Source organism: Dendropsophus ebraccatus, chromosome 1, assembly GCF_027789765.1.
Source record: "Dendropsophus ebraccatus isolate aDenEbr1 chromosome 1, aDenEbr1.pat, whole genome shotgun sequence".
Lineage (NCBI taxonomy): Eukaryota > Metazoa > Chordata > Amphibia > Anura > Hylidae > Dendropsophus > Dendropsophus ebraccatus.
The window spans coordinates 209,568,963-209,713,141 of record NC_091454.1 but is presented as its reverse complement, the minus strand read 5'-3'; the positions used below and the strand labels follow the sequence as shown (position 1 = coordinate 209,713,141).

The 144,179-nt window shown below is 45.6% G+C and overlaps 2 protein-coding genes and 15 non-coding genes across 20 annotated transcripts; 11 read left to right on the top strand and 6 right to left on the bottom strand.

Moving 5' to 3' along the window:
• The first annotated feature begins 16,708 nt into the window (after window positions 1-16,708).
• TRNAK-UUU (transfer RNA lysine (anticodon UUU)) lies at window positions 16,709-16,781 on the top strand. The gene has a single exon. It is a non-coding gene; the product is annotated as a tRNA-Lys (tRNA).
• Window positions 16,782-34,143: 17,362 nt separating this feature from the next.
• On the bottom strand, window positions 34,144-43,152 carry FBXL12 (F-box and leucine rich repeat protein 12). Its single transcript, XM_069946189.1, has 3 exons — window positions 42,811-43,152; window positions 42,565-42,637; window positions 34,144-35,105 (listed from the first exon to the last, which is right to left on the bottom strand). The coding sequence occupies exons 1-3, from the start codon at window positions 42,957-42,959 to the stop codon at window positions 34,314-34,316; spliced, it is 1,014 nt and encodes a 337-aa protein (XP_069802290.1). The 5' UTR covers window positions 42,960-43,152; the 3' UTR covers window positions 34,144-34,313.
• A 134-nt stretch (window positions 43,153-43,286) lies between these two features.
• TRNAV-AAC (transfer RNA valine (anticodon AAC)) lies at window positions 43,287-43,359 on the top strand. The gene has a single exon. It is a non-coding gene; the product is annotated as a tRNA-Val (tRNA).
• A 148-nt stretch (window positions 43,360-43,507) lies between these two features.
• Window positions 43,508-43,600, bottom strand: TRNAI-UAU (transfer RNA isoleucine (anticodon UAU)). Its single transcript is given in 2 exon segments — window positions 43,508-43,543; window positions 43,563-43,600. It is a non-coding gene; the product is annotated as a tRNA-Ile (tRNA).
• A 3,218-nt stretch (window positions 43,601-46,818) lies between these two features.
• On the top strand, window positions 46,819-46,892 carry TRNAN-GUU (transfer RNA asparagine (anticodon GUU)). Its single transcript has one exon. It is a non-coding gene; the product is annotated as a tRNA-Asn (tRNA).
• Window positions 46,893-62,954: 16,062 nt separating this feature from the next.
• TRNAN-GUU (transfer RNA asparagine (anticodon GUU)) lies at window positions 62,955-63,028 on the top strand. The gene has a single exon. It is a non-coding gene; the product is annotated as a tRNA-Asn (tRNA).
• Window positions 63,029-65,595: 2,567 nt separating this feature from the next.
• On the top strand, window positions 65,596-65,669 carry TRNAN-GUU (transfer RNA asparagine (anticodon GUU)). The gene has a single exon. It is a non-coding gene; the product is annotated as a tRNA-Asn (tRNA).
• A 4,062-nt stretch (window positions 65,670-69,731) lies between these two features.
• TRNAN-GUU (transfer RNA asparagine (anticodon GUU)) lies at window positions 69,732-69,805 on the top strand. The gene has a single exon. It is a non-coding gene; the product is annotated as a tRNA-Asn (tRNA).
• Window positions 69,806-75,578: 5,773 nt separating this feature from the next.
• Window positions 75,579-75,650, bottom strand: TRNAM-CAU (transfer RNA methionine (anticodon CAU)). Its single transcript has one exon. It is a non-coding gene; the product is annotated as a tRNA-Met (tRNA).
• A 6,166-nt stretch (window positions 75,651-81,816) lies between these two features.
• Window positions 81,817-81,888, top strand: TRNAM-CAU (transfer RNA methionine (anticodon CAU)). The gene has a single exon. It is a non-coding gene; the product is annotated as a tRNA-Met (tRNA).
• Window positions 81,889-83,073: 1,185 nt separating this feature from the next.
• Window positions 83,074-83,145, bottom strand: TRNAE-UUC (transfer RNA glutamic acid (anticodon UUC)). Its single transcript has one exon. It is a non-coding gene; the product is annotated as a tRNA-Glu (tRNA).
• A 486-nt stretch (window positions 83,146-83,631) lies between these two features.
• On the top strand, window positions 83,632-83,703 carry TRNAM-CAU (transfer RNA methionine (anticodon CAU)). Its single transcript has one exon. It is a non-coding gene; the product is annotated as a tRNA-Met (tRNA).
• Window positions 83,704-88,951: 5,248 nt separating this feature from the next.
• On the bottom strand, window positions 88,952-89,023 carry TRNAE-UUC (transfer RNA glutamic acid (anticodon UUC)). Its single transcript has one exon. It is a non-coding gene; the product is annotated as a tRNA-Glu (tRNA).
• Window positions 89,024-91,940: 2,917 nt separating this feature from the next.
• Window positions 91,941-92,014, top strand: TRNAN-GUU (transfer RNA asparagine (anticodon GUU)). The gene has a single exon. It is a non-coding gene; the product is annotated as a tRNA-Asn (tRNA).
• A 2,561-nt stretch (window positions 92,015-94,575) lies between these two features.
• On the bottom strand, window positions 94,576-94,648 carry TRNAM-CAU (transfer RNA methionine (anticodon CAU)). The gene has a single exon. It is a non-coding gene; the product is annotated as a tRNA-Met (tRNA).
• Window positions 94,649-95,067: 419 nt separating this feature from the next.
• Window positions 95,068-95,139, top strand: TRNAE-UUC (transfer RNA glutamic acid (anticodon UUC)). The gene has a single exon. It is a non-coding gene; the product is annotated as a tRNA-Glu (tRNA).
• A 6,271-nt stretch (window positions 95,140-101,410) lies between these two features.
• On the top strand, window positions 101,411-141,006 carry LOC138794076 (cytokine receptor common subunit beta-like). 4 transcript variants are annotated; one of them, XM_069972961.1, is made up of 12 exons: window positions 101,411-101,492; window positions 117,825-117,936; window positions 121,113-121,248; window positions 123,234-123,391; window positions 124,619-124,751; window positions 129,843-130,009; window positions 133,138-133,289; window positions 134,436-134,640; window positions 136,012-136,102; window positions 139,173-139,248; window positions 139,513-139,574; window positions 140,635-141,006. In XM_069972961.1, exons 2-12 carry the CDS (start codon window positions 117,837-117,839, stop codon window positions 140,906-140,908), a joined length of 1,554 nt encoding a protein of 517 aa, XP_069829062.1. In that variant the 5' UTR covers window positions 101,411-101,492; window positions 117,825-117,836; the 3' UTR covers window positions 140,909-141,006. The 4 variants fall into 4 exon arrangements, with proteins under 4 accessions (XP_069829062.1, XP_069828977.1, XP_069829031.1 ...); XM_069972876.1 differs by having other exon boundaries at window positions 139,480-139,574; XM_069972930.1 differs by lacking the exon at window positions 101,411-101,492 and adding an exon at window positions 104,639-104,784 and having other exon boundaries at window positions 139,480-139,574.
• The last annotated feature ends 3,173 nt before the right edge of the window (window positions 141,007-144,179 follow it).

Sequence of the window (144,179 nt, the reverse complement as noted above, 5' to 3'; positions counted from 1 at the left end):
CAACAGCTAAACAGTGCATAACTACTACCCCCAGCATACCCCAACAGCTAAACAGTGCATAACTACTACCCCCAGCATACCCCAAAAGCTAAACAGTGCATAACTACTGCCCCCAGCATACCCAACAGCTAAACAGTGCATAACTACTGCCCCCAGCATACACCAACAGCTAAACAGTGCATAACTACTGCCCCCAGCATACACCAACAGCTAAACAGTGCATAACTACTGCCCCAGCATACCCCAACAGCTAAACAGTGCATAACTACTGCCCCCATCATACCCCAACAGCTAAACAGTACATAACTACTACCCCCAGCATACCCCAACAGCTAAACAGTGCATAACTACTGCCCCCAGCATACCCCAACAGCTGAAACAGTGCATAACTACTGCCCCCAGCATACCCCAACAGCTAAACAGTGCATGACTACTGCCCCCAGCATACCCCAACAGCTAAACAGTGCATAACTACTACCCCCAGCATACCCCAACAGCTAAACAGTGCATAACTACTGCCCCCAGCATACCCCAACAGCTAAACAGTGCATAACTACTGCCCCCAGCATACACCAACAGCTAAACAGTGCATAACTACTGCCCCCAGCATACCCCAACAGCTGAAACAGTGCATAACTACTGCCCCCAGCATACCCCAACAGCTGAAACAGTGCATGACTACTGCCCCCAGCATACCCCAACAGCTAAACAGTGCATAACTACTGCCCCCAGCATACCCCAACAGCTAAACAGTGCATAACTACTGCCCCCAGCATACCCGAACAGCTGAAACAGTGCATAACTACTGCCCCCTGCATACCCCAACAGCTAAACAGTGCATAACTACTGCCCCCTGCATACCCCAACAGCTAAACAGTGCATAACTACTGCCCCATCATACCCCAACAGCTAAACAGTGCATAACTACTGCCCCAGCATACCCAACAGCTAAACAGTACATAACTACTACCCCCAGCATACCCAACAGCTAAACAGTGCATAACTACTGCCCCCAGCATACATCAACAGCTAAACAGTGCATGACTACCGCCCCCAGCATACCCCAACAGCTAAACAGTGCATAACTACTGCCCCCAGCATACCCCAACAGCTAAACAGTGCATAACTACTGCCCCCAGCATACCCCAACAGCTAAACAGTGCATAACTACTGCCCCCAGCATACCCCAACAGCTAAACAGTGCATAACTACTGCCCCCAGCATACCCCGACAGCTAAACAGTGCATAACTACTGCCCCAGCATACCCCAACAGCTAAACAGTGCATAACTACTGCCCCCAGCATACCCAACAGCTAAACAGTGCATGACTACTACCCCCAGCATACCCCAACAGCTGAAACAGTGCATAACTACTGCCCCCAGCATACCCCAACAGCTAAACAGTGCATAACTACTGCCCCAGCAAACCCCAACAGCTAAACAGTGCATGACTACCACCCCCAGCATACCCCAACAGCTAAACAGTGCATAACTACTGCCCCAGCATACCCCAACAGCTGAAACAGTGCATAACTACTGCCCCCATCATACCCCAACAGCTGAACAGTGCATGACTACTACCCCCAGCATACCCCAACAGCTAAACAGTGCATAACTACTGCCCCCAGCATACCCAACAGCTAAACAGTGCATAACTACTGCCCCAGCATACCCCAACAGCTAAACAGTGCATAACTACTGCCCCCAGCATACCCCAACAGCTAAACAGTGCATAACTACTGCCCCCAGCATACCCCAACAGCTAAACAGTGCATAACTACTGCCCCCAGCATACCCCAACAGCTAAACAGTGCATAACTACTGCCCCCAGCATACCCCAACAGCTAAACAGTGCATAACTACTGCCCCAGCAAACCCCAACAGCTAAACAGTGCATAACTACTGCCCCCAGCATACCCCAACAGCTAAACAGTGCATAACTACTGCCCCCAGCATACCCCAACAGCTAAACAGTGCATAACTACTGCCCTCAGCATACCCAACAGCTAAACAGTGCATAACTACTGCCCCAGCAAACCCCAACAGCTAAACAGTGCATAACTACTGCCCCCAGCATACCCCAACAGCTAAACAGTGCATAACTACTGCCCCCAGCATACCCCAACAGCTAAACAGTGCATAACTACTGCCCCCAGCATACCCCAACAGCTGAAACAGTGCATAACTACTGCCCCCAGCATACCCCAACAGCTAAACAGTGCATAACTACTGCCCCCAGCATACCCCAACAGCTGAAACAGTGCATAACTACTGCCCCCAGCATACCCCAACAGCTAAACAGTGCATAACTACTGCCCCCAGCATACCCCAACAGCTGAAACAGTGCATAACTACTGCCCCCAGCATACCCCAACAGCTAAACAGTGCATAACTACTGCCCCCACGGTAAACAGTGTAATTGCCAAATAGGCCAAGTCCAAATTTGCTGTTTTTTAGTGATGTCACATCCCAGAGAAAAATTCAAAAAGTGATTAAAAGGTCACATATATAATGGGGGGGGGGGGGGTAGATGATTGATAGATACATACATAGATGGTACTTCTATCGGGGTCGGGGGGTTTGGGGGGGCTGGGGTTTAGGGGTGGAGCTTGTTGTAGTAGGATTTAGTATATTGTATCTAAATCCTACAGCCTCCTGTCCCGTTTGTGGTTTTATTGTGGGGGGTTGTCTGGAGGGGTGGGAGGCTGTGAGATTTAGTCTATGTCACCATTAGGGGGTATCAACAGGGGCGGGGGGGGGGGGGGTGTGGGGCGCCAAAAGAAAGTTTCGCACAGGGCGCCATCTACCCTAAGGCCGGCCCTGGCCAGGATGTATTAGGGAAGGCAGTATTAAATTTATGAAGAAGGTGGGGAGTGTGGTACCATCGTGTGAGCAATTTATACTGCACTTCCCTGTATTGTGTACATAAAGAAGATGTGGCCGCCTTGTGCCAAATCACCTGCGACTGTGGGGTGTGTAATCGTGAGGCCTAAGTCCCGTTCCCATTTGTGCATGTTGCCATGTCCCGGGGGCTCTGTCGGGAAGAGCAGAGGATAAAGGTCTGATATCAGTCCCCTAGAGCAGTAATTTTCAACCTTTTTTGAGCCGCGGCACACTTTTTATACTTAAAAGATCCTGGGGCACACCACCAACCAAAATGGCACAAAATGACACTAAAACAGTACATATTATACATATAGTTAATAATATAGATTCTAAATGTATTTATACTCTCTTGTGCTTCTCTCAACCATACTTCTCCCCCCTGCTTCTCTCCTGTGCTTCTCTCCACCATACTTCTCCCCCTGCTTCTCTCCTGTGCTTCTCTCCACCATACTTCTCCCCCCTGCTTCTCTCCTGTGCTTCTGTCCCCCATGCTTCTCACCTGTGCTTCTCTCCACCATACTTCTCCCCCCTGCTTCTCTCCACCATACTTCTCCCCCCTGCTTCTCTCCTGTGCTTCTCTCCCCCATGCTTCTCCCCCCTGCTTCTCTCCTGTGCTTCTCTCCACCATACTTCTCCCCCCTGCTTCTCTCCACCATACTTCTCCCCCCTGCTTCTCTCCTGTGCTTCTCTCCCCCATGCTTCTCCCCCCTGCTTCTCTCCTGTGCTTCTCTCCACCATACTTCTCCCCCCGCTTCTCTCCTGTGCTTCTCTCCACCATACTTCTCCCCCCTGCTTCTCTCCTGTGCTTCTCTCCCCTGTGCTTCTCTCCCCCATGCTTCTCTCCTGTGCTTCTCTTCCCCATGCTTCTCCCCCCTGCTTCTCTCCTGTGCTTCTCTCCACCATTCTTCCCCCCCTGCTTCTCTCCTGTGCTTCTCTCCACCATTCTTCTCCCCCCTGCTTCTCTCCTGTGCTTCTCTCCCCTGTGCTTCTCTCCCCCATGCTTCTCTCCCCCATGCTTCTCTCCTGTGCTTCTCTCCACCATACTTCTCCCCCCTGCTTCTCTCCTGTGCTTCTCTCCACCATACTTCTTCCCCCTGCTTCTCTCCTGTGCTTCTCTCCCCCATGCTTTTCTCCCGTGTTTCTCTCCCCCATGCTTCTCTCCTGTGCTTCTCTCCACCATACTTCTCCCCTCTGCTTCTCTCCACCATACTTCTCTCCCCCCTGCTTCTCTCCTGTGCTTCTCTCCCCCATGCTTCTCTCCTGTGCTTCTCTCCACCTTACTTCTCCCCCTGCTTCTCTCCTGTGCTTCTCTCCCCCATGCTTCTCTCCTGTGCTTCTCTCCGCCATACTTCTCCCCCCTGCTTCTCTCCACCATACTTCTCCCCCCTGCTTCTCTCCCCCCTGCTTCTCTTCTGTGCTTCTCTCCACCATACGTTTCTCACCCTGCTTCTCTCCTGTGCTTCTCTCCACCATACTTCTCCCCCCTGCTTCTCTCCTGTGCTTCTCTCCACCATACTTCTCCCCCCTGCTTCTATCCTGTGCTTCTCTCCCCTGTGCTTCTCTCCCCCCTGCTTCTCTCAACCATACTTCTCCCCCCTGCTTCTCTCCTGTGCTTCTCTCCCCCATGCTTCTCTCCTGTGCTTCTCTCCCCCATGCTTTTCTCCCGTGTTTCTCTCCCCCATGCTTCTCTCCTGTGCTTCTCTCCACCATACTTCTCCCCTCTGCTTCTCTCCACCATACTTCTCTCCCCCCTGCTTCTCTCCTGTGCTTCTCTCCCCCATGCTTCTCTCCTGTGCTTCTCTCCACCTTACTTCTCCCCCTGCTTCTCTCCTGTGCTTCTCTCCCCCATGCTTCTCTCCGCCATACTTCTCCCCCCTGCTTCTCTCCACCATACTTCTCCCCCCTGCTTCTCTCCCCCTGCTTCTCTTCTGTGCTTCTCTCCACCATACGTTTCTCCCCCTGCTTCTCTCCTGTGCTTCTCTCCCCCCTGCTTCTCTCCTGTGCTTCTCTCCACCATACTTCTCCCCCCTGCTTCTCTCCTGTGCTTCTCTCCACCATACTTCTCCCCCCTGCTTCTCTCCTGTGCTTCTCTCCCCCCTGCTTCTCTCCTGTGCTTCTCTCCACCATACTTCTCCCCCTGCTTCTCTCCACCATACTTCTCCCCCCTGCTTCTCTCCTATGCTTCTCTCCCCCATGCTTCTCTCCACCATACTTCTCCCCCCTGCTTCTCTCCTGTGCTTCACTCCCCCATGCTTCTCTCATGTGCTTCTCTCCCCCATGCTTCTCTCCTGTGCTTCTCTCCACCATACTTCTCCCCCCTGCTTCTCTCCTGTGCTTCTCTCCCCCATGCTTCTCTCCTGTGCTTCTCTCCACCATACTTCTCCCCCCTGCTTCTCTCCTGTGCTTCTCTCCCCCATGCTTCTCTCCTGTGCTTCTCTCCACCATACTTCCCCCCCCCTGCTTCTTTCCTGTGCTTCTCTCCGCCATACTTCTCCCCCCTGCTTCTCTCCTGTGCTTCTCTCCACCATACTTCTCCCCCCTGCTTCTCTCCTGTGCTTCTCTCCACCATACTTCTCCCCCCTGCTTCTCTCCTGTGCTTCTGTCCCCCATGCTTCTCTCCTATGCTTCTCTCCACCATACTTCTCCCCCCTGCTTCTCTCCACCATACTTCTCCCCCCTGCTTTTCTCCACCATACTTCTCCCCCCTGCTTCTCTCCTGTGCTTCTCTCCACCATACTTCTCCCCCTTGCTTCTCTCCTGTGCTTCTCTCCACCATACCTCTCCCCCCTGCTTCTCTCCTGTGCTTCTCTCCACCATACTTCTCCCCCCTGCTTCTCTCCTGTGCTTCTGTCCCCCATGCTTCTCTCCTGTGCTTCTCTCCACCATACTTCTCCCCCCTGCTTCTCTCCACCATACTTCTCCCCCCTGCTTCTCTCCACCATACTTCTCCCCCTCCTTCTCTCCTGTGCTTCTCTCCCCCATGCTTCTCTCCACCTTACTTCTTCCCCCTGCTTCTCTCCTGTGCTTCACTCCCCCATGCTTCTCTCCTGTGCTTCTCTCCCCCATGATTCTCTCCTGTGCTTCTCTCCACCATACTTCTCCCCCCTGCTTCTCTCCTGTGCTTCTCTCCCCTGTGCTTCTCTCCCCCATGCTTCTCCCCTGTGCTTCTCTCCACCATACTTCTCCCCCCTGCTTCTCTCCTGTGCTTCTCTCCACCATACTTCTCCCCCCTGCTTCTCTCCTGTGCTTCTCTCCCCCATGCTTCTCTCCTGTGCTTCTCTCCCCCATGCTTTTCTCCCGTGTTTCTCTCCCCCATGCTTCTCTCCTGTACTTCTCTCCACCATACTTCTCCCCTCTGCTTCTCTCCACCATACTTCTCTCACCCCTGCTTCTCTCCCCCATGCTTCTCTCCCCCATGCTTCTCTCCTGTGCTTCTCTCCACCTTACTTCTCCCCCTGCTTCTCTTCTGTGCTTCTCTCCCCCATGCTTCTCTCCTGTGCTTCTCTCCGCCATACTTCTCCCCCCTGCTTCTCTCCACCATACTTCTCCCCCCTGCTTCTCTCCACCATACTTCTCCCCCCTGCTTCTCTCCCCCCTGCTTCTCTTCTGTGCTTCTCTCCACCATACGTCTCTCCCCCTGCTTCTCTCCTGTGCTTCCACCCCCCCCTGCTTCTCTCCTGTGCTTCTCTCCCCCATGCTTCTCTCCACCATACTTCTCCCCCCTGCTTCTCTCCTGTGCTTCTCTCCACCATACTTCTCCCCCCTGCTTCTCTCCTGTGCTTCTCTCCCCCCTGCTTCTCTCCTGTGCTTCTCTCCACCACACTTCTCCCCCCTGCTTCTCTCCTATGCTTCTCTCCCCCATGCTTCTCTCCACCATACTTCTCCCCCCTGCTTCTCTCCTGTGCTTCACTCCCCCATGCTTCTCTCCTGTGCTTCTCTCCCCCATGCTTCTCTCCTGTGCTTCTCTCCTGTGCTTCTCTCCCCCCTGCTTCTCTCCTGTGCTTCTCTCCCCCATGCTTCTCTCCTGTGCTTCTCTCCACCATACTTCTCCCCCCTGCTTCTCTCCTGTGCTTCTCTCCCCCATGCTTCTCTCCTGTGCTTCTCTCCCCATGCTTCTCTCCTGTGCTTCTCTCCCCATGCTTCTCTCCTGTGCTTCTCTCCCCCATGCTTTTCTCCTGTGCTTCTCTCCCCCATGCTTCTCTCCTGTGCTTCTCTCCACCATACTTCTCCCCCTGCTTCTCTCCACCATACTTCTCTCCCTCTGCTTTTCTCCTGTGCGTCTCTCCCCCATGCTTCTCTCCACCATACTTCTCTCCCCCCTGCTTCTCTCCTGTGCTTCTCTCCCCCATGCTTCTTTCCTGTGCTTCTCTCCACCATACTTCTCTCCCCTCTGCTTCTCTCCTGTGCTTCTCTCCCCCATGCTTCTCTCCTGTGCTTCTCTCCACCATACTTTTCTCCCCCCTGCTTCTCTCCACCAAACTTCTCTCCCCCCTGTTTCTCTCCCCCATCCCCAGGTTTCTCTCCCCCACTTCGAGATGGTAGCGCTGCTGTCCGCCTCACCTGCTGGCCGCCCGTAGGGCCCAGATGTGCTCCTCCAATCAGCGGAGACTGGGACCGCAGTGCGCTGTGGCGTGCCTTAGCGCACATGTTGATTGGATGCGTGCATTACGGCCCGCCGCAGCGCACCACGCAACCGCCCACATTATAATCCGCCATTGACCGCTGCGCATTGCCGGGGAACAAAACACAGGGGCACCATAGTTTGGGGAACTTTCCCCGCGGCACACCCGACCATGTGCCGCGGCACACTGGTTGAAAATCACTGCCCTAGAGGATGTAGCCCGTAGGCAGCAAAGCTCAAATTGGTTAGGGCAAGGAACAAATCAACAAGCCCAAACGGGAATGGAAGAGGTCACGTATCTGTAGGAGAAAAGGGTGCGTTGCGACAGGCCATATTTATCTTGTAGAACTGAGAAGTCCGGGAATGCCCTGGTGACGGGATTGACTAAGGGCCCTATTCCACGGGACGATTATCGTTTGGATAATCGTTAACGATTAACGATCTCAAACGACCGCTATTGCGAAAGACCTGAAAACGTTCACTCATTTCCATGGAACGATAATCGTTACTTATGATCGTAATTGCGATCGTTTCTCTTCGCTATTTATTCGCTATTGCGTTCGTATCTATTGAGAACGACCGAACGATGTCTTATTCAATGCGAACGATTTGCGAACGAGCAACGATAAAAATAGGTCCAGGTCTTATTAAACGATCAACGATTTCTCGTTCGGTCGTTAATCGTTAACTGCATTTCAACCGAACGATTATCGTTCAGATTCGAACGATTTAACGATAATCTGAACGATAATCGTCCCGTGGAATAGGGCCCTTAGTCGTAAAACCTAAACAGGCCCGCGGAGGACCAAGGTTGGGCCATGGAGGAAGTAACACTGACAGGGAAGTCTAGGGTGAAGAGAAAGGGTTTCAGTGGGGAAGAGGAGGCAGAGAGGTCATATTTAGTGCGACATTGGGACCATATGAATACAAGGAAAGCCATGGTGGCCAAGAGCGCAGAGTCGGGTAGGACACGTTTCGGTGCCCAAAGAAGGGCACAGGGATGAATAGGGGCTATCCACAGTTTCTCAATTTCCTCAAATTTCTTGTAGGAACGAAGGGACGCCCAGGAAGGGATGGTGCGCAAATGTGCAGCCAGTGAATAACGGGTTATGTCAGGCAGTGACAACCTGCCCCTATGAAGCAACAAAGTAAGAACCTAGAGGGGGATTCTGTGGCGTCCCTCCTTTCAAAGAAATCTGAGGAAAAGGGCTTGGATGCTTCGGAGGGTGGAGCGGATTACCATGACAGGGAGAGTCTCGAAGAGATAAAGAAATTTTGGTAGGATTGCCATGTTAATGGTATTAATGCAACCTATAAGGGAGATAGGGAGATGTGTCCATGAATTTAGTATTTTAGAGAATCTCCTGCTTTTAATGGGGACATGCAATCACTTTCATGCTGCCTGAAGTATTGGTTGTCAGGGTGGTCCCTGATGGATTCTATCTGCCCCACTGGCCTTAATTGATAGATCCCCCCTTGTTTGGTATAGGGGGAGATCTATCCATTAAGGCTGGATGGTCAGTCTTAGGGCCCTTTTACACAGAAAGATTATCTGACAGATTATCTGACAAAGATTTGAAGCCAAAACCAGGAACAGATTATAAACAGAGACCAGGTCATAAAGGAAAGCCTGAGATTTCTCCTCTTTTCAAATCCAGTCCTGGCTTTGGCTTCAAATCTTTGGCAGATAATCTGTCAGATAATCTTTCTGTGTAAAAGGGCCCTTAAGTCTCAAGGGATTGCTCTGATTGTTCATGCAGAATGAAAGTGATAACAGGTTACATTTAAAGTGGATTTCCCATAATGCACAATAATATATATTTTTGTAGGTGAGGTCTCCAGAACTGGACACAGTATTCCAGATCTGATGTCACTAGAGCTCTATACAGCGGGATCACAATCTCTATATTGATCTCTAGATATAGGCAGGGACATCGCACTTCATTCTCCGATTAGGCACCCCCTCCATTTCTGTTTAGGCAATTACCATTTCCACCCATCTAAAATCTGTAGTGTGTGTCACCTTTATCTGCTTCTAGATAAAAAGCTGACTTCATACATTTCTTGTTTTTACACTCCAGTTCGTTGAACCAACAGGAAACAATAAGTGCTTACAATATCCTTTCCAATGCTTTTTTTTTTTTTTTATGGAAGGCATTAGATAACTCTAGAAGAAGATAATTAAATTTACATTTAAAGAGGAACTGCAGTACCCTATTTATTTTATTTAAATTTTCTTCTAGACTCACAGAAACAATAACAAACTATATTGTACTCACCTGCCCTGGTTCCCTGCAGCTCCCATTCCTGCTCCTTATGGTCCCGTTGTTACCACTTGTAGCTATTTTTAAGACAAGTCTTGTCAACAGGATCTGCCTGCTCAGCCAAATATTGGTTACAGTGGTGTTTTAGTCAACGCTTGGCTGAGGGGCCAGGTCTTGCTGAGGTTTCTTGAAACCATGGGGGGGCTGAAATGGCTACTGCAGGGGACAAGGGTAGGTGAGTATAATTAATTTTTCTTTTACTTTGGCCTGAATAAAATATATAAAAATTAGGATACTGGAATACTCCTCCAACTGGAGCAATGCTTGGAAATAGAAAGAGGGCTAGACCACAACTCCAGTTATGTGGTGGGATGTGATATCAGTACAGAATAATTGTCAAATGTGATACTCCAAGATTCTCCTCTCTAAGGGTATGTGCACACTTTGATTTGGAAATTCTAAAGCAAAATGTCACTGAAAATCAGGGGCAGATCTCCGAGACTGGTTTGCAGTCGATTTTGCAGGTTTGGCGCAGGTTCAGGCCAACACGGAATTCATGTGAAAAACACAACTGACAATTCTTGATGCAGATTTCAAATCTGTCATCACACTATGTGGGAATATTGATGTGGATTTTAGGCTACATTTACACATCCGTTGTTCTGTCTGCAATTGCGGGCAGAACATTGGACCAATGGTATTCAATGTCCCTGTTCACATGTCCGTACATGGGCCACGATCCGTGCCGCAAAAAAAAGGACATGCTGTAATGTGGGCCGCACTTTGCAGCTTGGATCACTGTGGTAATAAAGTGTGAATGTAGTGTTTGGTGAAGCACGGAGCACTAGAGATGCACATTCGTAGTGCGGGCCGCGGGTTCATGGTCAAAGACTTTTTACTGCACCTGGAAACATTTAAAAAAAAAATGTTATCATATTCAGAAAACAAAAAAAAATTAGCAATTGTGAAAAAAACTTCCTTAACAATGAGCCTGGATAGCTCAGTCGGTAGAGCATCAGACTTTTAATCTAAGGGTCCTCAGTTCAGGGGCAGTTAGTTTTTTTTAATTTACCTTACAGTTCAACTGACACTGTTAGATAGAAGTTGGGTTCAGAAGACACATGGTACTTTTCATATATCTGTCCCTCCTTCCAGAATGTACAAAAATGCTTTTAGTACAAAGAGGTTTTCCTGAGATCCCAAGATGGACTAAGCTGTAACACCTCCTTACTCCCCCCTCCAATACCTGATCTAAGCAGGTAGCCTCTTTGATTTTGTAGAAAATAAAAACATTTTTCAACATTCTGGAAGCCCAGCTGGATATATGAAAGGTACCATGTGTTTTTTGCCCTAACACAGTGTTTCTCAACTCCAGTCCTCAAGGCCCCCCCCCCCCCAACTGTTGTGATACCTGACGTACTCATTATAATTATATCACTTGCAAAATACAAAGGAAATCTTGGAGAACATTGAGTACTGGAATTGAGAAGCACTGTCCTAACAGATATCTAAGAGTGTCAACAGTTGAAAGATGAATTATAGCTGACAGATTCACTTTAAATGCTCATCATCATTAACCCCTTAAGGACAGAGCCTGAAATGGCCTTAATGACAGAGACAAATTTTATGAATATGACCAGTGTCACTTTATTCATTAATAACTTCGGGATGCTTTTACCTATCCGGCTGATTCTGAGATTGTTTTCTCGTGACATATTGTACTTTACATTTCTGGTAAATTGGAGTCGATACTCATAACGAATCTTTATGAAAAAACCCCAAATAATGTGAAAAAATTTGAAAAAATTCATTTTTCCAACTTTGAAACTTTTTTGTTTATACAGAAAGTGGTTATACCACATAAATTATACATTAAATAGCATTAGCAACATGTCTACTTTATGTTGGCAGCATTTATTAAACGATCTTTCATTTTTTTTAGACAATAGGAAGCCTAAAACATTAGCAGCAAATTTCCAAATTTTCAGTAAAATTTCAAAATCAGATATTTTTAGGGACCTGTTTAAAGTGTATTTGAGGGGCCTGTATGTTAGAAAGCCCCACAAAGCACCCCATTTCAGAAACTGCACCCCCCACACTCTGCAAAAGCATATCCAGAAAGTGTTTTAACCCTTTAGGGGAGTCACAGAAATAAAAGCCAAGTGTGTAAAAAATTTGAAAATGTTTATTTTCTGTGCAGAGATTTTATTGTAATCCAATATTTTTCATAATTATAAACCTATTACCAGAGAAATGCACCCCAATAATTATTGCCCCGTTTCTGCATTTTATAAAAATACCCCATATGTAGCCCTATTGCGCTATTTGACGCAACCACAAGCCTCAGATATAAAGGAGCGCCCAGTGAATTTCAATGCCTCCATTATATTTGGTCATTTTTGACTGTACCACTTCAGGTTGGCAGAGGCTCTGGGGTACCAAAACCTAAAAAACACCCCTAAAGGGACACCATTTAGAAAACTACACCCCTCAAGGAATGTAACAAGGGGTGCGGTGAGCATTTGGACCCCACAGGTGCTTCACAGATTTTCCGAACAATATGGCGTGAAAAAAGAAAAATTTATTTTTTACACTAAAATGTTGTTCTAGCCTTCAATTTTTCATTTTCTTAAAGGGATAAGAGGAAAAGAAAGACACAAAATGTGTAGCGCAGTTTCTCCCGAGTACGGAAATACCCCACATGTGGCGATAAAGTGCCAAGGGGGCGCAGGACGAGCCTCCAAAGGGAAGGAGCGCCAATTGGCTTTTGGAAGCTGAATTTCACTGGAATGGATTTCAAGGGCCATGTCGCATTTACAGAACCCTCGTGCTGCCAAGACACTGGAAACCCCCCACAAGTGACCCCATTCTGGAATCTACACCCCTCAAGGAATCTAACAAGGGGCACAGTGAGCATATGGACCCCACTGGTGACGGGCACAAATGTGGAACAATGTGACGTGAAAGGGAAAATTTTCATTTTTTCACTTTCATGGCACAAATGTGCCCGTCATCAAGGGGTCCATATCCTCACTGCACCCCTTGTTAGATTCCCTGAGGGGTGCAGTTTCCAGAATGGGGTCACTTGTGGGGGGTTTACAGTGTTTTGGCAGCAAGAGGGCTCTGTAAATGCGACATGGCATTCATCATCCATTCTAGCCAAATCCAACCTCCAAAATCCAAATGGTGCTCCTTCCCTTCGGAGGCTTGCCCTGCGCCCACATGGCGCTTTATGTCCACATGTGGGGTATTTACGGACGAAATTGCTCTACACATTTTGTTTTTTTCCCCCTCTTTTAACCCCTTGTGAAAATGATAAATTCAAGGCTAAACCAACATTATAGTGTAAAAAATGTAATATTTCATTTTCACGCCACATTGTTCCACATTTGTGGCCGTCACCAGTAGGGTCCATATGCTCACTACACCCCTTGTTACATTCCCTGAGGGGTGTAGTTTCCATAATGGGGTCACTTGTGGGGGGTTTCAACTGTCTTGGCAACACAGGGGCCTTTTGAATGCAACATGGCCCCTCGAAATCCATTCCATCCAAATCCAGCCTTCAAAAACCAAATGGCGCTCCTTCCCTTTGGAGGCTTACCCTGCACCCGAATGGCGCTTTATGTCCACATGTGGGGTATTTACGGACTCGGGGGAAATTGCGCTACACATTTAGTGTTTTTTTTTATCTTTTAGCCCCTTGTGAAAATGAAAAAATCATGACAAGATTAATGATTTAGAGTAAAAATTTTACAAAAATTACACTAAATGTTGGTCTAGCCTTGATTTTTTCCATTTCCACAAGGGGTTAAAAAAGAAAATGAACACATGGGCAGCAGAGCGCAAAATCCGGAAAAAGACGAGGCTGGAGCCGAAAATAGCCGAAAAAGACGATGGGGACCGCCGGAAAGAGCCGAAGACCGGAGGAGAAGACGGAGGACGCCGCGAACCCGGAAGACGCCGATCAGGACCCCGGGACAGGTGAGTAATGTACAAATACCTGCTCTGGACCCCTCAGCTACCTAGCTGAGGGGTCCAGAGCAGGTATTTACTATTTTGGGGGACTCTGATCGCCGTGCCACCGGCCCAATCGGGCCGGTGGCACCGTGACCACCATTACTTTTTACAGTAATGGCGGTTGGTGCCGTCCTCGGACAGCACCGACCGCCATTTTTCCGATTGCCGATCTGAATTGATCAGCCAATAGCGGCGATCGTAAGCACGGGGGGTGTTAACCACCCCCCGTGCCGAGAAGCTAAGATGGCCTGCTATGATTTATAGCAGGCCATCTTCCCCGATCGCTGTGTGCAAACACGCAGCGATCGGGGAAACATCGGCGTAAATTTACGCCCTGATGCGCTAAGTACCAGGGCGCGAGGGCGTAAATTTACGCCCGATGTCGTTAAGGGGTTAAAATAAGTAATTGTAAACATGCCCTTAAAGTCAATTATGTACCTCCCAAGAGATAAATAGTTGCAAAATTTTATGTTTAGTTTTTAGCTTCTTTTGGAGCCTCCTTAAGAATTTGACCTCTTAACGACGGCGGGCGTACATGTACGCCCCCACAGCCTGAGCCTTAACGCAAACGGGCGTACATGTACAGATACTGCACTATGAAGCAAGCTCAGGGTCTGAGCATGCATGATAGTGGGTGAGGGCCCTCACCGTCAATGATGGGCTGTCGCGATCGCACGGAGGCCTGCCATTAACCCCTTAAATAACGCAGCATTTAAGTGTAGGTGACAGGAGCCGCTCCTGTCACTTACCAATCGGGACCCCTGTGTCCGTCGAATTGTCTTACTGCTGGGGGTCTCTTACATTCCTCTATCAGAGATAGCAGATTACACTGATCAATGCTATGCTATGGCAATCTAAAAAGTGTAAAGAATTTTTAAAAAATAAATGTTTTTAAAAACATGCCTAGCTCCTCCCCCAATAAATTTACACAAATATGGTACTAATAAAAACTAGAGATCATGGCGCAAAAAATTACACCCCATACAGCCCTGTAGATTATTAATTAAAAGCGCTAAGAGTCACAATAGGACCATTTTAAGGTGACTCTGTAACCACAATCTGCCCACCCCAAACCACTTGTACCTTCGGATAGCTGCTTTTAATCCAAGATCTGTCCTGGGGTCCGATCGGCAGGTGATGCAGTTATTGCCATAAAAAACAACTTTAAACTTGCTGCCCTGTGCCAAACTGGCGTGGCCTAGAGTGTCTGTGCCCTAACCTTGCACCACCCCTCCGTCCCTCCTCCCCGCCCTCTTCACCATTAGGAATGCTCCAGGTAGATATTCCCCTATTCATCAGCTGTGAGAATACGGCACATGGGCTGGATCGTTAAGGCACCTGTGCAATGTTCACTGCAGAGGAATAGGAAATATCCTGCCAGTGGCATTCCTAATGATGAAGAGGGTGGGGAGGAGAGACGGAGGGGTGGTGCAAGGTTAGGGCACAGACACTCTAGGCCACGGCCATTTGGCACAGGGCTGCAAGTTTAAAAGTTGTTTTTTAGCAAAATAACTGCATCACCTGCCGAACGGACCCCAGGACAGATCTTGGATTAAAAGAAGCTATCTGAAGGTATAAGCGGTTTAGGGGGGGGGGTCAGATTGTGCGTACAGAGTTGCTTTAAATATACCTATTTGCAAAAACAAAGTTTTACTGTTAATATAGTAAAACATCAGAAAAGCTGTATTAGAATCACCTCCCCCCCCCCCCCCAAATTAGCAGAATTGCATTTTCTGTCCCAAATTCACCCCATAAATGATATTTTGGGGGCTCCGTCATTCATTTTGTGCTAAATTAAAATGTGCCATTACAAAGTTCCTGAAAACAATCCCTTACGTGGCCCTCTAGATGGAAAAATAAAAGAGTTATAGCGCTTAGCAGACAAGGAAGAAAAAACGAAAATGCAAAAATTTAAATTGGCGCGGTCCTTAAGGTCACTTTAAGCTCTGTCCTTAAAGAGAACCAATCACGGCCGATTTTTTTAAAAATTCCATTTCATTTAAATCTATTTTTTATTACTATTTGTAAATATAATTAATTAATTTTGTGGCCGCTTTTCTTTTCTTTATTTACCTGTTCTTCATTGTCTCGCAGCTGCTCTTTTCAAAAGAGTTGGAGCAAGACAGGAAACTCCCAGAGCGGCAGGAAGGGCTCCTATGAGCCTTTGTTTACCGCTCCATCAATACACAGTGATCTTGCGCTATTGTTTGGAACTAATAATTTATTTTTGCCATTACAGAAATATAGGCGGTCTTGTTTCCCCTCCCCACACACAACTGTAGGGTACCTATATGTAAGGCTTTGTTTGTTTAATATTGAGACAAAAAAAAAAAAAGTTATTAAAATGATAGTAGTTAGTGTAGTGTGTCTAGGCCTGGTCTAAACATTACAATTTTGTGCAATAAACATTCAAGTCTGTCATTGTTGGGACAGCAGTCCCTGTTCTTCATATATACAGTATATAGGCTTTGTTATGTTGCATGCATTTTTACCTTTTACTATATTGACATCTAGTGGCTAGTATAAGAACTACATCAGGATATTACGTATTGCAGCCTACTGTAAAAAAAAACCAAAAACAAAAAAAAAGTTTAATTGTTGTCTAGATCTTCACGTTACAATTTAAAGGGGTACTCCGGCGAAAATAAATGGTTTTCAAATCAACTGGCGTCAAAAAGTTATGCAGATTCGTAAATTACTTCTATTTAAAATTAATGGATCTGCTCCTGTCTTGGTGTAGTTACCTCAAGACACCTTTAGAGGTCTCGCAGAGTCCTTCCTCCACAGGTCAAAGCTCTTGTAGCAGCACAAGGAGTGGGGGTGATGTACATTAATGTTTAATGTTATGACTGATCAGTTGTAAATACGTGTTACCGCATATAGCCCTAAAAAGCATGTCACTACACCAGTTCTACAGGAGCCCGGATAGCTCAGTCGGTAGAGCATCAGACTTTTAATCTGAGGGTCCAGGGTTCAAGTCCCTGTTCGGGCGAAAGTTCTTTTCCTATTGTTTGCTATATACACTTAACCCATTATAATAAATTACAATTTGTACTATTCAACCCTTCAAAGAGTACACTGTAAAAGGCATTAATGTTAAAGGTATTTTTGGTGCTCTGTCCCTTTAAGAAACCTGATCTGATTCATGTAGACCTTACATCCTCTGCTTCTGACCTGTGCGTCCGGCTGTATACTCTTTGTTTAATGCTTTAGGCTAAAATAAAGGATTGAGTGAGGACAGCGAGAAAGTTCTCGTTTCTTACAACCTGGGTGGAATCTATTCTTCCTTTCCGCCATGTTCTAGAATGATTTGTGTCTGAGCACACGGAAGGGATCATGGATCATGTTAAGACAAGGAAACCCATGTGACTGGACCAACCTGCCGTATGTATTTGTAGTGCAACATGTTAGAGATTAGCTTACAGGGCTTGCAGTATGGATAATAGAAGGTATCCAAATCTAGTGAAGGTCCGGTCAGGTGAAGGTCTGAGCTGAACATCAGTAGGAAACGTGTTTTGTTACTTTTCACAAACGTTGTTGAAATATTTATATACATAATTATTGCTTATTAGTGGGAAAACTCACATTTCTTTCTCTCTCACCCGCCCTTTGAAATTAGGTACAGAGGGGGTGACTGCCCCCAGTAGTATATAGCCCCCCTGTTGCTGCCCCAGTAGAATATAGACCCATGCGCTCTCCCTCAGTAGTATATAGCCCCCCTGTGGGCTTTCCCCAGTAGTATAAAGCCCCCCTGTGGGCTTCCCCCAGTAGTATAAAGCCCCCCTGTGCGCTCTCCCCCTGTAGTATATAGCCCCCCTGTGCGCTCTCCCCCTGTAGTATATAGCCCCCCCCTGTGTGCTCTTCCCCTGTAGTATATAGCCCCCCCTGTGCGCTCTCCCCCTGTAGTATATAGCCCCCCTGTGCGCTCTCACCCTGTAGTATATAGCCCCCCTGTGCGCTCTCGCCCTGCAGTATATAGCCCCCCTGTGCGCTCTCCCCCGGTAGCATATAGCCCCCCTGTGCGCTCTCCCCCTGTAGTATATAGCCCCCCTGTGCACTCTCCCCCTGTAGTATATAACCCCCCTGTGCACTCTCCCCCTTAGTATATACCCCCCTGTGCGCTCTCCCCCTGTAGTATATAGCCCCCCTGTGCACTCTCCCCCTGTAGTATATAGCCCCCCTGTGCGCTCTCCCCCAGTAGTATATAGCCCCCCTCTGCGCTCTCCCCCTGTAGTATATAGCCCCCCTGTGCACTCTCCCCCTGTAGTGTATAGCCACCCTGTGCACTCTCCCCCTTAGTATATACCCCCCTGTGCGCTCTCCCCCTGTAGTATATAGCCCCCCTGTGCACTCTCCCCCTGTAGTATATAGCCCCCCTGTGCGCTCTCCCCCAGTAGTATATAGCCCCCCTCTGCGCTCTCCCCCTGTAGTATATAGCCCCCCTGTGCACTCTCCCCCTGTAGTGTATAGCCACCCTGTGCGCTCTCCCCCTGTAGTGTATAGCCCCCCTGTGCGCTCTCACCCTGTAGTATATAGCCCCCCGTGCAATCTCTCCCCCTGTAGTATATAGCCCCCCCTGTGCGCTCTCCCCCTCCGATATAGCATAAAAAATAAAAACACTTATACTCACCTGGGTCCGGCGTCTCTTGTCTTCCCTCTTGTGGCCGCACTGCAGCAGTTACTAGAGGCCGCTCTCCCTTTGTCCTGGCGCCTGCGCAGTGACGTCACTCAAGCGCCGACACCAGAGGCAGAAAGCGGCCTCTTGTGACCACTGCGGCCAGTGAGGGGGCAAATGGCTTCCTCTCTATCAGTGCTGCTGCTGCTGCACTGTAACTCTGAGCGCTCGTTACTAGCGCTTATAACTACTGTGCAGAGCGCAGCTGCTGCAGGGGTCTTGACAGCTGGCCTCCGCGATCCGGGTCCGCCAGTTTAGGACCCCTGACCTAGGACGACCCCCTACTCTTCGTATGTGGTGTGTCCTATCGGAGAATAAGGGTTTGTGCACACTACAGAATCGCAACAGAAAGCCTGTTGCGGATTCCGCAGCTCGCACCCGCTGGCGGGTACATTCTTTGAACGCAGGGTGGAATCCACCAGTGCATAGAATGGAGTCTATGGCACACAGCCGCCAGAGTCTGTCACGATTCCGTAGATCTATTACCCTTTTCTGCATGAAAATGTTAATGAACAACTTGTTAAAGTAACCAGTAGGTGGCGCTGTAGCAGTAACAGTATTCTATTTCCATAAATTGAGGCTGTTATTTCCCTCTTCTAATTGAACCCATGTGACTTCTGGTTATGGGGAATCTTGAGGGACCAGATCAGATGTGACCGATCGGAATCCGTCAGAGCTGAAGGATGGCATTCGTCTGTGTTTTATGGGACTCCCTAGGAAACGTCATTTTACATCAGGGGTGTCAAATTCGAGCCCTCCTCGGGCTTTTGATACAATGATCTTTTTTATTTTTATTTTAATCCTACAGCGCGTTCTCTTCTTACACAGAGAGGTGTGCTGCCATCTATTTTAATACTCACATAAAAGACGTAATCGGTTGGAATGTGTTTTCTGCGGCCTTGAGCCGCAGCGATTTGAGAACGAATATTCACAGAATTGTTTGTGTCTCCAGTCAGTGGACTTTAGTCCTTATTGTGACTATTGTAAGTTGCTGTGGGCTGGGGAAACACTTCTTTTTTTTCCCACTGAAAATACAATGGAATCACTTAGTCGTTGTTTTCAGTGCTTTTATTATGCAAATAGTCCCATATGTATTCCCCATAGGACATGGACTCCATCACCACAGATTTGTTTCCCATTGGACTGTATATAGAATATAAATGAGGCACAGTGCATAGGATGCAATTCCCATTTGGTATATGGCCAATATGTATTATCAGTCACTAGTGTTTATGCACAGTCCAATGTTATATTACCATGAGGTCATATTACCAGGCCTCATAGAGATGCTCTTAGCCCTCCTTCACACGAGGGAAATTTATTAGAATTTCTTATCAGGAAATCAGGGCCCATAGGTCCTATTGGGCCGGAAAATAGCAGCAGAAAATATAGGACACATCCTATATTTGTCTGAAATTCTGCCATGAATGTCACACAGAACCCTATGGTGGTATCCAGAATTCCAGACAGGAGGCAGATCTGGAATCTTTCTGGAAATCCGGATGCAAAGCATGGCAGCTCCACCGGCTGCTGACCATGGCCCTTTAACTGTATGCAATCCTAGTTAGAAGTGCATACAGTTAAAAGCAGGGAAGTGATGGACCAGACCGGAAGCCAATTAGCTCCTGACCCTGTCAAACACTCTTGTGGCCTGAGGCATCATTATACCTCCGACCACAAGAAGCTGCTACCTACTGCGCAGTGTTGCGGCGCACAAGTGAAGTAATTTATGCTCACGCAGCACCAGAAGACAGAGGGAGAAGCCAGAGGAGGACGCCGCAGTGACTTGCAACAGGTACTTTTTTTTTTCTCTGTTTTTACAGTCAGGAAAGACTGATGGTTTCCTGATCAGTGTTTCCTGGCTGTAAAAATGTCCACAGACATGTGCACGAGGCCTTGGCAATCATAAGGGGCATATACGGCATAGATGTGGGAACATAGACAAGGCACTTTTACGCTGATGTCAGACATGTACTGATCAGAAACGCTCTGGTTAATCGGAATGGTCGGCAGTAATTATACTGAGGAAAAAGGGGCCGGAAACACTAAAGGTGCACATACACCTTATAGTTTAGTTGGTTGAACCCACCACTGCCTTTGGGTTTGGCTAACGGTATAAGGCTATGTTCATACTACGTAAAATAACGGCCGTTGTTTTCAACGGCCGTTATTTTGAGGCCAATTGTTTAATGTTGATTCCTAGCATGATTATAAACGGGATGAAACATGTCATTTACTTTAAATACTGCGCCCAGCACGAGAAACCCCTCAGAAATTTTTTTTTTACATCAAAATCAAGTTTATATCAGCGGATATAAGTTTTACGTTCGCGGGCGCATTGAAATCCACGGCTGTTGTTGCAGTATTACCGGGCGGAAATAATTGACATGTTAATTTTTCACGGGGCCGCATAAACAACGGCCGTTATCTGATACGTAGTGTGAATTCAACGGCCGTAGTTACATTGCATTGCAGTCTTTATAGGGAACCTCAAAACAACGGCCGTAGTTTTGCGGCGCGGACAACGGCCGTTATTTTACATAGTGTGAACATAGCCTAAGGGTATATGCACACAGAGTGATTCTCGCTGAAAACTCAATGGGAAATCCGCCGCTCGTCCCCACGCGCTCCCGCTTCTCCCTGCACCGGCTCCATAGACTCCATTCTTTGGTCGGGCAGATTCCGCTGTCCGCCCAAAGAATTGACATGTCATTTCTTTGGGTGGATGATGGAATCCGCTCGAGCATATAATAGAGCCTATGTGACGGAAGGAACTTCAAGTGGGAGCGTGGGGGAGCGAGCGGTGGATTCCGCACAGAGTTTTCAGCAAGAAGCTTAGTTCTTGGAGCTGAATTATAATTCCACACACAACCTGCGGACAGGGGTGGTGCTCTTTATGCAAGAAAGTGCCTTTTTTTCTAATCTTGGACAACTCCTTTAGGGCTCCCATATCTTTAAAGGGGTTATCCAGCGCTACAAAAACATGGCCACTTTCTTCCAGAGACAGCCCCACTCTTGTCTCCAGTTTAAGCGGGGTTTTACTGCTCAGTTCCATTGAAGCGAATGGAGCTTAATTGCAAACTGCACCTGAACTGAGTAGTGTTGTCCATGTTTTTGCAGCACTGGATAACCCCTTTAATTTTATTTGCAAGTACATCAATTATTTCTCAAACAAGATGTGTAGTCTCCACCCTACAATGCACTGTTGTTGGACCCATACACATTAAAGTGTACCTGTCGTTACAACTTTCAAAATCTAAATCAACAGTAGATGTGAAATAAAGCAAGTTTGCAAAATTCATTATTTTAAGTCATCACGAAAAACACGGCACTTCCTGTGTTCTGACTCTTCTTTTTCAGAGTCTAAACAGAGGAAGTACTGTTTATCCCGGGTCATCTGAGCGCTCATGGAGAAGTCAGTCATGTGATTGATGGACACATTGAGCCGTGACTCTCTGTACTGGCCGGGACTTCATGTGTTTAGTCTTTTATTCAACCAGCACAAGACTAAAAAGCTTCAGGACACTCGGCCTGGATTTCTGGTAAGTATAGCTGTTATGTAGCTGCCTTTAGGACCTGGATTTCTGGTAAGTATAGCTGTTATGTAGCTGCCTTCAGGACCTGGATTTCTAGTAAGTATAGCTGTTATGTAGCTGCCTTCAGGACCTGGATTTCTGGTAAGTATAGCTGTTATGTAGCTGCCTTCAGGACCTGGATGTCTGGTAAGTATAGCTGTTATGTAGCTGCCTTCAGGACCTGGATTTCTGTAAGTTTAGCTTTGTTTTACAGCCTGATAACAACAAAAATAATCAATGTATATTGCAAACTTGCTTTATTTCACTGATACTGTTGATTTCAATTTTTAAAGTTATAACGACAGTGACACTTTAAGGTAAATCTGTCCTCTGCAATACATATCCCTCACTGCTAACACTGTTAGATCAAATTCTATGCAAGTAAACCCAAAGACCATAAAGAACCAACAACTCGAGAACATCCCAAATATTATAAAACACATTTATTAAAGCAAAACGAACAAAGCATTTGTAATGACAGCACAGTTTGTCAAACGAGAGACATATAAAGTAACACATATAAATAGAGACCCACAAAGTAAAATAAAAGTGCAGAATCCTTCATCTGTACGCAATGCAGGTACACCACAGAGGCAGCCATATTGTGAGCAGTATTATGGCCATTCAGCCATGGCTGCCTCAAGTGGTTTAGTGCACAAAACTTAAAAGGGTATTCCCATCTAAGATTCAAGCCGAATGTTGGAGGTCTGACCACTGGGACCCCCACGGATCTGGGAAGGCAATTGGGGAGCACTCACTGCACTGTGCTCCATTCATTCTCTATGGCAGGGGTGTCAAACTCAGGCTCTCCAGCTGCGGCAAAACTACATTTCCCATGATGCCTGGGAATTGTAGTGTTATAACAGCTGGAGGGTCTGAGTTGACACCAGTGTTTTATGGGGATCACCAAATGTTTAGAAATCAGTAATCCCCCCTCCCTATCCAGCCAAGACGGGAATAACCCAAATAATCCTATATGGCAGTTGTCCTATGTTTCAATGGTAAAATGACTTTTAAAAAAATAAACTCTGATATATTTAGATTTGAAAATGGAAATTAAAAGTTTTACAGTTCGAAAACAAAAAGTGCCAATATAAAAATGACCAAAACTGTAAAAAAAAAAAAAAAAAAAAAAAAAAAAGAACAAACAAAAAGCCCCATGAGTAACATACTGAAAATAATTCCCCAAGCAGAACATGTAGGGAAGTAACTGAAGATTATTAATTTTTCTTAAAGGGAATGTATTAGCGAAATTTTCTTTATTTACCTGATCCTTCTCCCAAAATCTGCCTCAGCGGGGGGGGTGATTTAGAGACTGGGCTAACATGAATCTAATGGGATGACCAGCTTAACAAAGCCCCCCACTGATCTGTCACGTCTATAGTGTTAAGGGCCTATTCCACAGGTCGTTTAGAGGAGCAAATGAGCGCTCTCAGCGCTCGTTTGCTCCTCGTTCCCCGCTCGCTGCCGCCGCTATTCATCGCGGCAGCAGCGAGCGGGTGAGTGCGGGAGGGGGCGGCAGGGAGCTGCGGGGGGGCTGCCCGGGTGATCGCTGAACGCCCAGGCAGCCCATAGGATATAGCAGCGTCTGCTGCCGATGCTCCTATTCATCAGAGCGACGGCAGCAGATCGCTGCTATATCGGTCGCTTGTTTTTCAACATGTTGAAAAACAAGCAACTGCAACGATCAGCCGACATGAACGATGTCGGCTGATCGTTGCACTCTATTCCACGGGCCGAATACGGACGATAATCGTTCCGAGGAATAGGCCCTTAAGTGGCACCACCCATCGGAGGTAGCTGCTCTGTATACTCCTCCATTTTAAGCACAGGAAACTAGGGCTCCATTTGTCTATATAAAAGCAAATTTAAATTCTAGGCTTAGCGCCTATCAAATAGAGGGAAAGAAGGAGAGTTCTGTTTCTCCCAGGTCTGTTGTCTGGGTTATACGGATGGTATTACCTAAATAGCATTATCATAATATATATTTATAACAATCAGAGATACAATATCTATAAGCCAACCCTTACCCCAAATCACACAAGCAGAATAAACTCAGTTTCCATATGGCAGCCCCCTTTAGGGGTATAAGAAACCGATGAGCAATGTGCAAGGTTATGGCTAGCTATGTCTCAGCCTAGTAAGAAAAAATACACAATGTATTACCCTCATGCACTTTAGCGTAATATGGCTCTATACAACCTCCAAGATATATGGAACTGTAATACGGCGCCCATAGAGGTCCATGGGACCCTACAGTTCCTCTGTATGCCCGATTCCAGATAATAGCATATGAATCCGGCACAATGAATGAATGAATCTTGGCATGCTCCGGATACCCACACGCAGCACTTTACAGGGGCACCGCACAATGGCACGCATAGTGCCTATGGCTTAGTAGTACGATGCATGAGACGAGGGTCTTAAGTTTAACGCATTATAACAAAAACAGAAACAGATCCTGGAACTGAATTTTTTCCCCTCCCCTTCTCTAAACTTAGAAACACAACAACCATCCATGTAGACAAAAAAGAAGAAAAGAAGGCGTCCCTGTGCCAGGACTCATATTGATGGCTTATGTAAAGGACAGGACATAACATTAGATCAATGGAGTCATACTCTAAGCCAACTGAAGAGATCTATTGCACAGCGCCGTACATACAGTTGTGGTTGTGCCTGGTACTGCAACAGATGAAAGAATATTTCTATCGAAGAAAGAGGAGACACAATGCAAGTTTTTAACCAGGTCTCATGGGTTGGAGAATGTTTTACACCATGCAAAAAAAATTCTGTATGTCGACTTTTATTTTTTTCTAGATGTAATTGTATTATGATTGTTTAAGGACTTGTATACGGCTGGGGTTACATAGCAGATCTTACCATGGAACTATATGATAGCAAAAGAGTACAACCTGTAAAGTTCTGTAAGCTCAGAAACAAATATGGCTTATGTATGTATTCATGTACAAGAGATATAGCATATGCCTGCTGGAGGAGGGAGAACCAGCATCCTATTATTGAATGGTAAAGGTATATTATATTATAGGTACAGGGGAAATGAAAGGTTCTGCCTTAACAGTATGTGCTCTGGTCATGATACTGAAACTATCATGGCTGAACGAGGCCTGTTTTTTAACCCCTTAAGGACGGGGCCAATTTCCATTTTTGCGTTTTAGTTTTTTCCTCCTTGTGCTTAAAAGGCCATAGCACTTGCATTTTTCCACCTAGAAACCCGCATGAGCCCTTATTTTCTGTGTCACTAATTGTACTTAGCAATAACAGGCTGAATTTATGCATAAAGTACACTGCGAAACCAGAAAAAAATTAAATGTGTGGTGAAATAATTTTTTTTTTTAATTTGGGGAGGTTTCGTGTTTACGCTGTTCGCCCTGGGGTAAAACTGACTTGTTATACATGTTCCTTACAACGATATGTAACTTGTGTAACTTTTATTTTATTTGATGGCTTTTAAAAAATATTAAAACCTTTTTTTTTTTTTTTTTTTTTTAAATATACGTTCCTTAAAATGTCTCTATTCCCAGGCTTATAGCGCTTTTATCCTTTGGTCTATGGGGCTGTGTGAGGTGTCATTTTTTGCGCCATGATCTGTACTTTCAATTGGTTTTTTGTTTGCGCATATCGCTTGATCGCTTTTTATTACAATTTTTCTAGATTTGATGCAACCAAAAATGCGCAATTTTGCACTTTTTTTGCCCTTACGCCATTTACCATGCGAGATCAGTAATGAGATAAATTAATAGTACGGGCGATTAAGCACGCGGGGTGAGACCAAACATGTTTATTTATTTATTTTTATTTATTAAAAAAAAAAAATAGAAGTATATTTATGGGAAATTTTTTTTTTTTACACACACATCCTAGAAGTTCCCTGGGGTTAGGGTTATTCCCCCTGGGGGACTTCTAGTATGACTGCTCTGATCTCTCATTGAGATCTATGCAGTATAGATATACTGCATAGATTGATGAGATCAGGGTTCTATTGCTCTCAGCTGCTGCAGCCAAGAGCAATAGAATGCTGATCCAGGATCAGCGCCATTACGGCACAGACCCTGGCCCCGTAAAGATGCGGGGATCGCTCTTTGGGGTGGAAAAGAAGCATTTTTAATGCAGCTGTCAAAGTTGATGGGATTGTGCCCGCTAATTGCCACGTTCCCAGGCTGCAGATAGCACCCGGGATTGCGGCGGTTCAGAGCGGGGTCGCCATGCGGCCCCCCTCTGAACGCCCTTAACGACACAAGGGCGTACATTTAAGGGAATAAAGAGTAAACATATGAAGATACAATGTCTGTAAACTGAATACACAACCCATGCATCACATTATGGCCAGGGTGCAAATTTAGAGTGTTCTTCTGTGACTGATTATGTATTGCTTCCTATGACGTGCTACTACAAAAGAAAATAAAAAATACAGGTAGGTTTGGCTACCAACCGTACATGCATTTGTAGGCCAGGTGCTTCTACCCAATGCCAAATGCATGTCAATGAAAGCGGCAAGCTACAGCTCTCCTTGTAGAGGTGGTCACAGACCCCTCCCTGCAGGACTGAGGCAGGCAATAGGTTGTTTGGATGCAGCTGCCTGGGAAAGGGGGAAAAATTTAGGGAAGATGTTAACATTTATTATGTTAAATTGTTTTCCCTTAGTCCTATTGGCATCACAATAGCTGGGGTGTTCTCACCCCTGTGGGCCACTAGGACGAGTGGAATTTTAATGATTTAAACTTGTAGCTCCTCCCACCCCTGTATATAGTGCCCCTCTACCTTCCACCTGTCAGTTTATTAACAAGTCAACTTTATTCAAAGGGAGGGACTCTTGTGATGCCAATAGGACTAAGGGAAAACAATTTAACATAATAAATGTTAACTTCCCTGTCGTCCTATTGGCCTCACAATAGCTGGGGAATTAGCAAGCAAACAACAAATCCCCTAGGGTGGGACATCAGACACAGAACTGAGAACCGATTTTGCAATCCGGTATTAGCTGAAAGCAAGGAATCAATCCGATAATGTTTTAGAAATGTGATGGGGGTAGACCATGTAGCCGCCATGCAGATGTTCTCCATGGGAATAGAACTTCTTTCTGCCCATGAGGTAGAGACAGACCTGGTAGAATGTGCCCTCAGAAATTCCGGAACTGGAGTTTCCGACATGTTATAACTGATTTTTATACAATCACATATCCATCTAGAGATGGAGGGTTTGGAAGCCTTCTTATCTCTGTATCTTCCCTGGAAAAGGACTAGGAGGTTTTCGTCCTTGCGAAACTGGGCTGTTCTCTGCAGATAGATTTTCAGACATCGCACTACATCCAGGGAAGAAAAATCCATACCGTCTTCACTAGGCGCAGGAGAATATACTGGAAGAGATATGGACTGGTTAAGGTTAGAAAAGGAAGCAACTTTCGGCCTGAAAGAAGGCAACAGTTTGAGCACCACTCTGTTGTTGAGAAATAGGACATATGGTTCTTTAGAGCCCAAGGCTTGAAGTTCTCCAACGCGTTTGGCTGAAGAAATAGCTAGAAGAAAAACTGTTTTCAAAGTTAAGTATTTTAAGTCCACTTCCTGAAGAGGCTCAAATGGAGCTGCACATAAACTTTTGAGGACTAAAACTAGGTTCCAGGGTGAAACTGATTTTACCACTGGAGGTCTTAATCGGTCTGCCGCTTTGCAAAAGTCTCTTACCTCCTGTATTTGCAACAGTTTTCTGTTCAAAAAGACTGACATGGCTGCTACCTGAACTCTTAAAGAGTTAGGTCTTAACCCCCTATCGAATCCATCTTGAAGAAATTCCATAATCTGTGGGATTGATGGATTTTGAGCATCCACCTGTCTAGAGGTTGCCCAAGTTTGAAAAATTTTTTGAATTCTTGTATATGATTTGTTGGTCGCCTCACTCCTTGAGTGAGAAAGCGTAGCCAACACCCTTTCTGAGAGACCCTCGGTTCTCAATAGGGACCTACCAGAAGCCAGGCAGTTAGGTTGAAGGATTTCAGATTCTTGCATTGATGAGACCCCTGTAGAAGAAGGTCTGGTCTCAGCGGGAGTCTCCAAAATTTCCCCTGACTCATCTGCAGAAGGAGAGGAAACCACGATCTCTTTGGCCAGAATGGAATCACCATGATGACAGCTGCTTGATCCTGCCTGACTTTCAACAATACACGCGGTATCATTGAGACTGGTGGAAAAATGTAGGCCAGGTCGTATGTCCAGGGTATGGTCATGGCATCTATTACCACTGGTTTGTCTGCGGGGTAAAGGGAGCAGAATCTCTGGAGTTTTGTATTTTGTCTTGTTGCCATCAGATCTATCTGGGGAATTCCGAACCTTTTCACAATCTCTGAGAATATCTCTTGATTGAGGCTCCATTCTCCCGGCACTGTCAACCCCCTGCTGAGACGATCTGCTAGTACATTCTGCTCTCCTTTGATGTGGGATGCTGATAACCTGGTTATCCATCCTTCCGCCCAGTTGAAGATCCTTCCCACTTCTTCCAGAAGGGACTGGGATCTCGTGCCTCCCTGTTTGTTGATGTAACAAACCGACGCCATGTTGTCCGTCCGTATACGGATCGCTTTCTGTCTGATCTGTGAAGAGAAATGTCTGAGGGAATAAAATATTGCCTTCAGTTCCCTGGTATTGGAGGAAAGCTCTGCCTCCTCCCTGGTCCAGACTCCCGATACCTGTTGTTCTTGTAGGTGTGCTCCCCAACCGGTGCCTGAAGCATCTGTGGTAATTATGGTCCAACAGGGCTCCTCTAGACTCTTCCCTTCCTTTAGATTTTTCCACCACGACAGGGACTGTCTGCTTCGAGAAGATAATACTATCTTCCTGTCCAGCGTAGTCTGATCTCTGTCCCACGCCTGGAGGACTTCCATCTGAAGAACTCGAATATGCCACAAGGCCCAGGGAACTGCATCTGCCGAGGAGGTCAGTAGACCTAGAAATCTCATTAGTGTTCTCAACGATACCTGTCTTGGCACTGCAAGGAAAGCACACCCCTGAAGGATTCTCAGTCTCCTCTGTGGTGAAAGAAATAACTTCATCTGTAGAGTGTCTACGATAAATCCCAGAAATATTTTTGATGTTGCTGGGAGAAAGTCCGACTTGTCTTCGTTGATAATCCAACCTAATTCCTGCAGGAATTGGAGAATTATACGAACCTGGGCGTCTAGGAGATCTGCAGACTGCGCTATGATTAGCCAGTCGTCCAAATAAGGGATGACTCTCATTCCCTGAAGCCTGAGTTCCGCTACCACCGCAGAAACCACCTTGGTGAAAACAAAGGGTGCTGTGGTTATGCCAAATGGAAGTACCTTGAATTGTAGATGCTTGAGCTGACCCTCGAGATACACGGCAATCCTCAGGAACCGTCTGAACTGTGAATGAATCGGGATATGAAAATACGCGTCTTGCAGATCCAGAGACGCTAGAAAGTCCCCCTGTGAAAGGATAAATGGAACAGACCTTATCGTTTCCATTCTGAATTTCTTCTTTATTATGAACTGATTTAGGAATCTGAGATCTATGATAACTCTCCACCTTCCAGAAGGCTTTGGCACAAGAAAAATTGGCGAATATATTCCCTGTTGCCTCTCTAAAGGGGGGACCTCTTCCAAGGCTGCTTTGGAGAGCAGTAGCCTTATTTCCTTCTCCAAAATTTCTTTCCTTGGGGAAGGAGGAGGATTTGAAATTAAGAATTTCTCTGGAGGGGGGGACTCCAGAGGAAGGGAGTAACCCTCCCGAATGATCTTGAGAACCCATGGATCCTTTATTCTGGATTCCCAAATTTTTACAAAAAAACTTAAACGTCCCCCTACTTGCTGGGGATAGTCAGAAATCTGGCTTTTTGTTTCCTTTGGACTGCTGTCCACCTCTTTTACTGGCATAGCCACCTCTACCCTTTGTGGAATATCGCCACTGTCGCATTCTTTGGGGAGTTCTCTCTCTACGAAACTGACGGCGATTTTTCCTCTGCTCATAAGGGAGACTCTTCCCTTTTTTATCAGAGAGATCCAGCATTAATTGGTCCAATTCAGTGCCGAATAGCCTCCCGGGACTATATTCCAAGTTACACAGATAGTACTTGGAGGAACAGTCGCTTGACCAGGGCCTCAACCACAGAGCCCTACGGCTCGCAGTGGAGAGAGACATAGATCTGGCGGCGAGCCTGACCTGTTGGGAGGCCGCGTCACAAAGATAATCTATTCCAAGATTAATCTTTTTAAAGGCAGTAAGTATCTCATCTCTCCCTACTCCTGATTCTATGTCATCCTGTGTCTTCATAAGCCACTTCCTCAAGGCCTTCCCTACCTCGAAGGCTGAAATAGACACCGCCCCTTGAGCAGAGGCCGCAGAGTAGGCTCTTTTAAGAGATACCTCTAGGCGTCTGTCCATGGGGTCCTTTAAACTGGACCCATCCTCGGCTGGAACCATGGTACGTCTAGATAATTTAGCTACGGCTACATCAACCTTAGGAGGTGAGAGCCAATCTTTAGCTTTGTCTTCCATCAGTGGAAACATAGCCTTAAATCTACGGCTTATAATCGCAGCCTTTTCAGGCTTGCGCCATTCGTTTTTTAACATGAGCATAGACGTATCATCCACATCAAAGGCCCTTCTAGATGTGGATGGTCTATCCTCATCATCATACTGTGGCTCGTTCTGTTGTTTAACCACTCTAATGAATTTCTGCATTTTCTCAACAGGAAAATATGTTCTTATAGTCTCAATATCGTCATCATCATCAGAAGATGAGCCAATTTCATCCACAATCTTATACTCCCGTCCAGATGGCGAGACACACTTAGGGCGTTCATCCCTTCTTGACTCCTTAGCACTCTGGAAGGATTCCTTCAATTCAGACACAGAGTCCTGGATACCCGTCAGAGACTGCTTTACCCACACCACCTGTGGGAATAGGTATATATATATATATAAGTACCACTTATGGACTTAAATGGATAAACAGAATGTTAGGAAGGGGTTAACCTACCACATCATGTATGGTAGGTTCGTCACTTGAGGCTGTAACACGACACTCATGGCATTTCAAATATTCCCATCCATCAGGAAGGTCTCTATCACAGTCGGCACATGAGAAATGTTTTCTTTTAGACAGTGTTTTTCGACCATCAGAGGCTCTCCTCTCAGAACCCTCTTTAGAAGACATCTATCATACATTAAAATGAGTAACAAGTATTCATAGAAAAACCATAAATGAGCTAAGCGCAACACTTACTTTAGACCGTGAAGACTATAGGCGACACCGCTGTCTAAGCACATCCACCAGCTAGAGAGATCCAGACACACTGGTAGAGCTTTGAGTGCAGGTGGGGTTTAAAAACGCCAAACTGGCGCCAAAAGTTACAAGCCCCGCCCCCCTACGCCCCCCTGGGGCGGAGCTGAAGAATAGGCCAGAACACAGACCTCAGATCAGAAAAGGTAATGAGCCTGTACCTTAGGAAGGCGCTGCCGGCCTCCCGACTATCCTACCCGCGTTTACGCCGATCTGTGGAGCTCCGGAGCTTAACGGGCGCATCGCGCTCCGAAACCGGAAGTGCGTCAGAGACACTTCCGGATCCCGGGCTCCGCAAAGATGGCGGCCTCCAGGTATGGAGACCGCTCCGATATACAGCGGCCCAGGACACCACAAGATGCCGGACCGCCGCCGAATGCCCGAAGGCAAAAGCGGAGCTACCTCCGGCCCCGGACATCCAGGACCGGAGCTAACCACTCGCCCCCCGTACCCAAAGGGACGAAAAATAGAAACTGACAGGTGGAAGGTAGAGGGGCACTATATACAGGGGTGGGAGGAGCTACAAGTTTAAATCATTAAAATTCCACTCGTCCTAGTGGCCCACAGGGGTGAGAACACCCCAGCTATTGTGAGGCCAATAGGACGACAGGGAAGTGGGAGATGCATACGGGGGGGGGGGGGGGGCACTAGGATAAGTAAGGGATCAGCTGTAAAAACAGTGGAAATTAAGGATTTCTGTGACTACTGCTCAACTGGAGAACTATTAGGAGAGTTTTGATACAACCGGGAAAAGTTCCCGATGTGTTTGTAAAACGGAAAGTGAGAAGTATGCCTAAGAGTGTCACCCATTCACTGATATGGAGCTGGAACTTCACCAGCATCTGGAAGTAACATAGAGACATAGGTGGGTATTTATCAGGACTGGCGTCTTAAATAAAGCCCCACCCCTAAAAACCACGCCTCTTATAAAGGCTGGCGGGACCTGCACAGAAGTCTACACCAGAGCAGGCGTCAATTTCTGTTTAACGATGTAAACCATGATAACGCCTCTTCCTTGGTGTACATCAGGGGGGCAACTTTCCTAAATATGCCCTATAGAGTACAGAATATATAGCAAAGAGGACTTCAAGCGCTGTATATATTAGAACCTTCTGAAATTTATTATAATAAATATTATATAGAAATTATTATTATAATGGACAGCGCGTTTCAGTGACATTCACGCGCCTTCATCAGGTCCTGATATATACACAGCAATACATTCAGTTAATTCTGGAGACGCCGCGAATCAAAGATAAAATAAAGTTGCATAAATTGATTATGAGCAGGTAAAAAGGTGTATATATAGATAGAGCATTGTATATTGTAGTTTTATACTCGCTCGTCACACCTTTGTGCAACTTTATTTCCCTGACGTCAGCTGAACTGACAATGGTGTTCCTGAATGTACTATTCTGTATGTGAAAGGACCTGAAGAAGGCGTGTGAATCTCACCAAAATGCATTGTCCATTTCTTACAGGTCATAAATTGCGGGTTCTAATATAAAGAGCTGGGGGAGCAGCCTCTGGGTGAGACCTGGAGACCACTGTGGACTGGCATATTGTATTGCAGGACCTTTTGAGTAGTGCACTGTTAAGCGAACTTTCCAAACTGTTCTGGTTGCGCAACATTCTCCGATCCCTAACGCTCAGCATTTGACTCACGGCATTAGTTAGATGTCGCCCTAGGGATTCCTGGAAAACATGTATATATCCATAAGCTGTATCCTTTTTTTTGGCAACCCTAGGACCGCATCCAAGTTCTCCAGACGCCAGGAGTCAAATGCTGAGCGTTTGGGATCGGAAAGCGTTGTTCGGCAAGTGCGCTCAACACTTACCTAACTCCCTACTAATTGGTCTTCCTTTCTCTAAGCTCTCCCCTCTCCAGTCTATCCTTAACGCAGCAGCCAGGCTCATCTTCGTTTTCAGCCACTACACTGACGTCTCCCCTCTGTGCCAGTCACTGCACTGGTTACCCATTAAGTCCAGAATCCACTTCAAGCTCCTCACCCATAAAGCTCTCCTCAACTCTGCCCCTCCATACATCTCCTCCCTCATCTCCACCTATCACCCTACCCGTGCTCTGCTAATGATCTTACACCAACATTTTCCATAATCAGAACCTCTCATTCCCGCCTCCAAGACTTCTCTCGTGCTGCACCAGTTCTCTGGAACACCCTACCCAAAGACTTCACACTCATTCCCAATACTCACAGTTTCAAGCGTGCCCCGAAGACTCATCTCTTCAGGCTTGCTTATACCATTCCCTAAACTTGTTCCCCCTTCTGTTGTCCCCTCACTCTGACGGTTCCTGCACTTTATGTTTTACTTGCAATCTGACATTGACATGTGGCTGGCTCATCCTGTTCTTTCCAACTATGTACAATGGCTGCACCATGGACAAATAAAGCACTTGTGCCTGGTGTCGACCCCAGTTGTAGTCTGTAAGCTCCAACAAGCAGGTCTCGTATACACTCTGTATTTTTATTTCATCTTTATTTATTCTAATTATTGTGTATAACTGTGTATTATGTGACCTCTGTTCTCTATGTATAAAAAAGTGCTGCTATACAAATAAATATTATTATTATTACTACTACCTACAATCTTTCTGGATCTCATAGGATGATTCCAGACTGGAGCAGCAGGCAGTCACTGATATACTGTTATAAAGTGCTATATAGACTTGTGCCTATGTCAAGGGGAGTGAGCCATCACTATTACATAGGAGTGTCCCTTCATTTCTCGAAAGGAGATGGGGATAAATTCTCAAACATGAACAGTAGACCTGATACTGTAAGATGAGAACTTATTTTTGCATGGATCATACACATGATAGAAGAAAGTGGCACAGAAAGGAGGAGTAGCTATAGGCACCTAATCCCGGCGTGGTCCTGTTTTAAACCGGTAGCAAATTAGACAGGAGCGAGGTTGCAGTATCTTCCTCGATAGGTTAGGCTATTTATTTCTTGAGGACATTATCCACAATGACCGTGCACTGTGGGAGGCTTTTCCGTATTTCGTCTATACCCTGACCCTCAAAGAAGATGCCGCTGAGGTTGAGATAGTTTAGGGTGGGGAGGCTAACACACACAGCAATGATGGAGCTGGAAGAGAAACAGAAGCAGTACTCCAGCCACAACTTCTCCAGCGTCTTAACTCCTGACAGACAGGCCAGTCCCGCATCAGTTAAATAGCGGAAATCTATAAGGGCCAAGGTCCGGAGCTGCTTCAAGTGGCAGCCGATTAAGTGCAGAGTGATATCGGTTACGTTGCATTCCTTCAGCTTTAAGTGCTGTAATCCTTTGAGGTACGGAACGGCTTTCTGTATCCCAATGTCATTGACTCTGTAGGTGCCGCACAGGCACAGGGTCTTTAGGTTGGACTGACTGCAAATGGCCTCCAAGTGATGGTTGGAAAAAGAGGACGTCTTGTTCAGAATGAGATTCTCCAGTTTAAGGAGACCTTTGGTTTTGCTGTTGGAGGACTTGACCCAGGTTTGTGGGATCTCACATTCTGACAGTTCAAGCGTCTTCAAGGTGGATGGTAAAGAGTCGTAACTTAGGGAGCGGAGGTTTGTTTCCTGGAGGTGGAGATGCTCTAGGCAGGGGTAACGCTTTTCCAGGACCTGGAGGATGGCCGGAGTGAGGAACTCTTGTTTCTTCACAGAGTTTAGGAGTCCCTTCAGTTTTAGGGTCTGCAGGCTGGTTCCAAGCCAGTGCCTGACCAGATGCCACAAGATCTTAGAATTCAGCTGTAAAACAAAAGAAAATTGTTAGAAATGAGAGATAGAGGCAATTTTTGTACAACTAGTGTCTGCATTTTGGGATATTCTAAAAACAGAAATATATTTAGAGGAATTTTTGGGCTCCATCAATATTTCAGGATAGTATCCTACAAAAAACATTGTCAATATGACTTCCGTAAATTTTTGCCATGAGATATAAGTGACCTCGAAACTCCATTATCCATAGAATGAATGGCAGAGGTTCATGATATCTGAAGCTTAAAGCGGCACTATCAGCAGGTTCTTCCCAGAGAACCTGCTGATATGCCGTAGTAGCTATGTTTGTCAGTAACACATAGCCACTACTTTAAGCCCTGTACTCCCCCGCATTGTTTGTATAATCACTAAATGCTCTTATGCAAATTACCTGCATAAGAGCATTTAGGGCGTTGCTCGGGGCCAGAGAGCAACGCTGCGACCTGCCCACTATGCATATTCATAACTGCATAGTGGGCTGTATACACTGCCGCTGAGTGGGGAAGCACAGGCCACCGCCGATTCTCCCGGATGTCCCTCAAGACCTAAGTATAAAGTCTACCTTATACTTACGCCTTGAGGGACCTCCGGGAGGATCGGCGGTGGCCTGGGGGGTTCGCGGATGCGCGGGATGCAGCCCGTGCTTCCCTGTGCAGCGGCAGTGTATACAGGCCACTTTGCAGTTATAAATATGCATAGTGGGCAGGACGCGAGGGGGCGGGCGGGCCGCGGCGTTGCTCTCTGGCCCCGAGCAACGCCCTAAATGCTCTTATGCAGGTAATTTGCATAAGAGCATTTAGTGATTTTACAAACAATGCGGGGGCGGACAGGGGTTAAAGTAGTGGCTATGTATTACTGACTTACTTAGCTACTATAGCATATCAGCAGGTTCTCAGGGAAGAACCTGCTGATAGTGTCTCTTTAAAAGAGATATTCTACATAAACATAACTTTTGATATGTTGCTGCCCATGGTGAGACTAAGAATTCTTTTCATACTTGTTATTATGTATTCAGTCTTCTTCCCCAGTTCTGAAATGCTTTCTGTTAAAGACACAAAAATCTGTGTGTGAGGTGTTCTCCCTGTCTCCCCCTCCTCCCCCCTTCCTTCTGAGACGGCTGATGTAAACAAGTCCCTGGCAGGCTGCATCATTGCAACATTGTAGCTTCTTTGTAATGCTGGGAGGGTTATTTTGAGGTAAAGCTGCTAATGAACTACTGTGATTAACCCTCCTGGCATTACAAAGAAGCTACAATATTGCAGATAAAGCCAGTCAGAGACTTGCTTACATAAGCTGTATTAGAAGTGAGGGGGGAGGAGAGGGAGAAGAGGAGAAAATCTCAGACATAGTTTGTGTGTCTTCAGCAGGAAGCAGCAGCTAAGAACTGGCGGAAGGAGACTGAATAGATAATAACAAGTATAGAATTAATTGTTAGTCTCACCACGGGCAGCAACATATCACACAATATGTTTGAGTGAAATACCTCTTTAAAGGCATTGTCTGGGAAGTAGAAAAGGGCTTGTCTGTTTTGCCCCTCGGCAATTCCTCTCTTTGTATACCTTCCGAGACAAAAGGGGGAAGATGCCTAACGTGAGTGGCCAAAACACAGCTTGCACCCAAAGTCCAAGAGATGCATAATGACAACATGCGGTGACAACATGAAGCTATCAGATACTGTGTATGGGCATGGTTTTAATTTCAATTAATGCCCAAGTGCAGAAGAATTAAGACCCTTTATAGTACCTGGACAAACCCTTTAAAGAGTACCTATCACTGGGAGACTGCGGCAGGACATGTTGAAAAAATTCTGCGGGTACACTGTCCTCTTCTGACATGAGTGGGAGATGGAACTCCCGGAAGCACAGTTGATTACATTGTAACACACTTATAATGCAGTCTATGGCATGTCCGGGAATGCTGTTTACTGCCTGCAGCACAGCGTACCTGCAGCATTTTTTTTTTATGTATCCGGATACGGTCATCGAGTTATAGGTACACTTCAAAGAACTGGGGGAACACTGCAAAAAAACTGAACGCTTTTAATAGAGAACACAGGACATGCCAAATGGCACTCACTACGGCAAAGGCAAATGGCACACCGCTAAGGCAAAGTAATGTCCCTTTAAGTCAGTGATCATTCCATCTAGGAGTCTTAGAACATTTACTGGGGATCTATGCCAAGCCAATCAATCTCTCCAAAAGAAAAGACTTTTGGAGACAGCTACAGACAGCGGTTTCAGGGTTGTTGCCCCTCTTCAGGGCAAAGCAGGGTATTGGCTGGCTAGTGAGAGGTCTATCAAGGTGGTCAAAGGAACACTAGTTCTCCTTAAAGAAGAAGTCCGGCAAAAATTATTTTTTATATGTTACTACTGATGTAAAGTTATACAATTTTCTAGTGTACATTAATTATGGTAAAGGCTCATATACTGCTATTTCCCTTAATTTAGTGTATTAGGAAGTGTTAGAATTATCTCAGAAGCAGTGACGTCACGACGAATGGTGTAATTCCTATGGAGTGTCCAGCAGGGGCTGAGTTCCATTGACTTCTATATATAGTGCGCCCCTGCTGGACACTCCATTGGAATTACAATGGATGTGTATGTAAATGTAATATACAGTGTTTTTGTTGAATACATTTATGGAATACTTTGGGGAGCAAGTGTCCTTGCTCCCCAAAGTATTCCATAAATGTAATCAATCAGTACATCACAGTAAGCCCGCCGCTACCGAACGCCTGCCGCTCTGGACTACACTAAACTAATACTCTCATAGCATGAGCAGGTGATGGGAGAGTAGTAGCTGGGTTATATCTTTGAGATCGCCGCCGCTGCTGATGCCGCGCAGGGGGAGCCGCTCATCACTGCAGCCATAATCCCCCTTCGCTCCCCCCTCCTGCTGCTTCTTCCGGGATCCGGGCAAACTTTACACTATCTGATGGCTGACTCCCCGCCCAGCCGCCGCTCTCCAATTACACGTGCCGGCGGCCGGGCAGGGAGTCAGCTATCAGATAGTGTAAGGAAAAAGCAGGAGGGGGGAGCGGAGGGGGATGATGGCTGCAGTGATGAGCGGCTCCCCCTGCGCGGCATCAGCAGTGGCGGCGATCTCAGAGATATAACCCAGCTACTACTCTCCCATCACCTGCTTATGCTATGAGCAGGTGATGAGAGTAGTAGTTGAGTGTAGTCCAGAGCGGCGGCATCGGCGGGCGGTTCGGGGGGCTTACTGTGATGTACTGATTGATTACATTTAACGCTGTATATTATAACACTGTATATTACATTTACATACACATCCATTGTAATTCCAATGGAGTGTCCAGCAGGGGTGCACTATATATAGAAGTCAATGGTACTCATTGACTTCCATATATAGTGCGCCCCCTGCTGGACACTCCATAGGAATTACACCATTTGTCGTGACGTCACTGCTTCTGAGATAATTCTAACACTTTCTGATAGCAGTATATGAGCATTTCCCATAATTAATGTACATTAGAAAATTGTATAACGTTCCATCAGTAATAACATAAAAAAATAATTTTGGCCGGACTTCTCCTTTAAGGAGAGTCCGACAAAAAGATGTGAGGAGACTTACTAGATATGCACAATGATATTGCGAAGGCACAGATAAAATGATAAATAGAACCCCTACACTTTGTTAATATTCGGAAACTGATGTGTACCCCCTAGTAATGTGAAAGACTAGCTTTACACACCCCTTACAGAAGCTTATGGCAGGTTCTTGCTGGCTGCAAGTCTTCACTAACATCTGTTCAGACCTGTCAATAATGTTCAGCAATGAAGAGACTAACTGGTTATACAGTGAGCTCATGTAGACATCGCAGTATCTGCACTACATACGAGGTGGTAGAGGAATCCCCATCTGACAGAAGCCGCAGACTATACTGGTTCTCCACTAGCCACAAGCTTCCTGTCATCTGTTTACACCTGGGTAAAAAGAGCCGTTACCACCACGGACGACAAGCCAGGAGCGATGCCAGCTGCCTCATACTGGAGACAGCCTAATCGAGCTGCTCCACTTAAAGCAGGGGTAGGAAACCTTTGCTCTCCAGCTGTTGCAAAGCTACAACTCCCATCATGCTGTCCAGGCATAATGGGAGAAGTGGTTTTGCAATAGCTGAAGAGCCAAAGTTCACTTCCCCTGCCTTAAAGGGGTAGTGCGGGGTAAAGCATTTTCTTCACTAAATAACACACATTACAAAGTTATACAACATTGTAAAGTGTGTTATTCATTGGCCCCCTTCCCCGTGTTTCCACCCCCAGTCCGCTGACCCGGAAGTGTGATACTGTATACTCACGGAATCACTGTAGACCCCGGCCACATACCCACATCATGGCGGCAGCCAATCACTGGCCTCAGCAGTCTCGTCTTGTATACTTCTAATGATAATATAAGGTATACGGGCACTGCTGCTATCTGAACTATGTCGGATTGGGACAACTGAAGTGTTAAAACAGGTGACTATACGTTCTTTGTCTATTTTATTACAATCTCTGTATAGTTCAATCCTCGGACTTTCTAGAATCCTTTATGTTTCTATCCCTGACCACTTCAAGATATTAGTTTGCTGTCAGTGAATGAGAACATTGTTGTCTACGTTCACAGGTAGCCAAGCAGTACATGCTAGGCCGGCTCCCAGCTCAGCTGCATCTACTGACGGAACGCACTGTGGATACTGTGCTTATTTTATTCTAAATGCAAGGGCTGCACGGACATCGCTAATGATGTCTGTGCAGCCCTTGGTGCCTGATAACTGGCCTGTGTAATAGCTCAGTAAACAAGCGCCGATCTAGCAGTTTATTATCGGGCCGTGTAACAGGACCCTTTTGTAGCTTCTGTCTGCATTTGGCCAACCCTGATTGACAGAACTCTCCCTATACCAGAGGGCACATTTACACTGAGCAATAGGCAAGGAATTTCAGGAGGAATCCGTGTCTAATTTTGCTTTAAATTCCTCCCGTAAAATATGCACAGAGCAACGTCCCATTGTGTTCAATGGGATTTCCGCTCTGCTGTTACGCTTTAAGAATTAAGGTATCAATTCTTTGGGTGGATTCCACTAGAGGAATCCTATAGAAGTCTATGGGGCTTGAATTCCGCCAGAGCTGAATAGGTGAGGAATCTAGAGCAGAAAGCTTTCCTCTTTAACTCCTCACCTATTCCTCAGTGTGAACGGGACCTAAAAAGGGAAAGTTGTATTAATCAAGGCTACTGGGGCACAGAGAAGCCACTGGGCATCGACTGTTTACTTGTGGTTCGGTCAGTACATATATTAACCCTAGATATTACCATAAGGTTAAATCCCAGAGTATACCGCCCTCAAATCCTGTATACACTGCCCCTCATGTATCAGTACTGCCAGAATATACTGTACTGCCTGTATACACTGCCCCTCATGTCCTATATACACTGCCCCTCATGTCCTATATACACTGCCAGAAGACACCGCCCCTCATGTCCTATATACACTGCCAGAAGACACCGCCCCTCATGTCCTATATACACTGCCAGAAGACACCGCCCCTCATGTCCTATATACACTGCCAGAAGACACCGCCCCTCATGTCCTATATACACTGCCCCTCATGTCCTATATACACTGCCAGTAGACACCGCCCCTCATGTCCTATATACACTGCCAGAATACACCGCCCCTCGTGTCCTGTATACACCGCCCCTCGTGTCCTGTATACACTGCCCCTCATGTCCTGTATACACTGCTACTCATGTCTTATATACAGTGTATAGTGCTCCTGATGGATTCTGAGAAGTCCCCCTCTGGATGACTATGCACATGTATACACAGTGGCTGTGGGATAGGGGAGTCCTGATGACGTCAGGGTGTTAGATGACATATGACACAATCACATGAGCACACAGCTACAGGAGCAGTGAGCGCTCTCCAGCCTCAGTATATTGCACGGTATCGGTCTGTCCTGTATCCTTAGCCTCTGTGTTCCGTATCCTCAGTATACTGCACTGTATCGGTATATCCCGTATCCTCAGCCTCCTACACTGTATCGGTATATCCCGTATCCTCAGTATACTGCACCGTATAGGTATATACCGTATCCTCAGCCTCCTGCACTGTATCGGTATATCCCGTATTCTCAGAATACTGCACTGTATCGGTATATCCCGTATCCTCAGCCTCCTGCACTGTATCGGTATATCCCGTATCCTCAGCCTCCTGCACTGTATCGGTATATCCCGTATCCTCAGCCCCCTGCACTGTATCGGTATATCCTGTATCCTCAGCCCCCTGCACCGTATAGGTATATCCCGTATCCTCAGCCTCCTGCACTGTATCGGTATATCCCGTATCCTCAGCCCCCTGCACCTTATAGGTATATCCCGTATCCTCAGCCCCCTGCACCGTATAGGTATATACAGTATCCTCAGCCTCCTGCACTGTATCGGTATATCCCGTATCCTCAGCCTCCTGCACCGTATAGGTATATCCCGTATCCTCAGCCCCCTGCACCGTATAGGTATATACTGTATCCTCAGCCCCCTGCACCGTATAGGTATATACCGTATCCTCAGCCCCCTGCACCGTATAGGTATATACTGTATCCTCAGCCCCCTGCACCGTATAGGTATATCCCGTATCCTCAGCCCCCTGCACCGTATAGGTATATCCCGTATCCTCAGCCCCCTGCACTGTATCGGTATATCCCGTATCCTCAGCCCCCTGCACTGTATCGGTATATCCCGTATCCTCAGCCTCCTGCACCGTATCGGTATATCCCGTATCCTCAGCCTCCTGCACTGTATCGGTATATACCGTATCCTCAGTATACTGCACTGTATCGGTATATCCCGTATCCTCAGCCTCCTGCACCGTATAGGTATATACCGTATCCTCAGCCTCCTGCACTGTATAGGTATATACCGTATCCTCAGCCCCCTGCACCGTATAGGTATATCCCGTATCCTCAGCCCCCTGCACCGTATAGGTATATCCCGTATCCTCAGCCCCCTGCACCGTATAGGTATATCCCGTATCCTCAGCCCCCTGCACTGTATCGGTATATCCCGTATCCTCAGCCCCCTGCACTGTATCGGTATATCCCGTATCCTCAGCCTCCTGCACCGTATCGGTATATCCCGTATCCTCAGCCTCCTGCACTGTATCGGTATATACCGTATCCTCAGTATACTGCACTGTATCGGTATATCCCGTATCCTCAGCCTCCTGCACCGTATAGGTATATACCGTATCCTCAGCCTCCTGCACTGTAGCAGTATATCCCGTATCCTCAGCCCCCTGCACCGTATAGGTATATACCGTATCCTCAGCCTCCTGCACCGTATAGGTATATCCCGTATCCTCAGCCCCCTGCACCGTATAGGTATATCCCGTATCCTCAGCCCCTTCCCCGCCATCAGTTTATGGATTCACAATAACTATTACGGAGTCATTGACCTTGTATGGCGTCAAGTCGACGTATCTCCACAGGGCCTTGTCCAGCACCAGCCGCTTCCACCTCTTACAGACCCTGAAAGAAGAAGAAAATGTCACCTACTATATGAGTACATACAATGTGGCTGTGGCAGACTACAACTCCCAGCATGCCCCGCCCGCCTCACCCTGTGACTTGTAGTCCTCTGCACATGCTCAGGAGGAAGCCCCCACAGCCCCGGCTCTGCCGCCCACCCCCCAGCCCCTCACCGGCAGCTCCGGATCAGATCCCGGACAGACAGGAAGCTCAGCACCTCCAGGAGGACACTGTCCGGCAGCCACGACAGGGACGGAGTGACGGAGACCACACCGGAGGCTTCACTGCACCGCGCTGCGGCCGACATCTTCATCATCTCCATGGACACAGCGCACTTCCGCCTCACGGCTGTCAACGGGGACCATAGAGACGGCTCCGCCGCTGAGCAAGAGCGTCTACGTACCCACCACAAGCAGTTGCCAGTTTATCCAGCGCGCACCATAGACACCGCAGGAGGACAGAGCGTCGCTAAAGTTTTACCGTAGTGTCACAATACAGAGCAGCGACACGTGACTGCAGCAGCACAACAACCCCACACGGCCACGTTCTCTGGCGCCCAGCTCCATCTATTAGCACGAGATTACTCATGAGTCACATGACCACAGCGCCCATCACTAGAGCCCTGCAGTACCATTAGGTTTCTATGGAAGTTTCTGTAGTGTAGTGGTTATCACGTTCGCCTAACACGCGAAAGGTCCCCGGTTCGAAACCGGGCAGAAACATTTTTAATTATTATTTTTTTATAGGGGGAAAAATAACTTGGCTTGTTCGGACAATGCGATATAGACAAATGGCTAAAAGAACGCAGAAGATTGTCACGTGTCTGCAGTGATGGATCAGCTGATGTGACGACAGTGCCGTAAAACAATGTGCTCCAGGTGAGGCTCGAACTCACAACCTCGGCATCGCTCATCAGTTACTGTCATATAAGTACCGCGCGCTAACCGATTGCGCCACTGGAGCAACTGGTAAAGCAGTGCTGGGGAGCGGGTGACATAGTGGAGAGGAGGGAGAGCAGCGTGTGGTGTTACTGGGAGGGTGACTTCCTGACTGGTCTGTTGTGCTGGACAGAAGTGGCGCAGCTGTTGTACAACAACAACTCCCAGCATGCCCTGATAGGCTTTGGCTGCATGGTGTAAAGTGAGACTTGCTCAGTTGCCCCTAGCAACCAATCAGATTCCACCTTTCATTTTCCAAAGAGTCTGTGAGGAATGAAAGGTGGAATCTGATTGGTTGCTAGGGGCAACTGAGTCAGTTTCACTTTACACTATGTTTGATAAATCTTCATGTGCAAAACTACAACTCCCAGCATGCCCTGACATCGTGGGACTTGTAGTTTTGCGTTAGCTGGACAGTACTAATCCTGATCGGTAGTAGTCTCATCTCTGGGACCCCCACTGATCAGCCCTGCTGCTGTCAAAATCGTTGAGGCTCTTGATGTTATAAATAGTGCCCCAGCTCGATGGCGCCCTAGGAGGCGGCCTACTGTGCCTCCCCCTCTTTTCAGTCTGGTTGAATATACAGCTTCTGGGATACAGAAGCTTTATATGAGAAGTCGCCTGTTGGACTACAGCTGTGATCAATGGTTTAACCTCTTAAAGGGATTGTCTAGGATTAGAAAACCATGGCTGTTTCCCACCCCCCCCTTTCAAAAATAGTGCCACTCCTGTCCTGAGGTTGTGTGCGGTATTACACTTTATTTAATTCAATGGAACTGAGGGCAGATCTTGGATTAAAAGCAGCTATCTGGAGGTACAACCGGTTTGGGGGGGACAGAGTTGCTTTAACGGGCCATAGATCAACAGCGGATTTCACAGCATGAAATCCGCTGCAGATCCGGCATGCGTTGTAGCCTTAAAACACTTTTTCACCTAAAGCATCCGAACACCTTTCTCAAAAGGTACAGCAGGCACAGTACCTGACGGTACTAAAGAACGGCACCTGCCCAAAACAGCGTGACAGTATTACTTAAAAATACATAAATATCCTTAAAGGGAATGTGTGAATTGACTTCCTGTTTAAATAATGGTTTTTGTTAAAGGGGGTTGGTAGTATTGTTCAGAGTCACTTATAAACAATACCTGCAGGGGTCTCCCTATAAACTCTGAGTTTCACACAATACTACAGGATCCCCCTATAAACAGTACAGTATACCATCCATCTCTAAACAGTAGCAGCCAGAGTCCCCCTTAATAACAAACAGCAGAAGTCAGAATACCCCCATAAGGTGCATGTTATGCATTGATGTGAGTACAATCTGTAGTACAGGCTATAAAGTTAAGTAGAAAAAAGCTGGTGGTCCAGTCTATCTGGATCTTCTGTCAGGTAGCACTTAGAACAGTCTTTTTGAGATGGGGAAGTGGTGGAATATATGTATTATAAAACATCTTAAATTGTTTGGCAAAATTATGGTGTGAACCTAACCTGTCTGCCACTAGATGGTGCTATATAAGCAAATGCTAATAGTTGTAATAATCCAGTAGGCCAGCAGGGGTCACTCTGCTCCTATATAGTTAGTGTAATTACATTCTTATTAGCAGCTATCAGACACTGATTAGGAAATATTCCTTCTACTGGGCACAAGACGAGAACAATAGCGTTTCCTCTGCAGGAGCGTGGCGCATTGTGTTAGGCGTGCGGCCAATAGATAAGGCGCCACCCTCCTGCCCCGACCATTTTTTTTATTTTTTATTTTTTTGCTGTTTCTTGTTATTAAGCTGTTAGATATAATGTCACACATCTCATTCTCTCTCCTCTCCTTGTACTTACTGGGCATCTGAGTGAATCAATTTATATTTTTAACCCCTAAGGCATGAAGGGCTGTTAAAGGGGTTCCGCCTTATACCACATACCCCCTATCCACAGGATTGGGGATAAGTATCTGATTATGGGGGCTCTGACCACTGGGCTCTTGAGAACAAGGATCAAACATGAAGAGACCTGTCCATGACGGCTGGTGGGGTGGGGAGAAGCTGCCGCTACGGTCAGCATGAATGTGATGACAGGATCCCTTTAAGTAGAAATGTATTTAGAAATGTTGCGTGCGTTCCAGTAAAAATTAGTCACTTGCTAGTTTTGTGACTGCGCAGATTGTTAAAATAGATTTCTGTGTAACCTGATATTGGCACATTTCCTTCATAGACTCTTTGTGATGGGCAAAGGACGGCGACTCTGCAGATACTATGTGACAGATAAGGAGCTGCTGAGGTGCAGTCATCTGATGGATGGCACGCTATACTCCTCAAGCCGCACGCCAGGTACATGTGACATATGTATGGAGATATGTGCACCAGGATTCCTGTTCTTGTTCTGTGGCCCTACCACTGCAGACCCATATTGTCACTATTCTGCTGGTGCGGTCACTGTGTACATATATTACATTACTGATCCTGAGTTACATCCTGTATTATACTCCAGAGCTGCACTCACTATTCTGCTGGTGGGGTCACTGTGTACTTACATTACATTACTGATCCTGTATTATACTCCAGAGCTGCACTCACTATTCTTCTGGTGCGGTCACTGTGTACATACATTACATTACTGATCCTGAGTTACATCCTGTATTATACTCCAGAGCTGCACTCACTATTCTGCTGGTGGGGTCACTGTGTACATTCATTACATTACTGATCCTGTATTATACTCCAGAGCTGCACTCACTATTCTGCTGGTGGGGTCACTGTGTACATATATTACATTACTTATCCTGTACTGATCCTGAGTTACATCCTGTTATCTCCAGAGCTGCACTCACTATTCTGCTGGTGGGGTCACTGTGTACATACATTACATTACTGATCCTGAGTTACATCCTGTATTATACTCCAGAGCTGCACTCACTATTCTGCTGGTGGGGTCACTGTGTATATATATTACATATGTTGTACTGAGGAATATAGCTCCTGGTGTATAGGACACTACTTCCCATATAGCAAATAACCAGAGAAAGCTCCTCACAGACATCTTATGAGCAGGGGAGTCCTGGAGGGATTTAGCTTTGAATTCAGCAGAATTGTGAATACAGCTCTGGAGTATAATACAGGCTGTACTGTAACTCCCTATAATGAAGGGTAATTTACAAATTCACTCACCTTTTATGTAGGTTTGTTCTATATATAAACCGTGAAATAGTGATTAAAGTCGGACGGCTGCTGTACAGTAATAAGGTGCTTGCAGCTGTCTCTGTGGCGCAATCGGTTAGCGCGTTCGGCTGTTAACCGAAAGGTTGGTGGTTCGAGCCCACCCAGGGACGCGCTCTTTTACATTTCTTATTTGCTTTTGAATAATAAGGATCTACAGATTCTGCAATATTATTAGAATGAACATTACAGACAGTCCAAGCAATAGTCCTCGCTGTTTGTCCTCTGATTCCTGTATTAGCACTGTAGCTGCCCTGCTAAAGGAGAAGATACCAGGTAGGGCTGGGCGATCTGGCCGGAAAATAAAATCCCAATTTTTTTTAATTTTAGACGATTCTCGATTTAAATCTCAATTTATTTATTTTTTGCTAAATAAACAGAACATTTTTTTCCCTGCAGCGTCAGATACTATTGTAATGACATTTGAGACAACTGTATTGCTTCCCAGTGTAACAGTGCTCCCCCGTGCCCCCATGTAGTAGACAAGCCCATTGTGTGCCCCATATAAGTATTTTTCCTAAAGATGTGCCAATCCTCTGCCCCCATATAGTATAGGAGATCTTCTTTGTGCCTCCATCTAGGTAGGGAGTAGTAGTTGAGGCATAGTGGATAAGGGGTGTAGTAGTAGTACAGGTATAGATGAGGGGTGTAGTAGTAGTACAGGTATAGATGAGGGGTGTAGTAGTAGTACAGGTATAGATGAGGGGTGTAGTAGTAGTACAGGTATAGATGAGGGGTATAGTAGTAGTACAGGTATAGATGAGGGGTGTAGTAGTAGTAGTACAGGTATAGATGAGGGGTGTAGTAGTAGTACAGGTATAGATGAGGGGTGTAGTAGTACAGGAATAGATGAGGGGTGTAGTAGTAGTACAGGTAAAGATGAGGGGTGTAGTAGTAGTAGTACAGATATAGATGAGGGGTGTAGTAGTAGTACAGAAATAGATGAGGGGTGTAGTAGTAGTACAGGAATAGATGAGGGGTGCAGTAGTAGTAGTACAGGTAAAGATGAGGGGTGTAGTAGAAGTAGTACAGAAATAGATGAGGGGTGTAGTAGTACATGTATAGATGAGGGGTGTAGTAGTAGTACAGGGACTGATGAGGGGTATAGTAGTAGTACAGGAATAGATGAGGGGTGTAGTAGTAGTAGTACAGGTAAAGATGAGGGGTGTAGTAGAAGTAGTACAGAAATAGATGAGGGGTGTAGTAGTACAGGTATAGATGAGGGGTGTAGTAGTAGTACAGAAATAGATGAGGGGTCTAGTAGTAGTACAGAAATAGTTGAGGGGTCTAGTAGTAGTACAGAAATAGATGAGGGGTGTAGTAGTACAGAAATAGATGAGGGGTCTAGTAGTAGTACAGAAATAGATGAGGGGTGTAGTAGTACAGGAATAGATGAGGGGTGTAGTAGTACAGGTATAGATGAGGGGTGTAGTAGTACAGGTATAGATGAGGGGTGTAGTAGTACAGGTATAGATGAGGGGTGTAGTAGTAGTAGTACAGGTATAGATGAGGGGGTCTAGTAGTAGTACAGGTATAGATGAGGGGTGTATTAGTAGTACAGAAATAGATGAGGGGTGTAGTAGTACAGAAATAGATGAGGGGTGTAGTAGTACAGAAATAGATGAGGCGTGGCTGGGGCAGCTGGGGGGGACAGGGGCAGCTGGGGATGACTGAGGGGGACTGGGGCAGCTAAGGGCAGCTGAGGGGGACTGGGGCAGCTGGAGGTGACTGAGGGGTGACTGGGGCACTGGGGAGGTGACTAAAGCAGGAGTGCACATAACCCTCCTCCCCTCTCACCCTGGAACACATGTTCCCCTCCCTGCCACACATGCAGGTCCCCGGTCTGTGTAGGAGGCCGCATGGACTGCAGGATAAGGAGATCGCATCGCTGGGGGTCCTGGAGCTGTATAGTGGGATCATGCAAACCCCCATCCCGCTGTACAGCTCCAGGACCCGCAGCGACGCTATCACCCTATTCTACAGTCCCTGCGGTCTCCTACACAGACCGGGGACCTGCATGTGTGGCTGGGAGGGGAGCGGGATGCAGGCCAGCCGCGGCTCTGCCATGTAAGAGGCGGGGGCAGGCCAGCCGCGACTCTGAAGGCTGCCATCGCCGCATCTCTGCAGTGCCCTGCACCTCTCTCCGGACCGCCCGCCTGAAACTTTACCACACCGCCCGCCTGTAATGATTTTTTGTGAAAATCGAATTTACGTCTCAGCTATCGTGAAGCAAGGTCTGTGTATATATACATATATCTCGTTATATATATATATCAATGTCTGTGCAGCCAGGTAAAGTAACTCTCTCAGGTGTCAGGTGTCTCTCAGTACTGTGAGGTGGGATTTCCTGTAAGGAATATTTTTTCTTACCAATCAGGACCACAAACACCAAAGCTAAGTTAAGATTTGTTTTACTTGCCGGCAAGGAGACGACACCCACTGAGGGTCTAAGGGGCGTCCGAGGAAGATACATTGTACTTAGCTTTTATAAGAGTTAAGACAATAAAGAGCTATTTTTACAATATCTGGTAAATACTGATAAGAAATCTGTTTGTCTAGGTGTCAATGAGCAGACTCCTAAATCTCACTCCGGACCCCGCACCTGACATGACCTCTTTCTTTATCGTATAGAAAACAGCAAAACCGCACTATATATATTTCCAATAGATTCTCACTTTCGGGACCTCCACTCTGTCCCACACATTCAACGTCTCAGGAATAATAGTGAGAAAAAATTATTTGGTGTATCACCACCTGTACCTTAGCCCCTCTGGACAGCCGTCCTTTGTGTCTCCGGACTCTTTAAGAGAAAGAAATCCCCGAGGTCTGGTCATCAATCCATAACTTTTTTTATTCAGGGTGCTGGTACAAACAAATGCTCACAAGGCTGTTTCATTCACCCAGCGTCCACCTGTTGTCCTGCGGACGTTTCGGAGGATAAGCTCCTCCTTCCTCATGCGCGAGGACGTAACGGCTGGGAGTTCAATATATGAGAAAAAGCATTAACTCTTTATAGCACATACCATTTAACAATTCATTTTTGCAATTCATATATCACTCACATGATCCTTTCTGAAGGAGAACCATATTCTAATACATTTATAGAGACACTCGAAAACTGCAAGTTTCATTCAGTCCTTTAGGACTCAATGTCTCAAGCTCTGTGATCCAATACGCCTCTCGTTGGAGTAACCGTCTGCGGTTCTCCTCACTGCTGTTACTAACCTCAAGTTGTTCTATAACTTGCCACCTTAAGTCACAAATATTGTGTCTATATTCAAAGAAATGGCGTGCGACCGTAGTCTCGCCAAACTCACCCTTTCCTTCTTCTTTCTTATCCTTTACTACATTAAATCTTCTGATGGCCGATTTATGTTCATTTAAACCAGGGGTGGGGAACCTCCGGCCCGCGGGCCGCACTAGGCCCCTGAGACCTCCCGATGCGGCCCGCAGCTCCCCTGTGATGCGCGCCGCTCTGGAGGAGGAAGGAGCCGGCATACACAGCATCCTCCGGTGTCTGTGACAGCTGCCGGACACAGGAGGATGCTGTCTATGCCGGCTTTTTCCCCAGCAGAGCGGCGTGTGTCTTCAGTCTCCTGCGGGCCATGCGCGATGACGTCATTTCATCGCGCGCCACCTGCAGGAGAAGACCGGCACAGAGGACCTGGGACAGAAGAGGACATGGGCCGCGTGGGAGCGGAGGTAAGGTGAGTGAGATGTTTTTGTTTTTTTTATTTGGGGGTTAACTAGGCCACCAGGGACATGCCTGATGGGGGTTAACTAGGCCACCAGGGACATGCCTGATGGGGGTTAACTAGGCCACCAGGGACATGCCTGATGGGGGTTAACTAGGCCACCAGGGACATGCCTGATGGGGGTTATCTAGGCCACCAGGGACATGCCTGATGGAGGTTATCTAGGCCACCAGGGACATGCCTGATGGAGGTTAACTAGGCCACCTGGGACATGCCTGATGGGGGTTTACTAGGCCACCTGGGACATGACTGATGGGGGTTAACTAGGCTACCAGGGACATGCCTGATGGGGGTTAATTAGGCCACCAGGGACATGCCTGATGGGGGTTAACTAGGCCACCAGGGACATGACTGATGGGGGTTAACTAGGCCACCAGGGACATGACTGATGGGGGTTAACTAGGCCACCAGGGACATGCCTGATGGGGGTTAACTAGGCCACCAGGGACATGCCTGATGGGGGTTAACTAGGCCACCAGGGACATGCCTGATGGGGGTTAACTAGGCTACCAGGGACATGACTGATGGGGGTTAACTAGTCCACCAGGGACATGACTGATGGGGGTTAACTAGTCCACCTGGGACATGACTGATGGGGGTTAACTAGTCCACCTGGGACATGACTGATGGGGGTTTACTAGGCTACCAGGGACATGACTGATGGGGGTTAACTAGGCTACCAGGGACATGACTGATGGGGGTTAACTTGGCCACCAGGGACATGACTGATGGGGGTTAACTAGGCCACCTGGGACATGACTGATGGGGGTTAACTAGGCCTACCAGAGGCATCACTGGGGGGGGTTAACTAGGCCACCAGGGACATGACTTGGGGCTTAACTAGGCTACAAGGGGCATCACTGGGGGGGGGGGGGGGGGGGGTAACTACAATAGCAGGGGAACTAGGGGAACAATACTTTGCCTTGCCCTGGGTGCTGCAAACCCCCGCTACTAACTGCCGCACACGGTATGCGGCCCTCGAATGATTTTATTAATGCCCGACCGGCCCTCGACATGGAAAAGGTTCCCCACCCCTAATTTAAACGAACCTTGATCTGTCTGCTAGTTTGACCAATATACCCCATGCCGCAAGGGCATTTAAGTAGATAGATCACATTAGTATCATTGCATGTATGAAAACCTTTAATTACATATTTTTTGCCTTGCGTAGGGTGGGATAACTCACCACCTTTTATTATACTATTGCAATGTTGGCACTTCATGCATGCAAAGGTACTGTCAGGAACCGGACAGCAGGACAATACAAGACAGTGAGCCCTAAGCTTAGCCCCGCCCACTGTCCTCTACCTATTTGCCACAATCCGCCCTAAGATGGCGGCGAGCAACTGGGCGGCGGTCCCTGCACTGGCTAGGTGGGACACAAAGACAAGACAGACAGACAAAGACAATAAAGAATAGTCCACAGTCCGGGTCACAACAATCGGGCAACACGGTACAGAATCACAATCCAAAAGCAAGGTCAATAAACAGGCAATATGGTCAGGGGCAGGCAGCTAGCAGGAATGGTCAAAAACACAGGCAAAGGGGTCAGAATAAACAGAGCAAGAGAAACAGAACCAGGCAGAGACAAGCTCAATATCCGGCAGTGAGAGGCAGGCTGGCAGACACTATATAGGAGACCAGAGGTCCAGTGCAGGAGCTGATTGGACCAGACCCCTAATCTCCTCAGAACACCTGGGTCAAGAGCAAAGCTGCAAGAACGCAATGTTGGATAATAAAATTATTGGTTTTTTGATGGGACTTTTGGACCTGGTCCTATCCAAAAATTATTTCAGATTTTACGATGAATATTTTTTGCAGCGGCATGGAGTTTCCATGGGCTCATCGGTGGCTCCTAGCCTTGCAAATATTTTTATGTATAATTTTGAAGAATCATTCGTAGTGCACAACCTGCCAGAGTCGTCTACATGGATGCGCTATGTGGACGATGTCTGCTTGTTGTGGACAGAAAGTGAACAAAAGTTACAAGAGTTTGTGAATGGTATCAATTCATGTCATCCATCGATTAAGTTTTCGTTGGAGTACGATAAGGATGTTATTCACTTCCTTGATGTCGAGGTTAGAAAGAAAAATGATAAATTTGAGACCACACTCTACTCTAAACCGACTGATAAAAATAACATGCTACACAGAACTAGTCAACATGCTCCACATGTGTTCAAAAGTTTGCCCAAATCTCAATATGTTAGGGCTAGGAGGATTTCTAGCTCTTTAGGAGATATAATAAAAATGCAAGAAAGTTAACAAAAAAATTCATAGAGGGGCTATAAAAAACATGAACTTGAGAAGACGTGCAGGGAGGTTGGACAGATGAGTAGAAGTGAGGTACGTAAGAGAAAGAAAAAGAAAGAGAAAAAGGAAATTAAGATGATGTACAGTATGACCTATGATAGACATTTTAGACTCATCAGACAATCAGTGTTAAAACATTGGGGTTTACTGAGTAGTGATCCTAAGTATGGGTCTCTATTCAGAGAGAAACCCATTTTTGGTTATAGGAAAAATAAATCCTTGGCGAATAAACTAGTTAGAAGCGACATCAGGAAACGTAAAATGAGCAGACAGACATTCATGGCGGCCGCCAGGAAGGGTACCTTTGCATGCATGAAGTGCCAACATTGCAATAGTATAATAAAAGGTGGTGAGTTATCCCACCCTACACAAGGAAAAAAATATGTAATTAAAGGTTTTCATACATGCAATGATACTAATGTGATCTATCTACTTAAATGCCCTTGCGGCATTGGGTATATTGGTCAAACTAGCAGACAGATCAAGGTTCGTTTAAATGAACATAAATCGGCCATCAGAAGATTTAATGTAGTAAAGGATAAGAAAGAAGAAGGAAAGGGTGAGTTTGGCGAGACTACGGTCGCACGCCATTTCTTTGAATATAGACACAATATTTGTGACTTAAGGTGGCAAGTTATAGAACAACTTGAGGTTAGTAACAGCAGTGAGGAGAACCGCAGACGGTTACTCCAACGAGAGGCGTATTGGATCACAGAGCTTGAGACATTGAGTCCTAAAGGTCTGAATGAAACTTGCAGTTTTCGAGTGTTTCTATAAATGTATTAGAATATGGTTCTCCTTCAGAAAGGATCATGCGAGTGATATATGAATTGCAAAAATGAATTGTTAAATGGTATGTGCTATAAAGAGTTAATGCTTTTTCTCATATATTGAACTCCCACCCGTTACGTCCTCGCGCATGAGGAAGGAGGAGCTTATCCTCCGAAACGTTCGCAGGACAACAGGTGGACGCTGGGTGAATGAAACAGCCTTGTGAGCATTGTTTGTACCAGCACCCTGAATAAAAAAAGTTATGGATTGATGACCAGACCTCGGGGATTTCTTTCTCTTAAAGAGTCCGGAGACACAAAGGACGGCTGTCCAGAGGAGCTAAGGTACAGGTGGTGATACACCAAATAATTTTTTCTCTTTCTTTATCGCACATTCCCTAACTGTGACTTCCTCCTGGTACATTTACCTATTTTAAGCAGTACATATCAATGAGTATATTAACCCCTTCGTGCTGCAGCTAGTTTGGGCCTTAATGACCAGGCTAATTTTTCAAAATCTGACCTGTCTCACTTTATGCTCTTATAGCTCAGTGATGCTTTAACGTATGCTAGAGATTCTGAGATAGTTTTTTCGTCACATATGGCACTTTATGTTAGTGGCAAAATTTGGTCACTACTTTGTGTGTTTTTTTGTGAAAAACATCAAAATATCATGAAAAATTAAAAAAAATTTGCATTTTATGAACTTTGAAATTCTCTGCTTCTAAAAAAAGAAAGTCGTAGCACATAAATTAGTTACTAAGTCACATTACCAATATGTCTTCTTTATTCTGGCTTCATTTCATAAACATATTTTACTTTTTTAGGGTGTTATGGGGCTTAGAAATTCATCAGCAAATTATCACATTTTCGTGAAAGTTTCCAAAACTGATTTTTTTTTAGGGACCAGTTCTTTTTTTAAATGGATTTAGAAGTCTAGTATCCTGAAAACCCCCATAAGTGACCCCATTTTGGAAACTAGACACCTTAAAGAATTAATCTAGGGGTATAATGAGCATTTTAACCCTACAGGGGCTGGAGGAAAGTATTCACAATTAGGCAGTAAAAAAAATGGAAAATTAAAATTTTCCAATAATATATACGTTTAGATTAAAGTTTCTCATTTTCAAAAGGAAAATTTGAGAAAAAGCACCCCAAAATTTGTAACGCAGGTTCTCTTGAGTACAACGGTACCCCATATGTGGGCGTAAACCACTGTATGGGCACACAGCAGGGCTCAGAAGGAAGGGAGTGCCAATTAGCTTTTCCAATGCAGATTTTGCTGAAGAAGTTTCTGAGCGCCAGGTGCGTTTGCAGTGCCCCTGTAGTGTCAGCAGAGAGAAAAACCCCCATAAGTCACCCCATTTTGGAAAGTGCACCCCTCAAAGAATTCATCTTGGTGTGTGGTGACCATTTTGACCCCACAGGTATTACAGGAAAGTATTCAAAAGAAGACAGTAAAAATGAAAAACTCGAATTCTTCCAATAATATGTTTGTTTAGTTTGAAATTTCTCAATTTCACGAGGAACAAGAGAAAAAAAGTACCCCAAAATTTGTAACGCAGGTTCTCCTGAGTACAATGGTACCCCATATGTGGGCGTAAACCACTGTATGGGCACACAGGAGGGCTCAGAAGGGAAGGAGCGCCAATTAGCTTTTTCAATGCAGATTTTGCTGCAGAAGTTTCCGAGCGCCAGGTGCGTTTGCAGTGCCCCTGTAGTGCCATCAGAGTAAAATCTCGCCATAAGTCACCCCATTTTGGAAAGTGCACCCCTCAAAAAATTCATTTTGGGGTGTGGTAAGCATTTTGACCCCATAGGTATTAGAGGAAAGTATTCAAAATTAGACAGTAAAAATGAAAAACTCAATTTTTTCCAATATTATGTTCTTTTAGTTTGAAATTTCTCAATTTTATGAGGAACAAGAGAAAAAAAGTACCCCAAAATTTGTAACGCAGGTTCTCCTGAGTGAAAAGGTACCTCATATGTGGGCATAAACCACTGCATGGGCATACAGGAGGGCTCAGAAGGAAAGGAGCGCCAATTAGCTTTTTCAATGCAGATTTTGCTGAAGAAGTTTCTGAGCGCCAGGTCCGTTTGCAGTGCCCCTGTAGTGCCAGCAGAGTAAAATCTCCCAATAAGTCACTCCATTTTGGAAAGTACACCCCTCAGAGAATTCATTTTGGGGTGTGGTGACCATTTTTACCCCACAGGTATTAGAGCAAAGTATTCAAAATTGGCCAGTAAAAATGAAAAACTCGAATTTTTCCAATAATATGTTGGTTTAGTTTGAAATTTCTCAATTTGACGAGGAAAAGGAGAGAAAACGTACCCCAAAATCTGTAACTCAGGTTCTCCTGAGTAAAACGGTACCCCATATGTGGGCATAAACCACTGTATGGGCACACAGCAGGGCTCAGAAGGAAGGGAGCGCCAATTTACTGGAGCAAAACCGCAGCTAGTAATGGTTATTAGAATAGCGCAGTTACTAAAATAAAATAAAAAAAATGAAATTACAGGTAATGTGGGGTGGTTACGGGCAACCTGGGGTGGTTATGGGCAACCTGAGGTGGTTACAGGTAATCTGGGGTGGTTACGGACAACATGAGGTGGTCACGGGCAACCTGCTGTGGTTACAGACAATCTGGGGTGGTTACGGGCAATGTGGGGTGGTTACGGATAAACTGAAGTGCTTATAGGTAATCTCGGGTGGGTAATCTGGCATGGTTACCGCAATCTGGAGGGGGTCATTGGCAATTTGGGGTGGTCAGAGGCAACATGCAGTGGTCAGAGGCAACCTGCGGTGGTCAGAGGCGACGTGGCGTGGTCAGAGGCGATGTGGCGTGGTCAGAGGCGACGTGGCGTGGTCAGAGGCGACGTGAGGTGGTCAAAGGCAACGTAGGGTGGTTACGGGCAACGTGGGCTGGTTATGGGCAACCTGCTGTGCTTACAGACAATCTGGGGTGGTTACGGGCAACGTGGGCTGGTTATGGGCAACCTGCTGTGCTTACAGACAATCTGGGGTGGTTACGGGCAACCTGCAGTGTTTACAGACAATCTGGGGTGGATACGGGCAACGTGGGGTGGTTACGGATAAACTGAAGTTCTTATAGGTAATCTGGGGTGGATACCTGTAATCTGGCATGGGCACCGCAATCTGGAGGGGGTCATTGGCAATTTGGGGTGGTCAGAAGCGCCGTGGCGTGGCCAGAGGCATCGTGGTGTGGTCAGAGGCAACGTTCGGTGGTCAGAGGCAACGTGCGGTGGTCAGAGGCAACGTGTGGTGGTCAGAGGCATCGTGGCGTGGTCAGAGGCGACGTGTGGTGGTTACGTGCAATCTGGGGGGGTTACATGTAATCTGGCGTGATTACGGGAAACCTGGGGGGGTTATGTGCAACCTGGAAGTGTTACAGACAATCTGGGATTGTTACTGCTAAACTGAAGTGCTTATAGGTAATCTGGGGTTGGTAAATGTAATTTGGGGTGTTTACGGGCAATCTGGAGGGGGTCACTGGCAATTTGGGGTGGTTACGGGCAATGTGCAGTGGTTACGGGCAACGTGCGGTGGTTATGGGCAACGTGCGGTGGTTACGGGCAACGTGCGGTGGTTACGGGCAACGTGCGTTGGTTACGGGTAATCTGGGGGGGGGTTAGGGGTAATTTGGGAGTAAACTGCAATTATTACTATAATAAAAAGTGTGTGTTTTATTTTTTTGTATGTTTGTCACTTTTTGTACTTTATACATTCATTTTCACTGTATTACTATGATTACTGTGATATTTTCTATCTCAGTAATCATAGTTCAGTGACAGAGACCAAATTGGTCTCTGTCACTTTAAATTTTCCAGAGTTGGCTGGTTGTTAAGCGCATGCGCACTTCATAACCAGCCAGGACGTCGAGGAGGACGGAGCTCCAGGATCAGGTGAGTATATGGGGAAGGGGGGGGGGGGTGACTGGGGGACAGGGGTGACAGGGGGGGTGGGGGGGCGACTTGGGGGGTGGGGGGACATCACTTTTTATCCCCTGTCACCAATCATTCATGGTGACAGGGGATAAAAAGTGCCGGCGGCACATGGTATAAGCGATCAGCGGTATATAGTATATACCGCTGATCGCTTGTACCGGGACCCCACAGGGGGGTCCCCGATGACTGCCCCATGCTCTCCGCTACCTCCGGTGGCGGAGAGCATAGGCTTTCATTCATTTAAACTTTTCCATCCCTGCGAACAAACATTGTTTGTTCGTAGGGATGGCGGCGGCCATCTTGGAAATGATGGCCGCCGGGGGAGGGGGGTTAGTGATTCCCTACTAGGGGGGGCTGATCTGGGGTCTGAGGGGACACTTATTTCATCTCCCCCCACCGTGGATTCATGGCGGGGGGAGATGAAAAGCAGCGGCGGCACCGGTAATCTCCTTTACCGACGGCCGCCGCTATAACGTTTATAGCGGCGATCGTCGGTAAGGGGGGGGGGGGGCGGGACGGACCCCACACACTGCCCCAACCCCTCAGCTACCTCCGGTAGCTGGGGGGATGGGGTGGGGGCCGTCCCGGCCCCGCAGCCTTATTCTCTGCCATCACTGTAAAAAGCTGATGGCAGCAAAATAAGGACCCTTAGTGACCGCCGTAAAAAGCCGTATCGGTGGTCACTAAGGGGTTAATAATCCATATTATAAGAAATCAATTTAACCTTTTATGATATATTTTAAAGCATTTTTCTAACATTTCCACTCCAGCCACTAGGTGTCTCACTCCCCCTGTGCGCAGCTGCAGTATATGGGAAAGGTTTAGCCTTGTTTGTATGTTTTGCCTAACTGTGTCTACACTCTGTACACCACACTCTCTTCTCTCTCACCTACACTTCCTGTCACATGGCCCTATATAAGGATAGTGGCAACCAGAAACCAGAGGATAGTGGCAACCGGAAACCAGGACCACCCTTGTCTACGTTGTGGATCCCCTTAGTAAGGACAGTCACCCCCTAAGCGAAGGAAGAGGGACTCATCCCTAGTAAAGCAAAAGTGCACTAAGCTGAAGTACTTTACTGACATTACACTCAACTACATGGGGAAACCTTCACTAGTTAGCGCCATGCAGAGACAGATATCCGTTAGCTCTAGGCGGTCACATATCCGAAGTTTGTCTAAACGTGAGTACGAGGATTCTTTCACCAGGTATATTATCTTCAACACATCCCGGCAGAGTACTGTTACTACTTACACAAGGGCTCCTATATGGCCCCTACACTACCTTTGCAAACAAGTTCTTTCTACTACAAGAGTCCGTCTAAATAAGTACTATATGTTTTGCGCTAGCACCTGTGAGCAGTATTGTTTTTATATTTTGTATTACACTGAAGCTGTTTTCAAGTAAAGTTAAACTACTGGTTAAGTCGGGACTCTGTCATCACTTATGCCGCACCTGCACCTCACACCCGTTCTAGAAAGGTCCGATGTCTGGGGGTAGGTATTATCACTCCTGGCCACCGTGGCAAGTTGCCCTAAAAACACCAGCATCCAGCACCCTAGGCCACTGCACGTCTACCCGCTCCAGGGTATCATACTGGCTTCTGCCCGATCCTGTAGCTGCCGTGAGAACTGCAGAGGCTGCTCAGCCAATCACTGGCCTCCGTTCAGCCAATCACTGTCTCGGCCAGTGATTGGCTGAGCCACCTGACACTTCAGAGGCCGCCTCTGCAGTTCTCACAGCGGCTGCGGGTAGAAGCCAGTATGATACCAAGGAACTTGTAGAAGAATCTGGAGCTTGGTCAGGTAAGTATTTTTTTTTTTACATTTTCTCTACACAGTCATCAGTCGTCGGCCATGCATTGCTATTACACGTAGTGATGCAGCGATGACTGATGACTTCAGGTATAGGACCTTATCAGCTGATGATAGTTGTCTTTATTACATGGAGCAATAATCTTCCGAATCGTTCTTATTCGGCAGATTATCACTCCGTGTAATAGGGCCCTAACCAATAAAACTATTTTTAGCATTGATTATAGTTTTTAGCATTTAATGTTCTCCCCTGACAGGTAATAGAAGAACTCCACAATGTGTATTGTCTCCAGTTCCTCAGCTCCTCCCTCTTTCTCAAGACAATGCATCATCCTCTGATGTCATAGGAGGCTTGGCTGGATCTCTCTCTGAGCTCTAGCCCCACCTCCTGAGTGATGTCATCATGTCTGGCCAGTCTTTTCCAGCCTACATCAACACCTCCCTATCAGTTACACAGGTATGTATATACTAAGGGTGGTCCAAAAGTAGGTGGACAGTATGTGTAATAGGGATAGGATGGGGGAGATTTATCAAACATGGTGTAAAGTTGAACTGGCTCAGTTGCCCCTAGCAACCAATCATATTCCACCTTTCATTTTCCAAAGAGTCTGTGGAATTTGATTGGTTGCTAGCGGCAACAGAGCCAGTTTGATGTTACACCATGTTTGATAAATCTTCCCCTTTATAAACCTATTACACATACTGTCCACCTAATTTTAGACCACCGTGTGTGTGTGTGTGTGTGTGTGTGTGTGTGTGTGTATATATATATATATAGTGAGAGTAAGGGTAAATTCACACGGGCGGATCTGCCGGGAGTCTCACGCACGAAGTCCGCAGCTCATCCGCAATACATGTATTAATAATAATAAGAATAATACGTGTATTGCGGATTAGCTGCGGATTTCGTGTGTGAGACTCCCGGCGGATCCGCCCATGTGAATTTACCCTAAGACATGATTACAGCATGCTGCCTTGTTCTGAATAATGCAACATAAAGAACAGACAGGGAATGAATGCAGCAGGTGCTGCAACCTCACCTCACTGCGTAATGGAAAGTAAATGGGATGTTCTTCAACTGCTTTGGACTGTAAACTGTGAGGAGTGCTGGGGGAGGGGAGTAGGCACAGTGGGAGCGCTGTGATAAAGAGGTGAAGGAAAGCAAAGCATTCTGGGAACTGTAGTACTGCTCAATCAGGAAGTACAACCACAAACTACACAACTAAGACCCAAAATCAAACAAATTTTTTTATTTTATAACTGGGGAAACAGGTAAGCAATGATTCTACCCCATGTTTATATGTTTTTCCTGATGTTTGAGTTTCCCCATTGGGCCCAGCACGTTTCTGCTGCTCCACTCTGCTATAAGGGAAAAGGTGCCCTGACTCCTTTAAGTGCCTAAGACTGTGCTCAGCAGTGACACCTGTGGTAGTTACAGGAACTGACTCACAGTGAATGTATGAGGGAGCTGATCAGTGAACTACTGAGTCATATGAGCCAGGAGAAGGAATCTGGTCTAGTTCAATCATATGGCCCCCCACTTACCCGCAGCCCGGCCCCCGCTCATCCGCAGCCCCCTGCGTCGGCTCGATCGCTACCCCCGCCACCCCGATCGCCGCCGCCGTCGCCCTGATTGCCCCCCCCCTGCCGCCGCTGCTACGATGGCCCCCCCCCGCCGCTGCGGCGGGGCAATCGGAGTGGCACCGGCAGCGGGGGTGGCGATCGGAGCGACGCTGGTTGCGATCGGGACGGCGCAGGGGGCCGCGGTTGACCGTGGGGCCGTGCTGCGGATGAGCGGAGTCTTAAAACGATCGCAAAACGATTTTTCCGTACGATATATCGTACACTCTAAACGCTGATCGTTATGATAAAAAAATTGTTACTCCGACATCGTTAATCGTACGCTCGGGCCAATTATCGCTCCGTGTAAACCCAGCATAAGTTTGTGCTGTAAATTCGCTCCTCTCTACTGGCAACAAGATCACAACAGGTGAGTTGGATGAACATCACACTCTCTTACACACTCACAGACTCTCTTAGGCCCCCTTCACACGTCCGGAAAAACCATCCGGATTTCCTATCAGGAAATCCGGACGGATTTCCGGACCCATAGACTTTAATTGGTCACGGACACCCTTCCGGATTTTTCCGGAAGGGTGTCCGTTCCGGAAAATATATCCGGAAAAAATAGGACATGTCCTATTTTTGTCCGGAATTCCGTTCCGGACGCCCCCATAGAAGGCTATGGGGGCGCCGGAATCACGGGCACTTTCCTGATGTACATCAGGAAAGTGCCCGTGATTCCGGATGGTTGACAGCCCGCCGGCACCCACGCTGCCCGAACGCCGCGCCGCCACCACCCAAAGGATCCCTGCACCCGGACATCAGCTGCCGCCGCCCGGTGACCCCGCAGCGCCGCATCGCATCACCCCGCCGCCCGATGACCCCGCGCCGTATCGCATCACGCCGCCGCCCGCTGACCCCGCATCGCATCACCCCGCCGCCCGCTGACCCCGCATCGCATTACCCCGCCGCGCCGCATCGCCCCGCCGCCGTATCGCATCACCCCGCCGCTGCCGCCCGATGACCCCGCCGCCGCATGACATCACCCCACCGATGACCCCGCCGCATCGCATCATCCCGCCGCCGCCGCCCGATGACCGCGCCGCATCGCATCACCCCGCCGCCACCCCGACCTCTGTTCCCCTCCCTCTCCGAGTCCGCAGCAGCTTGCACCCGCCCGCCCGGGACTCCCACCAGCTGCCGCCGCTGTTCTTCCGCCGCTGACAGGTGAGATACACAGCCCTCTCCCCCCCAATACTAAAACTCCCACCATGTCCTGCTAACAGGCCATGATGGGAGTTGTACTTCTGCAGCCTGTGGCCATCCAGGTTGCAGGAGTACAACTCTCATCATGTCCCTGTTGACAGGTCATGATGGGAGTTGTACTTCTGCAGCCTGTGGCCATCCAGGTTGCAGAAGTACAACTCTCATCATGCCCCTGTTGGAAACACTTTTTTTTTACTCATCAGGAAATCCTGAAGGTTTTTCCTGATGATTTCCTGATGGTAAAAACGGATTACTGTCAGGAAATCCTGATACTATCCTGATGACATTTGAGGTCTCCTGATCAGGATTTCCTGACAGTAAAAACTGACACGGACGTGTGAATGGGGCCTTACACATGGGCTGTGTATAGGCAGTGCCATTCAATAAGTTTCCTAATGTGTATTTTCTAGGATGTGCTATCTTATCCTGCACTGATCCTGAGTATAGAGCTCCTGGTGTATAGGACACTACTTCCCATATAGCAAATAACCAGAGAAAGCTCCTCACAGACATCTTATGAGCAGGGGAGTCCTGGAGGGATTTAGCTTTGAATTCAGCAGAATTGTGAATACAGCTCTGGAGTATAATACAGGCTGTACTGTAATTCCCTATAATGAAGGGTAATTTACAAATTCACTCACCTTTTATGTAGGTTTGTTCTATATATAAACCGTGAAATAGTGATTAAAGTCGGACGGCTGCTGTACAGTAATAAGGTGCTTGCAGCTGTCTCTGTGGCGCAATCGGTTAGCGCGTTCGGCTGTTAACCGAAAGGTTGGTGGTTCGAGCCCACCCAGGGACGGGCTCTTTTACATTACTTATTTGCTTTTGAATAATAAGGATCTACAGATTCTGCAATATTATTAGAATGAACATTACAGACAGTCCAAGCAATAGTCCTCGCTGTTTGTCCTCTGATTCCTGTATTAGCGCTATAGCCGCCCTGCTAAAGGAGAGGATACCAGGTATCGCTCACCATCCCAGCACGCCATATACACCGCCATCTACCGGGAAGCTGTTGTAGTCTCCACAGACAACGAAAAAGCTGATGACAAAAAAGTTAACTATTCTGCCGCATTGATTTTAGTTTTTAGCGTTTGGTTTTCTCCCCTGACAGGAAATGGAAGAACTACACAATGTGTATTGTCTCCAGTTCCTCAGCTCCTCCCTCTTTCTCAAGACAATGCATCATTCTTTGATATCTTTTTTTCTGATCTTGAGCCCCGCCCCCTGAGTGATGTCATCATGTCTGACCAGACCTTTTTCAGCCTACATCACCATCTCTCTCTCTCTCTCTCTCTCTCTCTCTCTCATATATATATATATATATATATATATATATATATATATATATATATACACATACATTTAGAGAGAGTGAGGAGTGATTACAGCATGTTGCCTTGCCAGACAGAGAGTGAATGCAGGAGGTGCTTCAACCTCACCTCACTGTGCATCACTGTTCTCCGGCACCTTAAAGGTATAAACCCACACACGGTATAAGCAGCGTATTTACTGCTGCGATACGCAGCAAATACGCAACAAATACGCAGCAGATTAGATCTAAATAACTAAACACAGCATCAAACCTAAACCATCAAATCTGCTGCGTATTTGTTGCGTATCTGCTGCGTATACGGTGTGTGGGTTTGTACCCTTAGGGTACAAACACACACCGTATACGCAGCAGATACGCAGCAGATCTGCAGCAGATTTGATGGTGCAGATTTTATGCTGTGTTCAGTTATTTAGATCTAATCTGCTGCGTATCGCAGCAGAAAATAAGCTGCATATGCGGTGTGTGTGTTTGTACCCTCAGTCTGAAGTGTAATGAGATGTTCTGCAACAATTTTGGATTAGGAATAGAGATGAGCGAACCTTGAGCATGGTCGAGTCGATCCGAACCCAAACTTTCGCCATTTGATTAGCTGTGGCTGCTGAAGTTGGATAAAGCCCTAAGGCTATGTGGAAAACATGGATATAGTCATTGGCTGTATCCATGTTTTCCAGACAACCTTAGAGCTTTATCCAAGTTCAGCAGCCCCAGCTAATCAAATGCCGAACGTTCGGGTTCGGATCGACTCGAATCCGAACCCGGTTCGCTCATCTCTAATTAGGAACTGTCAAGAGTGCTGGGGGAGGTGCATAGGCACAGTGGGAGGACTGTGATGAAGAGCTGAGGGAAAGCAATGCATTCTGGGAATTGTAGTACTGCTCAACCAGGAAGTACAAATACAAAACTAAGACCCCTAAAGAAATAGTTTTCTTTTATTGTAGAATCAATAATAATCCTATGAAAGAAAAAAGACCTTACGTGTAATGATAAACTGAAGTCAACATAAATTAAGTATTAGAATTCAAAACTTTATTAATTAAAAATAGCAGCAGAGTAGCAGTAAAAAGTTCAGAAACCACACATGGAAAACAGCACCACAGGTATGAGCAGGCCAGGGTAACCTAATGATACAGGCTGCACCACGCTGTAAACTACTAGGGGATAGTCAAAACCATACACTGATGGTATGTGTAACAAGGTATATGGCTCTAAAGCCCAGATAATATCCTAACTAAACCATCTATGGTAAGGTCACTAAGTGCTAAAGTGCACGAAGCAAGGTGCAGAACATACCCATCCACAGTTCACTGCCCGTCCTGGATGCCGCCAAACCCCGACGTACGTTTTGTCTCCTTCATCAGGGGGTGGCGATCGGGGGGCCGCGGTTGACCGTGGGGCCGTGCTGCGGATGAGCGGAGTCTTAAAACGATTGCAAAACGATTTTTCCGTACGATATATCGGACCGTCTAAACGCTGATCGTTATGATAAAAAAATCGTTACTCCCACATCGTTAATCGTACGCTCGGGCCAATTATTGCTCCGTGTAAACCCAGCATAAGTTTGTGCTGTAAATTCGCTCCTCTCTATTGGCAACAAGATCACAACAGGTAAGCTGGATGAACATCACACTCTCTTACACACTCACAGACTCTCTTACACATGGGCTGTGTATAGGCAGTGCCATTCAATAAGTTTCCTAATGTGTATTTTCTAGGATGTGCTATCTTATCCTGCACTGATCCTGAGTATAGAGCTCCTGGTGTATAGGACACTACTTCCCATATAGCAAATAACCAGAGAAAGCTCCTCACAGACATCTTATGAGCAGGGGAGTCCTGGAGGGATTTAGCTTTGAATTCAGCAGAATTGTGAATACAGCTCTGGAGTATAATACAGGCTGTACTGTAACTCCCTATAATGAAGGGTAATTTACAAATTCACTCACCTTTTATGTAGGTTTGTTCTATATATAAACCGTGAAATAGTGATTAAAGTCGGACGGCTGCTGTACAGTAATAAGGTACTTGCAGCTGTCTCTGTGGCGCAATCGGTTAGCGCGTTCGGCTGTTAACCGAAAGGTTGGTGGTTCGAGCCCACCCAGGGACGGGCTCTTTTACATTTCTTATTTGCTTTTGAACAATAAGGATCTACAGATTCTGCAATATTATTAGAATGAACATTACAGACAGTCCAAGCAATAGTCCTTGCTGTTTGTCCTCTGATTCCTGTATTAGCACTATAGCCGCCCTGCTAAAGGAGAGGATACCAGGTATCGCTCACCATCCCAGCACGCCATATACACCGCCATCTGCCGGGAAGCTGTTGTAGTCTCCACAGACAACGAAAAAGCTGATGACAAAAAAGTTAAATATTCTGCCGCATTGATTTTAGTTTTTAGCATTTATTTTCTCCCCTGACAGGAAATGGAAGAACTGCACAATGTGTATTGTCTCCAGTTCCTCAGCTCCTCCCTCTTTCTCAAGACAATGCATCATTCTTTGATATCTTTTTTTCTGAGCTCGAGCCCCGTCCCCTGAGTGATGTCATCATGTCTGACCAGACCTTTTTCAGCCTACATCACCATCTCTCTTGCCTTGGGCTGAATGATGCTACATAAGAAGCAGACAGGGAGTGAATGCAGGAGGTGCTTCAACCTCACCTCACTGTGCATTAGGGTACAAACACACACCGTATACGCAGCAGATACGCAGCAGATCTGCAGCAGATTTGATGGTGCAGATTTGATGCTGTGTTCAGTTATTTAGATTTAATCTGCTGCGTATCGCAGCAGAAAATAAGCTGCATATGCAGTGTGTGTGTTTTTGCCCTCAGTCTGAAGTGTAATGAGATGTTCTGCAACAACTTTGGATTAGGAATAGAGATGAGTGAACCTGGAGCATGCTCGAGTCGATCCGAACCCAAACTTTCGCCATTTGATTAGCGGTGGCTGCTGAAGTTGGATAAAGCCCTAAGGCTATGTGGAAAACAGCCACCGCTAATCAAATGCCGAACGTTCGGGTTCGGATCGACTCAAATCCGAACCCGGTTCGTTCATCTCTAATTAGGAACTGTCAAGAGTGCTGGGGGAGGTGCATAGGCACAGTGGGAGGACTGTGATGAAGAGCTGAGGGAAAGCAATGCATTCTGGGAATTGTAGTAACGCTCAACCAGGAAGTACAAATACAAAACTAAGACCCCTAAAGAAATAGTTTTCTTTTATTGTAGAATCAATAAGACAAGTAAGCAATGATTCTGCACTATGGGGGAGATTTATCAAACATGGTGTAAAGTGCAACTGGCTCAGTTGCCCCTAGCAACCAATCAGATTCCACCTTTCATTACTCACAGACTCTTTGGAAAATGAAAGGTGTAATCTGATTGGTTGCTAGGGGCAACTGAGCCAGTTTCACTTTACACCATGTTTAAAAAAAAAAAAAAACAATGTGTATATTTTTTCTGTGATGTTGGAGTATTGGGCCCAGTACGCTTCTCCTGCTCCACTCCGCTATGAGGGAATAAGTTCTCTGCATCATGGCCCTCCCCGACTCTGCATCATGGCACTCCTTGACTCTGCATCATGGCACTCCCCGACTCTGCATCATGGCCCTCCCCGACTCTGCATCATGGCACTCCCTGTCTCTGCATCATGGCAATCCCCGACTCTGCATCATGGCCCTCCCCGTCTCTGTATCATGGCACTCCCTGACTCTGCATCATGGCACTCCCTGTCTCTGCATCATGGCACTCCCTGTCTCTGCATCATGGCACTCCCTGTCTCTGCATCATGGCACTCCCTGTCTCTGCATCACGGCACTCCCTGTCTCTGCATCACGGCACTCCCCGACTCTGCATCATGGCACTCCCCGACTCTGCATCATGGCACTCCCTGTCTCTGCATCATGGCACTTCCCGTCTCTGCATCATGGCACTCCCCGACTCTGCATCATGGCACTCCCTGTCTCTGCATCATGGCCCTCCCCGTCTCTGTATCATGGCACTCCCTGTCTCTGCATCATGGTACTCCCTGTCTCTGCATCATGGCACTCCCTGTCTCGGCATCATGGCACTCCCTGTCTCTGCATCATGGCACTCCCTGTCTCTGTATCATGGCACTCCCTGTCTCTGTATCATGGCACTCCCTGTCTCTGCATCATGGCACTCCCTGTCTCTGCATCATGGCACTCCCTGTCTCTGCATCACGGCACTCCCTGTCTCTGCATCACGGCACTCCCCGACTCTGCATCATGGCACTCCCCGACTCTGCATCATGGCACTCCCTGTCTCTGCATCATGGCACTTCCCGTCTCTGCATCATGGCACTCCCCGACTCTGCATCATGGCACTCCCCGACTCTGCATCATGGCACTCCCTGTCTCTGCATCATGGCACTCCCCGTCTCTGTATCATTGCACTCCCTGTCTCTGCATCATGGTACTCCCTGTCTCTGCATCATGGCACTCCCTGTCTCGGCATCATGGCACTCCCTGTCTCTGCATCATGGCACTCCCTGTCTCTGTATCATGGCACTCCCTGTCTCTGTATCATGGCACTCCCTGTCTCTGCATCACGGCACTCCCTGTCTCTGCATCACAGCACTCCCATGGTGCAGTGCGTCCCACTCTCCTCCCATTTACACGCCCACTACAGCAAATACTCGTCCCTCTTTTCACTAGCCCTGCCCTCCTGCAGCGATCATTGGATGGCGGCAGCCAGCAAGTTACATCACATACAGAGGAAGAGCTGGGCCTAACTAGGGGACGGACACTCGGCCAGCCCTCAGCTATGACGCATTGACACAAAATGGCTGCAGGATTATGGGGTCAATACGCTGTTTAAAAGTTATAAAATACTGGACTTCTGGCGGGGGAAGGGATGTCCGGAAAAAGATGGATGCAGCCAAAATAGGTAATATAACTTTGTCATACAGCGCTAGATTTTAAAGTGACTGTACCACCAGGCCCAGGCAGAAGCACTGGAGGCGGGCCGACCCACGGTTAGTGGGAGGAAACCCCCGACCCTCTATGATAGGGTTCCATTGATTCTAATGGAGTCACGTCATGGAGGGGCTGGGGTTTCTTCCCACTGGGGGTGGGTCGGCCGCCTCCAGTGCTTCAGCCTGGGCCTGGTGGTACAGTCACTTAAAAAAAAAAAAGGTAAATGCTGCACTACCCCTTTAAGTGCCTATTATAATGCATGGCCCCAGCTCCCTGACATTGTTTTCCTTTATATAGCTCTCCCAGGGTGTTCCTATACTTTGAAGCTAAAGATGTGACATTACTTATTGATGCTAAACGCTCCGTGTCGAAAACCATTAATGTGACCATATACATAGATTACCCATGATTCATTGCACTGTGAGACAGCATCTCGGTCTTATAGGATCCGTAGCTGTAGCAGCATCTGCATCTATTCCATTGTAAAAACTAAGACCTTTAGGCGACATTGGATACAAAACTACAATCATTTTTCACAAAACTTTACAGGTACATGGTAATTATGACATTATGTATCCCATACTGTGAACGCCATTTTAAGTCTACGATAGTTACAATGGGGTGGGGGGGCCAAGCTTGCTGAACAGGACGGGCCCTATGGTAAACGTAATCTGCCCCTGCCTGTATTATACTCCAGAGCTGCACTTACTATTCTGACGGTGGGGTCACTGTGTACATACATTACATTACTTATCCTGTACTGATCCTGAGTTACATCCTGTATTACACTCAAGAGCTACACTCACTATTCTGCTGGTGAGGTCACTGTGTACATACATTACATTACTTATCCTGAGTTACATCCTGTATTATACTCCAGAGCTGCACTCACTATTCTGCTGGTGAGGTCACTGTGTACATACATTACATTACTTATCCTGAGTTACATCCTGTATTATACTCCAGAGCTGCACTCACTATTCTGCTGGTGGGGTCACTGTGTACATAAATTACATTATTTATCCTGTATTATACTCCAGAGAGTTACATCCTATATTATATTGCAGAATTGTGAATACAGCTCTGGAGTATAATACAGGCTGTACTGTAACTCTCTATGATGAAGGGTAATTTACAATTTCACTCACTTTTTATGTAGGTTTGTTCTATATATAAGCAGCGAAATAGTGATTGAGTCGGACGGCTGCTGTACAGTAATAAGGTGCTTGCAGCTGTCTCTGTGGCGCAATCGGTTAGCGCGTTCGGCTGTTAACCGAAAGGTTGGTGGTTCGAGCCCACCCAGGGACGGGTTCTTTTACATTTCTTATTCGCTTTTGAACACTAAGGATCTACAGATTCTGCAAAACGATTAGAATGAACATTACAGACAGTCCAAGCAATAGTCCTTGCTGCTTGTCCTCTGATTCCTGTATTAGCACTATAGCTGCCCTGCTAAAGGAGAAGATACCAGGTGTCCGCTCACCATCCCAGCACGCCATATACACCGCCACCTGCCGGGAAGCTGTAGTAGTCTCCACAGACAAAGAAAAAGGCAAAATGGCTTCAGGCCTTTGTATTGGTTTTATGTTGTCTAATATCACAAGCTGCGTATAACCAATAAAAATACATTTTCAGCCATTCCGCCACATCGATTTTGCATTTTAGCTTTAGATTTTCTCCCCTGATAGGAAATAGAAGAACTACACAATGTGTATTGTCTCCAGCTCCTCGGCTCCTCCCTCTTTCCTGAGATATTACATCATCCTCTGATGTCATAGAAGGCTTGGCTGGGTATCTCTCTGGCCCTGAGTGATGTCATCATATCTGACCAGTCCTTTCCAGCCTACACCACCATCACCCTGTCATTCCTAGATAGATAGGTAGACATTTAGGGAGAATGAGGAATGATTACAGCATGTTGCCTTGGGCTGAATGATGCTACATAAAGAGCAGACAGGGAGTGAATGCAGGAGGTGCTGCAACCTCACCTCACTGTGCAATAGTCTGAAGTGAAATGAGATTTTCTGCAACAGCTTTGGACTAGAAACTGTCAGGAGTGCTGGGGGAGGAGAGTAGGCAGGGTGGAAGGGCTGTGCTGAAGAGGTGAGGGAAAGGCTATGGAACTTCCTGCAATCGTGTCTACCGGAAATTTCATAGACCTTCCATCAACCATTAAAGGGGTAGTGCGGCGTTAAACAATTATTCACAAAATAACGCACATTACAAAGTTATACAACTTTGTAATGTGTGTTATGTATGTGAATGGCCCCCTTCCCTGTGTCCCCCCACCCACGCTAGACCCGGAAGTGTGGTGCATTATACTCACCACATCTCGTGTCGACCCCTGTCCGCCATCTTGGGACAATGTTGTCATCTTCGGGAGGCCGGCCGAACCGCTCCATCCGTCCCTCATGCCGGCCCCCCTCTGCCGCGTCATAACTGTGCTCAGCCGCGATTGGCAGAGGGCGGCCGGCATGAGGGACGGATGGAGCGGTTTGACCGGCCTCCCGAAGATGACATCGTTGCCCCCAGATGGTGGACAGGGGTCGACACGAGATGCGGTAAGTTTAATGCCCCAACACTTCCAGGTCTAGCGTGGGTGGGGGGGAAACACGGGGAAGGGGGCCATTCACATACATAACACACATTACAAAGTTATATAACTTTGTAACGTGTGTTATTTTGTGAATAATTGTTTAGCGCCGCACTACCCCTTTAAGAGCAGAGAGGAAGGGGCAGAAGATTCTAGAGATCAGCAGGGGTCTCAGCACCCGCACTCCACCGATGCACCAACTCCAAGTTCTCAGCTGCGGCTATAAAATATCAGAAGTTTATTCTAAGGACAGGTAAACTTTTAGGGTACGTTCACACGCGTATTTGCAGCAAGATCCGATGTGGATCCCTGCCCTGTACACTCTATGGGCAGACAAACTGGCAGAAGGATGAACATCCCGCTGCGAGTTTGTCAGCAGCCCGCCCCGTTAACCCCCCCACCGCCTAAGCGTATACTTCACCTGGTCCCCGCTCCGGCTTGTTTCGGGGGTTCCCTCCACGTCCCGCTCGGCCAATCAGTGTGCTGCCCCGCAGCAGCGCACTGATTGGCCGAGCGGGATGTGAAGACACCAGGAGCCCCGACCAAGCCGGAGCGGGGACCAGGTGAAGTGTAGTCTCCGGCGGTGGGGGGGTCTGCCCATAGAGTTTACTGGGAAGGGATCTGCAGCGGATCTCGCTGTGAATACGCAGTGAGAAATCTCCTGCGGATCCGGTACATGTGAATGTACACTAACAGGAAGACTTATCATACATGGTGTTAAGTGAAACTGGCTCAGTTGCCCCTAGCAACCAATAAGATTCCACCTTTCATTTTCCAAAGAGCCTGTGAGGAATGAAAGGTGGAATCTGATTGGTTGCTAGGGGCCTAAGTGCCTATTATCCTGCATGGCCCCAAGGGACAGCGTGTTCCCAGCTCCCTGACATTGTTGTCCTTGTCGGCTGTAGCTTTATATAGCTTTTCCAGGAAGTTTCTATACTCTGAAGCTAAAGATGTGACGTTGCTTTCTGATGCTAAACGCTCTGTATCGAAAATCATTAATCTGACCGTATACATAGATTACCCATAATTCATTGCACTGTGAGACAGCATCTCAGTCTTATAGGATCCGTAGCTAAATCTTTTCCACTCTTATTGCCTCTGAATATAATGCTCGAGCCTCAGTGAAGACTGACACATGGATGTAAATGCAATTTCCAAGATTAAAGGAGTATTCCGGTATATATAGAAAAGAAAAAAAAACATAAATTATATAATAATATAACGTGATTAAAGAAAATGTACATTTTTTATTTTACATTGAGTGACAGTAATAAAGTTGACTGCCCCTCTGCTGCAACCATTGGCTGTGCTGAGACCTGCAGGGCTACTCAAGCCCTAGTACAGCACAGTTACATATCACTAGAGCTGCTGCATGTAGATACTGAGCCTCAACTGATGTTTATAGCTGTAGAACAGACATTACACCTGGGGAAGCTGTCTGTGTCAGTAGTGCTGCAGCCGCGGCACTATATAATGGTGCATTTACACAGACAGATTTATCTGACATATTTTGGAAGCCAAAGCCAGGAATGGATTTGAAAAGAGGATAGATCCCAGTCTTTCCTTTATGACCTGATCCCTGTTTATAGTCCGTTCCTGGTTTTGGCTTTAAAGATCTGTCAGATAAATCTGGCTGTGTAAACGCACCATAAGAGATGGGGATATCTGTCATTCACTACCCACTCTGCTACACTGTTCTGTGCCTGCAGCATTACTCATTCAGACATCTTCCTCAAGTGTAATGTCTATTCTAATATAAACGTGTATATGGACATCAGCTGAGGTTGCAGCACTACTGACACAGGCAGCTTCCCCAAGTGTAATGTCTATTCTAAGGCTACGTTCACACAGAGCAAAAGTGGCGGATAACGCAGGAAAATATTTCCGCCTGAAATTAACTGACGCTGAATTCCCAGCAGAATATAAGCAGAATGCAAGCAGAATCCCTGCGTATTCAGCTAGGAAAGTGTTCAGCTCGTAATCAGCTCTTGACAAATTCAGCGCGGAATACTCGAGGAATCCGCGCTGAATCCGTATGCATTCAGCGCTGAAATTCAGCGAGTATTTGGCGAGTAAACTAGACTATACCAGAATATATACTAGAATCCTCCTCCCCCCCCTTTTTTCCCCATTTCCGCGCTGATTCAGCGCGTAATTTCCGCTTGTATTCCGCGCTGAATACACGCGTATTCCGCGCTGAAACAGAAAATTAGAGCCCCATTGGTTTGTATAGGCTTCCGCTAGCGGAAGAATGAACATGTTCATTCTTCTGGCGGAAAGCGGATTAGTTCAGTGCGGAAATTCCACCGTGTGAACTGCAGAGCAGAATTTCCATTCAACACAATGGAAATTAGCTCTGCATCTATTTTAACGGCTGAAATTTCAGCGCTGATTCAGCGCAGAAATTCAGCTGCTTTTGCTCTGTGTGAACGAGCCCTAATGGTAACATGTATTAGGGGAGGCTGCAGCACTACTAAGCCAGACAGCTTCCCCAAGTGTATCTATTCTAATGGTAACATGTATTATATAGACATCAGGGGAGGCTTCAGCACTACTGACACAGACAGCTTCCCAAAGTGTAATGTATATTCTAATACTAACATGTATGTAGACATTAGGGGAGGCTCAGTATCACTAGTGCTGCATACATTGATTATGTAACAGTCCTGGGGCTAGGGCTTGAGCAGCCTTGCAGTTCTTGACACAGCCACTGTTGGCATCAGAGATGTTGCCCCTCGCTTGCTGGCAGCCCATGGCAGCATAGGTTTTCTCCCACTCGTTCAGCTGATCAGTTGCAATCTGAACATTCAGATCACAAGTAATAAAAACTTTAGAGATGTCTGAGACACGTTAAGAATTTTTTGTTTAGTTTTATGGAGACAGTTGTGTTTTACTATGTCAAGAGGGGAGTAAAATTACAAATAGAAAAGATAAAATAAAAAATTTAAAAAAGAATAAAAACTCAAAACCTTTCCTTTTGTGGTATACTTTTACTGCACAATAAACACCATATGAACCAAAACCTTTTACAAAATCTCAGAATTGTGTTTTTTTTTCTTTTTCTCGTTTCACCCCACAACATTTTGGGGTCTTTGGCAATACTTTATGTGGTAGAATGAAGGGTGCTATGAAACAGGGACCTGCAGCCAACCTTAAAAATGAGATGTTACTACAGTGAAATAGCTCAGGACACCCGGATTACACAGCGTTGATATTTTCCCTTTTCCCAGAGGAAAGTGGGTTTATAATTTGAGAATTAAGTTAATAGTCAGATGGGAGATAACTTAAAGGGGTATCCGGCAAAACAATTCTTTCAAATTAATGGGTGTCAGGAAGTTATACAGATTTGTAATTCACTTCTATTTAAAAATCTCCAATTTTCCAGTACTTATTAGCTGCGGTATGTCCTGCAGAAGTGGTGTATTCTTTCCAGTCGGACACAGTGCTCTCTGCTGCCACCTCTGTCCATGTCAGGAACTGTCCAGAGCAGCAGCAAATCCCCATAGAAAACCTCTCCTGCTCTGGACAGTTCCTGACATGGACAGAGGTGGCAGCAGAGAGCACTGTGTCAGACTGGAAAAAAATACATCATTTCTTGCAGGACATACAGCAGCTGATAAGTACTGAAAGACTTGAGATTTTTAAATAGAAGTAAATTACAAATCTCTATAACTTTCTGACACCAGTTGATTTGAAAGAAAAAAATTTAACTGGAGTTTTTTTTTTCTTATAATGTTTTTTTTAAATCCTTTTAACATGTATGTTTTATGCACTTAAAAAGGAGACGTGTACACACACACACGTGTGTATATATATATATATATATATATATATATATATATATATATATATATATATTATATATATACATACATACACATTAACCGGTGAGTGAAAATGCCTTCAATTAACCCATCGTAATTAATCTTGGTTTTTATATTTTATTTCTTTTTTGTCTTTTTTTTTTTTTTTTTTTTTACAGACTGCGAACTAAAAACAGTTCTCCGCCAACTCAACTTTATTGCAAATTATAGATGAACGATGAAGTAAAATAACACTAATGAGAATACACAGTGGCCAATGTAGCCACCTGAGGTCTGGTCATTAATGAGTTAAATGCTGCCGGCAGCTATGTGTTAATGGGATGCTGGGCGTGTCATGTGACCGTAGGCTGGGATTATGCCGGAGAGAAGCGTGCTCGCTGCAATACTGATGCAATAACCATCACACATAAGAATTGACTAAAAATATTCCATAATGGAGAAATCATATTATGGATGGAAATAGCTGATTCTGTTAAATAACCATGTAAATGAGGGATATCTATAATATATATATATATATATATATATATATATATATATTGTGATAAAATACATACCAATACCTAAATTGTAAATCATATACAGCAAGAAACATATATATATATATATACACTTTAAAATATAACACTAATAAAATTATATATGTTAAAAAAAAATTTTTTTTTAGCAGAGGATGGTTTCGATCCATCGACCTCTGGGTTATGGGCCCAGCACGCTTCCGCTGCGCCACTCTGCTGTACAGGAATAAGAGCCCTGACTGCTTTAAGTGCCTATTGAGATGCATGGCCTCAGGGGACAACCTGTTCCCAGCTGCCTGACAGTGTTTTCCTTCTCGGCTGTGTATTTCTATAGCTATTCTAGGCAGTTCCTATACATTGAAACTAAAGAGGTGTCATTGCTTTAGTAAAAAAAATATCTCAAAATATACATAAATTACCCATAATTCTTTGCATTGTGAGACAACATCTCTGTCTTATTGGATCTTTAGCTGATTTTATTTCACTCTTCTTGACTGTGAATATAATGCTAGAGCCGCAGCGAAGACTGACACAGACGGACGCAAAGATGGATGTAAAGGCAGTTTCCTAGAGGAAAGGAGTAATAAGAATTATTACTATTATTTTTACATTTCTTTCATTAAATAGGTTTGTAATATAACTCTATTAAAGAAAATCTAATTTTTTTGGCAGTAAAGTGGCAGGAGTAAGGGATGATGTGGCCCTGTTGGGAACTGCAGAGCTACTTAAGCCTTATATATATAATTTTATTTTTATTTATTTATTTTTTTTTCTTTAATAAAGTTATATAACATTGTTATAAATACATAAATAATTTATATTTTTAAACATATATCAATAATATATAAATACATCTTTTATTGGAGGTCAGATGTTATCTAGATGTCAATCGGGGGGGAAAAAATCCCTACAATGTTCCCACGATGTCTTTTTAGGTAAAATAACGTCCGTCATTATTTAACAATGTCCGTTTTTTAATCTAACATAGACATTGTGGGAACATGTTGCATAGAGTTCTGTACATAGTGCTGTATAGATGGCTTTATAGACTATTATCAAGTGCTGTATAAAGTGCTGTATAGACTACTGTATAAAGTGCTTTATAGATGGCTTTATAGACTTTATTATTGAGTGCTATACAGAGTGCTGTATAGACCAGGGGTGTCAAACGCAGGCCCTCCAGCCTCCAGGCATAATGGAAATTGTAGTTTTGGAACAGCTGTAGGGCCTGAGTTTGACACTTGTGGTATAGACTATTGCAGGGGTACTCCACAACTTTTAGTGAAGGTCCACTTACTGGGGTCTATTGTCAGATGAAGGTCCCAGCTGAACATCATTAGTAAAAGGACGTTGGTTCAGCAAGGTATCCATCCACAGACAGCTGTTTCGGGGTTTTTGCCCCTCATCAGTGTGGAGTAGGTTTCTGGCTAGTGGGAGCAATAACTAGTAAGTGCATGCAAAAGGACGCTGGTTGACTTTAGGGAGATCAACCAAAACACCGCAGAGACACCATCACATATCTCAACATCAGTGTATTCTAGAACATTGCCCCCTGGGAAATCAAATATGCAAAAGAACACTGCAAAGACACTATCACATGTCTCGACGTCAGTGAACTAGCCAGACCTTCCCAGGGGGCAATGTTCTAGAATACACTGACGTTGAGACACGTGATGGTGTCTCTGCGGTGTTTTGGTTGATCTCCCTGAGGTCAACCAGCGTCCTTTTGCATGCACTTACTAGTCATTGCTCCCACTAGCCAGAAACCTACTCCACACTGATGAGGGGCAAAAACTCTGAAACAGCTGTCTGTGGATGGATACCTTGCTGAGGTGGTTTCCTTGACTGGAGAATGCCTTTGGCTTGGTTGTTCCTTCCCGGAGGGAAGGTCTGGCTAGTTCACTAACGTCGAAACATGTGATGGTTTCTCTGCAGTGTTCTTTTGTATATTTGATTTCCCAGGGGGCAATGCTCTAGAATACACTGATGTTGACACGTGATGGTGTCTCTGCGGTGTTTTGGTTGATCTCTCTGAGGTCAACCAGCGTCCTTTTGCATGCACTTACTAGTCATTGCTCCCACTAGCCAGAAACCTACTCCACACTGATGAGGGGCAAAAACCCTGAAACAGCTGTCTGTGGATGGATACCTTGCTGAGGTGGTTTCTTTGACTGGAGAACGCCTTTGGCTTGGTCGTTCCTTTCCGGAGGGAAGGTCTGGCTAGTTCAGTGACGTCGAGACATGTGATGGTGTCTCTGCAGTTTTCTTTTGAACATCATTAGTAAACGTGTTGCGCTCCCCCAGTAGTATATAGCCCCTCCGTGCGCTCCCCCAGTAGTATATAGCCCCCCTGTGCACTCCTCAGTAGTATGTAGACCCCCAGTAGTATATAGACCCCCTGTGCTCCCCCAGTAGTATATAGACCCCCTGTGCTCCCCCAGTAGTATATAGCACCCCTGCTGTGAGCTCCCCCAGTTATATAGCCCCCCTGTGCTCCCCTTACAGGTATATTGAGCTATCATAAGGTGTGACTATGGTCCTGTAGTACAGAGCCACAGTGCCTTTATATGTAGCTCTAGTCCCAGTCCTCAGTCCTGGTCTCTGCCTGTTACATCACGGAGCACTTGATTTTCAGAGATCTTGGCCGACAATTACTATCCATAAATCTTTCTCTTTGGAACTTATTGTGGAAAGAGGAAATCTATAGAGCCTAAATCGGGGTCCATTAATGACGGATCAGAGCTTTGTGAAGCTTTCCTGGGAATAGCACTTCTATCTTTATAACACAGAGGACTCCCTAATCTAGATCTGGGCTCTGGACCAGCTGGAGAGCCAACTGCGCAAAAGTATCTCAGCCAGATGCTTCCAGGAGCCGCTTCTCAGAACGTTCACATTGTTTCTTCTGGATTCTCTGGAATCTGATGCATACCGGGATTTATTCTCCTGCTATCTAACCCTTAGGGGACACAGACAGTTTTCATTTTTGCGTTTTCGTTTTTCCCTCCTCGTGTATATAAGGCCATAGCGCCTGCATTTTTCCACCTAGAGACCCAAATGAGCCCTTATTTTTTGCGCAACTAATTGTACTTTGCTATGGCAGATGTAATTTTTGCCTAAAATGTGCCGGGAAACCAGAAAAAAACTATATGTGTGGTGAAATTGAAAAAAAAAAGTTTTTTTTTTTTTTTATTTGGGGGGGAGGGGGTTGTTTTTACTCCGTTCGCCCTGGGGTAAAACTGACTCGTTATATATGTTCCTTAAGTTGTTACGATTACAACGATATGTAACATGTATAACTTTTATTGTATCTGATGGCCTGTAAAAAATTAAAACCTTTTAAAGAAAATATATGTTCCTTAAAATCGCTCCATTCCCAGGCTTATAGCGCTTTTATCCTTTGGTCTATGGGGCTGTGTCAGGTGTCATTTTTTGCGCCATGATGTGATCTTTCTATCGGTACCTTGATTGCGCATATATGACTTTTTGATCGCTTTTTATTACAATTATTCTGGATTTGATGCAACCAAAAATGCGCAATTTTGCACTTTGGGATTTTTTTGCGCTGACGCCGTTTACCATGCGAGATCAGGAATGTGATTAATTAATAGTTCGGGCGATTACGCATGCGGCGATACCAAACATGTTTGTTTATTAATTAATTTATTCTTATTTATAAAATGGGGAAAGGGGGGTGATTCAGACTTTTATTAGGGGAGGGGATTTTGTGTTATTAAAAATACATTTTTCTTTTACTTTACACATATACTAGAAGCCCCCCTGGGGTTAGGGTTATTCCCCCCTGGGGTTAGGGTTATTCCCCCTGGGGGACTTCTAGTATATGCACTCTGATCTCTCATAGAGATCCATGCAGTATAGTTATACTGCATGAATCCATGAGCCAAAAGCAATAGAATGCCGAGCCGGGATCAGCGCCATTACGGCGCAGACCCCGGCCCGGGATGGATGCGGGGATCGCCCCCCCCCCCCCCCCCCCCCCCCCCCCCCGCCCCCCCCACCCGCAATCGCGCCGCAGGGGGGCGATCCCCCCACTAGACCACCAGGGATGGATATGAGCAAGTATTTAGAAGCAGCTGTCAACTTTGACAGCTGCTTCTAAGTACTTAATTAGCGGGCACGGCGATCGGACCGTGCCCGCTAATAGCCGCGATCCCGGGCTACATGCGGCACCCGGGATCACGGCAGTCTGAACTCCCATAGCGGCACGAGGACGTTCAGTAACGTCCTGGTGCAGCTATGGGCTAATTTGGCATTTTCCAAAATTTTTCATGTTTTTTCTAGTTAAGGTCAGTGTCAGAAAGCGCTAAGATCAGAAGCTATTTGGTGGTGTTTGAGGTCCCTTTTTATGGTTTAGGTGCTGTGCGTTGTTGTTGTTTGTTTGTTTTTTATTCAGTTTGTGTTATTTTTCTCCCCTAGCCCCCAATACATGTTTTCCTTATGTGTATTTATTTATTTTTTTTCTGTTTTTTTTCTTCTGCATTCGCTGCTTCAGTGCTCCTGACGCAGACAGCTGTCCTAACTCTAATGTCTATTTTGAGCCTAACATGCATTAAAATAGACATTAGGGAGGATCAGTATGGCTATATGATATGATGTAGTGATATGTAACCGTGCTGGGACCAGGGCTGAAGCAGCTCTGCAGTTCCCCATACAGCCTCTGGTGGCAGCAGAGGAGCCAAAGTAGTCCTTACTGCTGCCACAGTGTTAAAGGGGTTGTCCAGCGAAATTTTTTTTTTTTTAATCAACTGGTGTCAGAAAGTTATATAGATTTGTAGTTTACTTCTATTTAAAAATCTCCAGTCTTCCAGTACTTATCAGCTGCTGTATGTCCTGCAGGAAAGGGGTGTATTCTTTCCAGTCTGACACAGTACTCTCTGCTACCGCCTCTGTCCGTGTCAGGAACTGTCCAGAGCAGGAAAGGTTTTCTTTGGGGATTTGCTGCTGCTCTGGACAGTTCCTGACATGGACAGAGGTGGCAGCAGAGAGCACTGTGTCAGACTGGAAAGAAAACAAGATTTCCTTCAGGACATACAGCAGCTGTTAAGTATGGGAAGACTTGAGATTTTTAAATAGAAGTAAATTACAAATCTATATAACTTTCTGACACCAGTTGATTAGAAATATAATATATGAGAAATATAAGAAATGTTGGATAACTCCTTTAAATGTAACTATATATATATATATATATATATATATATATATATATATATATATTATACACAGTGGTACCTTGGTTTAAGAGCTCCCTGTACTGGGTGGGAGGGGTGGGGGGAGGGGCATGGTCTGCATAGCGGGGTTTACAGCCCTGTACTCTGACCCAGGAAGTCTCCCTTACCTTCCAAATAATAACAGATCCACTTCAGGCTGGGACTTCCATCAGGGGACAGGACTGTGGAGGTGATCTCTCCATAGCTGTAACCCCTCTCTCCCCGGACAGAGAGCGCTGCATGTTTGTGCCCACATCTGCTCTGCTCATTCCTTCATGCTCCCTGCAGTCTCTGTCAGCCCTTGTGTTTCCCATCCTCCATTACTGTACAGTAACTTATAATATCACAGATTCTGCTGTTTCTGAATGTTTGTTTCATCTATTTTACATGTTATTCAGAATAATAAATCATTATTTTTGGGCTGTGGAACCAATTGTCTGCATTTCTATGATTTCTTATGGGAAAATTTGCTTTTGTGTAAGAGTGGATTTGGATCACAAGCTAAGTCCCAGAACGAATTATGCTCCTAATCCAAGGCACTACTGTGTGTGTGTGTGTGTGTGTGTGTGTGTGTGTGTGTGTGTGTGTGTGTGTGTGTGTGTGTGTGTGTGTGTGTGTGTGTTTTTACATATTTCTATTACAAACTAAACATAAAAGAAAAGAAATCACTTTTATTTGCGAGAGTACACCTTAACCTCGGAGCTCCAGCTGCCACTCTAAGCCATACATTTCTAACTCGGTGTTGTGCTGTTCCTCTGTTATTCCGCCTGGAAACGTATGTACCCGGAATACATAGAGACTTATTGTAATGCAACTAATGGATTATAATCATGGGCTTCCCACTGCCTCATGCTATTACTGCTTGGTTTTGCTTATATGGTGGTGGATACCTGTCCCTGACTGTCTGTTACGCTGTTCCCTGCTCTCTACTTTTTGTTTTCTTCTTGTATTGACGGCTTGGACTGTCATTTCCCTCTGCCAAGGGTGTAATCCCGGATGTGCCTCTGGGCCTGGTATACATGACATGTACATATATGTAAACTATATGCAATAACACTATTATATGTAAGCACGAGACGTTCTCCTAGTATCCTCAGTATGCTGAATAGGGGAAACACTGTAGGGTTATGGACTTTAGCAGCTTTATCTGTATATAAGCAGAGTGGCGCAGCGGAAGCGTGCTGGGCCCATAACCCAGAGGTCGATGGATCGAAACCATCCTCTGCTAGTTTTTTTTTTTTTTTTTTTATATTAGTACATTTAGCCCTACAACTATATCTGAAATAAATTCTATAGTTTATCAAAGCAAGAGGAAGTCATTGTAATTATACGTACAGGATTTTTAACCCCTTAAAGACCGGGCTAATTTTCGTTTTTGCGTTTTCGTTTTTTCCTCCTTGTGCCTAAAAGGCCATAGCACTTGCATTTTTACCCACATGAGCCCTTATTTTTTGCGTCACTAATTGTAATTTCCAATGACAGGCTGAATTTTTCCCTAAAATATGCTGCGAAACCAGAAAAAAAATTATATGCGCGGTGAAATAGAAAAAAAAAAATTCTTTTTCTTTGGGGGGGCTTTATTTTTACGCCGTGTGTCCTATGGAAAAACTGACTTGTTATATATGTTCCTCAAGTTATTACAATTACAACGATATATAACATGTATAACTTTTCTTGTATCTGATGGGCTGTAAAAAATTCAAACCATTGTTAACAAATATACGTTCCTTAAAATCGCTCCATTCCCAGGCTTATAGCGCTTTTATCCTTTGGTCTATGGGGCTGTGTCAGGTGTAATTTTTTGCGCCATGAAGTGTTCTTTCTATCGGTACCTTGATTGTGAATATGCAACTTTTTGATCGCTTTCTATTACAATTTTTCTGGATTTGATGCGACCAAAAATGCGCAATTTTGCACTTTGGGATTTTTTTGCGCTGACGCCATTTACCGTGCAAGATCAGTAATGTGATAAATTAATAGTTCGGGCGATTACGCACGTGGCGATACCAAACATGTTTATTTATTTATTTATTTTTATTTGTAAAATGGGTAAAAGGAGCAGCAGTATGGTTTTAGGGCCCTTTTACACGGAAAGATTATCTGACAGATTATCTGCCAAAGATTTGAAGCCAAAGCCAGGAATGGACTATAAACAGAGAGCAGGTAATAAAAGAAAGCCTGAGATTTCTCCTCTTTTCAAATCCATTCCTGGTTTTGGCTTCAAATCTTTGGCAGATAATCTGTCAGATAATCTTTCAGTGTAAAAGGGCCCTTAGCTCTGAAGCTAAATGGAATCTTGTACAAAAGGCTGAAATGAACAGCTAAAAGTAGTCATGTTCTTATTTTTCACCTGCAGACAGCAACTCCCACCCCACTATTGAACTTTTTTTGCAAGTTTAGAAAAGAACTTACATTCCCATACCGGGAGTCGAACCCGGGCCGCCTGGGTGAAAACCAGGAATCCTAACCGCTAGACCATATGGGAACTGCTGCTTTGGTTACTGCTTTACGCTAAGATGACACAACCGTCGCCTCTCTTGTTAGCACGGTAGGTAGCGCATCAGGCTCATAATCCATAAACAGCGCTATTCTTGTCCCTAGTTTGTGTCTGGTAGTGCAGCTTAGTCCCATTGATAGGCAGATCAGACAGGACGGGGAGACTGGGCACCCTCTAGTGGCTGAGTGCCGCTGTGTTTCTTCTTTTGGCATGGCCTCCTATCTCAGTTACCTCACAACACATGGTCGCTGACTGATAACACTTATGTTGTGTGCTTTACCTCTCCCAGCACTGAGAGACTGCAGGCAGCAGAGTGGCGCAGCTTTTAGTTTCATTGTATAGGAACTGCCTGAGATAGCTATAAAAATACACAGCCGAGGAGGAAAACACTGTCAGGCAGCTGGGAATAGGTTGTCCCCTGAGGCCATGCTGGGTAATAGGCACTTAAAGGAGTCAGGGCTCTTAATCCTGTACAGCAGAGTGGCGCAGCGGAAGCGTGCTGGGCCCATAACCCAGAGGTCGATGGATCGAAACCATCCTCTGCTAGTTTTTTTTTTTTTTTTTTATATTTAGCCCAACAGCTACATATCAAGCAAGGTCCATCTACAACAATAACATTTAATAGATTTTAGAGCTTATAGCACATTGATATACATATAACTACATGCACAGAAAATATAAACTGTGACACATATACATGTGTGGGGAGCCCCCTGTGGTGTTATGGCGGAGGTACGGCCGGTCACTTTCCAGATGGTTAGGAGTGACGCTATATCTATGGTGGTTGGCCCAGATATAGCCGGGCTCTGAGATGTTGTGTTGTGACGCCAGTGCCGGTTGGGCACACAGGTATGGTGGAACACCTGCTTTTATTTTAAAGGGCTGGTTATACCTTGTTCCCCTGTGGTCATTGACCTGCCGGGCTGTTATGGGGTCCCTTAGGTTGTCAGCAGCGGCGTGATGACGTCACACGCACGCTGCTGAGCAGGGAAGTTTGGGCATCGCGGGGCTGCACTGTGAGCTTCCGGCCTGTGTGACAGTCTGTGCCGGAAGCTCACGCCGGCCCTGCATAGGGGGACCTTCCTTCCCAGCCTGCCTCTGTCCCTGCCGGCCGACTAATCCACCGCCCCCCCCCCCCCCGCTGGTCCCTGTGCCCCCCTCCAGCTGGTCCCTCTGCCATCCCCCCCCCCCCCCGGCTGGTCCCTCTGTCCCCCCGGCTGTTCCCTCTGCCCCCCCCCCCCGGCTGTTCCCTCTGCCCCCCCCCCCCGGCTGTTCCCTCTGCCCCCCCCCCGGCTGTTCCCTCTGCCCCCCCCCCCCCCCGGCTGGTCCCTCTGCCCCCCCCCCCCCCGGCTGTTCCCTCGGCCCCCCCCCCCCCCGGCTGTTCCCTCTGCCCCCCCCCCGGCTGCTCCCCTGCCACCCCAGCTGCCCTCCCATCTTCTCCCCCTGCTCCCCCTCCCCCTGTCGCCCCAGCTGCTCCCCCTGTTCCCCAGCTTCTCCGCCTTTCCCTGCCACCCCTAGCTGCTCCCCCTCCCCCTGTCGCCCCAGCTTCTCCCCCTGTTCCCCAGCTTCTCCCCTCCCTGTTAACCCGACTGCCCCCCTGTTCCCCAGCTTCTCCCTGTCGCCCCAGGTTCTCCCCCTGTCACCCCAGCTTCTCCCCCTGCCACCCCAGCTGCCCTCCCATCTTCTCCCCCTGCCACCCCTAGCTGCTCCCCCTGTCGCCCCAGCTTCTCCCCCTGTTCCCCAGCTTCTCCCCTCCCTGTTAACCCGACTGCCCCCCTGTCGCCCCAGCTGCTCCCCCTGTTCCCCAGCTTCTCCCCATTCCCCAGCTTCTCCCCCTGTTGCCCCAGGTTCTCCCCCTGTCACCCCAGCTTCTCCCCCTGCCACCCCAGCTGCCCTCCCATCTTCTCCCCCTGCCACCCCTAGCTGCTCCCCCTCCCCCTGTCGCCCCAGCTGCTCCCCCTGTTCCCCAGCTTCTCCCCCTCCCCCTGTCACCCCAGCTTATCCCCCTCCCCCTGCCACCCCATCTGCCGCCCCAGCTTCTCCCCATTGCCCCAGCTGCCTTCATCGCCCCAGCTGCTCCCCCTGTTCCCCAGCTTCTCCTGCTCCCCCTGTCACTCCAGCTACTCCCCAGCTTCTCCCCCTCCCCCTGTCACCCCAGCTGTTCCTCCTGCCATCCCCAGCTGCCTCCTTTCCCCAGTTACCCCCAGCTGCCTCCCTTCCCCAGTCACCCTGCTCTGCCCGCCTGCAGACGAGTTGTGGTCGGAGAAGTCATCATGATGGCTGCACCAGATGGAGAAGAAAGAAAAAAGTGAGCAACGGCAATCGGAGAAGACGTCACCTGTGAGTCATTAGTAACTGCACTGTAATCACTTCTATAGTGTGCAGAGCCTGTGTACCATTGGGGTCTAAATGGGTCAGTGTATGGTTTGCGGTAGTGTACTGACACAGCCCCGCGGTCACTACAGTACACTAGCACAAACTTTTAAACTAGAATGCAACTACAACAGCTGCAGGTACTAAAACTCCCAGCATATCCTGAGGGCTGCAGACTTTCAGTACATGCTGGGAGTTGTAGTGCCTGCAGCTGTTGTAGTTGGGTCCTATACACTAGGTGCTTTGTGGGAGATCAGAATACATAGATTTGTGGGGGCTCAGTGCAGGGAAGTGACCCCAGAACATCACTAATAGGGGATACAACAAAAACATCTACCCCTATCCCCTATTAGTGATGTTCTGGGGTCACTTCCCTACACTGAGCCCCCACAGATCTCTGTATTCTAATCTCCCACAAAGCATCCAGTGTATGATGCACCTAGGACCCAACTACAACAGCTGCAGGCACTACAACTCCCAGCATGTACTGAGTCTGCAGCCCTCGGGATATGCTGGGAGTTGTAGTGCCTGCAGCTGTTGTAGTTGGGTCCTAGGTGCATTATACACTGGATGCTTTGTGGCATATAAGAATACATAGATCTGTGGGGGCTCAGTGTAGGGAAGTGACCCCAGAACATCACTAATAGGGGTAGATGTTTTTGTTCTATCCCCTATTAGTGATGTTCTGGGGTCACTTCCCTGCACTGAGCCCCCACAGATCTATGTATTCTGATCTTCCACCAAGCCTCCTAGGACCTAACAGCTGCATGCACTACAACTCCCAGCATGTACTGACAGTCTGCAGCCCTCAGGATATGCTAGGAGTTGTAGTACAGTGTAGACAGATGTATTGCTGGACCTTCAGGGCTGATGGTTGTCACCCACAGATTGCAGCCACCAGGAGACTCTGCACACAGTGATTTATTAAAGGGTTGTCCTCTCAGAGACTACAAATCCCAGCATACCCTGAGAGCTGTATAAATGGAGGGTGTTCTGAGATTTGTCACAGATACAGATAAATCCAGGAAAGGAGCTGGTCAGCATGTCGCGTTTCACTGGTTCTATATTGGTGGGCCCCAGGTGCCCCAGTCCGACACTGGACAGAAGCTGTCCCCAAATTAAGTCCCCGCCCTCCTTCCTTCCTCCATCACGTCTGATGATGAGAAGAGCGGGCATCAAGCAAAAGGGCACCCCAGTACTACTGACAGTCGGGGGGTGCCGCTCAGTAGTACTGGGTGCTGGAGTGCTGGCCTGCCAGCTGTGCCAGGGTATACACCATGCATGTAACCTGCCAGTGCCGAGGGGAAGGGGGCACTAGTTCGCCGGGGGGGGGGGGGGGGGGAGGGGGTGCCTCGGCATGCAAAGTGCCTAGGGCAGCATGAACTCTAAATACAGGCCTGAGCGTGACTAAAACATGCTCGAGTCCAATCGTTCAGCATTTTATTACTGAAGACGTTAGGTGCAGCCTTAGGCTTCATTCACCCGTTTTTCAGTTCCGCATAAAGGTCTGCTATTTTTACTCCGTGATCTGTGAAACATGGTCCGTAATTGCACCTGTATCCGCATCAGCAAAAATGTTAAACAGGTTAAAAAAAAAAAGGAACTAGTTTACTTAGATTTGATCCACATTTTTCACGGACGTCATGGATGTGACAACTGTGATTTCAGTAAAGAAACACAAATCCCATAGACTTCTATTGGTAATCGGTACTGCAGTCACCATAGAACGGACTGTGTGAATAGGCCAATAGAAACCAAAAGGCAATAAGGCAATGATCTGCAATCTCGGACAACTTTGCAGACATGAATACGGCCTTAGGAAGTCCTGGAAAACAGGGATACAGCCTGCGGCCTATGCCTGTCAGCATATTTTCTCAGACTCCCTATGACGGCATCCAACTTCTTCAGCCACCGGTATTGAAATGCCGAATGATCGGACTCGAGCATGCCTCAGTTATCATCTCTAGTAGCTGCTATTATGCCACTGTCTTGTGCTGGGAGATCAGTGCACAGAAAGGTGTGCAGCAATGAAAATGGGGACCACTACCACCACCGCCAATTTTATAAAGTTTGCTTTGTTATATATAGAGTCACCAATACAAAACTCAATTATCAATAATCCTTCCATTCACTGCCCATACAATACTGCAGTATTACTATGCACATATGAACAGGGTTTACTGCCTGTACACTATGGGGGAGATTTATCAAACATGGTGTAAAGTGAAACTGGCTCAGTTGCCCCTAACAACCAATCAGATTCCACCTTTCATTTTCCAAAGAGTCTGTGAAGAATGGAAGTTGGAATCTGATTGGTTGCTAGGGGCAACTGAGCCAGTTTTACCATGTTTGATAAATCTAAGTGTTTTTTTTTTTTTTTGCGCACAAAAAGATCGAGAGAAAAAAGTGGTAATAAGGCTACAATCACATGATCAGGGCTTTCAGCTTTTCACCTGCAGTCTGAAAAAAAATTGTCCGTTTGGCATGCATAATCCATTATTTAGCCCACAATCAATTAGCCTCTAATTATGTAAACAAAGAAACAACAAAACTGGGAAGGTGTGAACACGGCCTCATAGCAGCAGTTATTTCACTGTTACATCTCACTCCAATTCGCATAGATGTGTAAAACACTTTCCTGAAGGGGCGGTGGACCGTATATAACACACAGTCATCTTACTTTTATTAATGTGTGCTCACATGCGTTTATATTTATGTTGTTTTTATGTTCTTGCATGGCGTTTTTTAGGTCAGTGGTAGTGTTTTTTTTTTTCTTTTTAACACTGCAGTATGCTGAAGGTATGGCATCCTTTTATCCATTCTTGTGGCATTTATTCACATACACTTCCATAGTTTTTTTTCTGCTTAAAAATGCATGCGTCAAGGCATTAAATCACAAGCTTATCAGCTGCTGTATGTCCTGCAGGAAGTGGTGTATTCTTTCCTGTCTGACACAGTGCTCTCTGCTGCCACCTCTGTCCATGACAGGAACTGTCCAGAGCAAGAGAGGTTTTCTATGGGGATTTGTTACTGCTCTGGACAGTTCCTGCCATGGACAGAGGTGGCATCAGAGAGCACTGTGTCAGACAGAAAAGAAAACACCACTTCCTGCAGGACATACAGCAGCTGATAAGTATGGGAAGACTTGAGATTTGTAAATAGAAGTAAATAAAAAATCTATATAACTTTCTGACAGCAGTTGATTTGAAAAACATTTTTGCTGGACAACCCCTTTAACAACTTGGAGTTATAAGGTAGACCTGGGTACAAGTTTAGCTTTGAAGGTAAATGGGACCTTGTGGAAATGGACAAAAAGAACAGCTAAAAGCAGTCGTGTTCTGATTTTTTCTTAACCTGTTAACAACTCCAACCATCATGGTCTGCTTTTAAACTTTTGTACAAGTTTAGAAAAGAACATCCATTCCCATACCGGGAGTCGAACCCGGGCCGCCTGGGTGAAAACCAGGAATCCTAACCGCTAGACCATATGGGAACTGCTGCAGCTTGCTCTTCTTTGTGCCGAGATGACATAACCGCCGTGTATGCTGGCATTTTTATTGATTGTAAAAATTTGTGCTGGTCTGTGTTGCATGCCGCTTTTTCTTTACCCCGCTCTGGTATTAAAGGGGTAGTGCGGCGCTAAACAATTATTCACTAAATAACACACATTACAAAGTTATACAACTTTGTAATGTATGTTATGTTAGTGAATGGCCCCCTTCCCCGTTTTCCCCCACCCACACCACCCCTAGAAGTGTAGTGCTCTATACTCACCTGATCCGTGTCTACTCCCGTCCGCCATCTTGTGACAATGATGTAATCTTCGGGCAGGCGGCCGAACTGCTCCGACCGTCCCTTGTGGCGGCCGCCCTCTGCTGCCTCATCAGCTGCTCAGCTGTGATTGGCTGAGAACAGTTATGCTCAGCCAATCGCGGCTGAGCAGCTGATGACGGCAACAATGATGTAATCTTCGGGCGGCCGGCCGGTTGGAGCGGTTCGGCCGCCCGCCCGAAGATTACATCATTGTTGCAAGATGGCGGACGGGGGTCGACACGGATCAGGTGAGTATAGCGCACCACACTTCCGGGTCTGGTGTGGGTGGGGGGAAACACGGGGAAGGGGGCCATTCACTAACATAACATACATTACAAAGTTGTATAACTTTGTAATGTGTGTTATTTAGTGAATAATTATTTAGCGCTGCACTACCCCTTTAAAGGCAACTTATCATCTATCATGCTTTAAGCTGCAGAAATGGGCAGATAGCTGAAAGGGAGATAAAGAAAGAATGATAGCTGTCTCTTAGCTTTGGGCTATTTGCTGTTTTCCTTTTATGCTCAAAAGTCGTGGAGGCCGGGCTGAGCTGCAGCATACATGCCTTCTCTCCCCCACCCCTCTCTGCTCTGCATGATTAATGTAGAGGGCTCTGGGCTGAAAACTAAACCATGTACATGAATATTTCAGGGCAGGGGAGGGAGGAGGCATGCATGCTGCAGCTCAGCATGACTTCTATGAAATCGAGCTTAGGGTACGTTCACTGCGGATCCCTGCCCAGTAAACTCTATGGGCAGACAAACTTGCAGCAGGATGCACATCCAGCTGCGAGTTTGTCAGCAGCCCACCCCATTAACTACCCGCCGCCGGAGCCTATACGTCACCTCGTCCCTGCTCCGGCTTACTTCGGGGCTCCCGGTATCTTCACATCCTGCTCAGCCAATCAGTGCGCTGCGGCGGGACAGCGGGATGTGCCGAGAAGCCCCGAAGCAAGCCAGAGCGGGACCAGGTGATGTATAGGCTCCGGCGGCCGGGGGGTTAACGGGGCATGTCCATCCTGCTGCGAGTTTGTCTGCTCATAGAGCTTACTGGACAGGGATCTGCAGCGGGTCTCGCTGCAAATTTGCAGCGAGAAATGCGCTGCGGATCCGGTACGTGTGAACATACCCTTAGAAAGAGAACTTTTTTTTACCATTGTAAACAGCCACCAGCTAAGAGACAGCTAGGGAAATGAAACGAGTATCAGCCATCTGTCCACGTCTGCAGCTCTGAGCATCATATAGAGCTGACGGATCCCTTTAATTCTGTATCCACCACTGGCTGATGACCTAGTTCTGGGTAAGAGGAGACTACAGCAATCTGAAATAGAGATAATAGAGGAGTCTGAGTACCACAGGAAATAGTCATATACTAATATACATGTAAGTAATCTATAGATCCATAATGTGATAACACTAGTCACTATATGTAACCACAGACTTTCAATTGTATTTTCAGTTCTTCATAACATAGAATAGCAGAGTAGGGAACATTGCATGGCTCCTATCTGTGATCCCTGGCGCGGCACCCACCGGATGGTAGAAATGCCTACGGGACCAACCTCTGATTTAGCGGCACTTTTATCACTTAGATGGTTCTGTGCTCATAAAGAAGGTTCCTCACAGTCCATTCCAAAAGAACAATCTATATTAAAAATGGATCCTTTATTGAGCGCTTCAAAGGCAGATCAGACAGGGCGGGGAGACTAGGCACCCTCTACTGGCTGAGTGCCGCTGTGTTTGTTCTTTTGGCCTGGCCTCCTATCTCAGTTACCTCACAACACATGGTCGCTGACTGATAACGCTCATGTTGTGTGCGTTACCCCTCATAGCACTGATAACTCTCATGTTGTGTGCTTCACCTCTCCCAGCTCTGACAAGCAGCAGGCAGCTGAGTGGCGCAGCGGAAGCGTGCTGGGCCCATAACCCAGAGGTCGATGGATCGAAACCATCCTCTGCTAGTTTTTATTTTTATATTCAGTCCAATAGCATCCGTATCTGCATCAGCAAAAATGTATGAATAGGTAAAAAAAATGTAATGGTTATATCCGTGACGTCCGTAAAAAACAAAGATCCCATAGACTTCTATTAGTAATCCGTACTTCAATATCAATACGCACTAAGACGTCCTATTTTTGTGTGGTTCCACAGATCTGCAATAGAAAGGACTGTGTGAATAGCCCAATAAAAATCAACGGCCAATTAGTAAATCCGTGATTGTGGATCCGCAATCCCGGACAACTTTGCGTAACGTGTGAATGTGGCCTTAGGGAGTCCTTAAAAACACAGATATAGCCTATGGCCTGTGCCTGTAACTATGTTTTCCCAGACTTCCTAGGGCTGCATCAACTTCTTCAGCAACCGGTAATCAAATGCCGAACAATCGGACTCAATCGTGCTCCAGTTACGCTCATCTCTAGTAGGTGCTATTTTGCCACTGTTTGCATCAATGAAAATGGTGACCACCACCAATTTTATCTTGATATACAGTATATATGCACTGGGAATCAGAATGTTTTTACCTAAAGAGAAGCCTTTAAATATTTGTGCATGTTTTGAAAAAATAAATTCCCATTCCCAAACCACATGGAATCAGCTGTCTCTGTGGCGCAATCGGTTAGCGCGTTCGGCTGTTAACCGAAAGGTTGGTGGTTCAAGCCCACCCAGGGACGATTTTAGCTTTGGCTTGTTGTAAAAATTTTCCCTTTTTTTTGTTTTAAAACATGAAAGTTGATAAATCTACATAAAACATGAAAGTCTGCAACCAACGTAATGTTTCCTAGGGACAGTGTACATTATCTCTTGTTAAACAAGCTCACAGGGCACCACCTGCTGGTTCGGATTGCACATTGCAGTGCAGAGAATACAGTATAACATTATAGAAAGTGGCAATTGTCAAGAACAGGGCGGTTTCGGAAATTGCAATGGTCATTTGGGGAGGGGGAGGGGACACCCACCAAGTAGATAAATATACTCTCTAACTTATCAATTGAGTAACATGGGACATGTTTACATTACTAACAACTATACTTAGTCCTGTCAAGTGAATTCAAATGACAATGGCCACAAGTGAATGAGTCTGTCCTGTAGTTTCCTGCACAGCGGGTGCCCTGGAGGGTCATTGTACAGTGAGTACTACCATTAGCTGCACTTCATTATTCATTCTGAGGATATGTATGGGAATTTGGGTGTCTGGACTCCCACTGGGAAGGAAATAATGGCCTTTTATCCTGGAGAAATACCAACATCTCTTAAAGTTGGGAACACCTTCAACTCTCAGTATGAAGCCTCAAATCCGCATTAGAGAGATGGCGAAAACGTCAAGTGGGGCCAACATTCATTTGGTTTATTATTTAAAGAGGACCTCTCACCCCCGGTGCCGACCCCCCGCTAGAGATCCTTATACTTACCCCGTGCACAAAGTCCCGCTCCTGGAGCCGCTCCCGCTGCCGACATATCGCCGTCGGAAGCCCTGCACACGCTCATCAGAGATGAGTCCGACGCTCATAGAGAATAAATGGACCTGCCATTCTCTATGAGCGTCAGACTCATCTCTGATGTGGAAGCCTGAGATTACTGGGCAATAGCTAAGGAGAAGAAACTTAGAAAACTGGGAGGTAGCATGCACATATAAGCCATAGCTAGAGAACAGGACACCAGCTAAGAGAGCCACAATGGCAGGACAGTCACTAACAGCCAGGCAGGAGAGCAGCTTTAGGCAATGGGAGGCCAACCACAGAGATAGGTGAGATAAATAGGTGCATCAAATGAATTTTGAGGTGTTTGAGTTTGATCAAATGCATCGAAATCCATTGGTGGGACCTTCACGGTGAAGATGGACAATGACTTAGGAAACTGCTAAAGCAACCTACGACTTCTTTAAGACAAAAAATGTTCTCAATCGTCCAAATGAAGAACCTGAGTGAGTGTGTAGTTTACTTACTGAAGTCAAAAGTCCCTGAGAACAAACAAGAACTGAAAGCTGATAGAAAGGCCATCTGGGCCGAAACCCAATGTCTGGTCATTTCTGTGGGTTTTCACTTTAATATACGGCTCCACTCCAATATATCGCTGTAAACAGGTACAAATAACAATAACTTGGGCCATTTTCAAATATATATATATATATATATACATATATATACACAGTATATATATAGGCCTGACTATATAAAGAGGAAGCTTGCTTCGTACATAAAGGCCTGGAGCATAGCCAGGGTAGCACAGAGAAGCCAGGATTTCCTTCTTCAGTTTTTTTTTCCTGGTAAATTTAGAAACGGCATTGATTTCAGTGAAAGGGAGATTCCACTTATTTTAATTTCATTACGTTGCTTGCGAATTTCTATTGGGTCAGATCCCTACCCTTCCATTTACTGATTCTACTTAAAGGCATCCTGTCACTAGGGCAGGACCCATTGAGATTAGGATTTTATCATAACTTAAAGCGAATGTACAACTAGTACATTGCTTGGTGTTTTTAACAGACCAGTTTCGGTGCCGGGATGCTGGTGCCATGGTCCGTTTTGTGAACTGTCACCTGGTTCCCACACATGTCTATTACAGAGCACTGGCCGGCCATGAAGCATTTGAGGCGGGCCCACTGTCCCCCATTGTGTAACCCCCTCCCCTCCTCATGGAGACGGTCACAGAGGGGAGATCGTCACCTTGGGGACCATTTGCTGCCGTTAGCTGCTGTCATAGCAGTGATCAGTGTTAGCAATCTAATGTATGTAATGCACTGCTGGTACACAAGTGATGTCATCAAGATGGCGGCGCCCGTCCTTACTGTACCGCTACAAAGGATTAGGTAAGGTATAAGATACAGACTGCCTTCATGAATAGACTTAGGGAGAGATAAACTTTTATAATAGGGACAGTTACATTTAGATGATAGGTTCTTTTTAAATACAACTCTGTTTAACTTTTCGACACCAGTTGATTAGAAAACAGTTTTTTCTCTCTGGAGTACCCCTTTAAGCTACACTTAGGTGTAAAAGGTGTACTTATATGCCCTAAATAACTGTTAGCTGATCGCTTGCCCTCAGAGACTCCCCATACACATGAATATTTGGAACCTTCAAAAGTTAAATTGACCAAAAGATAACTGTAATGGCACTTTTTTTTTTTTTTTAAGATTTGGTTGCTAGATAGACAACTCCAGGAGTCAGTTACATTTTTCAATTAGAAGTCAGGAAATAAACTTTATGAGAAAAGGAGAAAAATAAATAAGCAGTGCCCCGTGTGAGGATCGAACTCACGACCTTCAGATTATGAGACTGACGCGCTACCTACTGCGCTAACGAGGCAGCTGATGGGTTCAGGTTTTTATGGTCCACCTGTTGTCTCTTCGTTGCGTGTTGGTGGGGTGGGGGGGAGGTCAGGATATTTGGTTTTTACCCAGAAGGTTTGGCTTCCAGTATGGGATAACCTTTCATTTTCAATTTGCACCCACGTTCTTAGGCTGACAAGGTAACCGTGGGGTGGGGGTTAGAAATGTTCTTTGTGGGTGAAAAAAAAAACAGAAGACTGCTTTGTTTAGCTGTTCATTTTGTCAATTTGCAGAAGATTTCCATAGAGCTTCAAAGCTAAAAGCGTAGCCATGTCTAAGGAGGTCAACAAGCCCTCAATCCGCCGGTCAGTTTGGCTCCTGCCGCTAATAGGAAAAGTTTTTGTATTGAATCGGAAACAGCTGTAGCTTTGGCGTCAATGGAAAGTAACATACAATTCCCATATGGTCTAGCGGTTAGGATTCCTGGTTTTCACCCAGGCGGCCTGGGTTCGACTCCCGGTATGGGAATAAAACTTCAAAGGCCGACAACGTCATTGCAAAGTGAAGTGGTGGTTTCAGTTGCTGTAAAAAAAAATAAATCTGAAGAAATCTGCTTGTTTTGTCCATCTGCAGAAGATCCTATAGAACTTCAAAGCTAAAACTGTAGCCTTTGTGGACCTTCATAAACGAAGGTCAACAAGGCCAGTCTGTTTGGCTCCTGACACTGATGGCAAAGATTTTGATTTTGAAAGAGTTATAGCTGTGGAGTCACCTCCCCGGTTACAGCGACGGGTCCCGCATCGCGGCGCTCCAGTCTCCGGCCGCTTCCTGGTGTCTGACACAGGCCCAAGGCAATACGTCTCAGGTCCGCTCAGCCAGTCAGTGACAGAGGCAGGATCTGAGCGGACTTGAAACGGACCCCACCTCCGTCACTGACTGGCTGAGCAGACCTGAGACGCCACGTCTCGGCCCCGCGTCAGACACCAGGAAGCATCCGGGGACCGGAGCACTGCGATGCGGGACACGCTGCTTGATCCGGGGAGGTGAGTAGACGTCGTTTCCCTCAGCCACCTCCTCCCCGGTCCCAGCTACATGCAGCTGTCATGTTTGACAGCTGCATCTGATTACTGTATTAGCGGGCACGGCGATCGGACCGTGCCCGCTAATACCTGCAGTCCCGGGCTACAAGCGGCACCCGGGACCGCCGCGGTTCAGAGCGGGGCTGCCGCTCTGAACGTCCTTACCGGCATCAGGGCGTAAATATACGCCCAATGTCGTTAAGGGGTTAAACGATAATCGTTCTCTGTGTAATTGCAGGAAGCGATCAAAAAATCGTTTGTGTGTCGTTGATTGTCGATTTAGATCCAAACCTAAAATTATCATTAATCGTCCGCTGTAATTCCACATTCGTTCGCTGTAGTTCCGCATTTGTTCACTAATCGCTCAGTGTAATTGCACATTGTCTATTGTTTTGCTGTAGATATGTACATGTACATGAGCAAAATTTGTATTTGAGGTTGATTTGATTTTCATGTAAAATGTGTGAACGGAGCCTAAAAACTGTTTACAGTACCTGCGTTACCTATATATCTTACTGTGCAATTTTCTCGGAACAGAGATAACAATAAGCGTCTCCTTTCTTGGCCCAACTCTGTAGCAGAGACAGTGCTGATGTAATCTAACGGAGCTGAATCCTCATTTGTCTTTTTCTGATGACAAGTGATACACATCTTGCAAACTATGGAAGAAATCTCCATTGCTGACAACCACCTAGTGATTTACTAAAAGTGAACAATGGGTCCTTGTGTTTTGTATACAACTACAATAAATGAATTAGAATTAAGTTAATGTGAAAGGATGTTAAAGAGGTTCTCCACTGAAAATCTTTTTCTTTCAAATCAACTGGTTTCAGTAAATTATATGGATTTCTAATTTACTTTTATTTAAAAATCTCAAGTCTTCCTATACTTATAAGCTGATGTATGCCCTGCAGGAAGTGGTGTATTCTTTCTAGTCTGACACAGTGCTCTCTGCTGCCACCTCTGTCCATGTCAGGAACTGTCCAGAGCAGAAGCAAATCCCCATAGAAAACCTCTCCTGCTCTGGACAGTTCCTGTCGTGGACAGAGGTGGCAGCAGAGAGCACTGTGTCAGACTGGAAACAAAACACCACTTCCTGCAGGTCATACAGCAGCTTATGAGTAGACTTGAGATTTTTTTTAAATAGAAGTAAATTACAAATCTATATAACTTTCTGAAACCTGTTGTTTTGAAAGAAAAAGATTTACGCTAGACAACCCCTTTAACTCTTTTGGGGACAAACATTGGGGCATAGTACAGGTTGCATAGGCTCCTATGGGAATGTTTAATGGGTATTCCGCTCAAACATAACTTTTGATATGTTGCTGCCCATGGTGAGACTAATGGTCCTTTTACACAGAGCGATAATTCGCCTGATCGCACGATTAACAATTCCGAATAAACGATGTGTTTTTCATAACTATCAGCGTTTAGACAGAACGATACATCGTACGGAAAAATCTTTTGCGTTCGTTTTGCGATCGTTTTAGCCTATCTCGCACATAGCTTAAATCGGTGAAAGACTGTTTGCACGGAACGATCTGCGATTTTTTTGCGAGCGACCAACGCTGATTTGAGAACTTGTTGAGAGATCAGGGCAATTGCCCAGGGCCCCCATCCTGTGTCACAGGCAGGAGCACACAGACAGCGTCCTGCAGCGCCTGGCAGTGATCCCTGGCTACAGCTTATTGCTGCTATTAGGGGTCACACACAGGCTGCAGGATGCCGGGGTCAGGACGATGTCGGGACGATGGAGGAGAGGGCTGCAGAGCGAGGATCCCAGCCTGCTGCTGCCATGGACCAGGACTACTACTCCCAGCATGCTGCTAGATGGAGTAAGTATACTGTACATGTAGTGTGTGTATAATGGATGAATGTAGTGCGTTACATGTCATGTGTGTAGTGTGTGGACTGGATGGTTTGGATTTGTATGTGTTTTCATGGATGTGTTAGTGTGTGTGTGTGTGTGTATATATATATATATATATATATATATATATATATATATAGTATGTGTATTAGCACTGCTGAGACTCCACTGTCCAGCAGAGGTGTAGCAGTGAATAGACTGTATATAGGAGCTGCAGCCGTTCTCTGGCCTCATCAGTCCTATGTAATTGCTGCCGGTGACCACTGAGGCCGCTGATTGGCTGCAGCTCCTATGTATAGTGTATGATGATGTCACTATTGGGTAGTATTGAGTCCTTAGGTGGCCACTGTATGGCAGTAATATTGGTCTATATACAGTGTATATAGAGTCATTATGCGGCGGTCACTCTATGGCAGAAATATTGGTCTGTATATAATGTTTATAGTGTCATTATGCAGTGGTCACTCTATGGCGGTAATATTGGTCAGTATATAGTGTATAGAGTGACCGCTATATAATGACTCTATATATACACTATATACAGACCAATATTATTGCCCTGGAGTGACTGCCACATAATATATGTCTGTATATAGTGCATATAAAGTTATTATGTGGTGGTCAGTCTATGGCACTAATATTGGTCTGTTTATAGTGTATATAGTCATTATGTGGTGGTCAGTCTAAGGCAGTAATATTAGTCTGTATATAGTATCATTGTGCGGTGATCAATCTATTGCGGTAATATTGGTCTGTATATAGTGTATATATAGAGTCATTATGTGGCGGTCATGGTGTGGTGCTAATATTGGCCTGTATATAATGTCACTATGCGGTGGTCACTCTGTGGCAGTAATATTGGCCTATACATTGTGTTTTCTTCAATAACAGTATGGAGGTAATATTTGGTTCCGATATATTGATTTTTTTTTTTTTTTAAACAATGCATATAAATAGTTTTTGTGTTAACAACACTAGCAGCAGTCCCGGCGTAATGGCCCCCACATACAGTATAGCCTTCTGGCTGCCCCAGCATAGTGTACAGTCTCCACACCTGCCCCCAGAGTGTATAGCCCCAGGCTATACACTGTGGGGGCTATACTATGTGGGGGAGGGGTTGAAGACTACACACTAAGGGGGCCCTATTACACCAACAGATTATCCGACTGTTTTTTGTTTTTTTTTAGCCAAAGCCAGGAATGGACTAAAAACAGGGAACAGGTATTAAAAGAAAGACTGAGATCTCGCCTCTTTTCACATCCATTCCTGGCTTTGGCTTAAAAAAATCTGTCAGATAATCTGTTGGTGTAATAGGGCCTATGTGGGGGCAGTCAGGAAGTTACACTGTGGAGGCTATAGTGATGCACGATGCACCGAAATATCGATACTACTATTGATATTCCGGGCAACAAACCGGTTCGGTAACAGGATTTCCTTTCTTCCTAATAGTGCAGCTTAACATAAAGTATAGCACAGAGAACACGGCTGGTGGCTAGCTGAGCTTCAGTCATGTTCTCTGTCCTGCCCCAGCCCTCTAGTGTCACCTCCTCGGCCCTGCACACTGTCCGCTCCCAGCAGCGCCAAATTCAAATAGCCGGCACACAGCGATCGCTTGTGCCGGCTATTTTACCGTGTAGATGCCGCTGTCACACCTGACAGCGGCAATTAACCCACCCCCGAGCCCCTCCATATGCAGCAGGGGTCTGCTACATATGGGGCCGCCCCCCACTGCTAAAGACTGCAGCCTGTGATATTATGGACGGTAGTAATCTAACAATCCCCCTGCCGATGCAGCCGGTCCCCCGGGAGCCGCCCATGCACCCTGCCAGTCCTGCCCCCCATCCTTTCACCCCCGGGAGCCGTCGATGCACCTTGCGGGCCTCGCACCGGCCAGTTCCCTCCCAGCCTACCTTCTTGTGCCTTACACCTCCCAGCATACCTCCTTGTGCACAAGAAGGTATACTGGGAGTTGTGTCGGGAGGTTGCTGCTGCACAACTACAACTCTCAGCATACTTTCTTGTAGACAATTAGGTATGCTGGATGTTGTAGTGCACAAGAAGGTATCTTGAGAGTTGTAGTGCGCTGTATTTTAGGCGCTTTTGCGCTTTTTTTAACCTTTAAGTATCGAAATGGTATTTTAACCAAAAAAAAAATATTCCGGGTGGGAGGGGGGTGGGCGGGGGATGGGGGCGCCATTTGGCTTCTCTGCCTAGGGCACCAAAACTCCTTGTCCCGGCCCTGGTTCAGTGTGTAGTGACATTATAACCTGAGGCACAGTATGTAGGGGTATAATCAGAGGGACAGTGTGTAGTGGTATTATAATCAGGCACAGTGTGTTACAGTATTATAATTAGAGGCACGGTATGTGTGTAGTGGTATAATCAGAGGTGCAGTGTGTAGCGGTATAATCAGAGGTGCAGTGTGTAGCGGTATAATCAGAGGTGCAGTGTGTAGCGGTATAACCAGAGATGCAGTTTGTAGTGGTATAATTAGAGGCACAGTGTGTAGCGGTATTATAATCCGAGGCACAGTGTGTAGTGGTACTATAATCAACCACAGTGTGTTACAATATTATAATAACAGGCACAGTGTGTAGCAGTATAACCAGAGGTGCAGTTTGTAGTGGTATTATAATCAGAGGCACAGTGTGTAGCGGTATTGCTAGATGTGCAGTGTGTAGTGACATTATAACCAGAGGCACAGGGTGTAGTGGTATTATAATCAGGCACAGTGTGTTACAGTATTATAATAACAGGCACAGTGTGTAGCGGTATAACCAGATGCGCAGTGTGTAGAGGTATTATAATCAGAGGCACAGTGTGTAACAACATTATAATACAATATATTATAATTATAAGGTACAATGCGTGGCATATATTTAAAGGCTTGGTGTGTGGAGCTGAAAGTTGGACACACACTAGCTATAGACTTATATGGGAGAAATCCCTAGGATTGTGTGGTGTGGGAGGTCCTTTTCTCTGTCCAATCCCTTCTCAGGCCAGAGAGAGGACATCTTGTCCATGTAGTGGAGATGTTAAGAGGAGTCTAGTGCTCTCTTTTACTTCTAAGGAATGCCAGTAACTTAGGGTCCTATTACACGGACCAACTACGGCCCGATCATTTTAGTAAACGAGCGCCGATCTGCAAGGTAGGTGCTCGTTTCCGGGACCTATTAGATGGACCTATTATTGGACCCGATAATTGGGCAGTAAGGGCTGCATGGACATCATTAACGATGTCCATGCAGCCCTTGCCCAAACACATGATGCCTTACCTCTCCCCGCTCCCAGTCTTCTCTCCTGTGCTCAGCAGGTTCCCACTCAGGACCATAGCTACAGCTGTGGGACCCCTGAAGCCTCCCTGACCGTGGCTGCCCCTGGCAGCTACACAGGATAAAGGGGTATAGCTGTAGGAGGTGCCGTCACAATTAAGTGCCTGATGCCTAAGGGGGCCACTAGGTGCTTTTTCTATGGCAGATGGTAGGTGGGGACTGTGATACAGAATTTGCGGTGGCCTTGGCAGTCACCACAGCACTTGTATGTATCTTCTGCATTTCTTTAGAACACTGTGTCGCAATCTCCCAAACTAACAGCATATGTGTATCCGAGCAATTTGGTTTTGGCACCCATGAATATCCTTTCCATGAATATAATATTGTCTATAATAAATCCCTGGAAATCTATCATCTCTAGTTACTGCATCTGTCCAGCTGGTCACTGGGCACCGACAAGGTTTCTCTGGAAATCCTGCCAAACATGGGCTGGTTCTTATGAGCAGGAAACAGAAAGTTTTTTCGATAAAGTCAAAGCTGAAAAGAAAAGGAGGAAGTCGTTCTAGATGCATTATAGCAGCAGATTCTAGCCACACGAGGAAGAGATCCTGAAGGGGCGACAGCATTCTTAGGGACCTGCTACCAAAACTACTTAGAAGTGTGAGTATTTTTTTGCAAACTAATGTAATCTTATTTATTAAAAACTTTAAACTATATATATATATATATATATATATATATATTAGAGAGAGAGAGAGATATATTATGTGTATGTGTGTAATGCATAAACATAGATAGATATTGATGGTTAGGATAACATACAAAATCTACACAGGAGTTGTCAAGTCAAATATTCTTGCAAGTACACTCATTTAGCAAAGTTGTTTCCTTCTCCTGATATGCTGCTATTTCCCTCCCATTGTTGACAGCTCGTTGTCTAGGTTACCGACCACCACTCTGCTCTTAATGCAATGGTCAGACTGATATATGTATAGATACATAGGCCCAGATTTATCAAAGGGTTTAAAATACAGACTGGTGTTGCCCATAGCAACCAATTATAGATCAGCTTTAAGCTGTGGTAAAATGAAAGCTGAGCTGTGATTGGTTGCTATGGGCAGTTTATACCAGTCTATATTTTAACCCCTTTGATAAATCTCCCCCATTGTGTATATGTACTGCATAATATATGTAAATGTGCATATATTACTATATATATACCAGCCAAACCACTGCTTTTAGAGCAGATAGGTGGTCAGTAACCAAGACGACGAGCTGCAATATAAAAGAGGAGGCAAGTTTGCTAAATGATTGTGTTTGTAAGAATATTTATTGTTCGCATGTAATAAGATGTCGTTCGGTCGTTCACAGTAGCGACAACAAGACGCCTGCAAGAACGATTATAAGTAAAGATCATCGTTCCATGTAATTGGGTGAACGATTTCAGGTCGTTTGCCATAGCGATCCTTTATCGTCAATCGTTGATCGTCGAAAAATGGCTTAGTGTAATAGTACCCTCATAGTGGTCTGGATGGAGATCACTGCGAGCTGAGAAGTAGCTGTACCGTGCACTTCTCCTGGCTTGTCCGCTTGACAGGGTTTTCTGAGTTTTCTTTGATGACAAATATGTATGTGATGACTATTGCACTGACTGGAATTATACAAAATACTAAGGAAATCCAGGAAAACATGACATGTTACATAGGACTAGGATTGAGAAACACTGGTATTAGTCATAAAAATTAAAAACATTTGCCATTTACATCCAGATAAAATTATATCCATTAATGAGTTTAGCACCACCTAGTGTTCAAAGGATATATTAATGTGTACGTCCACCTATTGAGCTGCTGGTGGACACACATGCTCAGTCACCGATCTCACAGCCAGGTCTCTTTAATGTTGATCATTTTGTTACTATATTGTCACCTGCCATAGAAAAAGGAGACAGGTCTATCCAGATCCCCCTACTCGGAGTAAGGGGAACACATGTAAGAAAATAATTTTTTTTTATTTTATTAAAATCACTGCAAATTAGTCATTAATTTGAAAATTATTCATGGTATAACCCTTTAGAAAGGAACAAAACAAATCCCTGTATAACCAACAAAACCACAAACTTCATACACTGTTTTCTTAGGAAAGCTTTTGAAATAAGATGACACATTGGCAAAACCATGAATTTTAAAAAAACTTTTTCTACTTTTTGTTATTGCTGTTATTTTTCTTTTATTATTATTTATAATTTTAGTATTTTTTTTTACATAGCATTAGTATTTTTGTAATACTAATGCAATGTAGACTGCACAGTGTAATGGACAAGTGTAAACCTTTAATCACAGTGCTGAGGCTGATAGTGAAGTGACAAAGGCCCATATTACATGGCACGATAATAATAGGACAGCGAGCGTGGAGGAGCGGGGGCATAGGGGTTGCATAGGGAGCATTGGGAAGGGCCTTAGATTGTCCGGATGGCCCATTGAAGAGAATGGTGGTCTGCTGCTGCCACTCCTGTTACGCAGAGCGAGGGGCAGCAGACCGTCACTGTTATTATCGTTTTAATTGGAAATGTTGAAAGGCAATGATCAGTCAACATCGTTCATGCCAGCTGATCGTTGCGTTTTAACATGACCTGGAACGTCTGGCAATTGGCCAAGTACCAACAATAATCGTTTAGTGTAATAGGGCACAAAGGCAGCCCCTTCTGTATCCATTACGATTAGCATGGGCCAGACGTCTGGATGAGAGTCCTGCTTGATCCTGGTCCCCTGGGCCTATTAGATCATATCGGTGATGATGTACAGCCCTGGAGGTAATTCACAATTGCACACGTTCTATGGGTCAGGCCAGGAATGGGTTAAAGGGAACCAATCACGCAGAAAATCAATGTAAAGCTAAGGATACGTGCTGGTAGATCACCCAGCACACTTCCCAAATATGCCCCTGTAACCTCTGTGCCCCCCTCAATTAGACAGTATTCTTACTTTGTTCAGGTCACGCGCTGTATGTAAATTTTTGGTAAGTAGTCAAGGTGGGCGTATGTAGTCAAGGTGGGCGTATGTAGTCACGGTCCGGGGGCGTATGTTTATACAGAACGATTATTGTTCGAATTTTCGCAATAACGATTGCATTTGAGCAATAATCGTTCTGTGAAAACACAGCAAAAGAGCAAGCGACGAGCGAGAAATCGTTCATTTTGATCTTTCAACGTGTTCTCAAATCATCGTTCGTTGTTCGCTAAAAATTCGCAGATCGCTTAGTCTACTACTGCATCAAGGCTTCACTTCCGTGCGGGGTGTCAGCTGCTGGAGAGGATGATGGCAGGGGGATGCTCAGTGTCCCTCCAGTGCCCTGTGTCCCTCAGTGTCCCCCTGCCATCATCCTCTCCAGCAGCCACAGCCGCATAGCTCTGGGAGTCGGGTCGTGACATCACCATGTTATCCAGGAAGTGACATCACCATGTTATCCAGGAAGTGACATCACCATTTTTTCCAGGAAGTGACATCACCATGTTATCCAGGAAGTGAAGCCTTGATGCAGTAGTAAGTGCAGGGAAAAAAGCACTTTATAAGCATTTCCCATAATAAGTGTATATTGGTGATTTGTATAACTTTTGGAGGTCAATACAATACTTTAATAAAAAATTTTGCCGGACATAAAGAAAATTGTGATATAGAAAATGTAGTTTTGAATGCTTTGGTATCACTTATGAGTTTATTGTGCCTTATAGTCTAAGATAAAACACATTGCTGAGTAAACTATGAGTCACTATAGGTATTATGATGGATTTCCCTGTATTAATTTTACATGTACAAATGGGAACTAAAAGTGATATCTGATCGCATCACCGCGTCATCGAGAGGAGGAAGTGGCTGCAGAATTACAATAACAAAACTTCTCTTCTGACTACAGACCGAGACAAGCATTTCTCACTAACTCGTATCGTCATGAGGTAACTGATCATCCCAGCGTCTCCTATAAGCCACTGGCCTTTTTAGAGCAAAACCACTTTTAGGCTATGTTCACACTACGTAAAAGTACGGCCGTTGTTGCCATCGGCAAGAACGGCCGTACTTTTTGTGGAGCACAACATAACCTTATCTGATATGGGATCCCAACCAGAGCGTATACACATCGTATACGCTCCAGCCGGGATCCCTTACGGGGCCGCAAATAACTGACAGTTTTGTGTGTCAATAAATGTCAGTTTTCTGCGGCTGGAATTTAGTGAATTCCGGCCACAGAAAGCCCTGTCAGTTCACACAGTGAAGCGAGCGGTTTCGGCCGCTCGCTTCACTGTGTGCTATGGAAAGCTCTGATGTGGGCGCGTGCTGATGCATCCGCATCAGAGCTCTGTGGCCGGCTGGATCATCACGGAACGGCCGGTCTGATACATTGTGTGAACATAGCCTGAAACTGGGCAAATGTTGGTCGTGTGACTGTTTGTAGGAACGTTCATTCCCAATGACTGCCATCTGCAAAAGGCCCAGAGATCAGCTGGCAGGCAACGACCGATAAATTGTGCGTTTGTCGTTGATTGTTCATTTAGGTCTGACCCTAAAATATTTGTTAATCGTCCACTAATTGTTCAGTCTAATGCTGTGTTTACACAGAACGATTATCGTTCGAATTTTCGCAATAACGATCGCATTTGAGCAATAATCGTTCTGTGAAAACACAGCAAAAGAGCAAGCGACGAGCGAGAAATCGTTCATTTTGATCTTTCAACGTGTTCTCAAATCATCGTTCGTTGTTCGCTAAAAATTCGCAGATCGCTTCGTCTTTCAAAGATTCACCCTATGTGAAAGATGGGCTTAAGCGATCTTAAAAACGATCGCAATAACGATTTTCTTACGAATTTTCTAACGATTTATTCGTCTAAATGCTGATCTTTATAAAAACTAAATTGTTGCTTCAAAATCGTTAAACGATCGATTGGGCGAATTATCGCTCTGTGTAAACGCAGCATAATTGCACGTCGTTCCTTCTTCTGCTGGGATCAGATGGAGTAAACGATCGTTACTAACGACTATCATTCTGTGTAATAAGGTGACCGATTTCAATTAACGATAAACAATCTAAAAACCGCTTTGTCTAATAGGACCCTTACTCACTGTCACCTTCCGCTCTTGGTCTGTCCCTCTCTCTTCTCTCATCACCACCATGGTCCTTCTGTTCTGCTAGTTAAAACCTGTCACCCTACAATCCTGGCACTGCACCAGCTATGGAAGAAAGTTTCACGAGTTGCCAGAACAATATTGTGGTTCTTGCCATAAATAAGGTCCCTGCATAGTTTTCCTGTTATCCTGTGTACTCCAGCAAAAAAAAACAACTTATCAGCTGCTGTATGTCCTGCAGGAATTGGTTTGGAGAGGTTTCCTATGGGGATTTGCTACTGCTATGGACAGTTCCTGACATGGACAGAGGTGGCAGAAGAGAGCACTGTGTCAGACTGGAAATAAAACACCACTTCCTGCTGGACATACAGTAGCTGATAAGTAGAAGATTAGAGATTTTTTAATAGAAGTAAATTACAAATCTCTGGCACTTTCTGACACCAGATGATTTGAAAAACTTTTTTTTTTTGCTGGAGTACCCTTTTAATTCATGCTTGACTTCTGTCTCTTTTTCTTAACCCTATGCCACCTTCCTCATCACTCCTTCTAAGTCTACACAACCCTTCTGTAGACTTAGACCTGCCTGACTTTGGTGCCTTGCACCAATGTCTCTGCTCCTGTGCACCAACCGCTACCCATACTGGTATCTACCTTGGGAAGCGAGCAGGGGCCTTTTACCAGCTAAGTTCAACTTCAGCATCCTTGAGTTGTATAAGCGGTAAACATCTAGAGGGTTCTTAGACTCTTCTTCTTAGACTCTTGGTAGGCCCAAAGGCAGCATGGCAGGTCCACACTCATTGTCCAATTACAGTGTGAACGTTAGATTCCGTCAGTAGGTATTTTGTGGTGGAAAGTAGAAGATACAGTGCTGGGCTGGCCCACCGGGGGATGGGAGGGTCCTCCGGTGGGCCCCCAGCTCAGAACCTGCAGTAACACTGACTGACATGTCATTTCTCACTGGTTCTTCATTGGTGGGCCCCCAGGATAATTTCCTCTGGTGGGCCCCAGATACCCCAGTCCGACACTGAGAAGATAAATTATATTCCGAGATATCATATTAGTAAATTCTGCGTTCAGTAAGGGAAGGGTGACTGTGTCAGACCGACACTAACCTGCTGAAGCACCTAAAGACTGTCCATATGACCTCAAAGGAATGGAGTTGTCAGAAGGAGTCACAATTCATCCATTAATACCCTGGCTTCTTCTTCAGTCACGACAGATACAGCAGGGAAATGCAAAATAATATTTTATAATCAAATGTAGGAAGCCTTTTATGATTCAGAAAACAGGACAGCATTGTTCTCAGTCAGATGTCAGGGAAACAATAAGCTGGAGCACCATTGGACCAGGTGCGTCACGCGGGCATGGACATGAATCCTATCGGTTCCATCACCTCAGTTCAGTAGGAGAAGCCCTAAAAAACTCCAAAAAATTCACCGTCACCTTTAGAGGGGTAAGTCATTCTATAAGAAAAATAATTGCTATTGTGACTGTCTGGCCTCATGTAAATGAGTGTAATTAGGCTTTATATAACCTCTGTGATGTAAGGAGTCACCATACAGTAAGCATTGGATGCCTCCAATAATACCATATGGATCTCACCCCATTATATAGGACTTTTTAGGCCACAGAGTGCCAATGTCTTTGTAGTATGGAACCATATGTTACTCTCTACAGCTTCGTACCCTAAGGGTCCTTTTACATGGCCCAACATTAAGGAGCAAGTGACCGCCGACCTGTCAGGTCAGCGCTCATTTGCTTCTTGTTCCCCGACTACTAGTCGTGCTAATACACGCACCGAACACCGACAGCAAGTGTGAAGGAGCGGTGCCGGGGGAGGGGAGTGGGGGAGGGGACCGAGAGCAGCAGGAGGGGCTGCTTGGACGATTTTTAATTTTAGTAGCTTTAATTTAGCCTGTTGAAAGACAAAAATTAGCCAACATCGTGCATGATTATTGTCTTTTAACATTACCTATTACACCAAGCAATTGTCGGTCATAACCGCCGATAATCTGCCTAATACAGACAATAATCGCTTGGTGTAATAGAGCCTTAAGCATCTGCCATTGTCACGGCCGCGGCGGCGTCCCGCGTTCCGGGCCGCTGCGACCGCCTCCTGCCCCATGCAGCAGCCGGTGTCCATAGTCAGGGACCCGGCGCTGCTGTTACTTCGGCCCCGGGGGGCACCTCACCTCTCCACGTTCCTGTCTGTCGCTGTGCCGGCCGGCGCGCGCGTCCCCGCCTCCTAGGGCGCGCGCGCGCCGGCTGTCTCAGATTTAAAGGGCCAGTCCGTCCCTAATTGGTAGTTGCACCCAATCACTCCCTATAAATCCCAGCATGCCCTGTCCCTCGTGTTGGAGCCTCTACATGCTTCCCATAGCGTTTGGCCCAGCTCCCTGTTGTTCCTGATTCCTGTCCGCTACCTGGTCCCTAGTCCTTGTTCCTGATTCCTGTCCGCTACCTGGTCCCTACTCCTAGTCCCTGGTTCCTGCTTCCCGTCTCACTGCTGTTCCTGTGTCCAGCCTGTCACATGCGGTACGCCTACACACCACTGTCAGTACCTGCTCCTGCCACGCCTCGCCTGCCGTCACCAGCAACCAAGCCAGGGGTAGCGACCTGGGGGTCGTCTGCCGCAGCAAGTCCATCCCGCTTTGCGGCGGGCTCTGGTGAAAACCAGCGGCCCCTTAGACTCCGCTCCCTGGTGAGGTTTGTGCCATCGCTGGTGCCGGTCCAGTGGATCCACTACTCCAGGCGTTACAGCCATATGCAGAGTCCTTATCAGTATCCTTTTTTTATATGGCGGGGAGGGACCTAGGGATAACCCTTTTTTGTGACAGTGGGGGTCCAATCATTTCATAGGTGATAAGTTGTCATCAAGTTGTTGGGATAACCCCCTTAACATCTTTCTGACCCATGATGTACATTTATTTTATTGGTTGAGTTAACTGTTTAGATGGTTTGAGCAATAGTGGAATCTAACCCGTTTTATCTGCATCCTTGGTAGATCAGCGGCCTGATCGGCATCGATTATCAGGGCCTTGTGGCCGTTCCTGGCTGATCTGCCAGTATAGTCTGATTGTGGCAGACATTACCAGCAGAGCGCTGATCTAATTAGTGTAATGTATATACATTACCCTGATCTATATAAGCAATCGTATCATTGCCTATAATAGTCCTCTAAGGAGACTGAAAAAGTATAATTAAATTAGCTATTAAAAGTTCTACGTCTCTTCCGTAGAATATTACTCTATGGTTTTCATTAGAAGCCTAATATATTAAATGGGAAATTATGACATTGTTGTGGTTGACTGTTTACACTGTAAGATTGTGGCTAAGAACTGTTTACAGTAAATTTATGATCAGAACTGATCATGGCTGTATCTATTGTGACTGACAATGTTCACGGTTGGACCCCTACTAGTCATTCATGAAAGTGTTAACATCTGGACCTCCATCAGTCATTACTGGCATTGTTCACAGTTGAACTCTCACTAGTCATTCACAACAATGTTTCTAGCTGGAGCTCCACCAGTTATTCATGACAATGTTCTCAGTTACAGAAGAGATCTCGGCACTCACCAGTAAAGTTTTCTGCAATTTATTTACATTCTTATCGTGGGAGATCCCGGCACTCACCAGTAAAGTTTTCTGCAATTTATTTACATTCTTATAGTGGGAGATCCCGGCACTCACCAGTAAAGTTTTCTGCAATTTATTTACATTCTTATAGTGGGAGATCCCGGCACTCACCAGTAAAGTTTTCTGCAATTTATTTACATTCTTATAGTGGGAGATCCCGGCACTCACCAGTAAAGTTTTCTGCAATTTATTTACATTCTGATAGCATGAGAATAACAAGATGGATGCATTTCGACGTAGTGAGTAAGGCCACTGTGCCAAATTGCATCCTTGTTGTTATCCTCCCACTATAGAAATGTAAATAAATTTCAGAAAACGTTATCAGTGAGTGCCAGTATCTTTTCTTAAATATCATTGGGGTTACCCTGCCACAAGCACCACCAACCCCCCAGTAGAGTGCTGTTTTCTTTTGCTATTCAATATTTAAAGTTAGACCTCAACCAGCCCTGACCCTCCACCAGTCATTCAAAACAATGTTCACAACTGGATCCACACAAGTAGTGTGGACAATGACATTCATGCCAATGTTAATGACTAGACCTTGACTATTTATTAATGACAATGTTTGCAGCTGGATGCCCACCAGTTGGATTGGACTCTGGTGGCATTTTCTAGCAATATGCCACCAATATCTGACATGAGACCTCCCCTTTAAGGCCAACTCAGTATCCCATGGACTTATAGCAATATCTCAGGCATGGGTAGCCACACGTTCCAGAGCAAAGTCTATTCCTCCAGTCCAAGGGGAATTGGGCTCCCATACATACATTTTGTGGTTTTCAGTCATCTACAATTCTAATTTACGGGTACGTCCAGTACAGACAACACAGCTATATAAATACTTCACCATCCACAGGGAACATGGCTTATTAGTAAAGGTCGTTTACATAAAACGTGACCAAAAATGGCATAAAATGTGTTTATTTCTATAGTTCTGATTTTATTGGAAAACCCATAGGACCGAATGATGATGCAAACGTTAAAATTCTTTTCCAATGAAACTGTCATTTAATGCCCAAGAAGCATTACTGGGAAGCAGTATGTGAGCAGTTTTCCTTTTATAGCATGAAATCTTACGAGTTTTGTTCTGGGAAATTATCTTCTTTGAAATAGCCAACGTAATGTCAGTGTGAGTCAATGTACTGCAGTACCGAGTATCTGTACTGCCACCTGGTGGACTAAATAAGCATCCATAAGAAAAGTACATAGATGCGGGGGGATTTATTATTTTGTGCCCCTGGTGTACACACAAAAAAGGGTCATAGTCACAGCTTTTCCTTGGCGCATGCCTGCTGTATCCCCCACTCCCCTGATGGGGGGATGAAGCGGGGAGGACATGTGACCTCAGCCCGCACCTTATTTATGAAGGTTTACCAGTCGTAAACCAGGCAAAAGTCTACACCTGCTTCAGTGCTAACTAACGTGGGAGCTTATACCGCTATTCTTTGTCTTTCCTCTATACACAGTGTATTCTCCATATTGTACTATTAGTAGTGTCAGTTTGGTAAACTGGGCAATGGTCAACCATCCCTGTTCACTAGTGGCCCCACAAGGCTCAGGAGTAAACTAAAACCACCCTGTATTATTTAGATGTGTATGGTGGTATTATTGTGTAGAAATCATTCTGGCACTCCTTATAGGTATTATGTAAGCAGTATACAGTAAGGCGGTATTCTATTGACACCATTATGTGAGAACCACTGCCTTTGTGGGTGTGGGGGCACTATTTTACTTCTTGGTTAAGGGCCCTTTTTCTATAAAACCATCCCTGGCTGTTAGGACCAATGGCGGATTATAATGTAGGCGGTTTGGGCGGCCGCCCGGGGCCCGAGGCTCCGGGGGGGCCCATGCCTTGCCGCCCACATTATAATGCCGCCCGGGAGGCCCCCTTCCCCCCGCCACTGCAGGCTCTTGTGACCGCAAGCATTGTTTCGCTTGCGGTCACAAGAGTCTCCGGCTGCCTCCGTCTGATGCGCGGCTGCCGGGGGTGTCCCGTCCTCTCCCCGGCAGCGCGCGCATCACACAGCTCCTAGTGCCGCCTGGGGCCCTGACTTCCGGTACTGGGAGCGCACGTACCGGAAGTCAGGGCCCAGGCGGCACTAAGGGCTGTGTGATGCGCGCGCTGCCGGGGAGAGGACCGGACACCCCCGGCAGCCGCGCATCAGACGGAGAGAGGATCGACGGGGGAACGCAGGGTAGGTGAGTTATATTTTGTTATTTTTGTGTTATTTACTAACTGGGGGGGCTTCTATAAAGGGAGGGGGGAGAGGGGGGGGGGAGAGGGGGACCAGCTATAAGGGGGGAAAGGAGGACCAGCTATAAGGGGGGGAAAGGAGGACCATCTATAAGGGGAGAGAGGGGGACCATCTATAAGGGGGGAAAGAGGGGGACCATCTATAAGGGGGGAAAGAGGGGGACCATCTATAAGGGGGGAAAGAGGGGGACCATCTATAAGGGGGGAAAGAGGGGGACCATCTATAAGGGGGGAAAGAGGGGGACCATCTATAAGGGGGGAAAGAGGGGGACCAGCTATAAGGGGGGAAAGAGGGGGACCAGCTATAAGGGGGGAAAGAGGGGGACCAGCTATAAGGGGGGGAGAGGGAAGAGGGGGACCAGCTATAAGGGGGGAAAGAGGGGGACCATCTATAAGGGGGGAAAGAGGGGGACCATCTATAAGGGGGGAAAGAGGGGGACCATCTATAAGGGGGGAAAGAGGGGGACCAGCTATAAGGGGGGGAGAGGGAAGAGGGGGACCAGCTATAAGGGGGGAAAGAGGGGGACCATCTATAAGGGGGGAAAGAGGGGGACCATCTATAAGGGGGGAAAGAGGGGGACCATCTATAAGGGGGGAAAGAGGGGGACCAGCTATAAGGGGGGGAGAGGGAAGAGGGGGACCAGCTATAAGGGGGGAAAGAGGGGGACCATCTATAAGGGGGGAAAGAGGGGGACCATCTATAAGGGGGGAGAGGGAAGAGGGGGACCATCTATAAGGGGGGAAAGAGGGGGACCAGCTATAAAGAGGGAAAGAGGGGGGACCATCTATAAGGGGGGAAAGAAGGGGACCATCTATAAGGGGGGAAAGAGGGGGACCAGCTATAAGGGGGGAAAGGGAAGAGGAGGACCAGCTATAAGGGGGGAAAGGAGGACCAGCTATAAGGGGGGAGAGGGAAGAGGGGGACCAGCTATAAGGGAGGAAAGAGGGGGGACCATCTATAAGGGGGGAAAGAGGGGGACCAGCTATAAAGAGGGAAAGAGGGGGGACCATCTATAAGGGGGGAAAGAGGGGGACCATCTATAAGGGGGGAAAGAAGGGGACCAGCTATAAGGGGGGGAAAGAGGGGGACCACCTATAAGGGGGGGAAAGAGGGGGACCATCAATAAGGGGGGGAAAGAGGGGGACCATCTATAAGGACGGAGAGGAGGACCAGCTATAAGGGGGGGGAAAGAGGGGGACCAGCTATAAAGGGAGGGGGGAGAGGGGGACCATCTATAAGGGAGGGGGGAGAGCGGGACCATCTATAAGGGAGGGGGGAGAGCGGGACCATCTATAAGGGGGGAAAGGAGGACCAGCTATAAGGGGGGAGAGGGAAGAGGGGGACCAGCTATAAAGGGAAGGGGGAGAGGGGGACCATCTATAAGGGAGGGGGGAGAGCGGGACCATCTATAAGGGGGGAAAGGAGGACCAGCTATAAGGGGGGAGAGGGAAGAGGGGGACCAGCTATAAGGGGGGAAAGAGGGGGACCATCTATAAAGGGGGAAAGAGGGGGACCATCTATAAGGGGGGGGGGGAAGAGGGAGACCATCTATAAAGGGGGACTATCTCCTATAGGATTAGCACCCTCCTCTCCTGACATCCTCTGTGCTGCTGGGACCTCCCCTATAGATCAGCACCCTCCTCTCCTGACATCCTCTGTGCTGCTCGGACCTCTCCTATAAGATCAGCACCCTCCCCTCCTGACATCCTCTGTGCTGCTGTGACCTTGGGGGGGGGGGGGGGGGGGGGACATCAGGGGACCAGGTGAAGTGGCAATATGTTTATTGGGGGCAGTGGAGGTGGGGGGGGGCAATGCTTACTGGGGGTAGCAGCAAGGGACCAAACATTATGTTTATTGGGGCCAGCAGGGAGGGGAGGCAGGCAGTGTTTATTGGGGACAGTGGGGGGGGGGGGGGCGCAGTAGCAGATTATAATGTGGGCGAATTGACTGGGGGGGGGGCCCAGGTTGGGTGGACAGCCCGGGGCCCAGGGTACATTTAATCCGCCACTGGTTAGGACCTTATAGATACTCTGGCGTCCATTAATATCAAGGATTTGTTTGGATTGGACTGAAGAGGATAGTAAGATCCAGACAAACTCTTCCTGGAAAAGTCATTGTTTCTTGTTCCTTTATATTTCCTTATAATAACTGAATGCTCAATAAGGTTCTGGTTATCATAATATGTAATGCCTGGAATACATTGCCCCATAACTATGTGGTTTGCCGGGTAATGGATTCTCTTAGGAAACTGTATGTTTATAGGAATTATAAGAGCAGATAGAGGCGAAGAATTATAAGTTTATCTTGGTTCAGCTGTAATGAGAGCGATGACTGAACTCTCGGACATAGCTGAAATAATATTTTTTTTGGGCTACTTTCCCTGTTAGGGATTTTCCATTTTGTCTCCGACACTGGATTTTGTCACTAGGACAGGCACTTCTAAATTGTGTTGATCCAGTGCACACTACTTGCAGGTTGAGGCTACAAAACTGACTGTGGAGACAATGTAAAGTGTGGCTCCTGACGCACTTTACATTGTGTGCTATGGGTAATTGGAATGTGGGCACGCCGGAATATGCCCGCATCCCAATTTTAAAGAAATTAAGTTTATTCGGCTGGAACTGCAGTACCGGCCGGGATTAACTTCACCGACACCGAAAGGCCGGTGTCTTATGTTGTCTGAACCTGGCCTGACATTGTATACGCAGATAGGATAATAGGATGAATTGACATAACGCCTGTCTGGACAAATGTGGACCCTTTGAATTGCAATTGGTTTGGCTTATGGTCCATTTACATGGAGCGATAATACGCCCAATTGATCGTTTAACCATTGTGAAGCAACAAAACGATCAGCGTTTAGACGATAAATCGTTAGAAAAAATTGTTTTTGCAATCGTTTTAAGATTGCTTAAGCCCATCTCACACGTTAGGATGAATATGTGAAAGACTGTTTAGATGAAGCGATCTGCAAATTTTTAGCAGAACATGTTGAAAGATCACAATGAACAATTTCTCATTCGTCGCTTGATCGTTCACTGTGTTTACACGAGCCGATTATCATTCAAATGCGATCGTTATCTTGAAAATTCGAACGATAATCGCTCCATGTAAACGCACCATTAGGGGTAATCGTAGATGTGGATTCTAAGGGTCCTTTTAGACACATAAATCTTTGGCCGCCTGCAGACGCAGATGAGCGCCGATCAGCTAGAACTCGTTTGCCATGCCTTCATGTAGTACAACGAATCGAGTGCCCGGGCCATATGAACGAGCAATGTATCTTTTGTGTGGCTAGATAAATATATTGCTATTGGCCAGAGACATGCGCAGCCAATAGCGATAAATTTTACCTCGCAAAAGATGCGATCGGCCAACAAGTGGACATTTTCCCGCTCCACAGCTGATCGCTGACACTTTTTCACAGGCCGATTATCGTTCAAATGAGCGTTTCTAGCAATGCTCCTTGTCGATAATTGACCCATGGATTATCAGTTATTCACCCATCAAAGAGTTTTTCCCGCAGAGGATACTCATCATATATCTATTAGGATGAGTGTTGCCTTAACAATTAGAAAGGTGTTTGCATGTCCATATCCGAGGGAGCATGCCGACACAGCCTGATACCTTTTTCCCTGTTTGAAGGCGTGGGTCAGTATACAGTGACCAATGGGCACACAATATTGCCACAACATTGGCAACATGCAAAGATCGCAATATAGTCCCAGCCCCTTGTAAGTCAAGAATCAAGCATAAAAAAAGATTTTAGTTGCCGGACAGCCTCTTTAATGCTCTGTGATCACAAGAATGGAGGTGTCCCCCTGTCTGGATAGTGCAGTGGTCAGACATGGCACATTCTATGGGCTTTGCGAAGATGGCAGAGTACAGTGCTTGACTCCCATTGTCACACAGACAATTGATCAGACAATTATCGCCTATCCTGTGGATAGTCATGAGTGTCCTTCAATCCTATACAAAGATCTGAACTTGGCAGCAGGAGTTTGCCATGTTGCCACTTCACCCTGTAGTTGCCATCCTTTATCAACAGCAGAAGAGTAGAATCTCCCAAGCAGAAGATGGAAAGCATATACAGACAGGCCCAAGTCAGGGTAGGCAGAGTTTTCTCACAGACAGGAGATGGTAGGTGGCAGACGGATGTGGTCAGGAAACAAGTCAGAATAGTCTCTGAGAATACCAAACAGTAAAACACCTTTGCACTAACCTATGAATTTTATCGTTTAAAAATCCACTATAACCATCAAAAATGAGCGATGAATAAAAAATCGTAAATTTTTGCCTTTCAACATGTCAAAATGGTAGTTCGCCGATTGTTCGCATATCTCTTCATGTAATAAGTTGTTCGCCAATAAAACATGTTGTGTGGGTTGTCCGGAGGAACGATTAGCGACCATTTAACGACCTTGATGGTTATAGCGAATCTTTAAACGATAATCACCACTTGTAATATTGCCTTAAGAGTATTGGTCACAATGCATGCATGGTAAAGACAACACCAGGGCTTCCACAAGTAAACCAATTCCGGCACCCATTACACTGTGTGGGTATATGACATGTAAGGCTGGTTGACACTGCTCGTTGACCAGAAGAAGGTGTTGTCTGAGAATAGACCATTCTTGCATATTAATTAAAGTCTTAGGGCAGGGATGGGAAACCTTCGGCCCTCCAACTGCTGCAAAACTACAATTCCCTTCATGCCTGGACAGCCAAAGGCCGAAGGCTTACCAGTAGTGATGAGCGAACCTTGAGCATGCTCGAGTCCATCCGAACCCGAACTTTCGGCATTCGATTAGCGGTGGCTGCTGAAGTTGGATAAAGCCCTAAGGCTATGTGGAAAACATGGATATAGTCATTGGCTGTATCCATGTTTTACAGACAACCTTAGAGCTTTATCCAAGTTCAGCAGCCACCGCTTATTAAATGCCGAACGATCGGTTTTGGATGGACTCGAACCCGAACCCGGTTCGCTCATCTCTATTTACCAGGCATGATGAAAGTTGTAGTTTTGCAACAGCCGGAGGGCCCAAGGTTCCCCATCTCTGGTCTTAGGGCAAATTAAAAAGATGGGGATACCTGGCCTAGGATCAATCTTGTCCTCATATACCGACCTTTTTGTTTGGTTGTAGAAGGTGGAGGACTTCTGGCTTTACCTTTCCCAACCTGCAATCCAGCATGACATAGTTCATCAGAAGAGTCCTTGGGGAGTTACTTTAGAAAAACTTTAAAATCAAACAATCAACTATCTATTAGTACATTTATTATTATAAAAAAAAATCTAAGATTTTGAAATACATGAAAAACACATTGCTATATAGACAGGAGTATACAGGTTAAAGACTTATGGGTTTTAGAACAAATTACCGAACACACCATCCTGGAGGTGCATCCAGGGAATGTCCGTTCCTCTCATCTGATGGTGTTCTAGATGTTACTTTCTAGTTACGGGTAAGAGAATGTAGTAGGACATACTAGGAGGTGAAAGATGGTGGAAAGGCAGATGATGTCACCGTGGACCCTGTGTTGTCTGTCTGCATTACATGGAGCCACCAATGTGGGCAGCAATGCTTGCCGAGAACATGGGTATCTATCGGTGGGAGTTCTGCCCTTTTTGCAAGGAGTTTCTATACTGACATTGCCTGTGACCGCTATTGTTGAAACCCTAGGAATATAATGACATTTTTCCCAAGAACATGACTGCAATTTTTTTTTTTTTTTTTTAGTTAACTGGAAAAAAAAGGACATTTAGGGCATTTAGAACAAAGCTGTATACAAGCAGTGGACCTTATAGACTATCAGACCATCCAGGCAGAAAAAACATTAACCACAAGTGGTCCAGACAATTTCTAGACATAGAGCAAAACTAATGTATGTAAAATGCACGTATACACGTAGTGTTTATTGGAACATCACATTTTCTTCCACAGGTTTCATTCTAACACTTATTAATATCTAATGTATTGCAGATCTCAGACTTCATGTTTAATGCAATCCGTAAATCTTCAGAGAATATGAAGAAAAGCCTCACCTTGTGGTGTTTCACCTGTTTCTTTTTATCCACACTTCCAAAAAATCAAGGTTTGAAGATTTCCTGTTTTTTTTAAATTTTATTTTATAAACTATGAAGGCGTCTTGTGAACAGAATGTGTTGTTTGTTTGAAGATAACAGTATCTGTAAGATGGAAGCCTGCCACCATCCCTTGTAGTGGCCGGAAAACCCAATAGCCAAGGCTTTCTGTAGACCAGTGCATGGGATAAAAGCCTTCACAATAAATGGCCATAATGCCTTAGGGGGACATTTTGACTAAAAAACAACTTGCACACTTAAAGGAGAAGGAGCTTATGTTGGGGCTCATTACGGGTTTTGCATGGGTGCACAGGGGCTTCAATATATATATTTTTAACCCTATATATATATATATATATATATATATATATATATATATATATTTATTTAACACTAAATATGAGACTATGACTCGCTTGTTCTACCAGCAAAGTCCCCAAAAGAGACCTCAGACTGATCTGTAAAGATCTTAGGAACGGGTTTGGTGGGGACTTTCAACTATGTCTACACAAAACAACTAATTGCACTTCTATAATAACCACAAAGGAGAAAAAGTCAGATATTTAGGTGTGTAAAACCACATCCCAGCATATGTACAGTCATAATCTAAAAGCACATTTACTTGGCAGCAGTTAAGACACATATTAAGGTTTTTTTCTTCATTGATAAAACAGCATTTTCCTGTGATTTGGTGTGACAAACACAATAAAAGCACAAAATAACAGTATAATAATAAAAAAAAAGCCTAAAACCTAATTACACGCAGCTAGAGATAAGGGAACTTGTCAAAAGTTCATTTCGGCAGGTTTGCCAATCTTTAAAGTTTTGGTTCATGCCAAATCAAACTTTACAAGCTGCCCATTATTTTTACATGTCCGCGCTCCACCGGGGTCCCTCTTCCCCGATCCGGTCCCCTTGTCTTCTCCGGTGAAGGCCTGCTAAGCTAATCATGGTGTGACTGGGATGGGAAAGCAGCGCAGCCTGTGATTGGCTGAGCAGGCTATCTCTCTTATTTCTAGAGTGATAGCCCGCTCAACCAATCGCAAGCCGCGGTGCTGTCCTGTTCCAGTCAGCCTGTGATTGTCTGAGCGGGCTCTCACCCAGGAAAACGACAGGAGGGGACCAGAGATCTACAAGAAGACACAGGGGGAGCACAGACAGGTGAAAATAACTTTTTTTTTTTTCAGATGTGCGTCCGCTCTTCCCGAACCTGTTTGAACTTTCCAAAAGGTTCAGAGGGAATGTTGGTTTGGGCGTCTCGGCTCGCTCATCTCTACACACAACCATTTAAAAAATAATGTTACTGAGATTGTTGGACATGAACTAAAGAGGTCCATGGTCTATACCTTACTAGAGAACACTGGCTCATCTCACTCTCAGTTGTCCATCACAAAGTAAGTTGTGACTATATATGATAAAAGCTATTTATGGTGAAATGAATTCAAGAACAATCGGTTTTAGATCACGATGAAAGTGTCAAGGAGTTGTCACCGAGCCAGAATGGTGCCGGAAGTCCAGCACCGTCAACTGTAAAGTGGTGGCAAAGGTTACTGCAGCTCAGCATGCATTCAGTTCAATAGGAGCTGAGCAGTAACAGTCACCCACATCACCAGATGGCCTATCTTGTCGATAGGCCATCTATCTTATAAACCCGGACAACCTATTTAAGGTCCATATGATCAGCCTAAATCAATAAGGCTGCCATATACTTCAGCAAACAATTATCTCACCTGTCCTCCCCATACATAGGAACGTTCGGCATGGCTGAGTGTTTATGTGTTCTCCTTGGGGAGGGGAAGGGCAAACAAAAGCCATACTACTATTTCTCCAAGAAGAAAAGGGTGAATTTCCATCTTGTTTGACCCTCATCTCCACCGACATCTGTCAGTGGAGTGTTGGGAGAGGCCCATACACTTTTACATTGATGGCCGAACCCACCACAAGCAGCAGGTACGGTAGACAAAATTATAGTCCATGGGAACCTTTAGAGGCAACTTTAAAACAACCGTACCAGAAAAACAAGAGTACAAAGCCAATGGCCACTAAACTTTGGGTATTAGGAACATAAACCAGTCGACATGAACAATTGAAGCTCCAAGTTACAAGACGCCTACATGAAACAATAGCACATTGGCGCAACAAGGGAACCTTTCTTTTGGCATGGGAGGGCATCACAAGTCATTTTAGTCCTCTGTGTCTGGTGTTGCAGCTCTGTTAATATGGATGAAGATGAAGATGCATATCAGACCCAACCATAGGGACGGGCCCATCACAGGTTTTTTTTAAAACACCCCAGCAGATCTTCATTTCTAATCTTAGACAACTCAACCCCTTGTGTGTTAAAAGTGCAAAAAAATGACATCCTAACTATATCTTATGTCTTATCTGTGTCTGAAGGTTTCCTGTTTGAAACTCTTAAGTAACTATGCCCTCATGGCACTTCTTCACTACTTCTTACTTTGTGGTCTGTATTATTATAGGCCCTATACCCTATAACATTTATATTACTGGTGTCTTCTCATGTAGCAGATGAACCATTGGCCTTCCTTAGGCTTCAGTGCATAGATGTGGCTGCCACCTCTTCACTAATACTTTCTTTTCTGTCATTGATCGAATATTGATATTATATCCCTGCAATACTATATCAATGTCTGTGCTGAGAAAACCATAGGCTATGTTCACACAACAACAAAAATAGAGAGAAGGCGGACGATTTTGATGTTTAAAATAACGTCCGTTTTTGCCGCGATTTAACTGACTGCAATGGCAATACATTGAAGTCAATGGAAAGACAGACGCCCAATGCGCACAATGTATTGAATAAAGGGCGTTTTTACCACGGACGTCAAAATAATGAACATGATCATTCTTTTCGCACGTCTTTTGCAAACAGCTGACATTTTTTATTAGTAGTTCACACAGTTTTTTCTGTCAGCGTTCTTTCTCCGTTTTTACTATTAAATTCAATGGACTTTTCAATTAAGCCGCACCCAAAGGCCAATTAGTAACCCCAAACTAGAATAATGTACAAACACCAGGGAAGGCCAGGCTGCTAAATGACGTCCGTTATTTTAGACTCAAAATGACGGACATAGTTTTAAACGGAACTGAAAAAACGTTGTGTGAACATAGCCATATACTGTATACAGATTTTATATGCTGTTCCTACCCATTATTTTCTACCCAGGATCCAAGCTAAAGGAGAGTCTGAACTGTGTCCTGGAGTATTCAGAAAACATTGTAACCTGCTCATGGTCGGAAAGCCGGATTTCCAGAAAGTTTCTAAACATGAGTCTGATGGAAATAAAGGAACGAGCCAGAATGTAAGTCATGTCCTTCTCTACTTTATGTTGTCAATAATAATTCCAAAGTATGATGGAGAAGACATTACCCCGGAGATGAATGTAGAATGTTTATTACACTGGCACCACATAGAGTACAATCCCGCTATAGAACTGATATTAATATAGAGCTGAAGTGATTACAGTGCAGTTACATTCAGTGACTCATAAGTGACATCTTCACTTATCAAAGTCATTTATTTTCCTTTCCTGGCCTTTCTGGACTAGACTACCATATTTTTTCCCCAGCTATGTCTTGACTTTGTAGATTTTGCTGCACCACATAGTAATAGTGTCTCCCAGAAATAGTGTCTCCTTAGATCCCCCTATAGTAGTAGAGTCTGAGTTTGTGTCCTGCTCAGTCCAGGTACCCAATCTGGATTATACCATAGCACTGTTGCCCCCTTAATTCCTGTCACAGTAATAGTGCACCCAAATACTTTAAATGTATATCCCTATATTAGTGCCAGTTGATGTCCTACATACAGTAATTGTGCCTCCACTTAGTATCAGTGCCTCTTTAGTACCCTCAGTTAGGGATCACATTCAGCACATAGTGCACATCACTGAGCAATAATGGATATTAGTGCCCAAATGCAAGAATGCATTATTGCCCCCCAATCAGTGTGACCAACACTTGGCTCAGTGCCAGTGATGATGGGATCTGCTGTGTCTTCAGCCCTACAACACATAAGAAACTAGAATGGGATCCCTAGACAGGACCAGGTCAGTGTACCTCATTGCCTTATTGTCCTGCATAGGGATCATATTGTGGCATCTAATAGACTGTAGGCCTTAAAGGGAATGTAGACCTTAAAGCCTCATGGACATAGACAACAATAGACAGGCCCTATACCCTTGAGAATAATGTGAAACATTACTGAGCGTGCTCTGTGACCTGTGAAGAGGTCATTCCATAGGGAGCTGCTATTGTCTCCTCTGTCTACTGGTTTCACACTTAAGTCACACTTATTGGCAAACCTAGTGTCTGTTATGGGGCACATTGAGTAAACATCCACTGTGCAGAGAAGAAATACAGCTCTGTGTTAATGACTGTATTAACAGGGTAGTCCTGCCGGGATCTATTTTTTCACAATCGTTAGGCACCATTAGGAGCCCTGCCCCGCCACAGAGCGCTGTTCTGGCCCGTCCGCTCCATTGATTATCATTAAAAGGAGGGGGCTGGCTTCTGCGATGGGGGGGCAGTGCTCCCAACAGTGCTCCAGAGGATTATACTGCTAACAGCATGGGAATAGCAATAAGGAGGAAGGTAATAGACAATCCTTCCTCCTCGGTGCCCCGTGCGTAGATTCGTCTAATCTGCTGATAGTTCCCCTTTAAGTAAGGAGATAAGATTGTAAACTGGAATAGGTTACAAGAGCATTGCTAAAGACCGGGGTACACAAATTGTCTACAAATGGTAAGAATTCTGGACTGGTAATACTTACTCTAGGACATGGTGTCTTGTTAAAGGGGTTATCCAGGGCTACAAAAACATGGCCACTTTCCCCCCCTCTCTTGTCTCCAGGTCAGGTGCGGTTTGCAATTAAGCTCCATTTACTTCAATGGAACTGAATTTCAAACCCCACCCAATCTGGAGACAAGAGAGGGGAAAAAGTGGCCATGTTTTTGTAGTGCTGGATAACCCCTTTTAGTCCCTCCAAAAGAATGAGCAATCCTAAAAGAGGTGAGGAAGAAGCCATGTGTAACAGCAGTAACAGCAAAGAATCTACATAAGACTCTACAGGAGGCAAAAACCTCAAGTGTCCACTATTAGAAAACCAAAGTCCTGGATTGGTGACAGCACTCAGACGTCAGTTCTGTAGATGAAGATGTTTGATTCCAACATGTGACCTGCGCTGTCTTTATCCAGCCTGTCTAGATATGTCAGGATTTTCTGTATTGCAGTGTGTAGAGTATTCAGGGATTACATTTCTCTATTCCACCTTTACTTTTTATATTTGCAGCCCTATGTGCGAGAAGATGGGACCAGTCAAGCTTACACCAACTCACCTAAACTGGACGTGTCACAGGAATTTTTCTGGGGATGTTCTTTATGGGACAAAACATTTAATATTCCTACCTGACAGAAGTCTGGAGACTCGCCTGAATATGTCTAATGAAGGTTTGTATAAGGGCTACAAAGGATTACAAAGTATTACTTTATTATTACTGAAAACTTTTACAGATACTTTGCTCCTAGTGAACTACATCGTTTTCTGCACACACCCAATTTTTTCTCCTGACTTTGTATATTCATTATCAGTACTAAGCAGACATCTCCGAGCTTCCATCACCCCCTATTAGATAGTGACGTATTATCACACGACTGATGACAGCACATAGTCAGTATCATGGGGAATGCATCCTCATCACCCATTTATACCGTTATATCTTTATTTTATATTTTACAAGAAAATGTGATCATTCACAATGACAGCAACACATCATTCAGCCCATTGGTTTGCCCCCAGCTGCCTACTAATACCTAAGGCCATATGCACATGGCTGTATGCATGTCAGTCCATATAGAGTTAAAAGGGGTATTCTGACAAATATTTAGTTTTTTTTTTTTTTACAATTCTTTAGTAGTAATTGTAATTTATTTTTGTAAATTAACTTGCAGCAATTAAAAGCAACATGGCCCCTCTGCTGCAGAGTAAGGAACTGCAGGGCTGCTCAAGCCCTGTTCCTGGCACAGCTATATTACATACATGCATACATTAGAACAGACAACAGAATAGACAGACTTTGTCGGTCTGTGTCAGTAACACTGCAGCCAAAGCACAATGTACCGGAGTGAGCAGTGATTGACAGTTATTTCCACTTGCTCTGCTACAATGTGCTGCGTCTAGAGCGCTACAGACACAGACAGCTTCCCTAACTGTAATGTCTATTGTAATGCTAACATACATGTAGATATCAGGGGAGGCTCAGTCATTAGAATAGATAGGGGAGGCTCAGTATTTCCACCCTTTAGTAACGCTGCTGAGACCAGGGCTTGAGTAACCCTACAGTTCCCAACACAGCCACTAGGGGCAGGGGGGTGTTGCCCCATATTGCTACCACCAAATGTAAAAATAATACATAATATTACATAATTTACATAAGAAATTATATATATTTTACACCTTGTGTTACATGTCACTAAAGTCAAAGCATTTATTAGAAAACACATATTCATACACAAAACCAGCACACAATCATGTTTATTTTCATACAGTGGACTACACACAGTATTGGTCTCTTCAGGAGGAGGACATGGTTGGGTGATTTGTGGTCAGCCAGGGAAGTTGGACATCTGGAACACCATCATTGCTCTTCTTATCTGTTATTCTCCATATCTACATAGGAGATGAAGCTAAACCCAAAAACTTACACTGTCAAGCGTCTGGTGATGGAATGATACATTGTTCCTGGGAGGTGAGGCAAGAGGTCGCCGACTCTGTAGACTTCACGCTGTATTACTGGAATGACTCTAGAAAGTAAGTTCAAAACCATCCCATGTACTACAGTGATAACATTTCCTGTTTAATCTCAACCATTTCCTGTCATTTCCTGCAAGTCATCCTCTTTAGGGATCAGTCTGACGTAGCCAACATTGCAGTATTAGGCCATGTTCACATGAAGGCCATGTTACTGAAGATCATCCCGGCTGGTACTGCAGCACCGGCCAGATGATCATCATTTCTGGTGAATTTGTGTGCAGGCGCATCCCAAGTCACCGCTGCACACAATGGAGCATGCGGCCGGAGCCGCGCGCTCCATTGTGTGACCTGACATGTTCTGTGCGGCCGCTATTCAACAATGGCGGTGATTTATGCTAAATATATACGTTGTATATATATATATAAAGATGCAGGAGGCTACACCCTCCCGGATATGTACCTATACTATTTGGCAGGCCAGCTGAAGTTGCTCCGTCCCTGGGTGCTGTCCAGGGCCAGCCTTTGGGGTGTGCGAGCTGTGCACTTGCACAGGGCGCCTCACTCCCGGGCAGCTAGGGGGCGCTCTGGCAGACAGAGAGCTGCACTGCACATCTAACTTAGAAATGGAATTTAGATGTGCTGCCTGTCTGCCGGGGCGCCCCCCCCCCGGGGCGCCCCCCCCCGAAGCACGGAGAGAGGGAGAACTGGGACCGAGGAGGAGGCACAGACAGAAGGTGGGAGAGACAGTAGCTGCACGGGGGAGGGCAGACACACAGGAAGTGCTGCAGGAGACACGGCCCTCCGGGAACAGGCAGGTGAGAGCTGTGGTGCCGCTGGTACAGGACACAATCACCAGCACTGAGGAGAGGAGAAGGGCTGTAACCCGGGAATGCTGCTCTTAGCTGGGGGGGAAAGGTGAGCGCTGTGCTTCCTGTACATAAAGAATGACTGCAGCTGTACACACCACACAATGGCATGTATACACTGAGGGGGCAGCCATGGTGTGTGATGAGGAGCCCTGTATACACTGAGGGGGCAGCCATAGTGTGTGATGAGGAGCCCTGTATACACTGAGGAGGCTGCCATAGTGTGATGAGGAGCCCTGTATACACTGAGGAGGCTGCTATAGTGTGTGATGAGGAGCCCTGTATACACTGAGGAGGCTGCCATAGTGTGTGATGAGGAGCCCTGTATACACTGAGGAGGCTGCTATAGTGTGTGATGAGGAGCCCTGTATACACTGAGGAGGCTGCCATAGTGTGTGATGAGGAGCCCTGTATACACTGAGGGGGCAGCCATAGTGTGTGATGAGGAGCCCTGTATACACTGAGGAGGCAGCCATAGTGTGTGATGAGGAGCCCTGTATACACTGAGGAGGCTGCTATAGTGTGTGATGAGGAGCCCTAGTGTGTGTGTACATAGCTCTGTCATGTCTGTTTGTGTGTGTGTGTGTGTGTACATAGCTCTGTCATGTGTGTGTGTGTGTGTGTGTGTACATAGCTGTCATGTGTCTGTGTGTGTGTACATAGCTCTGTCGTGTGTGTGTGTGTGTGTGTATATATAGCTCTGTCATGTGTGTGTGTGTACATAGCTCTGTCATGTGTCTGTGTGTGTGTGTGTATATATATAGCTCTGTCATGTGCGTGTGTGTACATAGCTCTGTCATGCGTCTGTCTGTGTGTGTGTGTACATAGCTCTGTCATGTGTCTGTGTGTGTGTATATAGCTCTGTCATGTGTGTGTACATAGCTGTGTCTGTGTGTGTGTACATAGCTCTGTCATGTGTGTGTGTGTGTGTGTACATAGCTGTCATGTGTCTGTCTGTGTGTGTGTACATAGCTCTGTCGTGTGTGTGTGTGTGTGTGTGTGTATATATAGCTCTGTCATGTGTGTGTGTGTGTACATAGCTCTGTCATGTGTCTGTGTGTGTGTGTGTGTGTGTGTATATATATAGCTCTGTCATGTGCGTGTGTGTACATAGCTCTGTTATGCGTCTGTCTGTGTGTGTGTGTACATAGCTCTGTCATGTGTCTGTGTGTGTGTATATAGCTCTGTCATGTGTGTGTACATAGCTGTGTCTGTGTGTGTGTACATAGCTCTGTCATGTGTGTGTGTGTGTGTGTACATAGCTGTCATGTGTCTGTCTGTGTGTGTGTACATAGCTCTGTCGTGTGTGTGTGTGTGTGTGTATATATAGCTCTGTCATGTGTGTGTGTGTGTACATAGCTCTGTCATGTGTCTGTGTGTGTGTGTGTGTGTGTGTATATATATAGCTCTGTCATGTGCGTGTGTGTACATAGCTCTGTTATGCGTCTGTCTGTGTGTGTGTGTACATAGCTCTGTCATGTGTCTGTGTGTGTGTATATAGCTCTGTCATGTGTGTGTGTACATAGCTCTGTCATGTGTCTGCCTGTGTGTGTGTGTGTGTGTACATAGCTCTGTCATGTGTCTGTGTGTGTGTGTACATAGCTCTGTCATGTGTCTGTGTGTGTCTGTGTGTACATAGCTCTGTCGTGTGTGTGTGTCTCTGTCTGAGTGTCTGAGTTTGGGGAGCTGGGTGTGGTAGTTGTGTGGAGGGCTGGGGGTGGTAGTTGTGTGTATGGCTGGGGGGTAGTTTGGTGAATGGTACGGGGGGTAGTTGTGTGTATATGGCTGGTGGGGTAGATGTGTGAATGGTGGAGGGGTAGTTGCATGTATGGCCGGGGGGTAGGGTAGTTGTGTGTATGGCTGAGGGGTAAGGTAGTTGTGTGTTTGGCGGGGGTAGTTATGTGAATGGCTGGGGGTAGTTGTGTGTATGGTCGGGTCATGGGTGTTGTCTGGAGGGCTTGGAGGCTGAAGGAGCTTTATGTTACCATAAAGGGAATGTACCATCAGGCCTGGGCTGAAGCACTGGAGGCGGGCTGACCCACCTGAAGTGGAGGGAAACCCCTGCCCCTCTATGATATGGCTCCATTGATTGTAATGGAGCCATATCATAGAGGGGCGGAGGTTTCCTCCCACTGTGGGCGGGTCAGCCCGCCTCCAGTGCTTCAGCCCAGGCCTGATGGTACATTCCATTTAAAGGTGTGTGTGTTTGCGGGGGGTGGGGTGCTGAAAAAAAGGTTTGCACAGGGCGCCATTTACCCTAAGGCCGGCCCTGGTGCTGTCCAATACATTGCCTAACTCCGAATACCGTCTAGCACACTACCTAGGGATAGGTCATATCCGTTTGTTGCTAGAAGGCTCCTCTGGGGCAAAGAAGCCGTATCTACCCATACATAGACTGCCGAGACAAGTTTTGTTTGCAGTCAAGAAATTGCATGGATTTACTAATGTTATGGCGGATCTCCCCTTATGGGATAATCCTAATTTCCCACACCTCACGGTAGATCTAGAACCAGCCTTTCGGCGTTTGCATGGCATAACATCTTTGCATGATATATATGTCTCTGGCACTTTGAAAACCTTTGTCCAATTGCAGGAAGACAATCACTTACCTAGAAACTCTCAGTTCCGATACTTTCAAATTCGCCATGCTCTCACTGCACAGTTTTCCTCGCTGAACCCACCCATCTCAGACTACCCTCTGATAGGGGTCTTGCGGTCTCAAGGCCCGAGAGGCCTCATCTCCTCTTTATACACTCACCTTATTCACTTGAAGATTTCTAGTTCCCCTCTGCCATCAGAAGCTTATTGGAAAACCTGTATACCCACGCTAACAGATGATGACTGGCAAGAAATACTCTGTTCCCACACATTGGCATCCTCTGCAGCCAATAATAAGATGACCCAAATGTTTATCATACATAGCTGCTATCTTACTCCAATTAGATTATGTCGCATGGGGCGGCTGCCCACAGATGAATGTGATAGATGTCGTAGACCTCAGGCTGATTTCTGGCACCTGATGTGGCAGTGCTCCCATGTGTCATCATTCTGGCAGGAGGTCACAGCTATGTTAACAGAAAGTACTGTCAAAGCCAGTGCCCTTAGCACCCCTTGTTTGCCTATTTGGTGTACTGGCAGAGGAGGAATGGATGCACCATGAGCGGATTTTCTTAAGAGAGGCCCTATTTATGGCCCGTAAGGTAATTGCTTTGCGTTGGATAGATCCGAGACCCCCCACTCTCTCTAAATAGAAAAAAATGGTCAACACTGTGCTCCCATTCTTCCAAATAATATATATGTGAGGCGAGGACACCCTAACAAATTTAGGAAGGTATGGGGAGCATGGTGCGCCTCCCAACAGGCGGCGTACACAACCTCCAATTTCAGGACACTGAGGGACGCCCTAGAGTCTCACTTGGTTGCGTAAACGTGTACTCGATTTCACTTTATGTTTAGTCGTTCTACTTTTGTTCAGTTAAGCAATAAGTTGGTTCGCTGTATATTTTTGTTTATTTTCTTTGTGTTGAGGAAGTGCATCATTTGTGTACCTCTGCTGTGACAGTAATTTTTATTCCTCTCTTCACATTTTCAATAAAACGAATAAAAAAAAAATAAAAAAAAAAATATATATATATATATATATATATATATATACGTTGTATGAACATGGCCTTATAATTCCCTATACAGTTCAGTATGCCCAGAAAATACAGGGTCTGTGCTCCCGGGTCCAGGAGCAGGACTTGCAGGAAAGGGTAAGTATCCGCGGCTGCACCTGGGGGTTGGGCAGGCTCTGTGCCCGCGTCCTGGGTGACAGGTTCCCTTTAAGCCCATCTCACACATAGGGTAAATCGGTGAAAGACTGTTTACACGAAGCAATCTGCGAATTTTTAGCGAACGACCAACGACGATTTGAGAACATGTTGAAAGATCAAAATGAACGATTTCTCGCTCTTCGCTTGATCGTTCGCTGTGTTTACACGAGCCAACTATCACTCAAATGCGATCGTTATCGCTAAAAATTCGAACGATAATCGTTCCGTGTAAACGCAGCATAAGTAATAGTAATAGTAGTTAATACTGATTGGGCCATCTAATACAGCCCTTAGTGTGAACTGCTGCATTTTTGTGGCTTATAGAGCAGGAGTGTGGAGAGAGTTCTCCTAATTCTCTAATATGGAATACAGAATGGAGCTGGAATAGGAACTCCTACAAACAATATATATTGTATGTGATCAGATATTTCCCATGAGATTAAACTGAAACTCTGCATTTTCTTCAGAGAGGAAGCTTGCCAGCCAAGATGTTGGCAGGAGAACACTATCTATCTTTCCTGTACCTGCAAATTCACAGCCGGACACCATGATAATCCCATTCAGTTTCACAATATCAGCGTGCGACCAACAGAATCGGAAAGCTCATTTATAACCCTTGAAATCTGCAAACACAGTAAGTTATGGTGTCACTTTGCTGAGTTATTTCAATGACTTATTGAATACATTGTAGTTATAATGGGAGACGTTGCTACAGGTGGTGTTGAGGTCCGGGGGGGGGGGTGTCTATCCTTAGGGCCCAATTACATGGGGCGATAACTGGCCGAATCAGGCTGATTATCGCTCAGTGTACTAGAGACAACAATCAGCGGATGATTAAGTCTTTAGGTCCGGGCGTAAAATCATTGGCCGCCGACCGTGCATCGCTATGTGCAATTGCGTTGCATGGTTGATGACTAATCATTGAACACACTGTTATACATTACCTCTCCATGTTCTCTGGCAGTGGCAGGCCCGACCAGTGATTGGCTGAGTGACCTGTCAGCTCAGACTGGCCGCTCTGAAGCTACAGCCGCCGGGAAGCGAGCGGAGGGCAGGAGAAGACCAGGAGAGGTAATGCATTACAGCTTAGGGCAAGGGCTGCACGGATATCGTTAAGGATCTAAAGGGAACTTATCACCATAAAATGCAGTGTATGTTAGGGCCACGGCGGCGTCCCGTGCTCCGGACCGCCGCCGCACCCTCTCTCCCACTTCTGCAGCAGCCGGTGTCCATATGCAGGGACCCGGCGCTGCTGTTGCTTCGGCTCCGGGGGGCGCCTTACCTCACCGCGCTCCTGTCCGTCGCTGTGCTGGCCGTCGCGTGCTTCCCCGCCTCCTAGGGCGCGCGCGCGCAGGCTGTCTCAGATTTAAAGGGGCAGTGCGCTCCTAATTGGCTGAATGTTAATAACTCCCCTATAAGTTCCAGCCCTGCCCCCTTCCAGGTGTTGGAGCCTCTACATGCTTCCCGCTACCTGGTCCCTAGTCCTTGTTCCTGATTCCTGTCCGCTACCTGGTCCCTAGTCCTTGTTCCTGGTTCCTGCTCCTCTGTTACACGATTGCTCCTGTGTTCCGCCTGTCACCCGCGGTTACGCTTACAGGCCTCTGACAGCACCATCTCCTGCCTACTGCTCCTGCCACGCCTCGCCTGCCGTCACTAGCAACCAAGCCAGGGGTAGCGACCTGGGGGTCGCCTGCCGCAGCAAGTCCATCCCGCCTTGCGGTGGGCTCTGGTGAGCGGCTCCCTGGTGAGGTTAGTGCCATCGCTAGTGACGGTCCAGTGGATCCACTACTCCAGGCGTTACAGTGTAATCTATCGGCATCACGTTAAAGAGCAGGGAAAGCTGAGCAGATTGACATATATCTTTGTGGGAAACAGTTTAGTATAACTTATAACATATTCAATAAAATCCCTGCTCCTTCTAATCTTCGGAGTCTTTGGGATGGTGTCCCTCAATGATAGGATCACCCAATGGGCTCCTTAAAGGGGTAGTGAGGTGCTAAACAATTATTCACTAAATAACACAGATTACAAAGTTATACAACTTTGTAATGTATGTTATGTTAGTGAATCGCCCAATTCCCCGTGTTTCCCCCCACCCACACCAGACCCGGAAGTGTAGTGCTCTATACATACCGCTTTTTGCCGACCCCCGTCCGCCATCTTGTGCCCATGATGTCATCTGCCATTATGCCAATGATGTCAACTGCTCCAACCGTCCCTAATGCCGTCCGCCCTCTGCCGCGTCATCAGCTACTCAGCCACGATTGGCGGCCGGCACTAGGGATGGTCGGAGCAGTTCGGCCGTCCGTCCGAAGATGACATCATTGGCACAAGATGGCGGACTGGGGTCGGCAAGAAGCAGGTATGTATAGAGCACTACACTTCCAGGTCTGGTGTGGGTGGGGGGAAACACGGGGAATTGGGCGATTCACTAACATAACATACATTACAAAGTTGTATAACTTTGTAATGTGTGTTATTTAGTGAATAATTGTTTAGCGCCGCTCTACCCCTCTAACATGGAAAGATCAGATTTCCATTAGTAGGTGGCAAGTAGGTGAATCCTTTCCTGTAAAGCCATATATCAAGCTGCTCAACTCTTTCTGCTTCATAACAAGACGTCGATAGATTGGATAACATTTTCATGGTGACAGGTTCCCTTTAACCAATTATCAGAGTTAAATGCTGATCAGATTGATGCTGTTTTTTATTATGTTGTCTTTATCTCTGATGAGGGATATGTGCATAAAGGTGTAAGACAGAGACAGGGAACCTTTGGCCCTCCAGCTTCGCTTTGGCTGTCCAGACATGATGGGAATTGTGGTTTTGCAACAGCTGGAGGGCCGAAGGTTCCCCATCCCTGGTGTAAGGCCTTATTCACACATCGTAAAACTGTACGTGGTCACAGATCCGCGCCCACAGACAATTTTAGTTTCCATTAAATCCTATGTGTGCATTTATACCATCCGTGCTGTGATCCTTACCGCTCCTGTCTCTCCCCGCTCCTGTCACCACTCCCATCTCCCCCGCTCCTCTCACCACTCCCCCGCTCCGGTCACCACTCCTATCTCTCCCTGCTCCTGTCACCACTCCTATCCCTCCCTGTCCTGCCACCACTCCTATCTCTCCATGCTCCTGTCACCACTCCTATCTCTCCCTGCTCCTGTCACCACTCCTATCTCTCCCTGCTCCTGTCACCACTCCTATCCCTCCCTGCTCCTGTCACCACTCCTATCTCTCCCTGCTCCTGTCACCACTCCTATCTCTCCCTGCTCCTGTCACTGCTCCTATCTCTCCCTGCTCCTATCACCCGTTCCCACCTCCCCCACTCCTGTCACTGCTCCTGTCTCCCTTCCACTCCGCCCCCCGGACAACACAAACAACTCCCGACCCCCAACCCAGCACATCCAAACAAATTCAATCAACAGACTGTTTTTCACGGATCATGTAGCGGACAAAATCACGGTCCTTGAAAAACACTGGACATGTGAATGAGGCTTAAGATGTCTCCAAGAAGGACTAACCGCTATCAACATCTTCAGATTGTAAACATATATTTTGTAGCAGCCTATATATATATATATATATATATATATATATAAACAAGTAGATAACCGCAGCACTCAGAGTAGAATCGCTGACCGCTTGGCACCCACCTTCTTTATCATTGAGGAGTGCTGCAGGACTTTCTTAGTTACTATATATATATATATATATATATATATATATATATATACACCTACATTTCCTCTTATCCCTCAGTTAAGCTGCTGCCCAGGATTCTCACCATCGAAGAAAAAACGAAAGGAGAAACTTTTCTTGTCAGATGGGAAAAAGCACAAAGTGAAATGAAAAACTTTAGATATTACTATCAGCTTTGTTACTGGCGAGAGATTGATGTGAAGCCAAATGAGGTTGGTGCTACAGAATAAAGTAAGAAGCACGTATGAAATTATTATTTTAAGATGGTGTGACCAAAACCCCTTGTACCTTCCCGATGTTGTATCGTCTATCTGTAATGTCTCAAAGGGTTGACTACGAAAATTATGGTTAGATGTTCCATGTGCCTTTATGCTATATTATTATTTTAGGTTGGTTTGTGCTGTAAAACACAATTAAAGGGTTACTCCATAAAAAAAATTTATTCATATCAACTGGTGCCAGAAATTTGTAATTTACTTCTATTAAAAAAATCTCTTCCAGTACTTATCAGCTGTTGTATGTCCTGCAAGAAGGGATGTATGCTTTCCAGTCTGACACAGTGCTCTCTGCTGCCACCTCTATCCAGGTCAGGAACTGTCCAGAGCAGAAGAGGTTTTCTATAGCAGTGCTTCTCAATTCCAGTCCTCAGGCCTCACCAACAGGTCATGTTTTGAGGATATCCCATACAAAGGAGACCTGTGATAATACCTGATGGACTGAGTATAATTATATCACCTGTGACATACTAAGGAAATCCTCAAAACATGGCCTGTTGGTGAGGCCTGAGGACTGGAATTGAGAAGCACTGTTCTATAGGGATTTGCTGCTGCTCTGGACAGTTCCTGACATGGACAGAGGTGGCAGCAGAGAGCACTGTGTCACTGGAAAGACTCCCTGCAGCTGGGATTTGCCAGGACTTATTGAAGTAATTGTGAGTGAGTTACCATTTTGGAAGTTAACCTTGTCTATGACTTTATTCGCACACACTTTCAAGGGTACCTGCACATCATAAAGGGAATGATCCGGGGGGACTACTGCCAGCATACTTTGAATAATTGGAAAACAGCTACAAAAATAGGCCCTCCTCAAACCGCATATGGTGAAGTGCAGTCATATACTGTATATATGCCAAAATGGTGGCCAAAGAAGGGCATTTTCTAAGGCAAGCTTCTGAAACCTCCATTCATATCAGCTCAATAGTACTCACTGGCTCGATACTTGCATCCAAGTATTCAGGACCACCTTTGGCAGGAAAGGTCTAATTCCAAATAACCTGTTATTTAATATTAAAATGGTCCATTATCTCTCTACACATTAGCAAAAAAATTCTAACCAAGAAAATCTCTGATCACTAACAGGAGTCACCTGAGTGCCCAGGTATAGCCAGAGAACTGTCACCGAACGATGAACCTACTGTACGCCTCATACTGGGGACGCACCTACAGCCTCGTAGTAACTACTCTGTGAAGGTACGAGTGCGATTAGGTGAGGAAGATCCCGACCACTGCTATAAAGGGCCCTGGAGCGAATGGAGCAACGTGCAAACACTTCACACCAAATCAGGTTGGCTTTAAATTGTTACTGTTTTTAAAATACATTTTTCCATCAACAACCTGGAATATAAGTCACCTGAGAAAATTAAATGCAGTCCAAATGGTATCATATGTATCATATCACCATTAGCCTAAAGGTGGCTACACTTCAATAATGATTAATCAGCTGACAATTAAGGCCCTATAATGCTGCGTTTACACAAAGCGATAATTCGCCCGATCGATCGCTTAACGATTTTGAAGCAACAATTTGGTTTGTGTAACGATCAGCATTTAGACAAATAAATCATTAGAAAAATCATAAGAAAAATCGTTATTGAGATCGTTTGCAAGATCGATTAAGCCCATCTCACATGTAGGGTGAATCTTTGAAAGACTGTTTACATGAAGCGATCTGCGAATTTTTAGCAAACGACGAATGACGATTTGAGAAGATGTTGAAAGATCAAAATGAACGATTTCTCGCTCGTCGCTTGATTGTTCGCTGTGTTTACACGGAGCGATTATCGCTCAAACACGATTGTTATTGTGAAAATTCGAACGATAATCTTTCCGTGTAAACGCAGCATTACACAAAGCGATTATTGGCCGTATTTGGCCGATTATCGGCCAATACGGCCGATAATCGCTTTGTGTAATAAAAGGCAAAGATCAGCTGACATGGACGATCATCATTGTCTTTCAACATGTTAATAGAGCAACGATGCAGACTCTATCAGACTCGATGCAGACACTATCTTCTATGGGCTGCCTGGACGATTAAACGATCGCCCGGGCAGCCCCCCTGTAGTAGTGCTGGCAGCAAGTGGGGAAAGAGGAGCGAGCACAGGCCTGACAGATCGGCGCTCGCTTGCTTCTCTGAATCGGCCTGGGTAATAGGACCTTTACCTCCCCCATCTTCCTCATACACATGAATATCTGGCACGCCCAAACGTTCTTGTGTTCACTATGAGGAGGGGTAAGCAGCCAGACAGCACTGGCTTATCTCTCTGAGAACAAAAGGGTCAGGCATTGAAAACCCATCAAACCCAGCCCTTCTCTCCACCCATATGATCTGTCAGTGGAGAGCAAGGAGGCCCCATATACCTCCTTCTTCCTACAGCAGAAAATTTGGCCCTTTGCTATGATTGCTTTTGTGGTTGCACAAACAATACAATGATCATTTGTTTGGCCCGGCTGGTGACTAATCGCCTCTATGAGCGCTGATCTCACTGATGGTGCTCTTTTGCGGCCATGGCTGCATATTGGATTGTGTAAGAAGACCCTTCTTCTAATATGGCAGCTTCCTTATAGTTGATGTAAAGTCGGGAGACGTGTTTCGCTATGTTATAACTTCTGGAGATGCAGTTTTGGTGATTTTACTTGATTTACTTTCTTCTAGTTTTGAGTATGCTGTTGCTGTGCATTCTGGTACTGTCGGCTGTGGTTGTTCTGGTCATCTGTGCGGTATGCGGATGCAAAGCTTTAGTAAGGTGAGTGGGAGTTTCACTTTTTATATTACGGAATAATTGCCCTTGTCTCGGACATGAATCTGACTAATCCCTTTTCTGCATCAAAAGGAACTCCAGCCAGTCCACAACATATACCATTTTATCAGTCTCTAGACTATACTTTACAATCATGACTTTAAGGGGTTGGCCACTTTATAGTAAAATAGGTCAGTACAAAGTATTAGTAAGTGTGCTCAATGTATATACTGACAGCAGCTCCCTGTGTATCTCATAGAGCTAAAATCAGACTCCCCTTCACCAGGCTGTGGTGCCCTGCTCTGTTTTGTTTCAGTCCACAAAATGGCTGACATGGAGGAGCATGTGACCATGCCCTGTCCCCTGTGTCCTCCATAGACATATATAGGCTGAGTGGTGGACACTGGGGGGCGGGGCCTGGTCACATGCTTCTCCATCTCAGCAATCTTATGGACCAAAACACCACAGAGCAGGGCAGCCCAGCCTGGATGAGGGGGCTCTGATTTTAGCTCTATGAGGTACACAGGGAGCTGCAGTCAGTATATACAGTGAGTACACTTACTAATACTGTACACTGAGCAATTTTACTATAAAGTGGCCAACCCCTTTAAACTGGCCAGGGTCATCCAGCGATCTACATTAAAAATAATAATAATAATAATAATAAGAGTACAGACATCATAATAGAAAATGTTGTGCTCACCATACCCATCCCCCTTAACTGCGGATTCAACGTCACTGGAACGATTTTATCGGCATTATTGTACTCGGTATTGGACTTACCTCCTTTATGCATTTGATAAGGAAATCCCCATGCCAACATTATGTACTAATTGGGAAAACTGGAAACACTGGTAACAGTTAGACTTATGAATTTTAAACTTAACTATTTTCTTGCAAATCAGTTCTATAGATGTGTAATTTTCCTCTTTTTAAAAATCTCTAGTCTTCCAGTACTTATCAGTTGCTGTAGGTCCTGCAGGAAGTGATGTATTCTCTCCAGTCTGACACAGTGCTCTCTGCTGCCACCTCTGTCCATGTCAGGAACTGTCTAGAGCAGTTGTACATAGAAAAACCTCTCCTGTCCTGACATGGACAGAGGTGGCAGCAGAGAGTACTCTGTCAGACCGGGAAGAATACACCGGTTCCTGCAGCACATACAGCAGCTGATAAGTACAGAAAAAAAATGAGTTTTTTTTTTCTTTTTTTTTCTAAAAGTAAATTACAAATCTATTTTTAACAGCATTTAGTTACATGTTTTAACAGCAAGCCTTATTGACATAGACAACAATAGATAGACCCCGTCCCCTTGAGATGAATATAAAACATTACTGAGCATGTTCTGTGACATGTGAAGAGGTAATTCCACAGGAGGCTGCTATTGTCTCCTCTATCTACTGCTGTCACATGACACTGCAGTGCTATACAGATCACTTTACGGCAGCCTTCTTTTAGCCCCAGTGGTGAGAATGAAAACTGCAAGATCTCAGGAATATTTTATAATACAGATAGGAAAATGGGAAATGATAAAAAATGTCACCAAAAATTCTTAAAAAATATGTTTAACATAAAAACATTATTTAACCCCTTAGCGACCCATGACGTATCTGATACGTCATGGTGCCGCGGGGGGTGTTCAGAGCGGGGTCCCGCCGGGACCCCGCTCTGAACGGCGCTGATCCCGGCTGACACGTGCAGCCGGGCAGTGCCTCTGTTAGCCGGCGCGGGTCCCGTTGCCGCGCCGGCTAATTAAGCACTTCAATGCAGCTGTCAAACCCGACAGCTGCATTGAAGTGCTTTATGCACACTATCCCTGGTGTTTAGTGGGTCGGATCTCCGTTCTTCTGCCCGTGCCGGGCCTCAGCGTCGGAATGACGCTGATCCCGGCTCGGCAATAGATTGCTATGGCCTGCAGCAGGCCATAGCAATCTATGACCGATCTGATGGATCTTTGCTGTGTATATACACAGCATTGATCTCTATGAGAGATCAGTGCTGTCTATATACAAGTCCCCCAGGGGGGCTTCTAGTCCATGTAAAAAAAAAAGTAAAAAAGTTTTTTTATTAATAAAAAATCCCCTCCCCTAATAAAAGTCCAAATCACCCCCCTTTTCCCATTTTATAAATATAAATTAATAAATAAACAAATAAATAAACATATTTAGTATCGCCGCACACGTAATCGCCCAAACTATTAATTAATCCCATTCCTGATCTCGCACGTTAAACGGCGTCAGCGCAAAAAAATTCCAAAGTGCAAAATTGCGCATTTTTGGTCGCATCAAATCCAGAAAAAATGTAATAAAAAGTGATCAAAAAGTCGTATATGCCCAATCAAGGTACCGATAGAAAGAACGCATCATGGCGCAAAAAATGACACCTCACACAGCCCTATAGACCAAAGGATAAAAGCGCTATAAGCCTGGGAATGGAGCGATTTTAAGGAACGTATATTTGTTAACAATGGTTTGAATTTTTTACAGGCCATCCGATACAATATAAGTTATACATGTTATATATCATAGTAATCGTAACGACTTGAGGAACATGCATAACAAGTCAGTTTTACCATGGGACGAACGGCGTAAATGCAAAACTCCCCGAAATCAAAACAAATTCGTTTTTTTTTCAATTTGACAGCGCAAATGATTTTTTTCCGGTTTCGCAGCATATGTTATGGAAAAATAATGCCTGTCATTACAAAGTACAATTGGTTTCGCAAAAAATAAGCGCTTATATACGTCTCTAGGTGAAAAAATGCAAGCGCTGTTGACTTTTAAACTTAAAATGGAATAAGCAAAAGCGAAAATTGGCTTTGACCTTAAGGGGTTAAACAATAAATACATTTTCTGATTAAACACTCCCTTTTAGTAAGAAAAATTCTTCTATGTGGTAAGACAGGAGCGGAAACTTGGGTTCACTTTTCTCTAGGCCTCATTCCTAGCCATAGGCATCATACATAACGCTATATTTATTGTAGCGTCATCCTCCATGATACTGTTATTTCATTCCATGTAGCTGGTTGTCTATCACAACACTATTTGCAGTTCTGTTTCGTTCTCTCATTCCATGATAGGTATAAGAAACAACTGGACGATAGGATTCCCAACCCCAGCAAGAGCTCCATTGTTAAAAGCTTACGAAAAACAAAGGTAAGATACAGCATGTGAAGTGTACCCGTCTCTTTAATAATTACTTCTAGATAACCAATATAATGTTAGTAATACTTTTAAAGGGATTTTACAGAATGTGCTGCCATATAATTATAATTGTAATGGAGACAAGATTTCATGATGATTTTCCATGCCATCCAGTAGATTTTCTTTGTTATAATTCTTGTGGTTACAAATCAAGTATCCATTAATAAAATTATCTATGTACAGGACAGGTTAGTGATTCGCTATCTAACTTTACAGAATGGACCAAGTTTCCCAAATGAAGAACATCTTTATGTGGAGCCCTGTAACAAAGTATCAATGTAAGTATGCTATACTGTGCCAGCTTATAATGTTTCAAGTACCCTCCATATTGTATAGGTATAAACTATGGAAGCCATAGAATAATGGTTGCTTTACAGCTGCTGCAGAACTATGCCCCCTCCCCCAATAGGAAGGTATTGTTCATTAGCCACTGCTTGGAGATCTCAGATCTTAAAGGGGTTGTCCAGCAAAAATCTTTTTCTTTGAAATCAACTGGTGTCAGCTATATGGATTTGTAATTTACTTCTATTTAAAAATCACAAGTCTACCAGTACTTATCAGCTGCTGCATGTCCTGCAGGAAGTGGTGTATTCTTTCCAGTCTCTCTGCTGCCACCTCTGTCCATGTCAGGTACTGTCCAAAGCAGGAGAAGTTATTATGGAGGTTTGCTACCGCTCTGGACAGTTCCTATCTTGGAAAGAGGTGGCAGCAGAGAGCACCGTGTCAGACTGGAGAGAATACTCTACTTCCTGCAGGACATACAGCAGCTGATAACAACTGGAAGACTTGAGATTTTTAAACAGAAGTAAATTACAAATCCGTATAACTTTCTGACACCAGTTTATTTGTAAAAAGAAAAAAAAATTATCGCTGGAGTACCCCTGCAGAAATAAAAGTACTGACATGGCAGGCCTGGATGCAACTTCTTAGCAGTCCTCATAGAGCTCCTGTTGCATGTGGTGTAGGCTCCAGAGTGCAAAATTTTACCTGTACCCGTCGCCTTGTATGATTGACAGATGTCGCCAAAGAGTTAAAGGAGAAAAGGGAGATGGATTTTATATTTTTATCAACTTTGGGAAAAGATCAGAAAGGGAGAGGATTTGCATAGGAAAGATTTTATTAGAATTTTTTGAATTCACGTCAAACTCCAATAAAACACCTTGAGGTTCATGTAAATAATCATTTGTTAGCTCTAACTTCTACACATTCTGATATAAGTATGTCGGCCAATGTATTCCAACCTTGGGGGGTCCTTGGAAAACACCACTGTCACTTTTACTTTTCTAAATGAAAATAACTTGAGAAACTACTTATCATCCTATTCCTTACTATCCCTAGGTGGGCACCATCATTAAAAGATACCAGCCACCCTAAAGAAGATGAAGAGCAGACTACCCGGCCAAACAGTGATTTGCTTCAGGATGATGACACCCAGTGTCTATTTCTCTTTAGTATGATAAAAGAAGATTACCCCACAGCTTCTATAGCAGATGGGTACAAACCATTTTCAGAGCTAATCGACGAACAGGAGAACAAGGATATGGAGGAATCTCAGTTTACAGCCTGTGCCTTTGATGGACCTTACCTGTTCTCTTCAAGTAATGTCTGCTGACTAGAGATGAGCGAACCGGGTTCGGGTTGGAGTCCATCCGAACCCGAACGATCGGCATTTGATTAGCTGGGGCTGCTGAACTTGGATAAAGCTCTAAGGTTGTCTGGAAAACATGGATACAGCCAATGACTATATCCATGTTTTCCACATAGCCTTAGGGCTTTATCCAAGTTCAGCAGCCACCGCTAATCAAATGCCGAAAGTTCGGGTTCGGATCGACTCGAACATGCTCGAGGTTCGCTCATCTCTACTGCTGACGAAAGCATTTGAACTCGAATGTCATTTCTGAATGACCTAGGAAATAATTCCTGCAAGTTTTTGAAAGGGACATTATCCAAAGGAATACTAAATGGAAAGTTGTATCCAAAAAATTTACTACAGACTACAAAAGTTCTCCTCAGTCTACCTCTCACACAGTCTGCACTTGGATGTTCCTTTATCTTATCATGGATTGTTTAATTTCCAACAATTGTCAACTGTATGCTACTGGTGGAATGGCCAGCTCTGTAAGTGAGGGCTAGCAACAGGGCTGATGTCAACATCAGGCAAACCTTGACGTATGACATTTGGGTAAGAATGTCCTACACTTTAGATGGGGTGGAGAGGAGGCTCATGAAGACATTGCTCATGGACCAGTGGAAATGTCAGAGAATATGCAGTAAGGTTGGTCCCTTAGAAAACTGGGAATCCTTAGTTACCAACCTCTACAGGAAACCATATTATCCTTTTCTTGGAATCTTTTACACCATAATATTTACCAGCATTCGCCAGCAACTAGTGATGAGCGTAATAATCCAGAATTTGTTTCAAATTTTGCAGAAAATATTGAATTTGTAAATTTGTTGTGAGTGGCTTCGGGATTCACTAGGTGTATTTATTTGCAGTAAATATTCACTGAGCAGGAGGCAACCATAGGTTCCATCCAAAACACAACTCGGGAGGTTCGCTTATGTTTAGTGGCACCCGCAGAGCATTAATCTGTTTAATTAATTATTTTTTTTTACATCTGGTTACCAAATATAATAAGGATATATTTAATCCAATTGCTGCGATTTTGGGCAACTAAAGATAAGTGACGTTAGAAGTTCGGATTGGCAGGTTCACCGAACTGTAATATGAAGTCAGAACTGAACTTTAATTTAATCGGACCATATTAAAACTACTGCAAGTGTTAACTGTTTTACTGTGGTTCCAAAAGTTCGCTAATCATACTTACCTGTCTGTGCTCCCCTAGTCTCCTTCTTTTCCGGTCCTGTCCTGTCTTCTTCAGTAAAAGCCTGCTCAGCCAATCACTGGCCGTGGTACTGTTCCATCCCAGTCAGCCAGTGATTAACTGAGTGGGCTGTCACTCTACAGGCAGCTGAAGAATCTGTGGACACTGGGGGAGTGCGCACAGGTGAGAAAAAGTTCAGTTGGGTAGCGTTCAGAACTAATCTGGGCTCAGTAGGCTCAGCTCGCTCACCTCTAGCCATAACCTTCAGTTGGCGGTGCGGCAGGAGGACTTGCCGTACTTTTGAATGACACCTTTCCATACAACTTTTCTAACGATGATGTAATAGTACATTAAATGTCAGAAAAGGTTCAAAGAATGTCAGAATTTCTGAAATGTCTGTTTTAGTAAATATTTGTATTCACTGCGAAATAAATATTCTGGAAAAAAAAAAACTGCTAGAAACTTGGGACTGAATTTTCAACTGGGTGTTACATTTCGCTAAATTTAATGGGTGTGTCCCTACAGTCTAGCACTGTGAGCACCGATTAAACAGTGAGTAGGGGCACAGCCCCACTGATAACACCCTATTGTCAATTTATTCATAAATTATTAGGAAGAATAATCAAGGAGCAGTAAAATGCAGAGTTCTATCGAAAATTATATTTTGGAGAATATTTGTAAACACATAACCGACAGGTTAGAAGAGTGGACAGGGCCATCTCTTTATGACTCTTCCGAACGGAATAAAATAAACATTTATTTTATTGCCCATACCTGCAGATCATAGCATGACAAAGAGCTGCCATTTTCAATGTAAAGGTGGGTTCACGCTGCATTTTAGCAATTTTTTTTATCCGTTTTATGCAAAAAAAGGAGTAAAAAGCATTTGTGAGCATTTGTTTTGATCCGTTTTTCCATTGACTTCCATTATAAAAAAGTCGATCAAAACACATCTATTTTTTTAGCATGCACAAAAACGTGGCCAACCAACCACAACGTTTTTGTGTTCGCTAAAAAAAGACTGCATTTTGATCTTTTTTTTTTTTATACTTTTTTTTTTTTTTATAATGGAAGTCAAAGGAAAAACGGATGGAAACGGAGGCACACAAATCTATCTGTTTTTTCATCCTTTTTTTTTTGCATGAAACAAATAAAAAAATAGGGTTGCAAATATGCAGTATAAACCCAGTATAAGTCTTTTAAGACAAATATGATAACATTCCCTTAACATTATGTATTTAAATAAAGAAATATGTAAATTATATTTAAGTCTTGTTAAGTATATTTTTTCTTTTTTTTTTTTATAACAATATTTATTTGCAGTTACAGGACATGAGATGAGCGAGTAGTACTCGATTGAGTAGTTATTCGATCGAATACCACACTTTTCGAAATACTCTTTTTCGATCAAGCATCTGATCGAAAACTCAGTAAAAAAAAATGTATACCCCTCCCACCTACCCTGGTGCTTTTTTAGACAATAACTATGCAGGGGGTGTGACAGGCCCTGGCATCGCGAGAACAGCATCTACATTTATTGGCTGGCTTACTCATGTGACCTCCAGAGTATAAGAACTTGGTATTTCCTGCACGTCGTCAGATGCCATCTTGAAGCTAATCAGGGAGAGAGGCTGGAGCAAGGACAGTGAGGATTTAGCTGATTCTAGGCAGGAAATACCCCAAAAGCCCTTCTTAGGGCTGCAAGTATACACAGCACAGCATATATTTTGTGATTCCCTGTGAATAGGCCGGCTACCACCGCATCTGCAGCTCATTCTCACAGAGAGCCAGGCGTCTGCTCACTGTGAACAATTGGCTGCAGTTAATCTACTTGCTCCTACAGATTTAAGGTGCCTTTACACAGAGAGATTTATCTGACAGATTTTTGAAGCCAAAGCCAGGAATGGATTTGATAAGAGGAGAAATCTCAGTCTTTCCTTTATGACCTGTTCCCTGTTTATAGTCGGATCCTGGCTGTCAGATAAATTTCTCTGTGTAAAGGCATCCTAAGTGTTTGCCATAGTGTTGGATAGAGAGATTGCATTAGGGACATTGAGC

What these genes read in the sequence shown, in the direction of transcription:
- FBXL12 (XM_069946189.1), bottom strand. Translation starts at nt 42,959, where the DNA reads ATGGAGATGATGAAGATGTCGGCCGCAGCGCGGTGCAGTGAAGCCTCC. An exon ending in GATCTGATCCGGAGCTGCCG is followed by an intron (nt 42,638 to 42,810) that starts GTGAGGGGCTGG and finishes TTCTTCTTTCAG; the next exon opens with GGTCTGTAAGAGGTGGAAGC. An exon ending in TCGACTTGACGCCATACAAG is followed by an intron (nt 35,106 to 42,564) that starts GTCAATGACTCC and finishes TTTGTTTTACAG; the next exon opens with CTGAATTCTAAGATCTTGTG.
- LOC138794076 (XM_069972876.1), top strand. Translation starts at nt 117,837, where the DNA reads ATGTTTAATGCAATCCGTAAATCTTCAGAGAATATGAAGAAAAGCCTC. An exon ending in CCTGAATATGTCTAATGAAG is followed by an intron (nt 123,392 to 124,618) that starts GTTTGTATAAGG and finishes ATATCTACATAG; the next exon opens with GAGATGAAGCTAAACCCAAA. An exon ending in CCTTGAAATCTGCAAACACA is followed by an intron (nt 130,010 to 133,137) that starts GTAAGTTATGGT and finishes CTTATCCCTCAG; the next exon opens with TTAAGCTGCTGCCCAGGATT.